Below are 111,231 nucleotides of genomic sequence, written 5' to 3'. Positions count from 1 at the left end.
CACAATAAACTAACATCAAACTTCTAATCCATAATTCTCTGATGGAGAATTCTGCTAGAAAAGAGTGGAACAATTCCTCCACAGTTCTAAGAGGACAAAAGTGTTTGATTATAGAATTCTGTGTTCTGCCAAGCTATAAATCAACGTGAAGGCATACTTAAGACATTTTAAGATTTACAAATACTTGGAAATTTCATCTTCCCTGTGTTTTCCAATGAAAAATTGTTACTTTCTTCCAGAGAAATGAGGGTGCAAACCAACAAAAAAGAAAATATGGACTATAAAAAAAGAGTGGAACTACCTCAGGCATCTAATGTAAAACAATTCCAGAGTGAGGCTGTGCACAGGGTTTACAGGGTTTACAAAATGATCTAAATCAGAACAGGAAGCCAGTGGGCCTCAGGTACAAATGTTTTTAAAAGAAAAATGAAATGTAGTCTGCAAAAGATAGAATGACTATGTAAATGGATGATATCAGTGATATGGTAAAGAAAACAAGTATTTTTTTCCTCAACAAGATAAAAGAAAGATAATTGGAAAATCTCTTGAGAGACAATAATTTTTTTTAATTTTTAAAAAAACTCATGATACCATGATGAAACCAGCTAAACTGTTGGCATAATTTTAAATGGTTTCTGAAATTATAAAAGAGAATTTATTTAATTTGGACACTAGAACATTCTTCTTCAAGGAACCCAGAGGTCATGACCTTGGACTTATTTTTTTAATGTAATTTTTGCATATTATTTGTCTATGCAATGAACAATAATCAAAATTGATAATAATGTAAATTGAGGAAAGGGCTGATTTTTTACTTTCAAAATCAACCTATAAACAACACATGAAAGACGGGTCACAAAGAATGAACTTGGCATTAACTTTGAAAACGTAGAAACAAAAGTATAGTTTGACAAAATATGGTAGTTAGAGAGGATGGAAAGTGGAAGAAAGGAGAAAAGAGCTAATAGTTTCATCAAAGTAAATCCTGCTCAGAGCTGCCATCATCTCTGGGTTATTGCGCTAACTCCTCAGGTCACCCTCCTGCTGCCACAATATTGCTCATGTGAAACTTTCATAAGATTGTATATCAATGATACTTTAATTTAAAAAAATAGTTAAGATGGTAAATTTTTGTTATGTATATTTTACTAGAATTTTAAAAATCAATAGAAAAGTAAAAAAAAAAAAAAGTGGCTGCTCCCTCCATGCATGTGTGTGTATGTCTGTTATAAGCATAGAAACAAAGTTTTGGAGGCTACATACCAGATTACCAGATTGTTTGCAGTTGTAACTATTTAGGAGATAGTTTAAAGGAATAAAAGGGTAAAAATCAGTAATTATTACAAAAAATTTTAATCTTCTTACCAAATAAAGAAGATTGCTTGCCTCTGGAAAGTGGGACTGGGAAATGGGGCAGAGAGATGTTGTTTTTCAATATAAATTCTTCAGTACTATTTTATTTTTACCATGTGCATGTATTACTTTGATAAAAGAGGAAAATGAATTTAAAAAGAGGAAAAAGTTCTTGGTTCACTCAAGCACATAAACAAACTCCCCAAAGTACCATACTGTCATGGCCAGATGATTCTGGCTTTGGAAATTTTCAAAGTGATCACCATGGCTAAAAGAATTAAAATAAGATGAAGTAACATTAAATCTTTGGTTTTAAGCACTTTAACTTCCAAATATATATCTGTATGGATTTCAAAATATTTCTCTATTATCTAAAATAGTCTCTATGTGAAAGCAAAGGCCTCCTCTCCTGTCCACCTGTCAGCCACTAGAGAATTAATCTAGCATTTTAGACTTTGACCTTATTTTCTCCTTTTTGGGTCATGTTGGGATGGGTAGAAAAACTTGGAGAGATCAGTCCAACCCCACATTCCTAAGCCCTGACAGAAGGCCCTGTGATTCGGACCACTGGCTCTGTGAGGCTCCAGCACATCTTGTTTTTCATGTCAACCTATTGTTTTAAGAAGTTTTATAGCCACCATGTCCTAGATTTAGAGACCCCTTGGTCAGACAATCAATGGAGCAAGACACAAACAACTTGTGACATGTGCATATGGAAAATTTTGTGTTCAATGGTTGCCTTTTCCTCATAATACTAAATTTCCCAGGGTGATTTTATATGCTAATGCTACATGAAATGATGTTCCAAGATACATGTATGTATGCACTCTAACCGCTCATGTTCCAATTGAAACCCTCCCTATTCATGTTAGGTGACCTAATAACTAATGAATAAACATTCTCACTCCCCAAAATAGAAGCTATCCTGATTCTTCTCAGGGATGACTCTCTTCAGCAGCCCACCTTGGTCTATCAAGGTGTTTCTGTTTCCTTACTTTTCTAATATAGTGCACTGCTTGCTTGCCTACTACTAAGACTCAGTGTTAAATTCTTCTAATAAAAGAATACAAAGACCAAGGACCCTGTTCTGATGTCTGCCCATAACAATATGGGTTGGCTTTATCTCTGTACAAGTTTGTCAAAAGAAAAGTAACATGCCAAACCAAACTTCTGACACTAAATAGCAGGAGATTTATTACTTTTACCTACAAGAATGCTTGTTACAACAGGACTACTGTAATCGTTAAACCAAGAAGAGGCCCTAGCCCTGGAAAATGGTGTATGCTTAGATACCAAGAGCTCAGGGAACAACCTGTTTCTTTCCACTTTCACAGAGCATTGAAGGGTCAGTCACTCCTTCTGCAGTTTTCAAGGAGAACTGGGAGGAAAGTTCTGATAATGAGGGGATGCATATCTACACAGAGTTCTACAAACTCAAGGATTCAGACTAAAAATGGCCCTTAGCTACTTATTCATTGGTTGGCCCTAGCATTTGATACCACTGCTCCACCAATCCCCAGCAAACCCAGGGTGTGGTAAGACAGCTATCCGCAAGACGTCAGGCAGAAAAGTAACACAGATTCTCAACCCTGTGCCACCAAAGGGTGGGGAAGAGCATAAGGAATGATTACCAAAGAACAAAGGGTTCCTTGCTCTCCACAGCTTATCTTTAGGATAGGAATGTGTAGTCATCCTGGTTACAAACAACAGCTTAGTACAGCAAAGCTAAGGTGACAAGCCATTCAAGATATTAAAAACAATAAAGGCTAATATTTTTTCTGTGCATTTGCATGTGTGTTTTGAAAAAAAATTGAAGACTATCTTGAAGCCCTCCCTGGATAAAATTATTATGTAATTTATTATGCTTATGAAATACAGGACAACTAAATTTTGGAGGACATCTGTCAAAGGTCACAATATTACTTTTAGATTTGACAATATGCCATTTTTTTCTGACATTTATTATATACAAGGATTGATTGTCCATTGAGATCATTCTTGCTTCTTGGAAAAAAACCAATATTATCACATAATTGCCTATCCCCTTACCACCACCATTTTTCAAAATAACGGGGCAAAGAGTCAGGAGGTAACTTTGCTTTAGAGCACTTTACATTTCAGAAAAACCATTCCTGTGTGCCCCAGTCTTTCAATGCTATTAAAATGTGGACTTTTAAAGTATCAGTAACCAGGAATCTCTATTAAGCACATACACAATTCCTGCCCTCCTCAATCTCACTGATCTTGGTTCCATCCAGATGTCCAAGTTAGAAACCTGGAGCAATTCTTGTCCTCTCCTCTACCTAACTCTTCATATCTAATAATCACCTAAAAAGTACTATTGACTGTAATTCTAAAATATATCATGAAACTTTTCATGCTCTCTGGTTAAAGATACTCCAAGTTACCATTGTCTCTCATTTGGGCTGCCACAATAATAATTTTTAAAGTAAAAATAGTAATACTTCATAATGTTATGGGTCAGGCACTCCTCTAAATATAAAATATATTAGCTCATTTATTCCTCTCAACAACCCTATAAGGCATTCTAGTACATTCCCACTTTAAGATGAGGAAACAAGTGCACAGAGAAATTAAATGACTTGCCCAGTCACCCAACTAGGAAGTAGAGAAGCCATCAATTACCTCCTAACTCACCCTCTGCATTCACACCTGGCACCTCCTATCTGATATTCATTACTCGACCAGTGTGAATGTTTAAAACAAGGAACTTTCACCTAGAACCAGAAACTCTCTTTAGGTGAGAACAGAAAACAGCTTTATTCTTTTCATCCTGATCAAACTAGCTCTGCAGGCAAGGTTCTTTCCAGGTGCTTAGGGCAAATCTCTTGACTTTTATGGCATCCTGTGGGGAAGTTGGGGTTCCTATGGTCAGGATCCTCACTGAACTTAAACCACCTGATGATGTAACTGGCCTGTTGCTAGGCTACAGCTTCCACACCTGTAGGCAATAAGCTATTATTACGCTATATAGAGAGATCAGCCCAGTGCTCTGGGCAGAGGCAGAGAGGCTAGTGCTCGACCTACCTCCGGAGAACAAGCCAGGTAGGTAATAAACCCTTTCACCCCAAAGAACATTTTGCTGTCAATTTCTTTGGTCACACTGAATCCATAGCGAACTTGCCCAGGGCTGAAACCCATTGGCAAGACACACCCTCATTAATGAAAAGCCTACTTTTTAGCCACTCATTAGTCTCATTTCAATAATAAAAATTTTCAGTCCACAGAGTTGGCCCAAACTCTGAACTTCATTCCAGTTAATCCTCCTCCCACCACCCACCCAAACTGCTAGGGCTGGAGGCCTTTGTGGTAGGAGTCAGCTCCTCTCCTCTGGCCCTCCTCCTCTTCCTTCTCTCAGCTGCTCTTTGGCCAGCCAGGGATGGAGGGGCCAGAAAAGGAAGAGACAAGGGGCAGGGGAGTTCTTGTTTGACAGGCACACGTGTAATCTAGCATTGGTATGCTCTGGCCATGGCAGGTGTTTAAAATGGACTTTTGCTCTCAGGAGAGTTTTTATGAGCTCCTGGGATATTCCCCTGTGATATCCTCTGACTACAGCTTTCTTGGAGTAAGCAAAGCTTCTACCTTAGTGGGACACTTAAACATCCACCCCAACCCCCAACCCCCGCCTCACCTTCAGCCTCTGAATCTAATATACATCTCCAGCCCCTTTCTGCTAAGGCTGTCTGCCTTAGGCAGGCCTCTTGGCCATGACCTCTTTTTAAATGAGATATTTTTTAAAATATAGATATTTAAGATAGCTCTTTTAAAATAACATCTATTTAAATATAGGCATATATTCCTATGGGGAAAATTGAAGTTCCTATGGCCAGGATCCTCACCTGAACCTAAACTACTTGATGATGTACCTGGCCTGTTGCTAGGCTACTGCTTCCACACCTGCAGGCAATAAGCTATTATTAACTGAGTCACTAAATAAAAAGCTCTGCCCAGTGCGCTGGGCAGAGGTAGAGACAGAGGAGGATTATAGACCTACAGACTTGTTGGATGCAGATGTAATTCTAGTGCTTGACCTATCGCTGGGAAAACAAGCCAGGTAATGAATCCTTTTACCCCAAGAACATTTCATTATCATTCCCTGGTCTCACCCAATCCATAGTGAACTTGCCCGGGGCTGAAACGCATTGGCAAGACAATTCCTACCAAGGATTTCATACCTTTAAGATGCCAATGAAGAAATTACAGTTAGTTTCTAAATGCAGCTCTGTGGATAAAATGAAGGTTGCTGTGGCCAGGATTCTCACCTGGCCCTGGTTGGCTAGCTCACTACACATGGGAGGGCAAAGTGTCCTTATTGACTCATATAATGAGCCCTGCCCAGTGTTCAGGGCAACATGGTGGCATGGCTGCAAGGCTGCAGGAGAGCAGAGACTGGAGTGGTGGCAGCGCCAAGGACAGAGACTGAGATGGCTGTGCAGGCAGAGAGGCCCAGAGGCAGAGACCAGCTTGCTGCATGCAGACTCTCTCTGAGTGGATGGGATTCTAGTGATTGACCTGCTACTGTGGAAATAAAGTTGGGTATAACCCTTTCACCCCAAGAACATTCTACTGTCATTTCTTTGGTCACACTGAATCCATTCGGTCACACTGAATCCATTCAGCCCCACTTGCCCTGGGGCTGAAACCCATTGGCAAGACAAGCTCCTTATTCTGATGTCAGTAAATTATTTTCCCAGTATTTCTGTGTCCCATGGAATCCAGAGGGCACAAATCAAACTGACCATGTTTTCTTCTTAACACCTTACCCACTAGGCCTGAGGTGAACCTGAAGAGCCTGTCCCACCAGTGTTTTATGGGTATAGGGAAGGGTCACAACACATTCTTCATTCTTTCCATGAAAATTTTCTGAATCTCCTTTTGCCTTTTGCTCTTATGTAGCTTTAAGATAGGGGAGTAAGAATCTACAGAACTGGTTGGTAGCACCTTCTTTGTAATTTTGCTATTGATGATGTGACTCTTACACTTCATTTTGGAGTGTGGGGTAATTGGCCCCTCAGCTGAAATTGAGTCAGAAAGAGTCCTGTTTTAACATCACGTTAGAAATACTAAAATATTATGTCTTTTCATTGCTATTAGGATTAAATGCTAACTCCTTAATATGTTCTATGGAGCACTGCATGATGTGGTCCTTGCCTACCTCTTCCAGCCTGTCTCATGCCACTCTTTCCTGGGCTTAGCCACACTGGTTTTGCAGGTCCTCAGATTCTCTAAGCTCTTTCCTACCTCAGAACCATCTTACATGCCTAGAATGTCCTTTCTCCTACCATTCTTTGTCTTCTCATTTTTCAGGTCTCAGTTTAAATATCTCATCATCGAAGACTTTTCTGAAATAACTCCCCACCCCCACTCCATCCATTATTCTCACTCATACATACTATTTTACTACAGCATTTATCACAAGTTATTTAATTGTGTGTTTACTAATTTGTAGTTGTATGTCCAGAGACTGCTTAACTATTTACCAAAGTATTTCCATTTTTCTCCTGGGCGTACAATACCAACTACATTCTCCAGCCTCTCTTGCAATTAGGTGCAACCATGTGACTAAGTTCTGCCCAATGGAATGTAGGCAGAAAAAGACTACTTCCAGACATAAAGCCTTCCAAGTTTGACTCAATTACAGTTATAAACTTCATTTAGGAAACCCTGGTGTACAGGGTTCTGCCACTTATTGATTGTGTAAGTTTGAAAGAATTACTTAATATCCCTGTGCCTCAGTTTCCTCATCTGTAAAATGGAAGACTAATATCTACATCATTGAATGATGAGGTTTAAATAAATGAGTACATGAAAGTGCTTAGACTAGAACTATGCCCAGTACCTGGTAAGTGCTCAATAAATGCTATTATGAAATAATGGTAATAATATCAGTAAATATACAGCAAACAGACATACAGTTTGCAAACTTTAAATTGATATGGTAGAGGAAACAGACATTTTTCACATTATGAGGGAATTTTAAAAGTCATAACCAATAAAAGTTTTAGGATTAACAAAGCAGGTCTTGACTATGTGAGCTATAATAGAGAAATTTAGAATTAAAGTAATAGAAACCCCTGCCAATTAAAGATCAATCAGAAATGAAAGTAAAGGAATTCTGAAGACATAATAAAGCCATTCAGATTTGATTAACAGTAAACATCAGTTTATACACAATTTTTCAGGAATACATCTACAGTGTAAGTCAAAGCACATCTGTATTCTCAACAGCAAATGCCACTCTCATCAGCAAGGACAAATGGGAACTACTTCCTCCTGCCCTTGTCCCTTCTAGACCACATAACCACTATATTTCCTCTCTGCTAACAACTTCCATCTGGGAGGCAGCACCATGGCTCTAGCCCAGGCTTATCATATTAGCTCAAGTCCAATTTTTTGGCCCCCAAAAAAGTTTCCACAAATGGAGGTGCCTGATTAGCTAAGGTACGGGTTAAATAATCAAGGCTGCACTGAAAATAAAGCCAAAAATGAAAGCAAATCACTGGATAATTTTGACAAAACTTGCTTTTAAATCAGTTGTTTGAACGTTTACCCAGTTTCCTTTCCTACATTGCCATTAGAAAACTTTTTTCTTTTCTTTTTTATCATGCACATTACTATTCTGTTCTATTGCTTCGTAGTAAAACCATCAGGGTGAAGGTTTTGCTACTATCACCCTTGACCAACCTGACATGTCAAGCATGTAACCATCTTGTTCCCATGCAGCAACCTTCCATCTTTTCTTAGCTAGTATTTTGAAGCATATCAAAGAAAAGAAATGACAGTGGGTGTGTCAACATACCTTAAGTCTTGGCCCTCATCTCCCAAAACAACCATTAAAAATACACAACTTCCTATAAAGATAGCTGTAAGGATTTAAAGGAGAATTTTAAATGAATCAGGTTAAATATGGCATTAAAAGTATCACGTTAATAGGCCTACTGCATATTCCTACTATAATTCTTTTCAGATGGAAAATGAAAAAATATGAAGTTAGATACTAAGAACATTTTGTGTTATACATGGACTCACTTTTCACAACAGATCTTCCCTATTTAGAAGAATTTTAGTAAAACAGTGTGAAACCTTTTAAAAAATTATCTTAATCAATTCTACTGAAACTAGAATATTCCTTCTTCAAAAGATTATATGAATAAAAATTATGCTTTCCAACTGGGGAATAATATTTGATTGCATTAGTTATGATAGTGACAGTAATTGTCTATGAGCTATTTATTTGAAATATATTACCTACAGCAGATTTAATCTGGAAAGTCCTTGAGTTTAAGCATTCAAAGAATGTGGATGGGCACTTTTTTTGTTGTTCAAGATAAAGATCTTTTGTGCTATTTTAAGAGTCTCCTTGGTTAAAGATTTTGAATGCATAAAAAAAAAATCTATATACCTCAGATGTTTGCTAACCAAGAAGGTCAGTTTAAGGTTACAAGAGGCATTTCTCCAAACTCAGCAGTCAGAGAACATAAATATACTTAAGTAATAAAGGAAATAGCATTAAATATAAGTATCCTGGACACACATCATTATCATAGTGCAAAATTCAAGATGTCCCCAGTGCACTTCACATTTCCATCACTGGTATCAGTTAAAGTGAATTGAATATGTATATTTCCAGAACATAGTGTAAATATAATTCTTCGTGACAAGAGCATATCTTCTGTGTCAGTCTTAATCTGTTTTTCCTCCTGCAATCTGTAAATTTGCTTGAAATACGACCATCCTCTCTATCATGGAGATAGGTTGCCAGGGCTTATTGATTCTAGTTTTACAATAACCTCTCTTGAGTCCTCTCTCTAATGCCCCTCTAGTATCCTCAGAGCCTCCTAACCTATTGTCTGCACTGATGTAATAGCTAGCCTTCTAACTGGCTCCTGTATTAGCCTCTCCCTAGCCCATTATATCTTAAATACTCTTGTAAGATCAATGTTCCTATGAACAACCCTGATTTTTTTTTCATTCCTTGTTCAAATGCTTCACAATCTACAAAATAAAGTCCAGACTACCCAGCCTAGCATTTAAAACCAGGTTCTGGTCACAATCTATGTTTCAGACATGGTTTTCCTCTACTCCTTTTCATAGCTGCTTTTTCCTTTGTTCCAGTGCAGACTCTTCTCCTCCCTAACATCATGCTTTGCTGCTTGCTGCCTTGGCTCATGTCAGAACAATCTTTCCTTTCTTCTCTGCATTTGTAGATCCTACGCTTCCTTTAAGGCTCGAGGTCTAGCTCAATACCACATCCTCCATGAAGCCTTCTCTTAATGTCTCATCTGGAAGTAACTGCTTCCTCCTCTGAAGTACTCTGATAGTTACATAAATGCCTCTTTCTCAACTTTCTTCTGTTTTTCCTACCCTCAACTCCCTGAGAAGATCCAACTCTTACTGCTTTTATGTCTTCTAATTACATACTAGTCAACTAAATAATAGTTAAAGAAATATGTACGTTATATCCAATCTAAGGCAGTTTTATGTAAAAGACATGATCTAATGCATAGAAAAACACTGGACCTGACACTGTAGATAAACACCAGCAAAAAAAGAACATTAAAAGAAATACATAACAACATAAAATAACCTTTTCTAAGAAATATCACCTCAAAGTATTCTGATATATTTTATTGCAAAACTTGTGAGTAGTTTTTAATAAACAAACATGCCTGATGCCTTCATTTCAATGTTCTTTATTATTAATACTATCTGCTGATCATTTGAAATTCCATCAATTCTGCTATAAGCTGCTAATAGGAAGAACCAGGCTGATAAAGGCTGTCTTCATCTTCCAAGGAATCTTGACATCGCATCCAGCCATCTGACAGGGGAGGAATGAAAGGATCACATGTAGGCTTTTCCAGACCAGGCCTGGAAGTTGTACACATTTCATTGGCTGGAACTCCGTTTTGCAGCAACACTTAATTGTAAGGGAGACTGGAAAATATAATCTAACTATGTACTCTGGAGGGAAAGAAAACAGGTTTGGTGATGACCTAGCACTCCATGCCATGGTCCACACGTTTGGTCATCAAATATCCATTTCACCCTTCTTCCCTAGTGCTATACTCTCTCCATTCCATTTTCCAACTCCTTCTAGAGCTATGGGCTTTGTAGGTACCTTATTAGCCTTCTGAATTATCGTAGGCAACTCTTGTATCCAATGTCTTGTTGTAGGTTTCCATTTCCTGCTCCTAATGATAGTTTCCTTGTTGTCTACTGCCTGTTTGCCTAATTTTAGATTTTGACAATAGCACCCTACCTCTGTGAATATTTCTACATTAAGGCAAAACTAGCTTGTTGTGACAAACATACATCCAAAGGTCACATTACAATTCAATGTAATTGTTCCCGGGGGGGAATGGAGGAGTAAGGGAGTAACACTTTGCCACACAGTTAACCTAGAGACCCAGGCTTATAAAGGCTCTGTCATCTCAATGTGTAACTTTGAGAGTTTCCTATACATCAAATTCCAACCAGCAGATACGGGAAGAGAGGGAAGAACATGCATGGGAGCTTTTTATGGTCTGGGCCTGAAACTGGTGCCATCATTTCAGTTCACATTTCATTGGCCAATGGAATTAAGTAAAAGTGGGTTGTACATCATCCAGGAAGTGTTCCTGAAAGGAAGAGAATACCTTTCTTCCTTCTGGGCTCGCCTTTCTTCTTTCCATCTTCTCACTGGCTGGAATTGAGAAATGGTGCCTGGAGATCAAGTGGTCATCTTAGGCTGAAGGATGAAAACCACATGTTAAGGATGATGGAGTAACAGAGTTTAGGTGACTGATGATTTTGGAGCTCCATACCAGCACTGGACTGTTTGCCCCCTGACTTTATTTAATTAGGAGAGAAATGAGCTTCTGTCACATTTCATAAACAAAAAACAAAAAAGAAAGAAAGAAAAAACAATCCAGTTAATTCTGTCACATTTAAGCCACTGTTGTTTGAGTTTTATTTGCAGCTGAATCTTAACTTTAACTTACATAATTATTCTCTAATTGTTTGGTATGGTTATTTTTTTTCTTTTGCCCACTCCTTTCGGTTGGAGACTTACAAGAGGGTGCTATAAGAACTGTCAAATCTCTGACACAAGATGTTTTAGCACATGTCTGACACCTTTATCATTTTATCTGAGAGGTAAAACACTTAAGACGGTCCATAAATTCAGATCATTTCAAGAAATGTTTATTGAATACACACTAATACCAGGTACTGGGCCGGACACAAGACATACAAAGATGATTAGCAAGCCATCCCTGCCTTTGAGGAACTTTATTATAGGTATTGGGGTAGATTCTAAGATCTGTTGCTCAGCGTCCATTCCATCATTCTGTCTGAAGAAGTTGGAAAGCTAAAAATCACGTCCTTCAGAATCCCTTGCCACTCAAATTCCACATGCAAATGAGGTCTGCCAAAAAGATGCACTTATGAAAATAGCAGGTGAAAGTGAATTGAGGGCCATCTTTCTGGTGCTGTGACCACTTGCAAGCAAGGTATGATGACATGTTCCTGGCATCCAGCCTCTTCATACGGGAGAAAGCATTTGTAAATCATATATCGGATAAGGAGTTAATATCTAAAATATATAAAGAATTCATACAACTCAATTAGCAAAAAACAGAAAAGAAAGAGAAAACAATCCAGTTAAAAAATGAGCAGAGGAACTGAATCAACATTTTATCAAAGAAGACATACAAATGGCCAACAGGTACATAAAAAGGGATACTCAACACCACTGATCATCAGAGAAATGCAAATCAAAACCACAAAGAGATATTACCTCACACCTATTAGAATGGCTATTATCAAAAAGCTTAAGAAGTAACAAGTATGGGGAGGATGTGGAGAAAAGGGAACCCTTGTGGGCACTATTGGTGGGATTGTAAATTGGTGCAGCCACTATAGAAAACAGTATGGAGATTCCTTTAAAAATTAAAAACAGAACTTTTATATGATCCAGCAATCCTACTTCTGGGTGTACATCCAATGGAAAAAGTCACCATTCTAAAGAGATATCTGAGCCCCCATATTCATCGCAGCATTATTTACAATAGCTAACTCATGGAAACAACCTAAGGGTCCACTGACAGATGGATAAAGAAAATGTGACACATATGCAATGAAATATTATTCAGCCATAAAAAGGCATCCTGCCATTTGCAACAACATGGATGGATCTTGAGGGCATTATGCTAAATGAACTAAGAGAAAGACAAAGACTGTATGATCTCACTTATATGTGGGTTCTTCAAAAACCAAACTCATAGATACAGAACAGATTGGTGGTTGCCAGAGGCAGGGTGGCAGGGAGTAGGGGGTGGTACAATGGGTGAAGGAGGATCAAAAGGTACAAACTACCTGTTATAAGATAATTAATTCCTGGGGATGTAATGTACAGCATGGTGATTATAGTAAAAAATACATAGTATATATTGGAAAATTGCTAAGAAAGTAGATCTCTTAGCAATTATAACTTCTCATCACAAGAAAAAAATTGTAACTGAGGTGATTAATGTTAACTAAATTTATTATGGTCATCATTTTGTAATATATACCTATATCAAATCATATTTTACATTAGTCTAAATGTACAGCTTAGACTCATACAATGTCATATGTCATTTATACCTCAATTAAAACTGGGGGAAAATGTTTACTGTAGGAGTGGGCAGTAATTCTCCATGTGCTGACTCAGTGATCTGGGTTCTTCGGTCTGTGGCTACTACATCTTAACCCAAGGTTTCCTCCATGACTTGCAACAGGGAAGAGAAAGCTTAGAGAATTGCTCAAAGGGTTTTCACTATCTCATCTTGGCAATGACTTCTCAAATTTTAGTAGCTAGACCTAGTCACATGGCCCCACATGACTGCAAGAGGATCAGGAAATAGAAACCCCCATATGCCCAGGAAATAAAGGAGGACCAGGTATTAGTGAACACTAGGAATATTTGCCACAAATGATGTGACCTTTAATTCAATAGTCTGTTGACTCCACCCCTCCTTCAACAGGTTTCAGAAGCACTGAATTGCTTGACTGATACCCCTTAGTTTTTTAAAATATCTAGAGTGGTTTTGGGCTCCTGAAGTGAACCCTGCTTAAATCAGGTGTGTGCTGGTAGCTTCTTGTCTCTTTACCTTCATCCACTCTCTGCCCTTCTCTGTGTCCCAGGAGGCCATCCTCTGTGAACTGCATCATCACATCCCTCTGCCCTCTGGCTTTGGTTTTGGATCATGGGAGGGACCAGCAGAAAGTGACATGATAGCAGAAAGCAGGAGGAGAAAGAAGTCAGGATATTTATCCCCCCTCCTCTGCACTCCCCATCAGACAGTGGGTCCTGACCCTGCCCTCAGTTCTTTAAGGAGTCCTTTCATAAACTTTCTTTATTTAAACACTTAGAGTATGATGTCTAATTTTTGCCTGGATCTTGATTCATACAAGGTGTTTAATACTCAAACCATGAGTTTAAAAACGAGTACTAGCCTCTCTCCCTTCCTCCAGCTTTACTGTACTTGGAGAGCTTTATAAAATGCAAATCAGAATATGTCATTCCTGTTTTAAAACTGCAGTGGCTCTCTACAGCCCCATCACCACACCCCAGTCTAAGCTGCAGCCAGACTGAACTACTCTCAGTTCCTCCTGCAACATGGCCTCTCTTCCTCAGAGCCTTTGCACACACACCACCTTCTTCCTGGAAATCACTTCCCACCCCCACTCTCATCATTCAGACATCAGCTCAAGAGTCACTTACCCCAGAGAGCCTTCCATAAGCCTTTTTATCCTCGTTAGATGTTAACCACAGCAGCCTCTACTCACCATGATATATAGACAGAACTCAACGTTACATAGTACTGCAACTGCCTGCTTACTTAATCTGTGTCCTCCAATACACAGTAATATAGAACAGGGACTGCATTTTAGATCCCTAGGACCTATTAACGTGCGTGGCACAAATTAGGCTCTCAATAAATCTTGGATAGTAGCTGAATGTCATTGAAAAAGCTTGAACTCTCCTCCTGTAGCTACTGCTCTCTTTTCATTAGCTGACAAAAGTTAGAAAAAAATAACTTTTAGTCACCCACTCCTCATTACTACCTTCCATTCACTTCCCAGGCGATTTTAATCTAATGTTGCCACCACCTTCTATGGTGATTTCTCTTGCCTAGATTACCAATGACCTCCTGGCTTTTCAATTTAATAGCTTCTTTTCAGTCCAAATCCTGCAGAATTGTTCTGAAGTACTTTCTAGAAACTCCCTCCTCTGCACTCCATGGATCATGAAGATCTCTCTCTCACTGTCTCTCTCTAATTGATCCATGTTAACTTCCATTATTGATAAACCTGTGTGTCCTGTCCACTTGTATCTCTAGTCTCCAGCATAGTGCCTGGCACACTGTATTCTTCAACTCACCTGTATTCTTCAACTCATTATCTCTTCCATTCCAAACCCACTCTCCTCCTGATTCCAAAGTTCAGTCAATGGAATTAACATCCATCTAGTTATACAAGTTACAAACCTTAAAATCCCCTTAGCTCTTCCCACTGCCTCTCCTGCCTGGCCCTGCTGGGGAACCAGCTTTATTACATATTATTCAGCCATAAAAAGGCATCCTGCCATTTGCAACAACTACCAACCCCCCAGCCCAAATTCCTAAGATCTGCCTCTGAGTCTTTATTCCGTTTCTTCCACCTGAAACACCGCCCTCCCACTTTGTCTCAAATCCTATTCATTCTTTGAAATTCAGAACACTGGTTAACTAATTAATTGCTTCCTCTTTTGAGTTCTAGACAAATTGCTTCTTCATTCTGAACAAACACACCTTGATGCTAGGGTTTTTTGGTTTTTTTTTTTAATGTGATTTACTTATGTCTCCCTCACTAGATTGTAAAATTCTTGAGGTTTCTTTTGTTTTTAACATTGTAGTGATTGAGAAATATTTTTACAGGACTGCACGAATAAATGAGTGACCTGGGAAGGAGAACCTCTTCAATTACACCCTCTCAGAGATTACTGCGAGGGAATCTGAGTTAAAAGGACAGTAACTCGGTTTGAAAACACAAACATTACATAACCAAGTAAGCAACATACATTGTAACAACATAGCCTATAGAAAGCAGGTAATTGATATGCATCTGCGGAGACTATGTTTAGGCTTTTCAGTGGTCAGTATGGACAGCCAACTTTTATAAGGGAAGGTTTTATTTTACCTTCTGTACTCTTTTATTCTGGGTGACAGAAACTAGAGTATAAACAAGAGAAAATGCCTGTAGCAGTACAAAGCCTGGGCACTTGGTAGGCCCTCAACACAAGTTAATCCCTTTCCTTTTTCCTACTTTGTCCTCATTTTACTTTAGAAGGCTCATGAATTTACAGTACCCAAAGGAAATTTTAGTTTTAGGATTTCAATTTGACGAAAACGTCTTGGTGATTCTGATTCTCCCTATTATTAACCCATGACTCTCAAACCCAAGGGAAAAAAAGTATCACTGGAGGGGGAGGGAAAGAGGGGGCGGAGCAAAAACGGAAAGAAAGGCCGAGAGGAAGCTGTAGAAGGAAGCTCCCTTTTGGTTGGGTTTGTCTTTCTTTAACTCGAGAGAAGCGTGACGCGCTAACTGCCGTCTCGGGGCAGTTTCCCGGCGAAACGCCCGCCGGCCCGAATTTCCTCGCCCGCCCTCCCGCTTCCGCCCCGCGGTGCGCTGCCGGCTGCAGCCGCTGGGGGCGCCTCGGGCCCCGTGGAGCTCAGGCAGCGGCCGCTCTCCAAGCTTCACATCGCCGGCTCTCGGACGGGCGGCGGCGGCGGCGACGGCAGCGGCAGCGAGCTGCGCACCGAAAGGGCGCCCGCCGCCCAGGCGAGCTGCAGCACGACCGCTCCCCGCGGACGGGCGGGGTCCGCGCCGCCGCGCTCCGGCCCCGGCTGCTGCGAGAGGAGGCGGCGGCGGCGGCGGCCCGCGGCCGCGCCCCCGCGCGCAGCTCGCGGCCCCGGCCGTGGAGCCGAGCGGGCCCAGGGCTCTGGCGAGCTGAGGCGGCGGCGCCGGCCCGCGCGCCCCTTGGGGCCGCCCCCACATCCCGCTCGCCGGCGTCTGGCTCTCACGATGATGAAGAAGAAGAAGTTTAAGTTTAAGGTGGACTTTGAGCTCGAGGAGCTCTCCTCGGTGCCCTTCGTCAACGGGGTCCTCTTCTGCAAGATGCGGCTGCTGGACGGCGGCAGCTTCACCGCCGAGTCCCCCAGGTAACGCGCCCTCCGCGCCGCCAGCTCCTCCGAGCCGCTGCGCTCGCGTCCGCCCCGCGGGGGCTTGTTTGATGGGCTGCATCTCTTTCTTGGCCCATTTGCTCCAGGAGCGTGGCCAGCCTCCTGAGCTGCTCTTTAGAGATCAGTCTGAAACCAGGCAGGAATTTATTGATCTGCAGAAAGTGCTTCACAGATGGGTCCACCTCGGCTGGGATGGGCTTCCTTTTGCTCTCCTAATTCTAAATGGTTCCTGGTATCTGCGCTTCCCTCCTAAGTTCTCTAGGCATGGAAGCAATGGCCAGAAGGGAAAAGATGCTTCTGGTTTCTCTTAAGACGTTTCGATTTGTTTGTGAAATGCAAAGTGGAACTTGAGCTGTTGTTAAAACAAAAGCAAAAATAACCCGAACTGCTCGAGTTCTGAGAGTGCCCTCTCTGAACTGAAGTCTGTGCCAGCCTAACTCCTCCCTTGTTGGTTCCTCGGGGACTGGAGAGCCCAGGATGCAGCCGGGGTCGGCTTGGTCATGTGTTCCCTGGCCCACGGGACAACAGTCTGTGCTTCATCTGAGAGCTGCATCTCCAGTTACGCGCTCTCCCTCGCTGAATAACCGATCTTAAAGTGGCCGCTAGTGGCTCTCCGCGTGGAGGACTTAGAACTAGGAGAGCCCAGACCATGCCCTCATTTTGAAATGAGCCTCTGGACACTCTCAGGGAGAGTCCTTGGCAGGTTATAGATTGAAGGCAGGAGTGGGAGCGTTCCTTGAGCAATGTCAGGGCTATTCTAGGTTAACATATTTACCCTAAGGTAAGTGTTCCATAAGAAAATGGAAAATTTACAGATTTTAAAAAAATGAACCTGTAAATTCCTGAGATCAGTGGAAAAGGTTAATAGTTAATGCTTATTTTCCTAAATTTACCGTACATCGACTTTATTTTGACCCTAAAAATATTCATTCTGCTTTTCTTTTACCTGTCATCCCTATTAATAATGTAAAGGAAATAATGTCAATGGGTTGTGAACTTAGGGCCATAAAATTGTCAGTGGTGGCAATATTGAAGTCTATGAAAGCCAGAAACATAAATGTCTAATAGGCCAAAGGATGTATGAATCACTGTTAATTCTCAGAATTAAAAAACAGTCAGCCAAGGATGGTTTTTAAAATTAAACTGAGATGACAAATCTATGGTTATTCAGCTAATTAATTGTGCTGTAATAATTTTTAATACACCACTAAGAGAACAGTGTAACTTACAATGGTGCGCTCAATATTGTACCCCCACTTATGCTGAAAATTCAAAGTCAATTCTTGAATATCCTGTAGGTTCAAGTGACAGTCTTAACCCTGAGTCTTACCCTGTTTTGCTGCAGGGTCCCACCCCCTTATCTGGCAGTTAGACCAGCTCTTCTGGGCCAGTGGTGACACCTGGTGGTCAGGGTACTTCCTACTACGTCCTTTCTCCCTCAGATTATTGATTTGGCTTTGCTACTCACCGGTCAGTTATTACAGTGTTGGAGGCGGTCGTTTATTCCGCAAATATATATAGGCTGGGCCCTTTAAATATATTATCTTACTTATTAATTCTCACAGCAAGTCTGTGAGGTAGGGATTCCCATTTTGTGGGTGGATAAACAGATTCAGAAATCATAACTTTCCCAAGGTCCCCACATCTGAAGAGTGAAATGCCATGATCCTGATATGTCTTATTTCAAACAGATTAATGTCAGATAAAATGGAGAAAATTGTGTGCTGTGCTGAAAAGGGAGCTTCCTAATGGTTTTAACAAGTAGTGTGTATAATCTGATTTGTAATTTGCGAGAGTTGGAAAGGAAAACTCAGAGTATCTGGGGTTAAATTTACCCCTTTCTCTTCCAACTAAAATTTGAATTTAATTAAAGTCAGTAAAGTTAAGAATAGTGCTCTGTATAACCAAACAACTAAAAAGGAAAAACAGATCTCTATAGTTAGGAGGGAAATGATTCATAAGAAGAAGCTTATGACTTTTTAGGTAGAGGTAGCTCGTAGAAAGCTAAGCGCAAAGGTTTGGAATGAGGCAGGTCAGAACCTAAATCCCAGCTCTCCCCTCATAAACCTGGGTGGGTTCTTAGCCTCTCAAAACTTCCAGCTATAAAATAGAAATCATCCCTGGCATTTGGGGTTGTTGTGAGGGTTTCGTAAGATGATGAACCTAAAACAACTACTGCAGTGCTGTGGCACCAATTGAAGAAAAGACAAGGAGCTTGTTTCCTTTAGTTGTTAATGCTTAACTCCTTTGACAGCTATGAGAGTGTTGAAAAAGATACCTCATTCTACAAGAAAAAAAAGGAAAACCCAAAATATCTAAAGGATGTGAATTACTTAAAAATTGCAAAACTTCTAATTCTTGGGTGTCGATCTAGGCAGTGCATCTCTAATTAAATGCTAAATATTAATTTTTTCAAAAGCCACTTTGTGTGCCTCTTATAAATCAAATATAGTTACCACTGTAACATTCCTCCCATAAAAATGAACTACATAGAAGAGGGTTAACATAACAGGCCTTAGACTACTTTCCTTAGAAAGGCCTGCTTACATGCTTTTGCTAGCATCTGGAAACTTGAATGGTCAGTAGTTCTCTACACTGATAATAAAACTTAAGAATGGCTCAGCTGAGCCTAGACTACCAACAGTGTTGTTTATGTTGAATACTTTCTGAGAGTCTAGAATTTTGGTTTATGCTAGGCAGCAGGTGCCTACATGACCAACCCTTTAAAAAAAAACCTCCCAGGTACTGCATATCTAATGAACTTCCTTGAATAGAAAGCATGTGTTGTCACAATTTGAAGCTAGAAAAATTGTGTTCTGGGAGACTCCACTGGTTCTCTGGAATTTTCTCCATGCATCTTTTCCCTGGCTGATTCACCTTTGTATCCTTTCACTGTAATAAATCCTATACATGAGTACAGCTAGGTGCTGAGTCCTCTGAGTCCTCCTAAAGGATCACTGAACCTGGGGGTGGCCTTGGGGATCCCTAATGCATGAGCCTACATAAGATAATAATTCATTTTGTTAGAGAAAAGCCTTAGAGGTATAAGCAAATCATAAATATATTGGGCTTTGCACAAAAACTAAAGATGTAGATCATCTATTGTTCACTAAATATTAATTGAGCATTTACCATATTTCTAGCTCTCTCTCAAGGACTATGAGAAGCACAACAAATATAAAGGCCCATAAGGGAATTACCTCCTCTTAGTAAAATTAGATCATTAGATGTGTAATCATGTGAGTAGAAGACAGTACAATTTAGTGCCTAATCAATGGGGCAGACAATATGTGAGTGTTGTTGAAATTCTGAAGGTAGAGAGTTTATTTACAGTTGTAATGGTTACTGAAAACTCTATTAGCTTTTCAGTTGAGCATGCTGGAAGGATGCATTTTCATTGACAAGGAAGTAAGGGTGGGTGGACAGCTTGAGTAAGTCATGAATAGGAGTTGGTGATCGATTGGCCTGATTGCAAAGAGAGTTTGCATTGGACAGAAGTGGAAGATAAAGACTGAATCCCATTAAAAAGAGTTTGCTTTTCACTGCCCATAGAATGAAAATTAATTTAAGATTCTTGCATTAAGTTGTAATGTGACTAAAATGGTATTTAAGCTGGCAGGCAGGCTGATGCTCTTTGGATTCAAATAGGAGTAGATTAGAAATGGGGAGAGAAATTAGGACTCTACTAAAATAGCCCAGGCAGGAGCTAATAAGAACTTGAACTTGGATATTTCTCATGTAAGTGACTGATGAAATGATAATGCTATGACAGATGCCTTGCTCATATGACAGAGTAAAGTCAAGATGAATTGTTTTATTTTGTCCTGTTATGGGGAATATACTATATCATGGGCAGAGGGTATGAGGACGTAAACTGTATGTTTAACATATTACGCTGAGACAATATGTGAGTGTAACAGTGAGTCTGGTAAGCAGGTGGAGATGTATTTATTATGGATTTCTTATATTTTGTTCTATTGGAAATAAGCCTGCTTACTGAACTTTTCATCTAGAATTTCCTTACATCATTTTGCCTTTTTAAATGTTACTAGTGAAAATTAATTTTATAAGGACCCAGTTTCTCCTGGGAAGATGTGTCCATTAAAGAGGTAGGAAAAAAATAAAAAGACTAAAAGGTAATCTTTATATAATAATATTTGTAATAAATATTAAAATGGTCAGATTTTATATACCATACTTAATAAAACATTCAGAAAATACATTGTACCATTATAGTAATATAAACTGAAGCCAAATTATTGCCTAAAAAAGTGTTTTGAAGACCTTTCCAAAAGACATTACTTAAATCTTTTCAGAGCACTCTTCCCTTGTGAAATCATTTAAATCACTTTTGAGGTTTATTAAGACTGTCAGAGCAGGTTTAACACCTGGTCTGCTTTAATAAAGGAATAGTAAGAAAAAAATTTTCCTGTATTTTTGAGGATTCCCAAGTTTGCCTCATTTTGTTCATTCTTTTTTGTGCTCATAGCTAAATACTTTTCGAAGTTTCACATCAGCTTATGATAAAAAAACATGTGAATTCAGGGAGTGTCCAGGAAGTTAATGAGCATATCTGTGTATTAGACCTTTTACTTTGTAAACAAGCTGAAGGGATTTCTTGTCTTTGGCCAGAGTATGTCTTCATGTTTTGAAGATTTTAGTTCACTGCGTACTGTGCACTTCTTCTTAGGAATTCTTTTCCATAACTCAAAAGTAATAAGATTCACATGGAAAACATAGCAAGTAGAAAAGAAAAAGAACCAAAAAAGCATAAAAATGAACCAACTAGAGGTAATCACTATTATTAATAATTAAAATGCTGTACTTATCTGTTTTTTTCACAAACCATTATTCAATTGTAAAACTATTTTTAATTGATATCTGCCATTCCATTGTATGTTATTTCCATGATTTATTGAACCAAGCCCCTTTCAAGGTAGTCTTCTTTGCTTTCTTTTTAAAATACTTTTATAAGCATACTACAGTGAGCATCATTATAGCCAAATTTTGTGTGCATCCATTATTATTTAGGATTAACACTAGAAATGGAATTATTGAATGAAAAGGCATATGTATTTTTAAGGCTTAAGTAGCAAATATAAAAAATAACCAATATTAGAAAATGTGTTTGACCACATGGCACAGAATTTTTTTTTTGAGGTATAAGTGACATACAATATTGTATTAGTTTCAGGTGTACAACATAATGATTTAGCATTTGTATATGTTGCAAAATGGTCACCACAGCAAGTCTGATTACCATCTGTTACCTTACAAATAACAATGTTAGGACTATATTCCCCATGCTGTACATTATATCCCCGTGACATTTATTTTATGACTGGGAGCTTGTACTTCTTAATTCCCTTCACCCATTTGCTGACCTCTCCAAATCCCCTCCCCTCTGGCAACCACCAGTCTGTTCTCTGTATCTGTGGGTCCAGATTTTGTTTTATTTTGTTTGTTTTATTTTTTAGGTTCCACATATAAGTGAGATCATGTGATATTTGTCTTTCTGGGATTCATTTCACTTAGCATAAGGCCCTCAAGGACAATCCATTATGTTGCAAATGGCAAGATAAAATTCTTTTTCATGGCTGAGTAGTATTCCGTTATATTTCAGATGGAAATGATACATCTGTAGCTGTAGAGTGATGTGTCCTTGGGAAGAGGGGAGTTCAGGATCTTCCTACACTGCCATTTTGGATCCCTCTTCTCCTTATGGCACAGAATTCTTTATGCCCTGACCAGAAATGGGGTCCTCTATTCACATTATTATTATTATTATTATTATTATTATAGCTATCTTAATGATAGCTGATATTTATTGAGCACTTTCCCCATGGGCCAGGAACTTTTCTAAACTTTTTTATCCTCAAAATAATCCTAGGAGAAAGGTACTATTACTGCAACTATTATTAGTGTCATTCCTGAGGAGAGAGAAAAAAATTGTACTGAAACAGCTCAAAGTGGCAGAACTGTGGAGGCAGTCTGGCTCCACAGTACATTCTTGATAACTAAACTCTGATATGTCTCAAATTTTATGTTGCATGTTCTCTCATTTTTATGTTTTAACGAAATAGTAGAAAAAATATATGTAGTATGACTTTTTCTGAATAACAGGCTGTAGCTCCACGCCAAAGTGGGTTTCAGCTCTGGATTCAGTGAGACTGAATAATGACAATCGAATGTTAGGGGTAAAAAGAGACTTATACCAAGCTTTATTCTCATGGTGGTAGGTCAAGTGTTGGAACCCCTTCTGCACCCAGTAGTCTGCAGGTGAACAAGTCTCTGTCTCTGCCTCCGGCTCAGCCTCTGCCCCAGGCGCTGCCTCCACTCCAGGCTCTGTCTCCACTTCTCCCAGCCTCTGCTCTCTTCTCTCCTGCTCTCTTGCTCTCTTGTTCTCCTCTCCAGGCTCTGCTCTCCTCTGCCTTAGCACCTGGCCGAGCTCTTTTTATAGCAACACTGGCAATAATGGCTTATTGCCAATGGGTATGCAAGCATGTGCCTGTGCAATAGGCTATGTATTACATCATTGCACATAGGCAATGGGTATATTAGGATCAGGTGAGGATCCTGGCCATGGAACTTCCATTTTCTCTGCACAGTGTCAGAAAACTGGTTCCAATATGTGGCACAACTAGACCTGGACCCTCTAGATTTGCCCCAAGGTTATTGAATATGAAAGATAAGAAGCATACTCATGCATATTTTTTTTCAAGGTGTGACTTTCCAGTAATAAGTCTTCAAAATTCAGTTTCATTACTGGGTAGTTGTGCCTTGTAAAAATATTAATGCCATTTTACACCAGTTAGTTAATATACACTATTGTATCACTAAACCTAGCACAGTAGGCAGTTTATGAATACTTATTGAAAAATGCAGATATTTGCAGAAAAGATCTATTTTGTGTTCTATGTACACAATTTATAAAGAACTAATGTTCAATCTGGGGGTGTCTGCCTTTCAGGGATATTATCAAATAGAGACCAAGGAAATATATTAAGATTCTGAGGAATCTTGAATAATGTAATTATATGGGACTAAGGTAGTCACAAGAGAGAAGATAATGGGTCTTCAAATACTAAAAAAACCCTTGTATATATGTATACATTCCTAATTTTATTTAATCCTTATAAAATCCCTTTTATGAGGTATTACATACTATTGGGTTAGATATATGTCAGATACTGCAAAATAGTTATTTAAAAAATAACAAGTGGCTTAAACAGAATAGAAGTTTATTTCTTTCATTTAAGTGGTGTCTCTGCTCCATCACGTTGTCAGGGGCTCTGACTTTTTATCTTCTTGCTCTATTATGCCCAGGGTATTGTTCTCATCCATAGGGACCAACTTGTCTCACCCCACATTTGAACTCCAGGCACTGGGAAGAAGAGAAGAGGAATAGGTATTTGCTCAAAGCACATTAACCAAAAGTTAAGTACAGGACTATATCTAGTCCATGGAAGGTTGAGAAATACAGTCTTTGCTGGGTGTCCATGTGCCAAGCAAAGGATTCAATCACAATAAAGAAAACAGGCAAACAGGTATCACAGAAGAGTTAACCTCTACTACTCCACTCTTAGATGAGAAAGTTGACTCTCAGAAAAGCAGTGTATTTCATTCAAGATCACACATCAGTTAAATGAAAGATATTTGAAAGACTATCCCATACTGAGGGAATAGATTTTTGCTGGGTGCATCAGAGGATAGAACTCGGACCAGTGGGGAGCTGTTAAAGAAGGTATCATGTTTCTGGTCAGTATATTATTAGAAAAAATAATCTCTAACAGAAGAGTGGTGTAGCAAATGGGCTACCTCAGTACATTGTCCATGTTGTCAAGAATGTTACTTCATTAGAAGGATGGGTAACCTAGCTGATTCTTAAGGCCCTTTCTAACTCCAAGATTCTGTAACTAAGCTTATTTTATTTCCTAAACCTCCTGTTTTAGCCAAGACTGATCAGCTTATTTTAGGCAAATGTGCATGTATTTCTGTCTCCTTGCAACTCTCTCCTTTTCCCACCTATTCTTCACCTATCTATTTCTTTTAGATAATTCAAATTCCAGTCATCCTTAAAGATTCAGATCAAACATCTCATCAGCTTTATGCCTACAATTATCCCAAAGTACAACCCCACCCCATTTCACTCCAACACTTACTATGTATACTATGTCCTTAATAAATGTTGGTTATTTGTTAAGTGAATGAAATCTTTGCTCACTATGATTTCACTTCTCACTCAATTCCTCTAGTTGTTTCTACCTGTCATTTCACCCAAATTCATTCTTTTACCTACCTTTATGAAACATTTCCATGCAATGTAAAATTTTCAGTAGTAAAAAACATTCAAGAAAAGGTAGGTAGAAGTATTTAACTGACTTTTTTGGGGGGATAGGGAGTTATGTCTAGGGAAAGTGTCATGGAAGAACATTCCTTAGCAGTGTTTTGAAAAAAGTCTAGCGGAAGAAGGAAATGGAACATAGAAGGAATAGTATACAGAGTGCAAGGACCAGTCTGGTGTGTGTGCCGGGAGCGCTGGGAGCATACATTAGCCCCCACTCCATCTACAGCTTTGCTTTCCACGTTTTCATTTGCCCACGGTGAACCATGATGTTAAAGCAGATGATCCTTCTGCCATATTGTCAGAAGGTCCTACCACTACGTCACACCTATGTCACTTGCCTCACTTCATATCATTATGTAGGCATTTTACCATCTCACATCATCATTTTAAGAAGGGGGAATAAAAGGCAGTAAGATATTTTGAAAGAGACTACATTGACATAAATGTTAGTACTATTGTTACAGTTCCATTTTATTACTGTTAATTTCTTCCTGTGCCCAATTTTTAAGTTAAACTTTATCATAGTTATGTATGTATAAGTAAATGTAAAGTTTGGTACTATTCATGGTTTCAGGCATCCACGGGGAGTCTGGGGACAGATCCTAAAGTAGTGGTGTATTATTGCTTGTGGAGAAAGGTCATTTCAAGGAGTCCAGACTTGCTTTGGTGCTGTACAGTTTAGGGAGCCAAAAGCAGGGGATTGGCTCATGCAAAGTCAGTAAGTTGGTTTAGGACTGCAATATAAAAGAATTCCATCTGAAGACCTTAGCTTTCTCTTTAGCAACCGAGGAGGTGGAGTAAAGGACATGAGGATAATGATAAAAGATCAGAAAAGCTTCTGTAAGGAAGAGGAGAGGAAACTGATCAAAGACACACCCAAAAGGCCCAACTGGAATTTAAAACATGAATTTTAGTGATAGTAATGTGCATGTTCATGCATTTGCCCCCAGCAGTGCTCAGAGGTTTGAGATAAGAGAAAATGGATGATAAGATTGATCAAGGTTTAGAAGTTTGTAGGTATGTGGAAAGGCCAAGGAGGCAAGGGGATTAAGAGTGCTGGTGAGAAAGGATTTAAGGAATCAGTCAAGGGGTCTACACTTCATAAGGGGAGAAACCAGGCCAGGAAGATAAATCAGGAAAATAAAGGATGGTTGAAAGATGAAGGGCTCAGTGATTGTAAAGGAGGGTACATACAAAAGGAATGAAGCTGTGACAGATTTGGTAGGGTAGGAGATATGCTCAGAGATATTAATGCTTGAAATTCCTTCAGTAAAGTAGTCCTGGAGAGGTGGCAAGATTCCAGGGTGTGGGTGTTACTGACTTGGCATGAAGATAGGCATAGGGCAAAGAACTCTGAGTCTAGGCTGTTAGTTATTTGTATGGTATTAAAAGAGCCAGTATGATTGCAGGTGTTGGGATGAAGAGAGAGAGATAAAAAATAGGTACATTAGGTGACATTAACTGGGAGGAAGAGTGTGACATAGCCAGATATCATGTGCTTCAAGCCTTTAAGCCTCAAACCTGAAAGCAGAGCAGTTAACAGCCTACAGTTGTCATTGAGGAGTTAGGAAAGTGCTAGCACTGCCTTCTGTAGAAGATGGGGGTGGAGAATAAGCATCATCTATTCTGTCCTCAGTACAACTAGTATCTTCATGAGATAGCCAGGTTTCAGTTAGGCAATGAGTAGAGTGTTAAGTAAAGAATTTGAGAAAGTAAGAGTTTATTTAACCCTGAAACCAGAGTTTCAGGTTGTATGCTAGAATGTGTTGGGGAAGAATGCAGCAATGTAGAATCAATCAGAGAGAGAAAGAATAGAATGGTGGGAAGAGCAGACAGGATTTGGGGAGAATAGGTGATAAAAGGGACTTACATTTTGGTCTTTACAGGGATGAAAGGTACAGAAGAACTGAATAGCCTTAAGATTTCCAATATGGTTATAGAATAATTTAATGTCGTATCTAAGGCCTGTATAATAGAAGACAGCTTCTCCAGCTACTACTTCTAGGAGTGCAAAAACGAGGTCATATTAGGTCTTACCTTCCACTGCTGAAGAGGTCGTGCCCCCTTCATTGTTTGTGTCTCTTTCTGTGTGTCTCACATCATCTATCTACAAATTTAATCTTCATCCTCACTGATCTTTTCACTCTCATTTCAGGACAAAATATTCTGCCTCCTCTTCAGTGCCAACCCATTTTCCTGTACCTTTGATCTGTCTCCATCTAACTTCCCTCTCCCTCTCTATACAATCCAGATCCAAACTTCATTAGAAAGTAATATGCATTTGCTGCCTCTTAAGCATTCCTCCCCTCCCCTCAACCCCGTACTCTGACTTTTGCCACACCACGTAGTGAAAACTGCCCTTGCTAATATCATCACCCATCTCTAATTGCCATACCTAATTAGTATTCTCTCCTTTGTAACTTTGTGCTCTATTCAAAATTCTGTAATAATTACCCATATCTTGAAACTTGACTGTCTTGGCTCCCTTGAACCGTATCCTCATCCTTAACCTCCTACTTCTCTGATCCCTTCACTGAATTCTCTGAGAGTACTTCTGCCCACCCTCTTTTTTTTTTAAATAGACTTTTTTTTTAGAGCAGTATTACATTCATAGCAAAATTGGTGGACAGTACAGAGTTCCCACGTACTCACTGCCCACACACATGCATGGCTTCCCCACTATCAGCATCCCACACCAGAGTGGTACATTTGTTACAATCGATGAACCTACATTGACACATCATTATTACCCAAAGTCCATGATTTGCATTAGGGCTTTGACAAATGTATAATGACATATATCCACTTTTATAGCATCATACAAAATTGTGTCAGTGCCCTAAAAATCATCTGTGTGCCACCTATTCATCCCTCCCCCTTAACCCCAGGCGACCACTGATCTTTTTACTGTCTCCATTGTTTAGCCTTTTCCAGAATGTCGTATAGTTAGAATCATGCAGTAGGTAGCCTTGTTCACATTGGCTTCTTTCAATTAGTGATATGCATTTAAGATTCCTCTATGTTTTTACGGCTTGACGGTTCCTTTCTTTACTGAATAGTATTCTGTTGTCTGAATTTACCACAGTTTATGTATCCATTCACCTGCCATTCACTGTATGATTCCATTTACATGAGGTACCTAGAGTGGTCACACTCATAGAGACAGAAGGTAGAAGGGTGATTGCCAGGGGGCGGTGGGAGGGAGGAAGGAATGGGGAGTTGTTATTTAATGGGTACAGAGTTTCAGTTTTATGAGATGAACAGAGTTCTTGAAGATTGGTGTAAAACTCTATGAATGTATATAAGACTAGTGAACTGTACACTTTAAAATGGTTAAGATAGTAAATTCTATGGTATGTATGTTACCACAATTTTTAAAAGTGAATAGATATTTTAGCCCCCCACCCACAAATTCTTATTAAACCAAGCCAATTGTTTACATGTTAGTATATTCAAATAAAGTAGATTAGTATTAAAATAAAGCTTTCTCCTTGTTATTTTAAACTTTGTAATTTAGAGACATTTTACAATCAATTTTCTATAATAGCATAGATGAGTCCATTCAGTCATTCTGCTAACTAATAGGATTTAATAAAATATAGATACATAGACATATAGTGATCATTTTTATTTAACAGTTTTAGGAAAGTCCTTTTTTTTCTTATCTAAGCCATTATTTTTGCTTGTTATGTGAGTTTTGAGATATATTTTATTTGTTACTCATCAACAAATACCAGAATTTATTTATAATATTATTTCAAATTTTTCTTTTATTAAATATATTACCTTGTAGATAATTTTCTGTAAATCTCTATGTATGACATTTACTTTCATCTTTTCCATGAGCCCTTTTCATTATCTCAAGTGCTACATTCTTCATAATAATCTTTACTGTAAACTTAGGTATAAAATGTAATTTTTACCGTAAAGGAAACTAAAGTTTAGTGGAAGATACTGACACATATATTATTAAGTGCAGTTAGGATAGGGTGACACAGGCTGTAGTAAATATGCAAATAAAATTGTATGACAGTTCAGAGGAGGAAGGGAGCTATTGTGACTGAGAAAGTAGGGAAGACTCCTTAGAAGAGGTGGCATGTGAGCTACACTTTGAAAGCTTAGTAAGATTTAACCAGTAGAGGAGAAATAGGATGATAGAATGTCAGACATTTTGACTAGTAACATTTTGACTTGGTTTACTGTTAAAAACCATTTTAAAAAGTGACATATATAGGGCAGAGTAACAATACTAAATCTTCATCAAGAAAGCATTTTCTAGTGCAACCACTTTGAACCAACTGCCTTCTCCTCAGATGTTAAACAGTTATCATATGATCCAGCAATTCCACTGATATATCCAAGAGAAATGAAAACATGTCGACACAAAAATTTATACGTGAATTTTCATAACACATTATTTATAAGCCAAAAAGTTATGTGAATTTTCATAACACATTATTTATAAGCCAAAAAATTGCAACGACCCCAATGTCTGTGAACTGGTGAATAGATAAATAAAATGTGGAATGTCTAGAGAGTGGAATATTACTTGGCAATAAAAAGTAATGAATACTGATTCATGCTACAATATGAATGAAACTTGAAAATATCATGCTAACTGAAAGAAGCCAGGCCCAAAAGGCCACATATTGTATAATTCAATTTATATGAAATGTCCAGCATAGGCAAAATCTACAGAGATGTAAAGTAGACTAGTGGTGCCTAGGGCTGGTGGGTAGGAGGGAAATGGGGGGAGTGACTACTGTTGGGTATGAGGTTTCTTTTGGAGGTGATAAAAGTGTTCTAAAATTGATTGTGGATGGGAAGATGGCGGCGTGAGTAGTTCAGAGGAAATCTCCTCCCCAAAACATATATATTTATGAAAATAAAATAAATACAACTATTCCTAAAAGAGACACCAGTGGATGCAGTACAACAGCCAGGATACATCTACATCTGTGAGAACTCAGCATCACACGAAGGGGGTAAGATACAAGCCGCGGCCAGGCAGGACCCGAACGCTCCCCCAACCCAAAACCCGGCGGGAAGAAAGTCGGAATGGGGAGGGAGTGAAATCCCAGGACTGCTAAACAAACAGCTCTAGAAATCTGCACCCAGAATGCAGACACAAGGAGCACGGGGTGCTGGATATTAGAGAAACGGAAAAGCAAAACCTGTGGGCAGGTCCCCGCAACCAGCGCCCCTGAGACAAAAGAAAAGCAAGTGCTTTCTGCAAGTCTTAAAGAGACAGGGACCCCATAGCTGGACGAAGTTGTCCCAGCAGCTGGGAATACCGGGGAAACTTAGGCGCCCTAAACGGAGGCAGTGCAGCTCTGAAGCCCCTCACAGGACTAGGCAGCCTGCCAGTTATTCCTCCAACTGGCACGGACCCCAACACACGGGCCCAGTAGCAGGGGAGTGGGAGTGCGCGCCGGGGGCGGAAGCGCTGGAAGGAACCGAGAGCAGATCCGTGCGCCACAGGAGAGGCTTGGGCTAGCCCACAGTGGCGCAACCGAACAGCCCGGGCGTGGCTCGCGCACACCAGCGGCAGTGAAGCCAGAGCCTGGTTGAAGCCTGCATGGAAAAGCCCCGCGCGCACCGGTAGTGGAGCCAGAGGGAGCAGGCACACTCCCAGGAACCGACCAGAATCCCAGCCCAACGCACAACCACCCGGGCCAGACCCAAAGGCCACTGCTGCCACACAGCTGCCCGGCAGGGTCACCACTAGCATGGAGGAGTGCACCTGGCATGCCTGCCACTCCCCACAGGGCTCCGCGCTGCTCTGACGGACACTCTGCCCACAGCAGCTTAGGAGATTAACCCGGTGGCTGCTCCAGGAGTGCAGGTAGCCATCACAGGCAGTGGAGAAGGACAAGGCATACAGAAGCAGGAAAGGACTTTCTTCTCCTAGCTGACACACCCGCAACCTGCCTACAGCCACTGCTATCACCATGAAAAGGCAAAAAAATCTGGTCCAGTCCAAGATAGTTACACCTGAGAAAGGATCTGCAGAGGCAGACCTAACCAGTCTCCCTGAAAAAGAATTCAAAATAAAAATCATAAACATGCTTACAGAGCTGCAGAGAAATATGCAAGAGCTAAGGGATGAAGTCTGGAGGGAGATTACAGACGTCCGGAGGGAGATTACAGAAGTGAAACAATCACTGGAAGGATTTATAAGCAGAATGGATAAGATGCAAGAGGCCATTGATGGAATAGAAACCAAAGAACAGGAACGCAGAGAAGCTGACGCAGAGAAAGATAAAAGGATCTCCAGGAATGAAACAATATTAAGAGAACTGTGTGACCAATCCAAAAGGAACAATATCTGCATTATAGGGGTACCAGAGGAAGAAGAGAGAGGAAAAGGGATAGAAAGTGTCTTTGAAGAAATAATTGCTGAGAACTTCCCCAAACTGAGGGAGGAAATAGTTGTTCAGACTACAGAGGCACACAGAACTCCCGAGAGTCGGGATCCAAAGAGGTCAACACCAAGACACATAATAATTAAAATGGCAAAGATCAAGGACAGGGACAGAGTATTAAAGGCAGCCAGAGAGAGTAAAAAGGTCACCTACAAAGGAAAACCCATCAGGCTATCATCAGACTTCTCAACAGAAACCTTACAGGCCAGAAGAGAATGGCATGATATATGTAATGCAATGAAACAGAAGGGCCTTGAACCAAGGATACTGTATCCAGCACGATTATCATTTAAATATGAAGGAGGGATTAAACAATTCCCAGACAGGCAAAAGTTGAGGGAATTTGCCTCCCACAAACCACCTCTACAGGGTATCTCAGAGGGACTGCTCTAGATGGGAGCACTCCTAAAAAGAGCACAGAACAAAACACCCAACATATGAAGAATGCAGGAGGAGGAAAAAGAAGGGAAAGAAATATCATCAGACTGTGTTTATAACAGCTCAATAAGTGAGTGAGGTCAGACAGTAAGGTAGTAAACAAGCTAACCTTGAACCTTTGGTAACCACAAATCTAAAGCCTGCAATGGCAATAAGTACATATCTTTCTATAATCACCCTAAATGTAAATGGACTGAATGCACCAATCAAAAGACACAGAGTAATAGAATGGATAAAAAAGCAGGACCCATCTATATGCTGCTTACAAGAGACTCACCTCAAACCCAAAGACATGCACAGATTGAAAGTCAAGGGTTGGAGGAAGATATTTCATGCAAACAACAGAGAGAAAAAAGCAGGTGTTGCAATACTAGTATCAGACAAAACAGACTTCAAAATAAAGAAAGTAACAAGAGATAAAGAAGGACATTACATAATGATAAAGGGCTCAGTCCAACAAGAGGATATAACCATTATAAATATATATGCATCCAATACAGGAGCACCAATATATGTGAAACAAATACTAACAGAATTAAAGGAGGAAATAGAATGCAATGCATTCATTTTGGGAGACTTTAACACACCACTCACTCCAAAGGACAGATCCACCAGACAGAAAATAAGTAAGGACACAGAGGCACTGAACAACATGCTAGAACAGATGGACCTAGTAGACATCTATAGAACTCTACATCCAAAAGCAACAGGATACACATTCTTCTCAAGTGCACATGGAACATTCTCCAGAATAGACCACATACTAGGCCACAAAAAAATAAAATTGATTGTGAGGTGGTTTCACACTTCATGAATACTAAAAATCATCGACTTGTCCATTTTAAATGGGTGGATTATATAGTATGTGAATTACATCTCCATAAAACTAATATATCTCAAAAAAAACATATCCAAGATATATTTTAGGTATCAAAATAATGTATTTTGAGATATATCTCAAAAAAACATTTTCTGACAAAGCTCTACTAAGCCAGTCTAATTCCTTGACAATTTTCTATACAGAACAGTTTACTCTTTCATTTAACAACAAAATATCTGTTGAGTGTCTAGTGCCAGTCACTATTCCAGGCAATTGAACTATTTCTATTTTTTCACTTCTGTTTTTATTTTTTGAAAGTATTTCCCTTTGTACTTATCCTCTTTTCTATTTTACAATAAACACAAGTTATAAAACTGTAAAGATTATAATGTCTATCCTAATTTATATTAACCTGCCATTATCTGTATAGTGGCTATTATTTTTATAAAGTCCACTTTCTCAGAATCAGATTTCACATATCTCAATTCTGTTAATAATTCTTAATTTTTGTGGCTGTAGTCAAGAGCAGTCTTGATCATGTTATCTTGGTATGGCAGATGGAGTGGTGTAAGAGCTGCTCTATTTGATAATCAATAAATCTTTGGTGAAATTTTCTTTTTTATTGTTGAGGCATAATTGACATAGCATTATGTTAGTTTCAGAAGTACAACATAATGATTCAGTCTTTGTTTCTATTATGAGATAATCACCACTATATGTTTAGTTAATATCTGTTACCATCTGTAGTGAGAGAACAGCCCAGTTCCATTCTTTTCAATGTGGCTGCCTAGTGGTGAACTTAAGAGAATAGTTTCTTTGGAGTCATAGGAGCAGAAAACAGGTTCTAAAGGTTTAGGAACTGAGCATGTGGTGAAGCAGCAGAAGCACTGAGTTTAATTGTTCTTTGGGGATGTTTGTTAAAGAAGACAAGAAAGGTAGAATTGGAAAAAGGAGGAAAATAGGAACAAACAACAATTTTATATTATGTATTCATTTTTAGGATAGAGACGAATAGGATTATAGGTTGAGGCAAAGGAATAGTGTAAGAGAAAATAGGGATACAAATATTAAAAACAAACCCATGATTGAAAGTCTGTATATTGAAAAAAATGTTTTTCTGTCCTAAAAACTGTTTACTGTTTCAGAAGAAATTTTCAGGCTTTTCCCAAATGCTATTTCCTAGCATTGTGGCTTAGAAATTAGCTTACATTCAAGACCTATTTTATCTTAATGGAATGAGGAACTAACCATAGTATTGATTCTGGACTTCACATGTTTGCTTCATTTCTCTTTAGTGAGTCATCACTAGCATGGCATTTAGTTTAGTAACATTTTCTTTCTAGTTAAAATTTTATGTATTTCCTTATTCTGACTATAACCACATTTCAGTGGTTTCTGGAAATTCTCTAGTGCTGGTGTCTAAACATAAAGTTAAAAATATTTTATCTTCTGTTGTTACCTTTTGAGATTAGTTCAGGTTCCCACAAGGTATTGTATTTTTTAAGGTATCTCCTCTTTGGACCTTCCCAGACATGAAGTTCTCCCCAATTTGGTCATTCCTTATGGTAAAGGAATGACTTCCAGAAAGCTTGAATGATTATCTTACTTGGACAGTCCTGTGGACATCACTATTTCCTCTTTGTATAAGGCAGAAACAGTTTTAGAAATAAAACCCCAGAGAGGTAGTTAGAAAAGATTATTCACAGTCCTTGCAAAAGAAAGTAATTAGTTCCTTAATTTGCTTGTAGACTAAATTAGTAAAGAACCTCTTATAAGCAACCATAAATTACTTTTATAATTTCAATTAATGCATTTATGTTAATGGAAAATAAACTCAACCATTAAGTTAGTGATACAGATAATATGTATTTGTAATGATATACAGTTTAGGACTTAAACTCTCTCATATTAATAAAGCGTGAGCCTTGCAAAAGCAACCAGGCACTCAGTAATAACTGTACTGTCACCACTTGCCATCTCCTAATCTGAGAAATGGTAAATTAGTACCAAATGATAGTAAGCCAGAATGAATCCAAGAGCTATTTTTGCTAAGGTGGCCCATATAAAATCAGCATGCAAAATAACAAATTATGCAAATAATAAAAATATGCAAAAGCTTTTAAAGATATTTATTGCAATTTCTCTTAATTTACCTGCTCTGCTTCCACTGGGGTCATGTGAGGAATGGTATCAGACATGTCAAGTAATACAATGCGATGCATAAACATGAAGTTTACGCTGACTGTGATCAAAGTCAGCAGGACATACCAATCCAGATCTGTGCCACTTAAGAAATAACCCAACATGTATGCTCAGCACAGTCCTTCTGTGTACAACTCCCTTGTAATCTCATCCTTTTACCTCTGCACAGATCTCTTCCAGGCTCTTCCCCAGACCTCCCTTCAAAGGAGAGCTAGCGACACTGTAACTGTGACTTTGATTTTAATTTACTTCATTTGTATGAGTTTTTCCTCATTATTATATCATAACCATTATTTTAAAGATAACCAAGACAGCCAGAGTAGAGCTTTCACAATACAGTTTATAATATTGTTGTGCTGTTTTGTCACAGTCCAGCTTGTCACTGGCTCATTTCACTCTCCAACTCAAGAATGTATTTATTCTGCAGTCTTCTTATCTGTATCTCCAAATAGGTCTTGATGGCCTGCACATGTTCTTTGGAATTCACTACTTAATATCACTGTACTAGAAAACTTCTGATACTATAGAGTTCCCTTTAAATAACTATACTTGTGAAAATACCAAAGGAGGAGTACTTTTTATAACACACAGCAAAACTTCATTAAAGTCTTATTTCTTTCATTCTTACTATGTTTCATTTGCAAAGCATCTCCAGCTGCACATATAAAATGTCCCTGGAGTTCTAAAGAAGGAACTAGTGGTTACCAAAGGGGAGGAGTGGGGGAGGGCAGGTGGGGAGGGAGGGAGAAGGGGATTGTGGGGTATCAGGATTGGTGCACATGGTGTGTGTGGGGTCACAGGGAAGACTGTAGCACAGAGAAGACAAGTAGGGACTCTGTGACATCTTACTACATTGATGGACAGTGACTTCAGTGGGGTGGGGGTGGGTCTTGATAATATAGGTGAATGTAGTAACCACAGTGTTTTTCATGTGAAACCTTCATGAGTGTATATCAATGATACCTTAATAAAAAAATTTTTTTAATGTCCCAGGAGTTTATAGGAACAAGAAAATAATTTTACCCAGGGACTCATGAAATGTGTCATATGAAAAGCTTTTGAGTGAAGTCTTGACTCATAACACTTTGTGATTTACACAATGCTTTATATATACATACATATACATATATATACATATATGTGTGTGTGTATATATATATAGGTGTGTATATATATAGGTATATATATATATAAAATCTATATATATATATGCACCACTTAATTTGCAAACTACTCTTTGAAGTAAGATTTTATACTATTTTATAAACCCAGCCAACATATGTTTACCAATTCATAGCTGACTTCAAAACATTTTGTAAAAGAGGAAACTTATGTAAAGTAATTTGTTCAAAATCATTCAGTGTTGACATTAGTCTTAAGCCCTGGTCTTCTGAATCTAAAATTTGTTGCCTCTTCATTTTATCATATGCATGAGGTTGGCTGGCAGGAAAAGGACAGAAAGTGTTTGGGAGGGCATCCCAAAGAGAAAGGACAGCAAGAAAGCAGACATGCAGGGGCATGGTGCCTGGGTAGGGAACAGTGGGTATTTCAGTTTAGTGAAGATTCAGTGAAGGTAAATCATAAGGGATCAAATTTGAGAAGTCGAGGGCAAACCATGGAAGGCTGAATATGTAGTTGAAGAATTTGGCTTTTAGTCTACTGACAAAAAGGAACCATATATTTCTTAATCTGGAAGCTGACTGTGATTAAATAAACCGTTCATGGCTATTATTTTCACACTTTTTTTAGACTATTCAGAAAGGACCAAAAAAGCCCTTTTGTTCAAAAGTGAAGTATTTTTTAATGAACAGGTAACCTACTGGCTTGGTTTCTTCCCTTTTTTATTCTTAAAATATAACTTTTTAATTTATTTTCTTGTTATTGCACATATTTTCAAGTGTCTTATTCAGAAAGGGTATTTTGGTGATGCTTTTTTTGTTTTGTTTCATTTTGTTCTTGCATATCTGAAATAGTATCTTCTTCCTTCATACACAATGCATAGTTTGGGCTAGGTATGGAATCTATAGTTCACATCAGCTTCTGAGTTCTGTAAGATTAGTCCCTAGTCCCTTTTTTTTTAAGAGTTGTGGAGAACATATTTTCATTCTTATGCATTGGAAGTTTTGAGTAGTTTTCTTTCATTAAATTTTTCTAAACAATAATGTGTATTCTTAAATTTTTAGTATGAGGTCTTTCCTTAGATTAGGATTGTTTTTCCTATTCATTTTATTGTGTCTTCTTAATCTGTACCATCCTTTCTAGAAAGTAAGGAAGTGATGTTATGTAGAATGTGTGTAGTCACAGCAAAATAAATTAATTTTCTTGGATGATAAAATATTTTTGTCAAAAATATTTTGATATGTGGAATCATGAAATTTTCATTCTGTCTAGCATCTTATTCAACACTTTTGTTTCATGAATAAATTAAGGCCCCAACATGTTGCATGACTAGTGTCAAGTCACTTTATATATAGTTCATAATAATAACATTTTGATTCTCTACCCTTTTCTCTTTCTATTATACCACCCTGCTTTCCTTTCACTGGCTGAGAAGCTGAAAAGTTATGAATAGAAAACTCTACATTCACTGACATGTGAACTGGGTGCTAGTGTTCCTTTTTTATGCTATTCTAATTGTGTCTATTAAATGTCTAGAAATAAGGTAAATATAGAAAAAATTATCTTTGACAAGAAATGAGGAAGCTTAAAGAATATGTCTCTTTAGATGAAAATAAATTCATATTTTGAGTTTAAATATTTTTACTTGTTAAAACAATTACTCAATTATACTATCGTAAAAAATAGGAGTAACTTTGTATACATTTTTTTAAATGAAATTTCTCATGAGGACATGAGAAATGGCAAGTCACTGAATGCGCAGTCATTCTTGCATGAGTCTTTGAAGTTTTTTTGTAATATATACTGCATATTAATAACAGGCACGTGTTCCACAAACGTTTATTTGAGGACCTGCTGTATAGCAAGTGTACTGTGTTTTTTACATGAGATTTCTCATTTCTGGGCAATGAACAGTGACTGGTTAGCAAACTTCCCTAGTTTGGAGCTTCTTTTCTCTTCCCTCCCCATGATGCAAGAAGAGCCCCTCCTCCTGTCCAGGGCCAATCCCCCCACCTGCTAGCTGGATCCCATGCCTGCTGTCATGCTCCGGGATGGGTCCCCTCTGGTGCCATCATTCATACCCTCTCAGACCTTTGACTGTTTCTGTTTACTGATTGGTTCTTTCCTTTCGCCACTAAGGCATGCTTAAGTCTCTTGCCTGTTAAAATGAAGTCCTCCCTCCTCTCCATACCCTCATCAACTGCCACCCTAATTTTCTCCACTTTATTACTAAAATGTTTTAAATCAATTGTCTATGTTCCCTGTCTCCACTTCCTATAGTAATCTGCCTTCCATCCCCACCTTTTCACTAAAACTACACTTACCAATGTCATCAGTGACTTCATTGTTGCTTTTTAATCTTTACGTTACCTGACCTCTCTACCACATTTGATGTTGTTGAGCAATTCCTTCTTTCAAATATTTTCCCTTGGTTTTGGTATTAACATGATCTCCTTGTCTTCTTTCCATGACTCTTCAGTCACTTTGGCCAGCCCCACCCCCTTCTTCCATGCTTTGGTGTTCCCTGGGGTTCCAGGCTCAGCTCTCTGCCCTTCCTGCCCCACCCACTCTCCCTGAATGGCCTCGTCCATCCGCATGGCCTCAGTGGCCATTTACATACTGAGGACTTTAACATGTGTAGTTTTAGCCCTGTCGTCTCTGAGTTCTAGGTCTCTATATCTAACTGCCTACTGGACATTTCTAAGTGAGGGGCGGTCAGGCTCTTCAACCTCAAAATGTCCAAAACTGGTTATTATCATTTCCTTCACCACTTTAGCTAAAGGAAAGAATAAAGGAAGAGAGGGAAGGAGAGAGAAAGGGAGGGAGGAAGGAAGATAGGAAGGAAATATTGTGTTCAATTTTTTCCACTGAATGATAATTCTGTGACTTAGAACTACTTATATCCTTGATAATAACAACTGCTAATTGTCTACCCAATTACTAAAGCAAAAATATCTCTGGAGTGTGAGAGATTCATTTATCCTTAGTATTATAATTAAAAGTCAGAATTTTATAGATTTAATTTATCCTTGGAGTCTTAAAATATGTGTCTTTACCTTAGTTCCTGAAGGTTCATTTTCTCAGGAATCTGTAGCTTTAGTAAAATAGAAATATCTTCCATTAATATTGAAGAAAAAATATCTACCTGTAAGTTTAACCATTATTTCTCTCTGGAGGCAAATCTAGGTGGACTTAGAACTACTTATATCCTTGATAATAACAACTGCTAATAATAATAACATTTATTATTGAGATCCACTGTAAGCCAGGCACTGTTCCAAACACCATGTGTAATAATTTGGTTTCCCCAAATTCCCATGAGATGTAGGCATGATACCATCCCAGTTTCACAGAAGAGGAAACAGAAATGCTGAGAGGTTAGTGAATGTGTCCCGTGTGTGACACTTGGCAAATGGCAGAGGTAGGATTTGAACCCAAGAGGTCTGGCGCTGGATATACACTCTTAACCTCCTTGCAATAATATTGTGTGGCAAAACAGCTTGCATTCCTCATAGCAGGTTTTGAATAACTCTTTTCTAAAAAGCCAAAAATACTTTGAATTACCAAGAAGACATGGCAAATTTTAAATATGTGCCTAGATTATACATATGCAAGTTATTCTTAGAATAGTAAGTAATGCAATTTGTTGGTACAGTAACTAAGTAGTCACAAAAAGTGGATCCATAATTCTCATTTTATTTTACATTACTTTTATTTTTTAAAGACTTTGTTAGATTTTCTTTGACTCCTTTGAAGTGTTAACAATGGCCATAGCAACATTTATCTTCTGTTAGGCCCTCTACTTACGTATTTCACAATCAGCAACTTTATCATTTTATCTTAGTAATACTTGGCTTTCCACAATATCAACACAAATCATATTCTGTTGCATTGTTTTTTGAAAGTGTTTAAGCAACCATATAAAACTCATAGGAAATTTAATGACTCACATAACGGAAAGCATTTACTAATGTGACTTTTGTCTCAGTTGCCAAGTAGTCTGAGTTTGTTTCCATGGTAACCCATCAGTAAAACAAACTGTCACAAACTGCCACATTTTTTGTTTGTGTAGTTTGGACAGCTTTCTAGCAGGTATGTGTATGTATGTGTGCGTGCCAGTGTGTATGTACTCATTAAAGATTATCACATGAAAAAAATTCTGAGTAACTGCCGCAGGCATACATTAAAAAGAAAATTTAGCCAAATTATTTAATACTCCAGAGCTATTGTTTTGATATTATAAAAATCTAAAGGATTGATTAAATTGACATACCTATTTTACTTGAGTTCCTATGAAGAATGGGCATAAGCCACAATCTTTTAAGCTTAGAAGTTTAAAAATTTCATTTACAATATTGGCTCATTTGAAATATTTGTAACCAGAGGAAAATCTGCCAGAAACAAGGCAGGGAAAAAGGAAATTAGGACCACGTTGTGAGAGGTAACAATGGAATGGAATGATGAAGGAAGCCAACTCAGCCAGTTCTCGCCAGCCCCCTGGGTGGCAGTGCTCTAGGGTAGGGACTGTGGACGCTGAGGTGTGAAGGAACCAAGGCAGGCAAGGTCATACAAGACACCAGGCTTTACCTGAAGGCTTGAGTTGGGGAAGATTCCTAGAGGGGGTAGTGAGTGAACTAAATGAGTTAGAATTAAATGGGTCAATGTGGGAAGCTGAAAGGGAGAGTAGATGGCATACAAGGGAAAGAAAACATGAATAAAGGCATACAAATGAGAAATAGTATAAAGTAAATGGGGAATGACAAGTCATATGAGAAAGAAAGGGTCAAGAGATAAGACTAAAGATAGGCAGGGGCCTAATCATAGAGATGCCATGTTCAGGAGGCTGGACCTAATCCTCTAAGATAGAGGGAAGTAGTGAAGGATATCTTAAACAGAAGAATGACATTTTCAAACTTGTATTTTAGAAGGAGCTCTCTGGTAGCAATGAGGAAGGCAGATTTGAGGACCATTTAAGAAGCTGTGACCATGTTTCAGCTCAGAGCTATTGAGGGTCTGAATTAAGGTAGTGGTGCTAGACACAGGAAAGGTGTTTATTTAGGAATAGTTGTGAAATAACATAGGCAAGAATTGGTTGCTGGGACTCTTTATTTATGGCCCATACACAATATTTATTCATTCAATTAACAAATATTTACCGAGTGTTTACTGTGGTTGGCAGTATATTGTCCAGAGTGTTTTGCTCGGCTGTTTTCTGCTTTCACCATCTCTGGGTTCCTCCTCCGATAAGGACCCTTTATTGTATGATAATGTGAAGTAATTAATGAACAAGTACACTTTTCATAGCCCTAGTTCATCCCAACCTGATTAGACTTTCTTACTCTCACAGAAGAACCTGTTCCAGAGTCCTAAAATACATGTTAGTCTACTACTTGGGAGGCAGTATTCATGTGTCAGTAGCGTCTTAATCTCTAGCAAGTAGATGTGAGATTGTTTGTGGCTTCATGGTATGGGGTTATACACATCATGAAAATATGTACACTAGGTTCCAAAGCCTATATAATATATAGGTTCCATCCATATAATAGCTTTTTTACCTTTATTGAGTGTAACTGACAATTGTAAATATTTAAGGTATACAGTTTGATGTTTGATATTCATATATATTGTGAAGTGACCACCACAGTCAAGGTAATTAATATATCCATCACCTCATATAGTTACCATTTTTTTTTCTGGTGAGAACACTTGCTATCTATTTACTGTCTTATCAGATTTCAAGTGTGCAGTACAGTATTGTTGACTGTGTCACCATACTGTGCATTAGATCTCTAGGATTTACTCATCTTGCATAACTGATTTTTTCCAGCATTCTCCCCGATGACCCCCACTTCCCGACCCCTGGCAACCACTGTCCTACTCTGTGCTTCTGTGAGTTCAACTGTTTTAGTTTGCACATATAAATGAGGTCATGTAGTATTTGTCTTTGTATATCTGGTTTACTTCACTTAGCATTATGTCCTTGAGGTCCATTCATGATACCATCTTTCCTTCTTCTTTATGACTGAATAATATTTCATTGTATGTGTATACCACATTTCCTTTATCCATTCATCTGTCCAGCCTTGTGACCCATCTCCATCCCCACTTGACCACAAACCCAGACACTTAGGTTGTTTCCATATCTTGGCTATTGTGAATAATGCTGCAGTGAATGTGGGGGGTACAGATATACAGATATCACTGCAGGTTACAGATTTCATTTCTTCTGGATATGTACCCAGAAGAAGTGGGATTGCTGGATCAAATGGTAATTCTATTTTAATTTTCAAGAAATCTCTATAACTGTTTTCCATAATGGCTATACCAGTGTTTATTCCTACCAACAGTGTACAAGGGTTCCTTTTTCTCCATATTTGCACCAACGCTTACCTTTTGTCTTTTTTGATAATAGCTAGTTCCTGTCAGGTCCCCGGGTGGGTAGGACTACCTTTAGGACCATGATAGGGCAGGGCTGGAACTGGGCCGTAGGGCTCCTTCAGGGAACACAGTCTGGTTTAAGGTTGGCAGGCCTATTTTTCTGGTGTACAGACATGATTCCCACTGGGTCCCTGGGCAGGCAGGGCTGCCACTAGACTACAGTAGGACTAGAGCAGGTCCACAGGGCTGCTTCAGGGTGTGCAGTTGTGTTTGTGGTCAGTAGACCTATTTCCAAGGGCACCAACAAGTGTGTCTTCTCTTGTATCGCTGGGCAGACAGGACCGTCTCCAAGACGGGTCAAGCAGGGCTGGGTACATCATGGGGCTACTCATGTTACTGGGAGGCACAGATGGATGTGGCTCCATCGCTTGATAGATGGGACTGGTGGCAGGACTGCCATCCCTTGGTGGATGGGGCTGGTGCTGAGTCTGTAGGGGGCAAACTTCTTCCAGTTGAGCAGCCAGGACCAGAGGCAGCCTTCACTGTGGACCTGGAAGCAGCCTTGTGACCCAGCTCCATCCCCACTTGACCACAATCCCAGAGGAATTCCTATCAGTTCAGGAACCTGCAAGAGAAGGTCTTTACCTGCCAAAACTAGTCTGTAATTGAGAAGTGATTTGTGGTTACCATGGGGACAGGTGGGGGTGGGGGAGGTGAAATAGGTGAAGGAGATAGGCACAAGATCTAAATCAAAATATATATTAGTCATGGGGATGAAAGTACAGCACAGAGAATATATTTCTGTTAACATCTTTCTATGTTGACAGCTGGTAACTACACTAGCTGAAGTGAGGATTTAATAATATATATAACTGTTGAATCACTATGTTGTATACTTGAAACCAATGTAATATCACATATCAACTACACTTCAATAAAAAAAATTTTTTTAATGAGAAGAAACAAAGATAATGAAGTAGTGAGAGACTCAAAAATAATTGTTTGAATACTGAAGGCTTAAGTAGCCCTTGAGAAAATTGAAAAGCCCTCAGTTTTTTTGTGGGGAAAAAAAACAGTCTGTAATTACTAGAAGGGTTTTCTGCTCTTTCAAATGTACAGACAACCATGCAAGGCTACACAGATCGTGAAGAATCAGGTAAACGTGATATCACCAAAGGAAACTAATAAAGTTCCAGCGCCAGCCAAGGCATGGGCCTGCCTTCTCAGAGCAGCCCTCCTCAGTGGGCTCCACTGGTGTCACAGCCGCCAGCTAGAACGCAAGGCCCCCCCAAACCCATGTTTATTTGTGGATATCTCAGACTGTTTCTGTGGGATGATGAAGGCTAGGGACTGATTTTTGGAGCACTACCTCAATGTGAATTAATATTTGAACCCTATAGATTCCTTTATTAGGGAATGATTTGACCGAGGCTCCATCAGTTAGGATTTAGTTCAGCTGTGTATAGCAAAGCCCAAAATCAGCATGTTAAACAAGATTTTAGAAGTTCGGAGGGAGACGGTCCAGGGCTACATGGTTATTGGGACCATCTTCCTTCCATCTCTGTGCACCATCACCATGTCGCTCCTCAGGGTAGCCTTGTGGTCCAAGATAGCTTTTGACAGTTTAACTATCATTATGACCATTCTCCAGGGAGAGGAAGGAAGAAGGGGTAAGGTAAAAAGGACAGCTGTTTTTCTTTTACTATGCCTTTTTAGAAGTCATGCCTGATAACCTTCTTTATATCTTACTGACTTGTAGTAAGCATACCTCTAGCTACAAAGGAGAATGGGAAAATGCAGTCTTTCAAATGGACACATTGCTATTCTGAATCAAGTCAGGGTTCTGTTTTTAAGGAAGGGAAGAGATGATGTTGGAGAAGCAGCTGGCTGTCTCTCACTTTTGCACCTAGGCAAACCATGTGACTAGTTTAACTAACTCTTCAAGCTGATGGGTAACCAGGTTGCTGGTGAGTACCATGGTGAACAGAGGTCGGAGGTCTTACCTAGAGATTAGTAGTCCTGGGTGGAAACCAGCAGTAAGTAGGTGGCTATATGAATCCAAAGACTAAAAGTGGAAGACTTCAGATTTATATGTTCTTAGTATATGCATAGTAGTTAAGGCCATAAAAGTATAAAGAAAAGAAAGCCAAGTCTGTAGAACCTTGGTAGACATCAACATTTTAAGGAGACAGAGGAAGGAGAAACTGGGAATAATCCAGTATATGGCTTTGGCAATTAGTTGCTCACTGGTGAGCAGTTTCAATAGAGTGGTAGGGGACAGAAACCTGATTAGAGGTGATTGAAAAGTGACAGGTGAGAAAATTGTCTATACTGTAGACAGTTTATCAAACACCACTTCCAACCCTTTCTAGCTGAGTGACCTTGGACAAGTCACTTCATTTCCCCTTATCCTGGTTCTTTTATCTATAAAATGGAGCTAACAGTACTTTCTTCATAAAGTTCTTTTGTGGATGATAGATTTAACACAGAGAAAATGTTTACGACAATACCTGGTATATAATAAGCACTCAGTAAATACTGTCCTTGTTACCATCATTAATATTATCATCTCCAAGGAGCCTGGATCTGAAGGAAAAGAAAATGGTAGTAAGTAGATGGGAACAAAGAGTTACAAGGTGCATTTTTTTCCCTTAAGATTTAATGTCATGTTTTTTATTAAGATGTATTCTTAATCTGTGTTCTACACCATAATTTTAGTTTTCTGTGCACATTTATGATACTGTGCTGAAATTTTTTAGTCTCTTATTTGTTCACAAGCCCACCAGATTTAGTGTTGCCTTCCTCCATTCCATCACTAAACTAGATCAGTATTTCTGTAAATACTCCTTCTTGTTGTGTTTTTTTTAAGAGAAACATCCACATACAGAGTTCACTTGATTTCTTTTATTCATGTTACTCAGGCCAAAGCTGCCCTCCATTTGTGCAAATGATAGTATATACTACTTGGTATGGAAAGGCTGCTACATTATAAGAGGGTTTTAAGCTAAATAAAAATCTAAAGATGTGTTTCCATAATTAGTATTGCTGAGGAATTGTTATTTCACAAACAAGTGAAAAGTAACAAAATATAAAGCAAAGTTTTAGGATTTTGCAATTAGTATTAATGGAATTTTGTATACTTATGACATCATTCCTAGAATAATTGGCTGAATAACATTTTAAGACACCATTCAATTTTCATGTTACCCAATAAAGAAAGTTTTCAGAGTTTTTTTTTTATGCAGGTAAGAAAAAGTGGCTTACAGTGTTGTGTATTTTTGTTCCTATTTTCAGATTCAGTACTTGAAAACTGAATTTAGTACTTTGACAGTTGAAATTTTCAATTTGTTGATTTGGTTTTTAACAAAATTATAAATGCACAATATGCTACAAGGAATATGATGGAAACCTGTAGTCACCAACCTCTACCCATTTCCCACATGGCCTGAAAGGGAAGAAACCAGGAGAATCAATACAGCAACTTCTCTATCCTAGTACACTGTCCTTCTGGTGTTTGTCCCTTTGGCAGATTCAGAGTCAGATGGCTAAGAAGCCTGGTTGATACAGTTCATACAGGCCAGCCTCCTGGGCCAGAGAGAAAGGGAGAGGGGGTTTGGAAAGATGAATAGAATATCAAGCCCAGAATTTTTTATTTCTGTGAGTACTTCTTTAGTTTCGCTGTAGGTTCTCTTTTTTTTCGATAGCATCTTATTCCTGTGTGGTAGATGCAGTTTCTATCTCTCTGAGAATCTTTTTTCTTCTTCCAGAATACACCGTTTTGTTCAAATTGCCTTTTTTGCTATTCATTTCTGTCTCTTTTTCCTATTAAGAGACTCTCCTCAAGTGTCTGCTCATATTTAACTGTGAAGAGCTAAAAACTGCCTAGAAGCTTTGTACATGTTGAGAGTGTTTGTTGACTCAGGTTTTTACTGTAGATTGATTTGACTGAGCTACCTCTTTGGAAACCCTTACCATCTATCTCATTAGATCTTTTCCTTGGGGCTGATTCAATTCCCCAGAGAATGTTCTTCCCACATCTTCATGAAGAATATATTCTGAAGAGCCAGGTTAGGGAAAGAAGGTTGGAGGTCTCAGCATCAGAAAGTCATTTGCATCCCCTTAGCCATCCCCATCTCCCACACCCAAGTCAGGCAGTGCAGAGATGCCTCTTGTTTACCTTGTCAGGGACTAAATCTCAGTCTTCTGCAGGAGACATGGAGATGGTCTAAGGGTCTGTTTCCAAACAGTTTTTAATCAGTCCTTGAGCCTTTTGTCCCTCTTCATTCTACTTTGACACAATGTAAGATTCCCGATCATGGTTTTCACTATTACCAGCTTTAAGGTTCAGCTTTCTTTGGTTTGCTGTATCAGTTGTCACTTATCCATCCCTGGCCACTTATTTTTGCCTCCTATCTGGTTCTCTTTGTCCTCCTGAGATGGTGCCTTAGAATTTAAATAGGTGTTTGGGAGGGAGCAGAGGCTATACATGCACTCAACCTGCATCTCTAACTAGAAGTTTTATGTAATTTTCAAGAGAAGCAAAATACCAGTTTCTTTTTTAATGTTGTGTCTGATTTCTGATCATACATCAGTGGTCTCAGTGGCAGGAAAATGCAGTGCCTTGAAGCACAGCATGCTCCTGAAGGGCCCAGCACATCACTATACCTGCATAACTTTTGCAGAGCTCCAGAGGCCATGAGTGATACGTCTAAGTCTTGAAGCCAAGAGATGTTGAGGGCAAGGCAACAATTAAAATAATTCTAGTTTTTTCCTGTTATTATTATTCACTTATTTTTCTAAATTCATTTCTTTTTGAGTGCACAGGTTAGCTGCTGCTTATCTTACTTGAGATGTCTCATGCTGCTTGACAAATACTTCCAGTTCCCTTCTTTGCCAGATGATTCTCCTTCAGCCTGTTATGACCATACAAATAAATTGCACTCCTTCTGGATTTAAAGAAAAACTCCTCTAAGAACACAAACATTCTCTTCACATCATAATTCATTAAATCACCTAAAGGCTCCTAATGAAAAAAATAAAATGGCTAAAGTCATCACAATGAAACCTATGATAAAATACATGCCCTCCTCTCCCATTTGTGTGCCTGTTTATAGATACATAAGTAAGCATATATGTAGACAGCACACTCAAACACATGCTTGATTTAAAAATTATATTTGTTTTTGCAAATCCTGTTCATTTGTTTTTGTGTATTGATGGAGAAATCCATAAAACCAAACTCATCCCGGTACAAATCCATTTTATTCACTGAGACAGCTACAAGTTGATTCCCTATCACATTTACCATGTCAGTTATTCCTAACTGTCCTCATCCTTTCTCTAAATGTGCATTCACCTCACCCATCAGCCCCCTTCACTCCTTAGGGGTAACCTCACCTATGACTTCACTAAGATCAAAACTTTTCAGCCTGCCCTCTCTTGCCTTCCCCTTTTGCTTTCTCCACTTTTCTGTGTTCATCCATTGTCTTTCTTTTCTTCCTGTGTCAGAGAAATAATTATCCTTTCTTTCTAAGGCTAAGGCCCCTGTATTTACACAGAACAGTAGAGGGATCAGTATGTACAAAAACCTGGAAACTTGAAAGAGCAGAGTTCTTGGAAAAATAATAGATTTTCCTTTGTGGACAAGTAGGCTCATGAGGTAAACAGGTATGGTACGAATGCTAGTTCTGCTACTTCCTACCTAAGTGGCCTTGAGTTAGGTTCTCTCCTTGTGCCTCAGTTTCCTTATCTATAAAGCAGATGCCAGCTACCTCCTAGGGATGTTGTGACATTAAACAGCATGTAGTAAGCTGTTGGTAAATGGTAGCTGCTGTTGCTTTTATGGCTAGAATAAGAGTAAAACTGTGACAGTAGTGTATTTTAGAAAAAGTATGTTTATATTTCTGTCTCTTACATTAACTGTAATCTGTAAGCCCTACAAGGTTAGGAATGCTAACATTCTCATCTTCATATTTTAAGCACCTAGCACATACCCAAACACCTAAAATAAATGTGTGTTGTATGTTGAATGAATAAATGGTGAAGCCTCAATTTATACAGACTGAATTGATAAGTCAGTTCACCTTCTTTCAGTTTTTGTGGGTAATTAAAATCTTTCAGTGGTTTTCAGATCACATTGTCAGGAATTTGTTTTCTCCATGTTTCACTATTTCCAAATCCTGGATTTTAATATGTCACTTTTGCATTTATAGACTTGAGTGAAAAAAGTATGTGTGCTTTTTCAACAAGTCATCAATAATAGTTAATTAACTGGTGGTTGTTGTTTTTTTTTTTCTTCAGGGAGGTGGTGCAAGCAAACTGTGTTCACTGGAGGAAGAAGTTCTCATTTATGTGCAAAATGAGTGCAAGTGCCACCACAGGCATCTTAGATCCTTGTATCTACAGAGTATCTGTGAGAAAGGTACAAAAATAGCCTATTACTTCTCGCCTTTCAGAAACCATAATTAGTTCCATAATCACTGACTCACTTTACTTAGCTCTGCTTTATCGTTAGAACTGTTATATGTGATTTCACTTCACCCCACAGCAATAATTTAAGTTACTGTGACAAATAAAGTGAAGAATCTGAACTTATAAATTAAAATCATTCAGGGATGTTATCTTACTATCACTATACATATAAGTATTAATCTCATGTCTATTATTTTAGAAGCTATAGATGTTTATATCCTGCCATTCATTAAATTCCTGTTAGGCATTGTTTCAGGGACTACATATGTCATGCCTAATAACAACCCTGAAAATAGGTGTTATTTTTACCATTTTTTTCAGGAAAACCAAGGCTCAGAGAGGTTGTTACTTGCCCAAATTTACATGCCTAATAAATGGCACAGTAGGGGACTCAAACACAAATCCCTCTAGTTCCATGTTTTCTTTTTATTACATTTCCTTTCCACATATTATGTTAAGGCATATTACTTATAATCTACAAAAATGGCAATCTCAAATGGTTCAGCTATATATATATATATATATATATATATATATATATATAATTTGTGTGTTTATGTATATACACACATATATGTATACGTATATATATATATACATATATATAAATATATGATCCTACCTTCTTTGGATGAAACAGAGGAATCCATTAGTCACCACTACTACTGGGGAATTAAGCTGCTGTCTTTAAAATGTAAACCTTATGTTTACATCTTATATACATTTTTAAAAATTCAATTCAAATACACATTCAAAAATTAAATAGAGAAGGATTTAGAATGAAAAGCAGAAGTCCCTTGCCTTGTTCTTTCTACTCTAGTCTTGCATCCTGCTGTTTCAGATAAGAAGTTGCATTTTTTAGCTTTCTCATTCTGCTTTTTGAGTAAACTGGTAGCACTATGATGTGTGTGGCTGTATTTTAAATTCTCTTATATTGCTCTATGTAAGTTAAATATAAATATATATGTACATTTTATAGGTTTTAAGCCTTTAATGAAAATAGACCTCTGAAACAGTCATATTTGGAGTAGCAATAATTGATTAGAGACTTCCCTAAGGAAGTATAGTGCAGTCATGTATATGGCATCATACTGAACTGGGCTTGAATCCCATATATTCCACTTACTAACTATGAGACCATAGTCAATTCTTCTGACTTTCCAAAAATCAGTTTTTTCATTCAAATAAGGCCATAATAATTGCTTCCTCAAGATATTATAAGAAAAAAAAGATATTATAAGGATTAACCAAGATATGAGTAAAGCATCCTATCTTCTTGCCTTTCTACTTCAATTACTGATGCACCTCTCACATTGAAACCTTTTCTAAATGGATTTCTAATCAAGATTTTTGGAAGATGATCTGTTGGTCTTTGAATTTTAGGAAAAAGAAAACATGTAGCAAGTTGAGAGTAAAGCATAACTGCTAATTAAAGAGACTCAGAGTCTCTCTCTCTTTTTTTTTTTTTACTTCCTTTTTCTATTTAAGATAGGACTTGTTCATCCCAGTTCTTCAGATTATCATGGTTTGGTGTATTAGTTAGGGCATATGTTATAAGCGTATGTAATGCATACCCAGATACATAATGACTTAAAGAAGATAGAAGTTTATGTCTCCCATGGGTAATAAGGCACGGGATCCAGGGCTGATAGAGCAGCTCCTCCATCCTCACCATTTGGTGCCCATTGTTAGATCCAAGGGAGTGGCTCCAGTCTTGTTATCTTTCAACTAGTGAGAAAAGAGAAAAAGGCACATGAGAAAAATAAAGATAAAAGTAAGAAAGATAAAGAAAAATAAGTAAACTCAACTATACAAACATTTTCTGCTTTGCAAAAAATACCTTAAGCAAAGTAATAAATTAGGGGAAAATACCTGCAAATCATGTCAAATGACTGATTTCTTTAGCATAGAAAGAACACCTTCAAATAAATCAGTAAGAAATGTCAAAAACCATTTAGAAAAATAGGCAAGGGACAGAATATACATGTCACAAAACTGAAAATATGAATATCTTTAAACATATAAAAGGTTACTCAATCTCATATATTTTAAAACTACAAATATGATACTAGTTTTTACCTATAAATTTGACAAAGATGAAAAAGTTTGATAATATACTCTAGCGCCTAGGAAAAAGGGAAGCAATCAATCACAAGTCAGCAAATAAGTGAATTTCTACCATGTGCCAGGTACTATTCTAGGCACTGAACAGACAGTGGTGAACTGGAATAAGTTCTGTCCTCAAGAACTCTACTTTCTAGTTGGAGTTAAGGGAAGAGTGGTAAGAAAGACAAATAGTAAACATGTAACCAGATTATTTGAGATATAGTGACAAGTGTTATATATAAAATACAATGATGTAATAGAGAATAACTTAGGAAGAGGAAATCATTTTAGGAAATTAGGGGAGGGGACAATGAAGACTTCTCTGAAGGGTAACATTTGAAGAGGAGGCACCCATGTAAAGATCTAGGAAAGCACCATTCTAAAGGATTAGAACCTTGTACAGAAGCAATAGAGTGGAGATAGATATAGATATAGACATAGACATAAAAGAGAGTTATCATAGGGATTTGGCTTATGCAATTATAGAGGCTGAGAAGTCCCACAGTCTGCTATCTGCAAGCCGGAGCCCCATAAAAGCTTGTAGTGTAGTTCCAGCCTGAGTTGAAAGGCCTGAGAACTGGAAAGTCAATGGTATAAGTCCAGACCCTAAAAATCTGAGAACCAGAGGCAGAGCCAACATGGCAGCGTGAGTAGGACAGTGGGAATCTCCTCCCAAAAACATACATATTTTTGAAAATACAACAAATACAACTAATCCTAAAAGAGAGACCAGAAGACACAGGACAACAGCCTGACTACATCCATATGCACGAGAGCCGAGAGCCTGGTGAAAGGGGTAAGATACAACCCCCGGCCCGGTGGGACCCGAGCACACCTCCCCGCAGCTCCCGGCGGGAGGGAGAGGGAGCCCAGGACTGCTAAACACCCAGCCCCAGCCACCCGCACCAGAGCACAGACACAGTGCATGCGTAGAGGGCTGGAAACTAAGGAAACAGGGCAGCAAGACCTCTGAGCGGGTGCCGAAGCTGATGCCCTTGGGACAAAGAAAAGCCAGTGCTTTTTGAAAGTCTTGAAGGGGCAGGGATTTAACAGCTAGACGTAAACAACACAGGTCACAGCCCAGTGGCTGGAAATTACAGGGAAAACCGGGCGCACTAACCCCCTGGGCAACATCTCAGACCCCTCACGGAGGTAAACAGCCAAACAGCCCCCACCCCCGTCCATTACCCCTCTGGGCACTGCGAAAACAGAGAAACAGCCTAAGGCAAAATGCTCACAGAAACGAAAATTCCTACACTTCGGCGGGGCAAGACACAAAGACCCACTCTACACGCAATTACCCAACACAAGCCACTAGGGGTCGCAGTTGTCCCAGTAAAGAAAGGCCAGTAGCAAGTGAAAAGTTTGGCCCTCCCAGCTGACAGTCAATAGCACCTTTCAACATGAAAAGGCAAAAAAATATGATCCAGACAAGACTAACCCAGACAGCTTCGGCATCTGCTACATCTTCCCCTGAGAAGGAACCTGGGGAGATAGATTTAGCCAGTCTTTCTGAACAAGAATTCAAAACAAAAGTCATAACCATGCTGATGGACTTGCAGAGAAATATGCAAGAACTAAGGAAGGAGAATACAGAAATAAAACAAGCTCTGGAAGGACTTCAAAACAGAATGGATGAGATGCAAGAGACCATTAATGGACTAGAAAACAGAGAACAGGAATGCAGAGAAGCTGATGCAGAGAGAGATAAAAGGATCTCCTGGAATGAAAGAATTTTAAGAGAGCTGAGTGACCAATTAAAAAGGAATAATATACACATCAGTGGAATACCAGAAGGAGAAGAGAAAGAAAAAGGGATAGAAAGTGTCTTTGAAGAAATAATTGCCGAAAACTTCCCCAAACTAGGGGAAGAAATGGCCTCTCAGACCACAGAGGTACACAGAACTCCCATGACAAGGGATCCAAGGAGGGCAACACCAAGACACATAATAACTAAAATGGCAAAGATCAAACACAAGGACAAAGTATTAAAGGCAGCCAGAGAGAAAAAAAAGGTTACCTACAAAGGAAAACCCATTAGGCTATCATCAGACTTCTCAAGAGAAACCCTACAGGCCAGAAGAGAATGGCATGATATACTTAATGCAATGAAACAGAAGGGCCTCGAACCAAGACTACTGTATCCAGCACGAATATCATTTAAATATGAAGGAGGGATTAAACAATTCCCAGACAAGCAAAAGTTGAGGGAATTTGCCTCCCACAAACCACCTCTACAGGGTATCTCAGAGGGACTGCTCTAGATGGGAGCACTCCTAAAAAGAGCACAGAATAAAACACCCAACATATGAAGAAGGGAGGAGGAGGAATAAGAAGGGAGAGAAATAAAGAATCATCAGACCGCGTTTATAATAGCTCAACAAGCGAGTTAAGTTAGACAGTAAGATAGTAAAGAAGCTAACCTTGAACCTTTGGTAACCACAAACTTAAAGCCTGCAATGGCAATAAGTTCATACCTTTCAATAATCACCCTAAATGTAAATGGACTGAATGCACCAATCAAAAGACACAGAGTAATAGAATGGATAAAAAAGCAAGATCCATCCATATGCTGCTTACAAGAGACTCACCTCAAACCCAAAGACATGCACAGACTTAAAGTCAAGGGATGGAAAAAGATATTTCATGCAAACAACAAAGAGAAGAAAGCAGGTGTTGCAATTCTGGTATCAGACAAAACAGACTTCAAAATAAAGACAGTAACAAAAGACAAAGAAGGACATTACATAATGATAAAGGGCTCAGTCCAACAAGAGGATATAACCATTATAAATATATATGCACCCAATACAGGAACACCAACATACCTGAAACAAATATTAACAGAACTAAAGGAGGAAATAGAATGCAATGCATTCATTCTAGGAGACTTCAACACACCACTCACTCCAAAGGACAGATCAAACCAGACAGAAAATAAGTAAGGACACAGAGGCACTGAACAACACACTAGAACAGATGGACCTAATAGACATCTACAGAACAATACATCCAAAAGCAACAGGATACACAGTCTTCTCAAGTGAAAATGGAACATTCTCCAGAATAGACCACATACTAGGCCACAAAAAGAGGCTCAGTAAACTCCAAAAGATTCCAATCCTACCAACCAACTTTTCAGACCACAAAGGCATAAAACTAGAAATAAACTGTACAAAGAAAGCAAAAAGGCTCACAAACACATGGAGGCTTAACAACACGCTCCTAAATAATCAATGGATTAATGACCAAATCAAAATGAAGATCCAGCAATATATGGAAACAAACGACAACAACAACACTAAGCCGCAACTTCTGTGGGACACAGCAAAAGCAGTCTTAAGAGGAAAGTTTATAGCAATCCAAGCATATTTAAAAAAGGAAGAACAAGCCCAAATGAATGGTCTAATGTCACAATTATCAAAATTGGAAAAAGAACAAATGAGGCCTAAGGTCAGCAGAAGGAGGGACATAATAAATATCAGAGAAGAAATAAATAAAATTGAGAAGCATAAAACAATAGCAAAAATCAATGAAACCAAGACCTGGTTCTTTGAGAAAATAAACAAACTAGATAAGCCTACAGCCAGACTTATTAAGAGGAAAAGAGAGTCAACACAAATCAACAGTATCAGAAACGAGAAAGGAAAAATCACGACAGACCCCACAGAAATACAAAGAATTATTAGAGAATACTATGAAAACCTATATGCTAACAAGCTGGGAAACCTAGGAGAAATGGACAACTTCCTAGAAAAATACAACCTTCCAAGACTGACCCAGAAAGAAACAGAAAATCTAAACAGACCAATTACCAGCAACGAAATTGAAGCGGTAATCAAAAAACTACCAAAGATCAAAACCCCTGGGGCAGATGGATTTACCTTGGAATTTTATCAGACATACAGGGAAGACATAGTACCCATTCTCCTTAAAGTTTTCCAAAAAATAGAGGAGGAGGGTATACTCCCAAACTCATTCTATGAAGCTAATATCACCCTAATACCAAAACCAGGCAAAGACCCCACCAAAAAAGAAAACTACAGACCAATATCCCTGATGAACGTAGATGCAAAAATACTCAACAAAACATTAGCAAACCGAATTCAAAAATACATCAAAAGGATCGTACACCATGACCAAGTGGGATTCATCTCAGGGATGCAAGGATGGCACAACATTCGAAAGTCCATCAACATCATCCACCACATCAACAAAAAGAAAGACAAAAACCACATGATCATCTCCATAGATGCTGAAAAAGCATTTGACAAAGTTCAACATCCATTCATGATAAAAACTCTCAGCAAAATGGGAATAGAGGGCAAGTACCTCAACATAATAAAGGCCATATATGAAAAACGAACAGCCAACATTATATTGAACAGTGAGAAGCTGAAAGCTTTTCCTCTGAGATCGGGAACTAGACAGGGATGCCCACTCTCCCCACTGTTATTTAACATAGTACTGGAGGTCCTAGCCTCGGCAGTCAGACAAAACAAAAAAATACAAGGAATCCAGATTGGTAAAGAAGAAGTTAACTGTCACTATTTGCAGATGACATGATACTGTACATAAAAAACCCTAAAGACTCCACCCCAAAACTACTAGAACTGATATTGGAATACAGCAAAGTTGCAGGATACAAAATCAACACACAGAAATCTGTGGTTTTCCTATACACTAACAATGGACCAACAGAAAGAGAAATCAGGAAAACAACTCCATTCACAATTGCATAAAAAAAATAAAATACCTAGGAATAAACCTAACAAACGAAGTGAAAGACTTATACTCTGAAAACTACAAGTCACTCTTAAGAGAAATTAAAGGGGACACTAACAGATGGAAACGCATCCCATGCTTGTGGCTAGGAAGAATTAATATCGTCAAAATGGCCATCCTGCCCAAAGCAATATACAGATTTGATGCAATCCCTATGAAACTACCAGCAACATTCTTCAATGAACTGGAACAAATAATTCAAAAATTCATATGGAAACACCAAAGACCCTGAATAGCCAAAGCAATCCTGAGAAAGAAGAATAAAGTAGGGGGGGATCTCACTCCCCAACTTCAAGCTCTATTATAAAGCCATAGTAATCAAGACAATTTGGTACTGGCACAAGAACAGAGCCACAGACCAATGGAACAGACTAGAGAATCCAGACATTAACCCAGATCAATTAATATTTGATAAAGGAGCCATGGACATACAATGGCGAAATGACAGTCTCTTCAAAAGATGGTGCTGGCAGGGGAGGGGCGGAAGATGGCGGCGTGAGTAGAGCAGCGGAAATCTCCTCCCAAAACAACATATATCTATGAAAATATAACAAAGACAACCCTTCCTAGAATAAAGACCAGAGGACACAGGACAATATCCAGACCACATCCACACCTGAGAGAACCCAGCGCCTCGCGAAGGGGGTAAGATACAAGCCCCGGCCCCGCGGGAGCCGAGCGCCCCTCCCCCCAGCTCCCGGCGGGAGAAGAGCAGGCAGAGCGGGAGGGAGACGGAGCCCAGGGCTGCCGAACACCCAGCCCCAGCCATCCGGGCCAGAGTGCAGGGCCCTCGATACTGGGAAAACAGGGCAGCAAGAACAGTGAGCAGGCACTGGAGGCTGGGCGACAGAGGACATAAGAAAAGCGCGCGACCATTTTTTTTTTTTTTTTGCTTTTTTGCTGCTTTGTTTTGACGAGCGCTTTTTGGAAGTCTTAAAGGGACAGGGACCCCAATACTAGGGAAATAGGGCAGAAAGACCGGTGAGCAGAGGCCTGAGGCTGGCACCGGAGAATAAAGAAAAACGAACGACCACCTTTTTTTTTTTTTTTTTTTTTTAATTAAAAAAAAATTTTTTTTTTTTTTTAATTAAAAAAAATTTTTTTTCTTGTTTTTTTTTGTGGTCGTTGTTTTGTTTTGGCGGGTGCTTTTTGGGAGTCTTCAGGGGGCAGGGCAGGTCACTTGATCCAGAGGTGGGGAATCTGGGATCTCTGGGCACCCTAGCCCCTGGGCTGCAGGGAGCAGGGAGGCCCCTTGCGGAGATAAATAGCCTCCCAGCAGCTCCTGCTCCAACGCGACTCCACCATTTTGGAATAGCTGCCCGAGCCAGGCCACGCCCACAGCAACAGCGGAGATTAACTCCATAGCAGCCGGGCAGGAAGCAGAAACCCTGTCTGCGCGCAGCTGCGCAGCACAAGCCACTAGAGGCCGCTGTTCTCCCAGGAGAGGAGGGCCACAAACCAACAAGAAAGGAAGTCCTTCCAGCCGTCACTCGTCCCAGTTCTGCAGACTATTCCTATCACCATGAAAAGGCAAAGCTACAGGCAGACAAAGATCACAGAGACAACACCAGAGAAGGAGACAGACCTAACCAGTCTTCCTGACAAAGAATTCAAAATAAGAATCATAAACATGCTGACAGAGATGCAGAGAAATACGCAAGAAAAATGGGATGAAGTCCGGAAAGAGATCACAGATGCCAGAAAGGAGATCGCAGAAATGAAACAAACTCTGGAAGGGTTTATAAGCAGAATGGATAGAATGCAAGAGGCCATTGATGGAATTGAAATCAGAGAACAGGAACGCATAGAAGCTGACATAGAGAGAGACAAAAGGATCTCCAGGAATGAAACAATATTAAGAGAACTGTGTGACCAATCTAAAAGGAACAATATCCGTATTATAGGGGTCCCAGAAGAAGAAGAGAAAGGAAAAGAGATGGAAAGTATCTTAGAAGAAATAATTGCTGAAAACTTCCCCACACTGGGGGAGGAAGTAATCAAACAGACCACGGAAATACACAGAACCCCCAACAGAAAGGATCCAAGAAGGGCAACACCAAGACACATAATAATTAAAATGGCAAAGATCAAGGGCAAGGAAAGAGTGTTAAAGGCAGCTAGAGAGAAAAAGGTCACCTACAAAGGGAAACCCATCAGGCTAACGTCAGATTTCTCAACAGAAACCCTACAGGCCAGAAGAGAATGGCATGATATATTTAATACAATGAAACAGAAGGGCCTTGAACCAAGGATACTGTATCCAGCACGACTATCATTCAAATATGACGGTGGGATTAAACAATTCCCAGACAAACAAAAGCTGAGGGAATTTGCTTTCCACAAACCACCTCTACAGAACATCTTACAGGGACTGCTCTAGAAGGGAGCACTCCTAGAAGGAGCACAGCACAAAACACCCAACATATGAAGAATCGAGGAGGAGGAACAAGCAGGGAGAGAAGAAAAGAATCTCCAGACAGTGTATATAACAGCTCAATAAGCGAGCTAAGTTAGGCAGTAAGATACTAAAGAGGCTAACCTTGAACCTTTGGTAACCACGAATTTAAAGCCTGCAATGGCAATAAGTACATATCTTTCAATAGTCACCCTAAATGTTAATGGGCTGAATGCACCAATCAAAAGACACAGAGTAACAGAATGGATAAAAAAGCAAGACCCATCTATATGCTGCTTACAAGAAACTCACCTCAAACCCAAAGACATGTACAGACTAAAAGTCAAGGGATGGAAAAACATATTTCAAGCAAACAACAGTGAGAAGAAAGCAGGGGTTGCAGTACTAATATCAGACAAAATAGACTTCAAAACAAAGAAAGTAACAAGAGATAAAGAAGGACACTACATAATGATAAAGGGCTCAGTCAAACAAGAGGATATAACCATTCTAAATATATATGCACCCAACACAGGAGCACCAGCATATGTGAAACAAATACTAACAGAACTAAACGGGGATATAGACTGCAATGCATTCATTCTAGGAGACTTCAACACACCACTCACCCCAAAGGATAGATCCACTGGGCAGAAAATAAGTAAGGACACGGAAGCACTGAACAACACAGTAGAGCAGATGGACCTAATAGACATCTATAGAACTCTACATCCAAAAGCAGCGGGATATACATTCTTCTCAAGTGCACATGGAACATTCTCCAGAATAGACCACATACTAGGCCACAAAAAGAGCCTCAGAAAATTCCAAAAGATTGAAATCCTACCAACCAACTTTTCAGACCACAAAGGCATAAAACTAGAAATAAACTGTACAAAGAAAGCAAAGAGGCTCACAAACACATGGAGGCTTAACAACACGCTCCTAAATAATCAATGGATCAATGACCAAATCAAAATGGAGATCCAGCAATATATGGAAACAAATGACAACAACAACACTAAGCCCCAACTTCTGTGGGACACAGCAAAAGCAGTCTTAAGAGGAAAGTATATAGCAATCCAAGCATATTTAAAAAAGGAAGAGCAATCCCAAATGAATGGTCTAATGTCACAATTATCGAAATTGGAAAAAGAAGAACAGATGAGGCCTAAGGTCAGCAGAAGGAGGGACATAATAAAGATCAGAGAAGAAATAAATAAAATTGAGAAGAATAAAACAATAGCAAAAATCAATGAAACCAAGAGCTGGTTCTTCGAGAAAATAAACAAAATAGATAAGCCTCTAGCCAGACTTATTAAGAAGAAAAGAGAGTCAACACAAATCAACAGTATCAGAAACGAGAAAGGAAAAATCACGACGGACCCCACGGAAATGCAAGGAATTATTGTAGAATACTATGAAAACCTATATGCTAACAAGCTGGGAAACCTAGGAGAAATGGACAACTTCCTAGAAAAATATAACCTTCCAAGATTGACCCAGGAAGAAACAGAAAATCTAAACAGACCAATTACCAGCAACGAAATTGAAGAGGTAATCAAAAAACTACCAAAGAACAAAACCCCCGGGCCAGATGGATTTACCTCGGAATTTTATCAGACATACAGGGAAGACATAATACCCATTCTCCTTAAAGTTTTCCAAAAAATAGAGGAGGAGGGGATACTCCCAAACTCATTCTATGAAGCTAACATCACCCTAATACCAAAACCAGGCAAAGACCCTACCAAAAAAGAAAACTACAGACCAATATCCCTGATGAACGTAGATGCAAAAATACTCAACAAAATATTAGCAAACCGAATTCAAAAATACATCAAAAGGATCATACACCATGACCAAGTGGGATTCATTCCAGGGATGCAAGGATGGTACAACATTCGAAAATCCATCAACATCATCCACCACATCAACGAAAAGAAAGACAAAAACCACATGATCATCTCCATAGATGCTGAAAAAGCATTTGACAAAGTTCAACATCCATTCATGTTAAAAACTCTCAGCAAAATGGGAATAGAGGGCAAGTACCTCAACATAATAAAGGCCATCTATGATAAACCCACAGCCAACATTATATTGAACAGCGAGAAGCTGAAAGCATTTCCTCTGAGATCGGGAACTAGACAGGGATGCCCACTCTCTCCACTGTTATTTAACATAGTACTGGAGGTCCTAGCCACGGCAATCAGACAAAATAAAGAAATACAAGGAATCCAGATTGGTAAAGAAGAAGTTAAACTGTCACTATTTGCAGATGACATGATACTGTACATAAAAAACCCTAAAGACTCCACCCCAAAACTACTAGAACTGATATCAGAATACAGCAAAGTTGCAGGATACAAAATCAACACACAGAAATCTGTGGCTTTCCTATATACTAACAATGAACCAACAGAAAGAGAAATCAGGAAAACAACTCCATTCACAATTGCATCAAAAAAAATAAAATACCTAGGAATAAACCTAACCAAAGAAGTGAAAGACTTATACTCTGAAAACTACAAGTCACTCTTAAGAGAAATTAAAGGGGACACTAACAGATGGAAACTCATCCCATGCTCGTGGCTAGGAAGAATTAATATCGTCAAAATGGCCATCCTGCCCAAAGCAATATACAGATTTGATGCAATCCCTATGAAACTACCAGCAACATTCTTCAATGAACTGGAACAAATAATTCAAAAATTCATATGGAAACACCAAAGACCCCGAATAGCCAAAGCAATCCTGAGAAAGAAGAATAAAGTAGGGGGGGATCTCACTCCCCAACTTCAAGCTCTATTATAAAGCCATAGTAATCAAGACAATTTGGTACTGGCACAAGAACAGAGCCACAGACCAATGGAACAGACTAGAGAATCCAGACATTAACCCAGACATATATGGTCAATTAATATTTGATAAGGGAGCCATGGACATACAATGGCGAAATGACAGTCTCTTCAACAGGTGGTGCTGGCAAAACTGGACAGCTACATGTAGGAGAATGAAACTGGACCATTGTCTAACCCCATATACAAAAGTAAACTCAAAATGGATCAAAGACCTGAATGTAAGCCATGAAACCATTAAACTCTTGGAAGAAAACATAGGCAAAAACCTCTTAGACATAAACATGAGTGACCTCTTCTTGAACATATCTCCCCGGGCAAGGAAAACAACAGCAAAAATGAGTAAGTGGGACTATATTAAGCTGAAAAGCTTCTGTACAGCAAAAGACACCATCAATAGAACAAGAAGGATCCCTACAGTATGGGAGAATATATTTGAAAATGACACATCCGATAAAGGCTTGACGTCCAGAATATATAAGGAGCTCTCACGCCTCAACAAACAAAAAACAAATAACCCAATTAAAAAATGGGCAGAGGAACTGAACAGACAGTTCTCCAAAAAAGAAATACAGATGGCCAACAGACACATGAAAAGATGCTCCACATCGCTAATTATCAGAGAAATGCAAATTAAAACTACAATGAGGTATCACCTCACACCAGTAAGGATGGCTGCCATCCAAAAGACAAACAACAACAAATGTTGGCGAGGCTGTGGAGAAAGGGGAACCCTCCTACACTGCTGGTGGGAATGTAAGTTAGTTCAACCATTGTGGAAAGCAGTATGGAGGTACATCAAAATGCTCAAAACAGACTTACCATTTGACCCAGGAATTCCACTCCTAGGAATTTACCCTAAGAACGCAGCAATCAAGTTTGAGAAAGACAGATGCACCCCTATGTTTATTGCAGCACTATTTACAATAGCCAAGAATTGGAAGCAACCTAAATGTCCATCGATAGATGAATGGATAAAGAAGATGTGGTACATATACACAATGGAATACTACTCAGCCATAAGAAAAGGGCAAATCCAATCATTTGCAGCAACATGGATGGAGCTGGAGGGTATTATGCTCAGTGAAACAAGCCAAGCGGAGAAAGAGAAATACCAAATGATTTCACTTATCTGTGGAATATAAGAACAAAGGAAAAACTGAAGGAACAAAACAGCAGCAGAATCACAGAACTCAAGAATGGACTAACAGGTACCAAAGGGAAAGGGACTGGGGAGGAGGGGTGGGTAGGGAGGGATAAGGAGGGGAGAAGTAGGGGGGTATTAAGATTGACATGCATGGGGGGGGTAGGAGAAAGGGAGGGCTGTACAACACAGAGAAGGCAAGTAGTGATTCTACAACATTTTGCTATGCTGATGGACAGTGACTGTAAAGGGGTTTATAGGGGAGACCTGGTATAGGGGAGAGCCTAGTAAACATAATATTCATCATGTAAGTGTATATTAGTGATAGCAAAAAAAAAAAAAAAAAGGGCAGTTCCTGTGTGGTAACCTCCAACGAGTTCTACACAAGGGTATAAAGGGCATATAAAAGTGTAGGCAAAGGGTCTGTTTGTGTTTATACAGAGGATCAAAGCCTAATTGGGCTACCCCGAAAATGAACTAAGATACAATATGAAAAAGAACTTCCAACATCTGCACTCTCTGGAAGACTCATGCCAGAAGATGATCATCAAAAAACCCCAACAAAGATCCACGCACTGCTACAGCTGTAGATGCACTCATCCCACCAGTTCCTGGACTTGCCATGGGAATGAGGAAGGAGATATCTAAGCTGGCCTGTGCATACAGTAAAACAACAAAATTGGACTGGATCTATACTGTTGGAACTCAACCAAGAATTAGGTGAAGTGCAAATTGTAGCGCTCCAAAGTCTTATAACTACAAACTATTTACTGTTAAAAGAACATATGGCATGTGAACAGTCCCCAGGAATGGGTTGTTTTAATTTGTCTGATTTCTCTCAGACTGTTCAAGTTCAGTTGGACAATATCCACCATATCATAGATAAGTTTTCACAAATGCCTAAGGTGCCTAACTGGTTTTCTTGGTTTCACTGCAGATGGCTGGTAATTACAGATATGCTTTGGTTATGTAACTATACTCCTATTATGTTAATGTGTGTGTGCAATTTAAGTAGTAGCTTAAAACCTATACAGGCTGAAGTTACTCTACAAGAAGATATATCAAAGAAATAATCAATCTTCCCATGTTTTCTGCCTGCTACTTCTATAGCTTTTCTTCTTCCTTCCTAATTACAACCCTTAAATAGAATTCGTGCCTCATATCAAATTTACCGAGTATCATAATTCTTCCAAGTGGTAAAGATACCTCAAGACAAATGCTGGGCATAGAAGCCACAGGGCATAAATATGCAAAGAAGTAAAAAGCTAACTTTTTCAAACAATAAGGCTTCTCTCTCACTTACCAACTTCACATTTCCCTGTATGGCCCCGGAAGATGACTGGTTAGCCAGAGATGGGTAAGATTCCTCAAGGGAGGAACAACCTAAGACAGGCACAGTCGCAGGGGGGCCATCAGGTGAGAAATTGGGGATCAACAGAGGTGAGGCTTAGAACCTCACCCCCCCGTTCTGAGAGAAATCTTCTGCATATGTGGATGTTTTATTGCCCTGGTCTAGCTTGGATTAACACATAGTCTACAGGCACACACCTGATCATCTACATTTGCTCTCTTACAACACTAAACTATGTTTTCTACCTTTATCTTGTATCTACCTACCACTTCAGCATTTTATTAAAAATAATAATAATAATAGAGAAATGTGGTATCCACATATAAATCAAGTATAAAAACCAAATGAGTATTCATATTTGAACTGTCTGTTTATAGTTCATAATGCATGAGCAAAACCGAAAGTTTCTGTGATGACTGCCCTTGTACTGTTCACTATGTAACTTATTCATTATGTAAGAATTTGTTCTACATGTAAAAACTTGTTTGTTATGCCTCAGAAGATTGGAGACTGACAAAAATTAGGCTTGGGGTGGATTAATGATTGTGCATTGAGCATTGACTCCCCTATACCGAATTTTATTGTCGTTAACAACCATTTGATCAATAAATATGAGAGATGCCCTCACAAAAAAAAAAAAAAAAAAAAGGACAGACTTCCAATGGTAAAATAAATTAGTAACCGGGATGTAATGTATAGCATAAGGAATATAGTCAAGATATTGTAACAGCCTGGTAGGGTGATAGCTGGAACCTAGAATTATGTATATAAATGTTCTACCACTGTGTTGTACACTTGAAACTCATGTAATGTAATACTGTGTGTCAACTACCCTTCAATAAAAAATAATTATTTATTAAAAAAAAAAAAAAGATGGTGCTGGCAAAACTGGACAGCTACATGTAGGAGAATGAAACTGGACCATTGTCTAACCCCATATACAAAAGTAAACTCAAAATGGATCAAAGACCTGAATGTAAGTCATGAAACCATTAAACTCTTGGAAGAAAACATAGGCAAAAACCTCTTAGACATAAACATGAGTGACCTCTTCTTGAACATATCTCCCCGGGCAAGGAAAACAACAGCAAAAATGAACAAGTGGGACTATATTAAGCTGAAAAGCTTCTGTACAGCAAAAGACACCATCAATAGAACAAAAAGGAACCCTACAGTATGGGAGAATATATTTGAAAATGACACATCGATAAAGGCTTGACGTCCAGAATATATAAAGAGCTCACATGCCTCAACAAACAAAAAACAAATAACCCAATTAAAAAATGGGCAGAGGAACTGAACAGACAGTTCTCCAAAAAAGAAATACAGATGGCCAACAGACACATGAAAAGATGCTCCACATCGCTAATTATCAGAGAAATGCAAATTAAAACTACAATGAGGTATCACCTCACACCAGTAAGGATGGCTGCCATCCAAAAGACAAACAACAACAAATGTTGGCGAGGCTGTGGAGAAAGGGGAACCCTCCTACACTGCTGGTGGGAATGTAAGTTAGTTCAACCATTGTGGAAAGCAGTATGGAGGTACATCAAAATGCTCAAAACAGACTTGCCATTTGACCCAGGAATTGCACTCCTAGGAATTTACCCTAAGAACGCAGCAATCAAGTTTGAGAAAGACAGATGCACCCCTATGTTTATTGCAGCACTATTTACAATAGCCAAGAATTGGAAGCAACCTAAATGTCCATCGATAGATGAATGGATAAAGAAGATGTGGTACATATACACAATGGAATACTACTCAGCCATAAGAAAAGGGCAAATCCAATCATTTGCAGCAACATGGATGGAGCTGGAGGGTATTATGCTCAGTGAAACAAGCCAAGCGGAGAAAGAGAAATACCAAATGATTTCACTTATCTGTGGAATATAAGAACAAAGGAAAAACTGAAGGAACAAAACAGCAGCAGAATCACAGAACTCAAGAATGGACTAACAGGTACCAAAGGGAAAGGGACTGGGGAGGAGGGGTGGGTAGGGAGGGATAAGGGGGGGAGAAGTAGGGGGGTATTAAGATTGACATGCATGGGGGGGGTAGGAGAAAGGGAGGGCTGTACAACACAGAGAAGGCAAGTAGTGATTCTACAACATTTTGCTATGCTGATGGACAGTGACTGTAAAGGGGTTTATAGGGGAGACCTGGTATAGGGGAGAGCCTAGTAAACATAATATTCATCATGTAAGTGTATATTAGTGATAGCAAAAAAAAAAAAAAAAAAGGGCAGTTCCTGTGTGGTAACCTCCAACGAGTTCTACACAAGGGTATAAAGGGCATATAAAAGTGTAGGCAAAGGGTCTGTTTGTGTTTATACAGAGGATCAAAGCCTAATTGGGCTACCCCGAAAATGAACTAAGATACAATATGAAAAAGAACTTCCAACATCTGCACTCTCTGGAAGACTCATGCCAGAAGATGATCATCAAAAAACCCCAACAAAGATCCACGCACTGCTACAGCTGTAGATGCACTCATCCCACCAGTTCCTGGACTTGCCATGGGAATGAGGAAGGAGATATCTAAGCTGGCCTGTGCATACAGTAAAACAACAAAATTGGACTGGATCTATACTGTTGGAACTCAACCAAGAATTAGGTGAAGTGCAAATTGTAGCGCTCCAAAGTCTTATAACTACAAACTATTTACTGTTAAAAGAACATATGGCATGTGAACAGTCCCCAGGAATGGGTTGTTTTAATTTGTCTGATTTCTCTCAGACTGTTCAAGTTCAGTTGGACAATATCCACCATATCATAGATAAGTTTTCACAAATGCCTAAGGTGCCTAACTGGTTTTCTTGGTTTCACTGCAGATGGCTGGTAATTACAGATATGCTTTGGTTATGTAACTATACTCCTATTATGTTAATGTGTGTGTGCAATTTAAGTAGTAGCTTAAAACCTATACAGGCTGAAGTTACTCTACAAGAAGATATATCAAAGAAATAATCAATCTTCCCATGTTTTCTGCCTGCTACTTCTATAGCTTTTCTTCTTCCTTCCTAATTACAACCCTTAAATAGAATTCGTGCCTCATATCAAATTTACCGAGTATCATAATTCTTCCAAGTGGTAAAGATACCTCAAGACAAATGCTGGGCATAGAAGCCACAGGGCATAAATATGCAAAGAAGTAAAAAGCTAACTTTTTCAAACAATAAGGCTTCTCTCTCACTTACCAACTTCACATTTCCCTGTATGGCCCCGGAAGATGACTGGTTAGCCAGAGATGGGTAAGATTCCTCAAGGGAGGAACAACCTAAGACAGGCACAGTCGCAGGGGGGCCATCAGGTGAGAAATTGGGGATCAACAGAGGTGAGGCTTAGAACCTCACCCCCCCGTTCTGAGAGAAATCTTCTGCATATGTGGATGTTTTATTGCCCTGGTCTAGCTTGGATTAACACATAGTCTACAGGCACACACCTGATCATCTACATTTGCTCTCTTACAACACTAAACTATGTTTTCTACCTTTATCTTGTATCTACCTACCACGTCAGCATTTTATTAAAAATAATAATAATAATAGAGAAATGTGGTATCCACATATAAATCAAGTATAAAAACCAAATGAGTATTCATATTTGAACTGTCTGTTTATAGTTCATAATGCATGAGCAAAACCGAAAGTTTCTGTGATGACTGCCCTTGTACTGTTCACTATGTAACTTATTCATTATGTAAGAATTTGTTCTACATGTAAAAACTTGTTTGTTATGCCTCAGAAGATTGGAGACTGACAAAAATTAGGCTTGGGGTGGATTAATGATTGTGCATTGAGCATTGACTCCCCTATACCGAATTTTATTGTCGTTAACAACCATTTGATCAATAAATATGAGAGATGCCCTCACAAAAAAAAAAAAAAAAAAAAAAAGGACAGACTTCCAATGGTAAAATAAATTAGTAACCGGGATGTAATGTATAGCATAAGGAATATAGTCAAGATATTGTAACAGCCTGGTAGGGTGATAGCTGGAACCTAGAATTATGTATATAAATGTTCTACCACTGTGTTGTACACTTGAAACTCATGTAATGTAATACTGTGTGTCAACTACCCTTCAATAAAAAATAATTATTTATTAAAAAAAAAAAAAAGATGGTGCTGGCAAAACTGGACAGCTACATGTAGGAGAATGAAACTGGACCATTGTCTAACCCCATGTACAAAAGTAAACTCAAAATGGATCAAAGACCTGAATGTAAGTCATGAAACCATTAAACTCTTGGAAGAAAACATAGGCAAAAACCTCTTAGACATAAACATGAGTGACCTCTTCTTGAACATATCTCCCCGGGCAAGGAAAACAACAGCAAAAATGAACAAGTGGGACTATATTAAGCTGAAAAGCTTCTGTACAGCAAAAGACACCATCAATAGAACAAAAAGGAACCCTACAGTATGGGAGAATATATTTGAAAATGACACATCGATAAAGGCTTGACGTCCAGAATATATAAAGAGCTCACATGCCTCAACAAACAAAAAACAAATAACCCAATTAAAAAATGGGCAAAGGAGCTGAACAGACAGTTCTCCAAGAAAGAAACACAGATGACCAACAGACACATGAAAAGATGCTCCACATCACTAATTATCAGAGAAATGCAAATTAAAACTACAATGAGGTATCACCTCACACCAGTGAGGATGGCTGCCATCCAAAAGACAAACAACAACAAATGTTGGCGAGGCTGTGGAGAAAGGGGAACCCTCCTACACTGCTGGTGGGAATGTAAGTTAGTTCAACCATTGTGGAAAGCAGTATGGAGGTACATCAAAATGCTCAAAACAGACTTACCATTTGACCCAGGAATTGCACTCCTAGGAATTTACCCTAAGAATGCAGCAATCAAGTATGAGAAAGATCAGTGAACCCCTATGTTTATCGCAGCACTATTTACAATAGCCAAGAATTGGAAGCAACCTAAATGTCCATCGATAGATGAATGGATAAAGAAAAGGTGGTACATATACACAATGGAATACTACTCAGCCATAAGAAAAGGGAAAATCCTACCATTTGCAGCAACATGGATGGAGCTGGAGGGTATTATGCTCAGTGAAACAAGCCAAGCGGAGAAAGAGAAATACCAAATGATTTCACTTATCTGTGGAATATAAGAACAAAGGAAAAACTGAAGGAACAAAACAGCAGCAGAATCACAGAACTCAAGAATGGACTAACAGGTACCAAAGGGAAAGGGACTGGGGAGGATGGGTGGGTAGGGAGGGATAAGGGGGTGAAATGTAGGGGGGTATTAAGATTAGCATGCATGGAGGGGTAGGAGAAAAGGAAGGGCTGTACAACACAGAGAAGGCAAGTAGTGATTCTACAACATTTTGCTATGCTGATGGATAGTGACTGTAAAGAGGTTTATAGGGGAGACCTGGTATAGGGGAGAGCCTAGTAAACATGATATTCGTCATGTAAGTGTAGATTAGTGATACCAAAAACAAAATAAAACAAAACAAAACAAAAAGGGAAGTTCCTGTGTGGTAACCTCCAATGAGTTCTACACAAGGGTATAAAGGGCATATAAAAGTGTAGGCAAAGGGTCTGTTTGCGTTTATACAGAAGATCAAAGCCTAATTGGGCTACCCCAAAAATGAACTAAGATACGATATGAAAAAGAACTTCCAACATCAGCACTCTCTGGAAGACTCATGCCAGAAGATGATCGTCAAAAAACCCCAACAAAGATCCACGCACTGCTACAGCTGTAGATGCACTCATCCCACCAGTTCCTGGAAATGCCATGGGAATGAGGAAGGAGATATCTAAGCTGGCCTGTGCATACAGTAAAACAACAAATTTGACTGGAGCTATACTGTTGGAAGTCAATCAAGAATTAGGAGAAGTGCAAATTGTAGCGCTCCAAAATCTTACAACTACAGACTATTTACTGTTAAAAGAACATAAGGGATGTGAACATTTCCCAGGAATGGGTTGTTTTAATTTGTCTGATTTCTCTCAGACTGTTCAAGTTCAGTTGGACAATATCCACCATATCATAGATAAGTTTTCACAAATGCCTAAGGTGCCTAACTGATTTTCTTGGTTTCACTGGAGATGGCTGGTAATTATAGGTATGCTTTGGTTATGTAACTATACTCCTATTATGTTAATGTGTGTGTGCGCAATTTAATTAGTATTTTAAAACCTATACATGCTGAAGTTACTCTACAAGAAGATATGTCAAAGAAATAATCAATCTTCCCATGTTTTCTTCCGCATGCTACTTCTATAGCTTTTTCTTCTTCCTTCCTAACTACAACCCTTAAATAGAATTCGTGCCTCATATCGAATTTACCGAGTATCATAATTCTTCCAAGTGGTAAAGACACCTCAAGACAAATGCTGGGAATAGAAGCCACAGGGCATAAATATGCAGAGAAGTAAAAAGCTAACCTTTTCAAACAATAAGGCTTCTCTCTCACTTACCAACTTTACATTTCCCTGTATGGCCCCGGAAGATGACTGGTTAGCCAGAGACGGGTAAGATTCCTCAAGGGAGGAACAACCTAAGACAGGCACAGTCGCAGGGGGGCCATCAGGTGAGAAAAAGGGGATCAACAGAGGTGAGGCTTAGAACCTCCTCCCCACCCCCCGTTCTGAGAGAAATCTTCTGCATACGTGGATGTTTTATGGCCCTTATCTAGCTTGGATTAACATATAGTCTACAGGCACACACCTGGTCATCTACATTTGATCTCTTACAACACTAAACTATGTTTTCTACCTTTATCTTGTATCTACCTACCACTTCAGCATTTTATTAAAAATAATAATAATGAAGAGAGAAATGTGGTATCCACATATAAATTAAGTATAAAAATCAAATGAGTATTCATATTTGAACTGTTTATAGTTCATAATGCATAAGCAAAACCGAAAGCTTCTGTGATGACTGCCCTTGTAATATTCACCATGTAACTTATTCACTATGTAAGAATTTGTTCTCCATGTAAGAACTTGTTCATTATGCTTCAGAAGATTGGAGACTGACGAAAATTAGGCTTGGGGTGGTTTAATGATTGTGCATTGAACATTGACCCCCCTATACAGAATTTTATTGTTATTAACAACCATTTGATCAATAAATATGAGAGATGCCCTCACACACACACAAAAAATACACACTTCCAATTGTAAAATAAATAAGTAACCGGGATGTAATGTATAGCATAAGGAACGTAGTCAAAATATTGTAACAACTTGGTATGGTGATAGCTTTTACCTAGAATTATCATGTATATAAATGTTTAATCACTGTGTTGTACACCTGAAACTAATGTAATACTGTGTGTCAAGTACCCTTCAATAAAAAATAATTATCTAAAAAAACAAATCTGAGAACCAGGGCAGCTGATGGTATAAGTCTAGTGAGGGCAGAAGACAGATGTCCAGCTCAAACAGTGAGGGAGAGAATTTAGCCTGCCTCTGCCTGTTTTTTCTACTGAAGCCCTCAGCAGATTGAATCGTGTCCACCTACTTGGGGAGAGCAATCTGCTTTACTTAGTCAGCTGATTAAAATATTAATATCTTCCAGAAACATCCTCACAGACACATCCAGAATAATGTTTAACCAAATATCTGGGTACCCTGTGACCCTGTTAAGTTGACAATAAAATTAACTATCAGACCTAAAAGTAGAGGAGCCCTGTGTTAGTTTCCTAGAGCCGCTCTCATAAAGTACCACACACTGGGTGGCTTAAAACAACAGAAATTTGCTTACAGTTCTGGAGGCCAGAAGTCAAATCAGCAGGGTCTCAGCAGGACTATGCTCCCTCTGCAGGTACCAAGAAAGAAACTGTTCCATCCCTTTCTTCTTGCTTCTTGTAGCCTCAAGCATTCCTTGGCTTGTCGACGCATCATTCCAGTTACAAGGCTACTTCTTTTGTGTCTTCACATTATCTTCCCCCTGTGTGTGTCTCTGTCTATGTTCAGATTTCCCCCTTTTTATTAAGGACACCAGTCATATTAGAGTAGTACCTCATTCTAACCAGATTACCTGTATAAAGACTTGTTTTCAAAATAGAGCCACGTTCTTAGGTACTCAGGGTTAGGAGTTAAGTATATCTTTTTGGGGGGTTTACAGTTCAATCCATATCAGGCTAGGGATAATAATAAACTTTAAAATAATAAACCTGGGGATTTACACTTCTGAAATTAATGGACTATCTTGTTACAGACTACCCCTCCCTCTGAAAACAATCAGAAAAACTAGAGAAAATATTAAAAATAGCTGCTTGAAGGTATCAGAAGCTGGCAAGGCAGTGAGGACTTGAAAGGGTTATTATAATGAGACAAAGAAGAGTAAAGTGATTAGCCTGATGTTTGATGTTGTCTTACCCTCAAGCATTTGCTGATTTGCAAGCAGTGCTCAAGAAGTTGTACCAAAAGCAGTGATTGAGAGGCTAAGGAGCTGAGATTCCTGCAATTTTATAGAACTAAAGGGATGAAACCTGGAGTCCAGGGCCCATCATCAGGAAAGGCCTTGGTAAATACCCCAAGCTTTTCTTTGGGACACCCTAGAAGTTTCATCCTAGAAGGAGTTTAGTAGATATAGATCAACTCTTACAAAGACAGAACTCAGCTTTCAATCAGCTCCATCCCTGCTTGGGTGAAGGTGATCTGGCCCTACCTTATTATTTTCCAGAAGCAAATGTATATCTTCTCTGAAGGAAAATATTTCAAATTATTTCTTCAAGTTATCATGCACAAAAATACCAAGCATACCAAGAGATATGACTACATGACCAAAAATCAAAAGGAAAATAGGTAATAGAAACAGACTATGAAAGTACAGATTTGGGAAAGATCAGAGACAAATTTTGACACTAACTATATTAATGAACAATATGGAGGATTTTATTAGAGAATTAGAAACTTTTTTTTAAAAGCAAATTGAATTTTAGAACTGAAAAATACAATAACTAAAATTTAAAGCTAAATAGATGAAAATAAATCTCAACAGGTGGATTTAACAACAGGTTTGCCACAACCGAAGAGAGCATTGGTAAACTGAAAAATAAGACAAAAGAAAATGCCCAGGCTAAATCATGGAGAGAAAAGGGGTAGAATATAAAGAAAAGAGTGTAAGACATAGGAAATGGTAAGAAGGTCTAACATATATGTAATTGGAGCCCAGAAGGAGATGAGAAATTGTGGCTAAGAATCTTCTAAAACTGAAGAAAAATATCAAGGCACGTATTGAAAAGTACCTGACCCCCATTTAGGATAAACAACAAATCTTGCATGTAAGACCAGTTGATGATGAGGTTGGAGATACTGTATCAGGTAGGGCCTTACAGGCCATGATAATGAGTTTCAATTTTATTCTAATTATAATTGAAACCATTGGAAGATTTTAATAAGGAGAGACATGATTTTATAAGATCAGTTTAACTGCTATGTGGAGAATGAATTGCAGAGAGACCACTTAGTTGGTTGGGATGGTTTGAGTGAGGAATGCTTGTTATAGAGTTTTAACAGTTTGGATGGTATGCTTCAGGATATATTTGGAGGTAGACCTCCACACACACACACTAATGGATTGGATATGGTCAGTGAAGGAAAAAGAATTGAGGGTAGCTCTTAGACGTTTGCCCAAGCACATGGGTATGTAATAATGCTATTTATTGAAATGGTGAAGATTCAGAATAATTGGGGATGGGTAAATTGAGATCAGTAGGCCTATTTTGCTCACGTTAAACTTGAGCCATCTATGAAATGTTAGGAACTAGTACTAGTTCTGGAACTCAGGGAAAGTTCAGACTAGAGAGAGAGATTTGAGGGTCATCAACATACAGTTGTTATTTTAAGCCATAGACCTGAATAAAATCACCCAGAAAGTGTAGCTAGAGAAGACAGGAGGCCCTGGAGCAAATTCTTGATCACTGTCACTTAGAGATTACTGCTAGCAGGTACAAGAAAGGAGCAGGGATTCATACTTAGCACTTCTTGTGTGCTTTTGGCCAAATCTTAGTCACAGGGCTATAGCACAAAAAGCAGGTAGAAAATGTCGTCATTACAGTTGACCCTTGAACTAGAGTAGATTGAATACAGTGGGATGCAGCAAGCTCGGATAAGTTTGAATTGGGTGAGGAATGCTTATTATAGAGTTTTAACAGGCAGAGTGACCACTTGTGTCAAATGCTATTGCAGGTCCCCATATATGTGGATTTTTTCCAATAAATATATTGGGAGATTTTTTGGAGATTTGTAATGATTTGAAAAGAACATTTCCTTTTTAGTTTACTTTATTGTAAGAATACACTGTATGGTACATCTAACATACAAAATATGTGTTAAGTGACTGTTTATGTTATCAGTAAGGCTTCCAGTCAGCAACAGACTATTAGTAGTTAAGTTTGGGGGAGTCAGTTATATGAGGATTTCCAACTACAAAGGGGCATCAGTGCCCTAATTCTCATGTTGTTTGAGGGTCGACTGTACTTTATTTTGGGCAGCCAGGTGCCCAGCTAAAAACAGAGAATTCTATTACTGTAGAGAAGGGAAGACAGGTAAGGGGTACAACTAGCATTCTTTCTACAGAGGTTGAAAACAGGACTAGATCCAGCAAAGGAGAGAGAAGAGCAGTCAATGAGGTAGGAGTAAAACCAAACAACTGTGGCACCATGGAAGTTTATAGAGAAAATTATGTAAGAAAGGAGGCAGAGTGGCCAAGTGTGTCAAATGCTATTGCGATATATTAAATAAGATGAAGACAGAATCTTTGCATGAATATAAATGGCGATCATTGGTGATCATAGGAGCCACTGAAAAGGGAAGTGAGGACAAAAGCCCAACTGGAGTAGATTGAATACAGTGAGATGCAGCAAGCTTGGGTGAGCCTTTTGAGGAGTTGGGCTGTAGAGAGGAGCAATGAAAAGAATTGTTAGAAGAGAAACGGATCATCTGGAGAAAGTTCTGTCCTGTTTTGCTTTATTTAATTAAGGACTATGACAGTGACCTAATAAAGAAGCAAATTTGATAGATCTCACCTGGCTACATGTGACATCAGTGGGGCAGGGAAGGGGAGAGGCAGCAAGCATTCATGAATAACAGAGTTGCTTCACTCTCAGTAGATCACATCTCAGTTTATTTAAATTCACCATTTTAAAGATGAAAATGGTTCATAATACATTATGTATCTGGTTAATACAAGAAAGATAAGAGACAACTCCATTCATCAAACACATATTTTAAAGCAAATGGGGAAAGGGGAGTTTGGCCTTAATTGTAATGGCAAACACATGCACAGAGTACACTGTGTTCTAGGCATTGTTCTAAGTGTTTTACCCTTAATTCTCACATCTGTGTAATGTGTTATCCAAAGATTTGGCAAATTAATCTACAGTTAAATGTTTTAAATTAAAATATTTATTTATTTATTTATTTTACTTTTTCCAGTCTTGTTCACATTAGACAAGAGGGTTTCTACTATACTAACATGGAACAGTACCCACAGCAATACATATTAAGTGGAAAAAAGTAAAATATAGAACTGTGTGTGTAGTACACTATCATTTGAGTAAAGAGGGAAAATACACACACACATATATGCATAGAGCATCTTTTGGACAATTCCTAAAAACTGGTAATCGTGACCTCTGGTGTATGGGTTTCAACTCTTGTTAAAATCTTTCTACAATGTATTGATGTGCTTAACTAGGAAAGTAATTAATTTAAGTTTTCTTTGGTGATTCGGGTTCTTGAAATGAATCGAGGATACTTTTTGACAATTTCTTCTTCAGCAAGTAGATTAAATGTTAGCTTGTCTTCTCACCATTTGTCTCTTTCAGATTTCATTTAAATTCTGAATAAAAATTCTGGTCATTTTGAGGGTGGAGAGTTGGATGATATAAGATCATCAGAATTTTACTATCTGTATTTGTTATACTTCAGAATTATTTGACATCTATTTAATTCAAAGTCTTTAATCATATGATATCCTTACAGTGTTCTCTATCTTTGGCAGGAATTAAAAGGTGGAAAAGCTTATGCAAAGGTAAGTAGATGTCCTTTAGCTGTTTCAGAATTTGTAATATCACTTTTTGCTATTTATAAACTTAAAAATTAAATGGTTTCTTCTAATTACTGTTCAAGTTGGCTCTTTTAAAATAAAGCAGCTTAGAGATTGAATAGTTGGATCCAACAATGAATTATAGGTATATTCTTTCTAATTGCAGATTATGGGGTATTATTCTTACATTTCCATTTCCTTACTAGAAGATGAGCTCTAGTTTGCATTAACAATTGCATCTGTTAATTCAGTCACCCCTGAGAAGTATTGCAATAGAATTTTAATGAGTTGATAGGACAAGAGAAGGGAGAAGCACATGCATGGTAGGGAGTATACCAAGTCTCAAGTGGAATAGGGCCCCTCCTCTGTGCGCTCTTAGCTGTATCTGTATATGATTGATCAGTATTGTTCTTTCTACTTTTACTAGCTAAGTGGAATTAATGAATAAGCTCACCTTTTTGCTGAATAGAAGGAATTAGTAATTAGTAATACCAGAAAGCCACAAACTTGTCTTTATTTCCAGTCTCAGTTCAGTTTTCTGAGCCAAAGACCAGGACACTAATTTCAACCATCAAGTCTCCTAACTCCCTAAAACTAGTGGGTTATGATGTCTGTTAGTCTGCTCTTTGCAACAAGTAACAGAAAACCCTCCTCACCCAGAGATTTTTTAAGCTGTAGATGTGACATAGAGCTGCTCCCAAATTGGTTGACCCACTGACTGAGGAAGGTCTCCAGGGACCCATGTTCCTTTTCCCTTTTCAGTCTCCTGTTCTCTGTGTGACAAGTCTGTCCTTGGCTAGCTCCTCATCAGGTGACTCACTGCTGGAGTTTCAGTCAACACATTCACATTATGACAAAATCAAGCTGTTCCTCCATGTGTGACTATTTTTGAGTGAGAAAACTGTTGTGAGATGACCTTCAGAGGATTTCCACATATCTTTCATTAGCCACAACCATCATATGCTGCCCACTCCTTAACCAGCCATGGGCAATAGGAATGGATTACCATGGTTAGTTTGTACTAACCACAACTTAACAATGAGCTAGAGTTTGGGTTCCTTCCCTAGTGCACATGGATGAGCTAAGAGTGGTCTCTAGAATAAAATCAGGGCTCTGCTAGCAAGGAATATCAGAGGGTTGAAAGGTAGGTAGGCAAAGAACAGGGTCTGTTGTGATTGACAAGTCCCCTTGATTTCTCTCTTCTAAAAAGTTTTTGAAACCATCTCTTCTCTCTGTTACCTAGGTCACTGCCTTAGGTTACGCCTTCTTATTTAAAACCTGCGCTGGCCTCCTATCTTTTGTTCTTTGCCTCTGTTGCGTCCCTGCAGTCCATCCACTATATTGTTGCCACGGAGATCATTTTAAACTGCCAACATGGTCATTCCCCCTTTTAGTCCTTCAGCAGCTATCTTTTGCCTGTAAAGGGAAATGAAATGTAAAGTCTTTAACCCTATTTATTAGACCCATGTTGGTTTGCAAATCACGTATCTGCACGTGCGCACACACTCTCACACATTCACACACTCATTCATCCTTAGGCTTCAAGGGCCTTCATAAACCTCCTGGAGTGTGCCATGCTATTTTAGCCTCTTTGCCTTGGGACTTAATGTTTTCCCTACCGTGCATGTGCTTCTCCCTCCTCTTGTCCTGTCAACTCATTGAAAACTCAGCTTAGTCATCCCTGCCCACTGAGAAATTTTCTTTTCCTCTTTATTGTAATTGTGCCTCCTTCTGTCATAGCACTTAAACTTTTTTATAGGAATTTGTTTCTTTTCTGTCTTCTCTTATTACACTATGAGCACCATGAGAAGGGGAATTATTTGCATTCCTAATGCCTGACATGACTTGGAACATAGATGCTCAAAATTATTTGCCCAATGAAATAATATCTACCACAGGTATAACTAGTATTTATGTATATATGCCACTTTAATGAGACAATTATCTCAGTGAGGCCAACAAGAAAATCATAAGGAAACAAGGACTGTCTGGTACCTTACTAGAATGTAAGCTCTCTCAAGACGTCCTTATCTGTCCTATTCATCGCTGTTTCCCAGTGTCTAGGACAGGGCCTGGCACGTAAAAGGTACTCAGTAAATGTTGACCTTCAGCCCTGAACGTCATAACCTTCATTGGTAACCTCCAGCCTAAAATGTCACATGACATAGCCTATCTTTTAATGTGTTTTCTTAGTGGGGACTAACCAGATTCTATTTTTTTAAACTTATGTTGTACTTAGTGACACTGTAATACCAGCATTCCAACAATGGATGGTAAGCCAATGGGCTGTTTTTATTCAACAAATATATGTTAACTGCCCATCATGTGCCAGGTGTTGATCCTGGCACTCTTCTAAGTACTGGAAATGCAGCAGTAAACAAAACAAATAAAAATCCCTACCTTTTTTTTTTTTTAATTTTGATGAGATTAATTTATTAGTTTTTCCTTTTCTTTTTTAGATAATTATTTTTTATTGAAGGGTAGTTGACGCACAGTATTACATTACATTAGTTTCAAGTGTACAACACAGTGATAAAACATTTATATACATAATTCTAGGTTCCAGCTATCACCCTACCAAGCTGTTACAATATCTTGACTATATTCCTTATGCTATACATTACATCCCGGTTACTTATTTATTTTACCATTGGAAGTCTGTCCTTTTTTTTTTTTTTTTGTGAGGGCATCTCTCATATTTATTGATCAAATGGTTGTTAACGACAATAAAATTCTGTATAGGGGAGTCAATGCTCAATGCACAATCATTAATCCACCCCAAGCCTAATTGTCGTCAGTCTCCAATCTTCTGAGGCATAACAAACAAGTTCTTACATGGAGAACAAATTCTTACATAACGAATAAGTTACATAGTGAACAGTACAAGGGCAGTCATCACAGAAACTTTCGGTTTTGCTCATGCATTATGAACTATAAACAGTCAGTTCAAATATGAATACTCATTTGGTTTTTATACTTGATTTATATGTGGATACCACATTTCTCTCTTTATTATTATAATTTTTAATAAAATGCTGAAGTGGTAGGTAGATACAAGATAAAGGTAGAAAACATAGTTTAGTGTTGTAAGAGAGCAAATGTAGATGATCAGGTGTGTGCCTGTAGACTATATGTTAATCCAAGCTAGACAAGGGCAATAAAACATCCACGTATGCAGAAGATTTCTCTCAGAACGGGGGGTGGGGAGGAGGTTCTAAGCCTCACCTCTGTTGATCCCCAATTTCTCACCTGATGACCCCCCTGCGACTGTGCCTGTCTTAGGTTGTTCCTCCCTTGAGGAATCTTACCCGTCTCTGGCTAACCAGTCATCTTCCGGGGCCATACAGGGAAATGTAAAGTTGGTAAGTGAGAGAGAAGCCTTATTGTTTGAAATGGTTAGCTTTTTATTTCTTTGCATATTTATGCCCTGTAGCTTCTATGCCCAGCATTTGTCTTGAGGTATCTTTACCACTTGGAAGAATTATGATACTTGTTAAATTTGATATGAGGCACGAATTCTATTTAAGGGTTGTAATTAGGAAGGAAGAAGAAAAGCTATAGAAGTAGCAGGCGGAAGAAAACATGGGAAGATTGATTATTTCTTTGACATACCTTCTTGTAGAGTAACTTCAGCATGTATAGGTTTTAAGCTACTACTTAAATTGTGCACACACATTAACATAATAGGAGTATAGTTACATAACCAAAGCATATCTGTAATTACCAGCCATCTCCAGTGAAACCAAGAAAACCAGTTAGGCACCTTAGGCATTTGTGAAAACTTATCTATGATATGGTGGATATTGTCCAACTGAACTTGAACAGTCTGAGAGAAATCAGACAAATTAAAACAACCCATTCCTGGGGAATGTTCACATCCCTTATGTTCTTTTAACAGTAAATAGTCTGTAGTTGTAAGATTTTGGAGCGCTACAATTTGCACTTCTCCTAATTCTTGGTTGAGTTCCAACAGTATAGATCCAGTCAAATTTGTTGTTTTACTGTATGCACAGGCCAGCTTAGATACCTCCTTCATTCCCATGGCAAGTCCAGGAACTGGTGGGATGAGTGCATCTACAGCTGTAGCAGTGCGTGGATCTTTGTTGGGGTTTTTTGACGATCATCTTCTGGCATGAGTCTTCCAGAGAGTGCTGATGTTGGAAGTTCTCTTTCATATCGTATCTTAGTTCATTTTTGGGGTAGCCCAATTAGGCTTTGATCTTCTGTATAAACGCAAACAGACCCTTTGCCTACACTTTTATATGCCCTTTATACCCTTGTGTAGAACTCATTGGAGGTTACCACACAGGAACTGCCCTTTTTTTTTTTAAATCCCTACCTTTGTGGAGCTTACATTCTAATGGAGGGTTGGGGGGACAGACAGTAAACAAAATAATGTGAAATGTATATGTACATGATGTGGTGATTAGTAGGGAGACAAATAAAGCAGATGAGGGGTAAAGGGTGACAGCTGCAGGGGAGGGGAGGGCAGGCATTAGAATGGTCACAGAGGCTCTTTTAGAGAGAGATGACATGTGACCATAGACCTGAATGGAGTGAGGAGGAAAGCTACAAGATCTACAAGAGAATGTATGGGCAAAAGAACAGTAAGTGTTAAAGGTTCTGAAATGGTCTTGCCACTTTTAAGAAAAAGAACACTGTGGCTAGAATAGTAAATAAGGAAGAGAATGGGGAAACAAAGTTGACGTGGTGAGAAGAATGGAGGGATCAGAGACAGCCAACATAAACAACTCTTCCGGGGAGTTTTGCCACAAAGGAGAGCAGATAGACTGGAGAGGGATGTGGGGCGAGGTTTTGTTTTCTTTTGTTCATTAAGATGGGAGAAAATCCAACATGTTTGTGTACTGATGGGAATGATCCAATGGAGAAGGGAAATTTTAGAATGCAAAGAGGGGGAAGAATTCAGCAAGCAAAGAATTTGAGGAGGCAAGAGGGGAGCCATTGGCCTCAGATTGGAGCACAGCCAGTTCATTTACAGTAAATGGGAAAGCTAATGCATGGGCACAGATGCTGGAAGGGGAGCGCATGCAGCTGGCAATAAGAGCTTGTGGAAGTTAAGTGCTCTTTTGATTGCTTTTATCATCTGAGTGAAATAGGAAGCGAGGTATCAGCAGAGAGTACAGATGGAAAGGAGGAGTTGGAGGTTAAAAGAGAAAGGACAATGTATGAAATAGGGCATATGAATGATGTGTAATCAAATAGCCACATAAGGCTTCACCTGTAGACTTTGGCCCGGACAGATCCAGCCTTTTCTGCTGTTCTGTTGGACCCCTAACAGAGGCAGGAAGACCATGTGACAATTAGGCAGGTGTTACCTGTGGTTTGATGTGTTCTGATCTTTTGCATTTGGGGCTTATGGCCCTTCAACTGGTCTCTTAGTTCTTTCTCTTCATTCCCTTTGTACCATTTAAAGCTACTAACATGATGCTCCAGCCTGCAACTAGAATCTTCATCTTGAATGCCGTTCATATGTGCCCAATCTGTGGTTTTAAAAAATGAAAGCAAGCAACTTAAAATTACAATAGTGTTTGAAGATGAAATATGTATGTACATGATGTGATGATAACTACTAGGGAGAAAAATAACGCAAATAAGGGTTAAAGGGTGGCAACTGCAGGGGAGGGGATGGAGGAGGTGGGGCAGGTATCAGAATGGTCAAGGGAGGCCCCTTTAGAGAGATGACATTTGAACACAGACCTGAATGGAGTGAGAAAGAAAGCTGTAAGATCTACAAGAGAATGTATCATGCAAAACAACAGTGTTAAATTTATTGCAAAGTCAAAACATGGTGTTAATACAAGACTCTATATATACTTAGTCATGTAGAAAATACCTTTTTTTTTAATGATATAATGGGATTGATTTGTTGTAACACTTGGAAGTGATAAATAGAGGTGAGCAATATCCAAGGAAAGAGCAGATGGCAGTTTTTGGTGGCTGCAGAAAATGGAGACAGAACCTGGGTAAGGGAGGAGCAGGTTTGAGTTAAACTTCTAGATAGCAGCAGAGAGGGCTGGTATGGGCTGCAGCTTTGGGGATGAGAGAAAGAGATTTCATAGGAAAAGATTCAGCTCAGGGGTGATCAGCAAGGTAAATGTGTGGAGCTTGTACCAGAGAAAATGTGTTATACACCTAAATCATTCTAGCTCTTGTGTGGAGAGTTAGAACTTTATAACCTGTAATTACCTGCAGTGCCCAGTGGTTACCTGGAAATAGAACCAGAGCAGAATAGTGAGAAGGAAGTCTGATCAGTTTTCTGTATGTATATGCAATGGAGCATGATCTGACTATAGTATTTCTCATAGTGAGGGGTGAGTACCACTGCTGCTTGCAATGATTTTAATTGATTGATATGCATATTTTTACTTCAGCAGTTATACATTTTAATGTGTACAGAAAAAAAATATATTTAGCACATCAAATCTGTGATTTCAAAGATCATGTTGCTTATGAAAAAAGTAGAATAGGTAGTAAATTTTTACCAAAAGTGAGCAATTTAAAGATCTATATGAAGCAAATAATAGAACAGGTATTGTTAAGATGGTAAAAATTGCAAACGACTCAAGTTCGAGAAATCTTGTCTAGAGCATGGATTGAATGTTTATTTTAAGGAGAATATGATAGAAGCCTAGCAGACATTCTATTAATATAATGCTCTTTCTTTTCATAGCTGGGCTTTGCAGATCTAAACCTGGCAGAGTTTGCTGGATCAGGAAATACCACTCGTCGCTGTTTACTGGAAGGCTATGATACCAAAAATACAAGACAGGATAATTCCATTCTTAAAGTAAGCATGTTCAATATTTACATGTAACAAACGAGATTCTCTGCCTTTAAGTTAGCATAGGTATATCCTGTCAAGGACAAGATGGGAATCAACCCTGAGATATAAGCTGACCATGCTGCTAAAACACCTGGGAGAAAAACTACCCCAAGCACAGAAGCAGTGGAAGTGACAGATGTTCACCTTCATGATCCTAAGGCGTTTCTCTTTGGTGCTGTGAACTTTCAGGGAACAGTACACACAACCACGACAACATAAAGGCCCACTGGAGGAGGAGGCATGATGAAAGAATACCTTAAACTCTTCGTAGTTCCCAAAAGGTGACTTCCAAAGCAGCTGTGGGCACATCAAAGTCGCTGGGTTCTCTTGTAACTAGTGACATAACAGGTGGGCATCTGCCCTGTTGTTTCCAAGTACCATCAGGAACCACATATTCTGGTGGCCACAGAGAGAATATACACTTCAGAGACTTAGTAAGAGTGTTAAATGAGATCAGTTGAGAAAATGTTAAGTGCCTGGTACCCAGTAAAACTCACTGGATAAACCTTTTGGTGTATTTTAGATAGGTTATCCCATCAGGGTAACTTATCTGATGGTAAGAAATAAACAGACTATGCTGTACATTATTAGACTTATCCCAAGCAAGCCACTGAATTCAGTTTCTTCATATTTCTAATATAAGGAGATGAATAATCCTTCTCTGAATTGCAGTGTTTCATTGAAAATTGGAATAACTAATTTTAGACCCCACATTTAGGGTCAGCTCATGGGGTAGTTTCCTTCTGGTTTCCACTGATCTTTTCACATCATGCCTCCCACTTTGTCCAAACTCTTTTATACATCACACCATTCTCCTCTCACAGTCTCTCCCTTCCTTATCCCTGTCATCTCCTAGCCACTTAGTTACCTTCTGTCTCCCATGCATTGATTGATACCTTAGGTCCTGGCTCACAGGTTTTCTCTCCAGCCCTTGTGCCATTATTTTTTGGTGCCTTCACCATCTGTGAGTAATCCACCCTTGTGGACTGTCTACTCTGTATATTCTCTCCCTCTAGCTAATCTCGTGTACCTAAAGCTTCTCAGTTTCTTAAATTACTGCCCATCTCCAGCAACCTTTTCTTTTTCTTCACCGCAATTCCTATTCCTATAATCACACTGTAGACTTTCTTACCACAACAATTCCACCACCTCCAAAATTTCAGCTTGAAGTACTCTTCTCTCCTACTGCCATCTCTATGTTTCTAGTCCTCTTGATCTGCTAGTCACTTCGCTCTTAACCTTACCACTTTCTCACTCTCTACCACTTGCTTTCACTTCCCTTTTTTCCCCACTTAGGTTCCATGATCCACGATTATCATACCCTTAAAAATAGTCCTTGCTCCTTTGCCCCATCTTCCTCCTTGCTATCTCCTGAGTAATATCGAACCCTAATCAAACTCAGCTGTCCTCTCTGGGTCTGCATCCTAGTTGTGAAGCACTGCTGGAGAAGATCACACAACCAGTCCAGCTGGCATTACTAAAGTCATGTTCACTGACATCAAGCAATGTACCCCACTTTTTCGTAAGCTTCCTTTCCCAATTTCCTAGATACTCTGTTCCATATCTTCCCCTCCTCCTAACTCCACACCATTCCTGCAGTTATCTAAGGGCCTTCCTTTATCCTTTATTGAGAAAATAGAAGCCATTAAGTTCAAATTATCTCATCTTGCCATCACAGAATTTACAGTCTTCCTGTTTCTCCAGCCCTGTTATCATTTTTCCTCCTGTTACAATGAATGAAGTGTCCCTCTTCCTGTCAGAAGTCAATCCTTCCTCTTAGGTTCTAGATTCCCAAGCTTGCGTGCTCACTCAAGAGCTTTGCTCTTTAGATTATCCCTTCTCCCAATTACCTCTCCCTCTAATGAACCATCCTTATTAACATATAAAGAAACAGCTCTAGTATCTCCTGTATTTAAAGAAACAAACAAAAAACAAAAACTAACTTACCTCCTCCAACCACTGTTCCACTTCTCTATTCTACTTCCCTACACAATTTCTTAAAAATTCTATGTGCCATGTCCATCTCCTTCCTAAGACATACAGCATATTCAAGGGTGCTGTTCAGATAGAGTTGGAGGCCAGAATGTAGAGTTCTATGAAGGAAGAGGACATAGGTATAGGCATGCATTTGATAAGTTTAGCATTTAAAGAGAAAAAGAATAGCAGTGGAGGCACTGGCATGAAGAGGTAAGAATAAAAGGAGGTTATACATGAAACAAGCACTAATTTATATACATACATATATATTCTGTTCTTCATTAAGACCATGAGTTTTAGTATTATGCACTCCTGGGAAGATGAGAGCCTTTGTAAGTAGGAAATACTGAACTCGGTGCTGTGGAGAATGCATGGAGGAGCAGGACATAGCTTCTCCTCTCAAGAGATCTTTTGCAATCATATTTCTTTCTCTTATGTTTAGGTTTTGATCAGTATGCAGCTAATGTCTGGTGACCCATGTTTTAAAACGTAAGTTGATGCTTAATAAGTGAATCATCTGAAAAGTGTAACAGTGATTTATTTGCTTAAATTTTTACATTCACATTTTGTACTGTTTATAGATTAATACCAGTGAAGGGACATAGTTCCTTTCCTAAGAAACTGACCTGACCCTCACAGAAGTTAACATTACCTATTAGCAAGCACATTGTCCACATTCTAAACTATTTAAGCTTATAGGTATTTTGTCATCTTCAGGTTTTTATGAAATTATACAAATTAAAAATTTTAATTTGGCCTCTGTGGATTTGCTCATTTCTTCAACCAATACCTAGTAAGTTCCTTACCATGTGCTACGCCTTATTCTAGATATTAGAGAAACAGTAGTGGAAAAAAAATAAGACTACATCCCCGATGTCTCAGAGTTTGTATTCCAAGAGAAAAACAACAAACAAGTAAATATATAATATAAAAATAACAAAGCAGGGTACAAGGGCTGTGGTGAGAAGTGTAATTGTTTTTTATTGTCCGGGAAGTCCTCCCTGGCAAAGGCGATATTTGAGCAGAGACCTGAAGGGGTGGGAAGCAGGCCATGGAGGTATTCGGGGAGAGCATTCGAGGTAGAGGAAACAAGGACAGAGGCCTTGAGGGAGGAGTGTGTTTGGCAAGTTCAAGTAATTACCGGGAGACCAGTATGCCAAGAGGCCACTATTAAAATAGTCTAGGTCACCTATAATCTGAATGAGTTAAAAAGCTACTGGGAGGTGCTGAGCAAAGAAATAAGTGAGGAGACTCAGGAGAGCTGCCAAGGCCCAGCTAAGATTTTACATTCTAAATTTGCCTTCATATCAGTCCCCGTGGTTGCTGACTTTTCTCTATAATGCTTAGGGGCAGTTTGTGCAGTTAGTCCAGATGGCAATTTATCAAGGGTTGGGATTCCTCCAGGTTTTTGAGACTGTAGGACAAGGGGTGCCAAACTGTTATTGCTCAGAGTGAGGCTATGAAGTCACGCTGGACAGGAAAGAATAGATCCAGAGACAGAGAGGAAGGAGGTGAAGAGGCCACAGGCTGGGAGTTGTGCAGGGTTAGGAAGCAGGTGTAGAAAGTAGAGGGATGGAGACTTGGAAGCAGACCACCTGCAGAAGCAGAAACAAGGGACCTGGCATTAGAAAGAAAAGATAGGTAGGCATGGTCACCATCAGTAATTAAGGATTGTGTCTATAGACTCTATTCTTTGTAACTGTACTTCTTTTACATATTAGTTTGTCTTACAGAATATTGAATGCATGTTATTTTTTACCGAGCTGTTTTACATTATTTAAAAATACAGCTTTTGGTCATTGAAGAGGTAGGTCTAGTCCAGACTGCAGAGGGCCATGTCCTAGGGAGTGTGAGCTTTACCCCAAGGAGTTATTTACGCATTTTAAGTCAGAAATAACATGTTTATGTACACATTGCAGGAAGACCACAGTAACAGTAGCGTGGAATAGAGGTAGGTCGATGAGCTAGGAGATTTTTGCAGATATTCAGGAAAAGGCACAAAGGCCAAACTAAAGCAACTAGTGGAGATGGAGAGGAGATGATGAACAGGAAAAATATTAAGAGAGAATCTGTGGAATTTGGAAATTGATTGGATAGGGAGAAATGTGAGTAGAAAGGAGAGGCAATGTCTAGGATTCTGCTTTTGGTGACTGTGGATTGTGATGGCACTCACAGAGATACGGAACACAAAAAGAAAACAGATTTGGGGAAAGAAGATGAGTTCAGTTGAGGATATACTGACTTTGATGTACTTGCAGAACAAGTACTTGAAAATATCCAAAGAATATGCAACTTTGACATTTTGGAGATCCTGAAATAGAAATTATCTATAAATTAAATAGGTTTAATGGCAATCTTAGGTGTCTGTATCCCCAAAGATCTGAATTACTTGAGGATTCCATTGAGATAATATGGTAAGAATTTAAGAATTGCCACATACTGGTTCAGCTTCATGATGCCTTCAACGGCTGGGTCACCAAGGCATAGTCTCTAAGATGTGACTTTTCTGTAGAATATCAACCTCAAAAGGTTAGGGTTTTTTTCTTATTATTATTGTTAGAACTCAAACTTGCCCCTCCCTGTTTCACAGCTTCCACTTTAGGATAGAAGCCTTGGATTAGCTAATGAAAATATATCCATTACCTACTCCCAGAGTACCCAGCCCCAAAGGCAAATCTCAACAACTGGGGCTCTTTGTAGACTCTCCCTGAGGCAGGTGAACTGTTTACAGAGAAGAAAGAAGATAAAACCATGGATACTGTTTCAGAAGCTAGTGGAGCCAGCAAGAGAGCTTAGGCACTGGAGCAGAAGAGGAGGTATCTCCCCCAGCCTCACAGAGGGGCTTGGGGCTGCCTGCCCCACCTCACAGATTCCTCTCTGCCTGCTTTGAGTTGAGCTGATAGTTGAAGATACCCTCTGCTCATAGTGCAGGGAACACACTGACAGAGTCCTCTCTTTTCTGGACTCCATGGAGGCAGTGCCTTTTCTAATCTCGTATTTTATGCTGAGTAAAAAACCTTTTTTTCCCCCGTGAATTTTTTTTAATTTTAAGTTTTTATTTTGGTATTATTAATGTACAATTACATTATAGTTACTAGACTCCCTGTATTTATCAAGTCCCCACCACATACCCCATTACAATTACTGACCGTCAGCCTAGTAAGATGCTATAGAATCACTATTTGTCTTCTCTGAGCTATATACTGCCTTCCCCGTGTACCCCCCCTACATTTGTGGGCTAATCATAATGCCCCTTTTCCCCCCTTATCACTCCCTTCCCACCCATCCTCCCCAGTCCCTTTCCCTTTAGCTACTGTTAGTCCATTCTTGGGCTCTGTGAGACTGCTGCTGTTTTGTTCCTTCAGTTTTTGCTTTGTTCTTATACTTCACAGATGAGTGAAATCATTTGATACTTGTCTTTCTCCACCCAGCTTATTTCACTGAGCATAATACCCTGTAGCTCCATCCATGTTGTTGCCAATGGTAGGATTTGTTTTCTTCTTATGGCTGAATAATATTCCATTGTGTATATGTACCACATCTTCTTTATCCATTCATCTACTGATGGACACTTAGGTTGCTTCCACCATGAATTTTCTTCAAGTTTTGATGATGCTCATGTATCATTTATTGCTTTTTGTTACTGTCACCAGTAACATTATCAGATTACTTTCTAAGGCTGTGTACTGACTGCACACCAATCTCTAACAATATTTCAAACTTTCAGATCGTGCTCAAATCAAGTTCTGATCAGAAATGTTCGTTTACAGGCCTCCTTCTACATCAATGTCTATACCAATTGCTGGTGAATCTGAATCTCTGGAAGAAGATAGAAAAGGTGGAGAGACTCTCAAAATCCATCTTGGAATAGCAGGTATGGATTGTAGAGTACTGATTTTTTTAATTTGTGAGAAAAAGTACTACTGGATATCCTAAAAGATCCCCAAAGTCTCTCCCAGATGTAAAATTCTGTGAGCACATGATTTGAAATGGACTGATAATTACCAGCAGAGTTTTAATTATGCAATTTTTGGTTAAGCTAATACTTCATTTCATCTAAAATGTTATACTTTGATGCTTCTACTGCTCACAGACAGAACAAGATTCTGCAGGATTTTTCCCATTCCACATGCCCAGCAGCTTCTACCACTCACCTTTTAGGTGATGGTTCTCTTCTGTGAATCACTTTTTCTCTGTTACTGGTTATGGGTACATCAGAATCACCTTGTGAGCTTGTTAAACCAGATATTATGCAGTGAGTTTTTGATGAGGTAGATCTGCTGGGCCCATGCCACACCTTGAAAACCGCTTCTCCAGGCCAACTCCCAGGGGCAGTCAGAATCTGCTCCAGGAGCTAAAAGCAGGGGGAGGAAAATGTCAAGTTGGCTGGAGAAAAAGGACTTAGGAGCTTCTTTTTTCTCTCATATTATGTGAGATGGGTTATCATTTGAAAGAATGGAAAGAAAGGTGTAGCGATACAATTAACATGCTTACCACCTTTTCAGATAGGCAAAGATAAGGCTTCTCATAGACGATGAGGGCTGTGAAATGTCCTGATTTAGTATCATGAATCCTTTGTATGCTTTTAACCTTTCCGTTACCTGCTTCTCCTCAGGATTTAAATATTCTGAGTTCTTTCTCATACTGAGAAGAAAACAAGAACTCTTGGCCCCACATCCCTTAGCTGCTGCTCCTCTGTGTGCTTGGCTCTTCTCCCGCTTTCCCTCCCTCTCTCTCTCACACTGTTTATAACCAAACTTCTAGAAAGACTGTATTGCCCATTTATTCCTAAATACAAATGCTGTCTGGCTCCTGTCTTCTGCCCTCTCTTGATGATGTCCTGTGTCTAATTCTGTGGGTACTTTTCCTGCTCTTATCTGACTTGGCCATTCACTCTTTCTTGAAGCTTTCTCTTCCCTTGGATCAAACCTCTCTGACCTTCCCTTTTCTAGGTTCTTGGCGGCTTCTTCATCTTGTCCCATTTCCTCCTAAATACTGATGTTCCTGTTGCCCCAGGAGGAGGGGGTTCCCTGCTCCGGGCAAGTTCACAATTTGATGAGACCAAATAAAGACAAGGGCAAGTCGGTGGTGGTAAAAGAGGTTCATACCATGTTTATTCTCAGGGCAGTCACCCAGCTGTGTACAAGTGGCAAAGACAGCTCAGTCTCTCCGTCCCCAGCACCGCTCCCTTCTCCTCCCCAGCACAGGATTAATCCTCGAGGGGCACCAGCCTCCACTCTCCCCTTGCTCTCCCTCTAGTCTTCCCTTCTCTGTTCTCTCCCATTCTCCTCGCCTCCCCACCCCTAGCTCAAGGAGGAACTCTGCAGGCGGGTCTCTGTGGTGACTGGTGGACACCCAACCAATTACATGCCAGGAACTGAGGAGAGGAGATAATGGGTGTTTCCTTTCCACCCCTCCCCTGAGCCAGTACTCCTGTAACTGAGGAGCTGCCCCATCTGGCAAACATCCCATAGATATGCAGATAGGCTCTTTCAGGTCTACAGCGGGCAGTAGTAAAGCCAGGCGAGGAATCCTGGCATAGACTTCCATTTTCTCTACAGCTCCACAGAGTTTGGTTCCCTCTGCTCACCCTCCCTGGGCAGTGTCATCTATACCCTTGGATTTTTCACACAAATGTAAATACAATCATGTAAATATTAATTAACTGTTTCTGATTTACAAATCTGTGTTGACTCTAGACCTCGCTTCTGAATTCCAGGTGCATATTTCCAAAGGCCTTCTGGAAAGGTCAGCTTCATGTCACATGTTATGCTGAAATCCATCTGTTATTTCTTTATCCTCAGCTAAACTCTTAAGTTCTTCATAATCAGGTCTTATTTGTCTTTGTATCTCCAACATAATGCCAGGGAAACAGTAGAAATTCAGTGACTAGTGAATGGGTGTCCTCATGTGTCTCAAATTCCCCATTTCCAGCACAAGTCCCCCTAACTCTTCCTCCTATATTTCTATCTCAGTTATCCTGACACACCCTTCCACTTAGTAATTGCGTTCTGTCATTTGTGCTTGCTACAAATCTTTCTCTCTCAGCTGGATTATTATGAAAACTCATTCCTTTACCCCTTGTTCATCCTGTTGCCAAAGTTAGCTCCCCAAATGTAGATCTTTCTCATGTCATTGGGTCATATACTTGCTTAAAACCATTGAATGATTTCCTTCTTTAAACTCATAGAAGGTCCTTCATTAGCAGACATCCACTCCATCTCTCTTTTCCTGTACACCACTACCCTATATTCCAGCTTTACCAAACTATTTGCTTTTTTGTTGTTGTCGGGCAGCTGTGTGTGGGGAGGTCTGTCCCTGTGCAGTAGGTAAAACCTCACCCCAGATGGGAGGATGCTTGACTCTGATCAAGAAAAAATTCTCAACCAGGTCAGACAAGTATCAGTAAGGAAGGAATTCATTAAAGCAAGAACAGAAGTGAGTGTCAGCAGCTGTTCAAGCAGTAGAGAGCAAGGAAGAAAAGAGAGGAAAGGGACATTCATTGAACTTCAGCTCAGCACAGGGCAAATCCCTTGCCAACTCATAAACCTAGGGTCACCTGGCATCCAGTGTCCACCTGAATCTGCACAGCATGGGAACCAAGTCCCTACCACCCCAGGATTTGGGGGAGCCACAGAGCATTGGATGGAGTGGGTTTATGTTCTGAGAACTTCCACTTCCCTACTGGTCTGAAATAAAACAGGTAGAGAGAAGAGGATTGTGTTAAGACTAGGAAGCTGAATGAAACAGCAAAGTGGCAAAGACATTTACCACCAGTGGTGGAGGTTGGAGAGTTCTTGTCTTTATCATGGAAAAGAGTTCAGAGACAAGTGCATTGGGCTTATGCAACAAGAAAGCTTATTTGATATAAGACAGTACACACTCAGATAGGAGTTTGGGTGACCTCAGAGAGGAGCCACATGTAAGAGTTTAGGGTTACAGTTTTACAGGGCTTTTTGTATAGAGGTCAGCATAAGGCATGATGTATACAGGTGATTCATAATTCTTTTTAAGTTTTGTCTTAAGAATAGGGTTGCTTAATATGAAAAGATGCTCCACATCACTTGTCATCAGAGAAATGCAAATTAAAACCACAATGAGATATCACCTCACACCAGTAAGGATCGCCATCATCGAAAAGACAAACAACAACAAATGTTGGCAAGGTTGTGGAGAAAGGGGAACCCTCCTACACTGCTGGTGGGAATGTAAATTAGTTCAGCCATTGTGGAAAGCAGTATGGAGGTTCCTCAAAATACTCAAAATAGACTTACCATTTGACCCAGGAATTCCACTCCTAGGAATTTACCCTAAGAATGCAGCACTCCAGTTTGAAAAAGACAGATGTACCCCTATGTTTATCGCTGCACTATTTACAATAGCTAAGATATGGAAGCAACCTAAATGTCCATCAGTAGATGAATGAATAGAGAGAATGTGGTACATATACACAATGGAATATTACTCAGCCATAAGAAAAAAACAGATCCTACCATTTGCAACAACATGGATGGAGCTAGAGGGTATTATGCTCAGTGAAATAAGCCAGGTGGAGAAAGACAAGTACCAAATGATTTCACTCATATGTGGAGTATAAGAACAAAGGAAAACCGAAGGAACAAAACAGCGCAGAATCACAGAACCCACGAATGGACTAATAGTTACCAAAGGGACAGGGACTGGGGAGGATGGGTGGGAAGGGAGGGACAAGGGTGGGGAAAAAGAAAGGGGGCATTACGATTAGCATGTATAGTGTGGGGCGGGCACGGGGAGGGCTGTGCGACACAAAGCAGACAAGTAGTGATTTTACAGCATCTTACTACGCTGATGGACAGTGACTGTGAAGGGGTATGTGTGGGGGACTTGGTGAAGGGGGGAGCCTAGTAAACATAATGTACTTCATGTAATTGTAGATTAATGATACCAAAATAAAAAAATTAAAAAAAAAAAAAAGAATAGGGTTGCTTAGGGGATTGTGTTGGTTCAGATCTCAGCATCCTTTATCCACATAGGTTTATTTATACATCAGAGGTCTATCTCCTGTCCTGGTTACAAAGTTACTTGATTAAAGAGCTGGAAGAAGAGGAAGAACAGCATATAAATTAAGTTAAAGAATAAGCTGGGCCTTTTTTACAGGCTAAGTAGATTTTATAGTGGCATGACCCTTGTCCCATTTCCCTGCTCTATCTCACTTTGACAAACCAGGATGCTCTTCTCTGTACTTTTCCCCACCTAATCTAGCTGAGGAATTCGTATGCATTGTTCAAGACCTGGATTAACATCCTCTATGAGATCTTTCCCCCAGTTCCAGGTAGTGGTCAGTGTACTTGTCCTTTGGGATTCTTAATAGCTTCTTTTTGGTGCTTGTATTTTAGCACTTGTCATGTTGTATTTATAGCTGCTTCTACCTCTAAACTGTGAGCATATATTTTGTCTTATTTATTTTGTACCCCCTATACTATACATATATCTTGGATTCCTGACTTGGTAAGAGGTTAATAAATATTGATGAAATGAATAAATTTTGGAAACAAATAGATAATGGTTGAATGATGAGCCAACCTTAGGCATAAAGGATTTAGTCCTATATAATTCTTGGTATGAACCAACTCTTTGAGTTGAGATTTTGTGGTAGCTAACCTTAGGGTTTAGGGCCACTGTAAAGCAGGACCAGAGATGCTGGTTTCAATTTGTATTTTCAGTCTGTCCATAAATGAGAAACCTTTGCAGAAGGGCCAAGTCAGCCCAGTAGCTCGTTTGGCAGCATTTGTTGTTCCAACTGCATTTAATACCATTTATAGAACTGCTGCTATAATTGCTGTGTTACTCAATTGGTTTCCTTTTGCCTCTAAGTGAAAAACAGTTCTAGTTCCTGCATTCTGTGGAAGCCTGGTCCTGGAAATAGATAATTGGCATCTGGAATATGCACATTATCAGAGAACTACTGGAAATGGCTTTGACACTGCTTTTTTGTACATTTACTTTGAAACTGAATGCTATAATCAATTTTTCAAGAACTTTTATTCTCAGTGCTACATCCCATGCTGTGTTGATTTAAATTACAGACATTTGCAGAAACTACAGCCCAGCACTAGCAATGCTAACATTAAAGTAACAAAGCACTCTTTAGTTTACTGCTGTAATGGATTTTTGAGAGCAAGATTTCCTCAAAAACACACAAAAACCTGGTAATTTTTTGAGAGTTTATAAGAACAGATTTTAATTATTTTTATTGAAGAAATACTGAACATAAAAACTGGAATCATTTTACTTAAAGTAGTAAATCTTATGAAAAATACAGTTGTTAAGTCATATGAAAAATACTATAGTTTTTCAATAAACTAAATTATATACCATTGCAACACAGTTATTTACATTGCACTGATTTAAAGGGATCTCTTTCACTTCGTAACTTATTTTTCTTGATAATGAATTTGGCAGTTCATAAAGTCCACAGATTAGAATACAAATTGGCTATTGACATGCTGGCAGTTATAGTAACATTATGTTATTACATATTGCAGATCTTTCAGCAAAGAGTGCCTCTGTTCCAGATGAACTTGGTGCCTATGGACATTCTAGAACATCAAGCTATGCAAGCCAGCAGTCAAAAGTATCAGGTAGAGCCTAAAAGTGAAATTGAATTCCTTAGACATTTATTGCCCTCAAGGGACTTGAAATGACTGTGGTGTGGGAGAAGAATGTTTGTTTACAGTGTGTTTGATATTAGTTATTAGTATCACATCCAAAGTGACTTTCTCTGACAGGGTATAGCACATGCCACTCTCGGTCATCTAGTTTCTCTGAGCTCTGCCACAGGAGAAATACCTCAGAAGGAAGTACATCAACAGGAATTGAAAGTAATCTAGAGCCATGTGATGAAATTGAGCAAAAAATAGCTGAACCAAATTTTGACACAGTTGGTAGAGAAGATACAGCTTCAGAAACACTCAACAGGTATCCCTTTGGTCTTTGTATACATGATGGGAAAAACTTTGTTTCCATAACAAGGAAGAAATTTTTAAAAATTATTTTCAAAGATGCCCAGTGAAACAAGATTCTGTAGAATCTCAGCTGAAGCGAGTTGATGACACCAGAGTGGATGCAGATGACATTGTGGAGAAAATATTACAAAGTCAAGACTTCAGCCTGGATTCCAGTGCAGAAGGTGTGCATATAAACCATTAAGACTATGTATGTGTAATCCATTAGTCAGCAATAAAGAGTTGGTACATCATGATACCGTTACACATTTGTAAAACAAATTTCATGCCCATAAAAATCTGAAGATAACTTTGTAGTTCATATATTTCTAAAGTGGGTATTCAATTTGGAAAAGAATGAACTTAAATTTTACAAGATCAATTTTAAAGAAAGCTTGTATTGTATTTTTTTATTCTATCAATGTCAACCATGTTTATATACCTTATGATATCTATATCTGCCTTGTCATACTTAGACATAAGTACTTGAAGTCACTATTGTAATTTGTAGGGTTGGATGGTAATCTTGAAATGATAGTGAATAACAGAACCTTCATTCCCTCCTTAGCAATTTCACTGCAACTGAAAATTTACATGACTCCAATTTGAAAGGTATAATTATTCATGCTGGTGTCAATAGTGAACAGTTAACAGTGGGCTTGGTTTCATTATTTAACTGATCATGAGAAATAATTAAACCTTACTTGTGCAAATTTGTAAGAGGAGCTATCTTCTTAGTCTAGGAGAGTTGGTGAGAACTACTAGGATATCTTTTAAATTGCCTGCTTTAAAACACTTATGTAGCTCTTTAAAGTTTTTTATCTCTGTAATAAAACTGAAAGGTAAAATAATGAATTTATTATGAAAATGTACAAAATTTGAATTAGTGCAATATGAGTATTATTTGATTTGCATCTGTAAGAACTGTTTGAAATGTGCATTGCAGAAGAAGGACTGAGACTCTTTGTGGGTCCTGGGGGAAGGACGACCTTTGGTAGTCACCATCTTCCAAACAGGTATGTAGTCCAAATAGTATCTTACTAAATAAATAACAGACTTTCTCTTTTAAATGTTCATGTGTAGAAGATGAAGGTTACAAGGTTTGTATTAGACCGAGGCTAGAAAACACAAATGTTAGTAGTTCTGTGTGAAAAGTTACAGCTCTTAGGGTGTTCTTAATTTTCCTTATTCTGAGTATGTTTGAAATTACGTAAGTTTACCGGTTGATTTCTGTAGATAAATCTTTAGAATATATTACTAGAAGACCAGAAGAGCATTGGAGATACAATATAAAAAGGACATTTAGAAAATAGTTCTTAGTCTTATATTTTAGAAAGAGCAAAGCAAAATCACATTCTCAGTCAGTGGTCTTGTCTGTTATGAGCAGTCGCACAGCCATTCAGCAACACACACTGATATTAAGCTTTCTGGTACTAGCCCTTTCTCCACCTCACTTGTGTCTAACGCACATACTAAGGAAAATCAGGAAAACCAAACATCCTTTTGGCCATTATTCAGATTCAGGTGAAGAAAAGGCACCTGCCAGACTTACCGTTCTGACTCCCAGCTCTGCAGCAAATAGTAGTGGGCACAGATGCCCGGGAATTCTGATCATTTCCCAGCTTCCCCACACTGTGGTGTGGGAGAAGAATGTTTGTTTGCAGTGTGTTTGATATTAGTTATTAGTATCACATCCAAAGTGACTTTCTGTGTTCCCCTGATACTCACTTTCCAGGTAATATTTATGTAGAGTTCCAGAATAAGTCAGAGTTGCATCAGGAGCCCCCTTGGTCCGACAGATACTTTATTCTCTCATCTCAAAACCTGAAAGAATTTTTAATTCACTTCTACCAATTCTCATTTTATTGAGTACCTCTCATGTGTCCAGCACATGCAGGGCCTGAAGGATACATCAACAACTAGCTACAATCAGATGTAATAGGTAGACAAGAGAGGGACATATAAAGATGCTATGAGGATTAATTTGAAAAGGGGTTTATAGAGGATGTAAACCCAATTTAGACCTTTCACTAAATTTCAGTGTCTTATCCACTCATTAAATTCAGAAACTATTTATTGGACCAACCTGTGTGGTCTAGCACATGGGGATGGCAGACTACAACCCACGGGCCAAGTTAGCCCACTGCCTGCTTTTGTAAGTAGTGTTTTATTAGAGCACAACAACCCCTGTTTATGTATCATCTCTGGCTGCTTTGATGCTAGAAGAACAGAATTGAGTAGTACAAATAGGACCATTTGGTCATCAAGACTAAAATATTTATTATCTGACTTTCTATCAGGTGGAATAGACAAACTATTATTTATATTACTATACACTAAATCTATGTAACTAAAACCACATATTTATGAACTATAAATTTAAAATGTATAAACTAAAATTTGTGATAGTATGGTACGTACTATAACACAAAGTAGAGTAAACTCAGAGAACATAAATGGGACCTCACCCAGAGAAAGCTTCCTAGAGGAGTTGGCACTTCAGAGCCTTTGGGAGAATAAAAAATAAATGGGGAGGTTATCAGGTGGCTATGGAAGGAAGACAAATATTCCTGGTGGTAGGAACAAATAGAGTGAACCTAGAGGCATAACAATTATATGATAATAAATACACAAAATAACAGATAGCACTTATTGAGCATTTATTTATGTGCCAAGCACATAGATGTTTCACTCAGTTCTTACACTGCCTCTTTGAATACCCACAACGTACTCCTACTGCTTTTTAAAAAGAGGAAACAACAGATTCAAAGAGGTTGAGGCAGTTTGCCCAAGGCCTTAAAACTAAGTGATAAAACCAAGATTCAAACTAATCTCTCAGAGTCCAAAGCTCATTCATTGTTCTTGACCATTGTTCTTACTGGTTAATGAATAATGTAACGTACTTAGAGAATTGCCAAGAAACAAACAGGTTTTTCTGAGGAGAGGTGTATGTGGAAGGGAGCTGTGAGACATGAAGTTGGTGAGTGTTCTGAAGCCAGGTTGTCAGGGCCTCTGCCACCATAACAGAGTTTATCCTTTACCATGTATACAGTTTGGCCATTCCTTAGCAGGGAAGTGATCTATCAGATTGGCATTTTTAAAAAGTTAACTGGCCATAAAGTGGAGGGTAGATTGGAGCAAGGACAGACTAGTAGCAGAGACAGGTAGAAAAGTAACATTTATGAAGACAACGATAAGGATAGTAGAGAGAACATGTGTTTTTGAGTTGAAGAGACTTGGGTTCACATCTTAGCCAGATCACTTTTGGGGCCTAGGTAAAATCACTTACTTTCAGTGGAATTTCAGCTACCTCTGTTGAAAAGTGGTGATAATCATGGGGTTGTTGTAAAGGGTAAATGCTGTAATATACTCAGTAAGCCCTAGCTAGTATTAGTTTAGGTAGAGGAACAGCAAAAGATAGTTCCACCCAAAATGAACCAAAATAGTAAATGCTCAGAAGCATGGGCCGTCTCATCAGACTGCTTAGGGTCAAGTAGTAACTCTTTCCCCATTGATTTTACTGATGTTGTTAACCTCTATAAGTTTATTTTTCTCACCTGTAAAATAGGAGTGATAAATAAATTTACCTAACTCACAGGATATTTGTGAGGATTAAGTTAGATAATTTATGTGAAGTATTTAACACAGTGCCTGACACACAAAGCTCTCAACATATGCTAGCTATTTGTACTGCTGTTATTCAGAGGAAAGAAAGATAACTTCTAGTTGAGAGAGAATCAAGAACTGAGATATGAAGGCATTTATGCAGCTAAGAAAAGCATTCTGGCCCCTACCTCTTCCCAAATGAATAATCATCACCCAATCCAAGAAAAAGTGATAATTAGGAGCTGAAGTAGATGATTAATGTTAGATGCCACAGAGAGGCTGAGGAGCATCAGAGAATGAGCCATGGAGTCAGACCTGGGCCTCATTCCTACCTTAGCCATCACGACCCAGCTTAGCCATGGTCCTGGCAAATTACATATCTCACTTGCCACCAAAAAGATAACTGAATCACTGGGGTTAACAACGCAGACTCTGGGACTGGGTTAGGTGGGTTCAGTCCCAAGCTCCACGACTTACCAGCTGTGTGACGTTGGTAAGTTATTTCACTTCTCTCTGCCTCAGTTTCCTGAGTGATAAAATGATACACCTCATAGGAGTTACACGGTTTAAATTAAATGAGGTAAGATGTGTAAAGGCTCACAACAAAATCTGGCATGCAGTAAACGCTCAAGTACTTTATGTCCACTGATTAAACATCGATCTTACAAAGGTATTGTGGAGATTAATCTAGTTAAAGTGCCCAGCACAGTATTTGTACACATAGGCTTTCCATAACCACTGGGTATCCACCATAGAAGCTAATGAGTTAGCACTAGGCCTATTCTATGAGGTAAACTAGCAGCACCAGAATCATTTACTTGGGGCACATAAGAGGCACAGGACCATAGTGCCTTCATCGAAAGGGAACCCAGGAGAATGCAGACAGCAGACAAGTGAAGTGGTAGGGACCTGGGCAGGACTATCTGCAGTGATCCATTTTAAGTGTGCAGCATATGGCCTGGCCAGCTCAGGGCTGCTTAACCTTGCTTACCTTCAGGACATTTAATTTCTGACTATAAGTCTGCTTTCATTTTTGTTTTTATTTCTTTCTATGTAATTTATCTTTCATTTCTAGCTGCTTTTGAGACTTTCTCTTTATCCTATTTCTTAGCAGTTTGGTTTTTATGTGCCTCGGTGTGTGTCTCTTTGTGTTTACTTTGCTTAGGGTCCATTGAGCCTCCTGAATCTGTGGGTTTACAGTCCCATCAAATTCTCCCTCGGTTATTTTCCACTACCCCTCCTTCTGGTATCCTAACCTACAGATCCTAGCCCCCAACCTTGCTAAGCTCTCAGAAAGAGCCCTGGCTGTGTTTGGATTCTCCCTCCCTGTGCTGCGGGCTGAGGTCATCCTGGAGGAAACTGCTTCAGGAAGAAGCCAGGACGATGCCTGACTCTCTTCATTTATTTCCCTTCTCTGCCTGTTGGCCAGTATGTGAAAACTGTTTTTCTATATATCCTATAGAGTGTTCTAGTTATTTAAAGCAGGAGAGAAAGTCTGGTTCCTGTAACTCCACCACTACCAGAAGCAGAACCATTTGGGGGCATTTTAAAAGCCAGTGTGCAGCGGTGCTCACCAGGGCTCCTTCAGATTCTGGTTATTTGTGGCTATGGATGGGTGCTCACTGGTGTTCTGTTGAGGATGTTCCTGTTTCTCCTGCAGGAAGAATCTGTAAGAACAGGAGTCTGAACAATCAACTGAGAAGTCTTTTTCAGTCCATGGTGGGCTGGTTACCACTACCACCTAACTTCCATTTTTTATATTTTCCTCTTAAAATTCCATTAAAGAAAGAGATGAGTCATGGCGGTTGCTTCCGGTCTTACTTCTCTCTGGCATACTCCAAATGAAATGCCTGGAAGTAGCCCCTGACATCTTGGCACCGGAGGAGACAGGTACCTAGTGGTACCCACCTGTAAGCAGTAATCCCTCCCTGTGCACACAGCACCATCACTTCCACTCTCCTCCTTATCAGTCACAAGGGGTCAGAGAAGGGTAGAATGATTCTCATCCAAAAGTAAATCCAGCTGCCATCAAAAAAACACTGTGTTTTTAAAGAAAACCTTTATCTTCCCAGACCAAGAACAATGAAGGGAACATGTGTTCATTCCATTGTAACATAGGGCTAAGGTATTAGGTGCATCAGCAATAACAAACTGCTGATGAGGCCATTTAAATAACTCTAAGTACTTTATTCACAAAGCTTGCCAATTTAAAGTTTTTTAGAATTCGGCATATTTCATTAATGGAATGCAGTCAGTACCTAGCATGTCAGGACAAAGGCTAAGCTGCTAGGAACAAAGATAACCAAAAGTACAATGGCCAGACAGTGGGACCACTTTGCCTCAAAAGGTGATGCACTGACCCAGCTACCCTCCATTTTGTCCTTCCCCATCCTCCTTACCTGCATCGTCAAAGTCAGACTGCTACCAATCTAAGGCAAGCATTTCTCCTTAAGCAAGTAAGGCAGAAGTGGACACATCTCCACTCACATTCCATGGGTGGAGGCTTAGTCACACGGTGATACCTGTCTATACAGGGGTTTAGAAACATGCTCTCTCACCAAGCACTGGTGCCCAGCTAAGTCATGAAGAAGGGGAGAACAGATTGGAGGGACACCAGTCTGCCAAACCAAGCCAGTGAAAAAAACACCCCTCTTCAAGATCATTTCTCCTTTAAATCTACATTACACAGGTGTAATTTACATTTTTGACCCCGTATAAAGACATTTGCATGTTGACTAAAAGAATCTCATGCTTTCCGGGAAAGTACATTAAGATGCCACACAACTTTTCCACCTAAGAACTATCATCCATTAACTAAGAGCAAGGCTGATAAACTGCCAGAGCACATCTGCTCTTGGGTGACGACTGATTTTAGGACTTATATATAAACATGTTTGAACAAGAGATTTCTTGCCACAGTGTGTTGACAGGTTGAGATTTAGGAAACAGTAAGTGACTGTTGTGGGAGTAAGTGTCAGAGGATCAGGGCTTAGTGCATTTATAAATATTTAATATTTCAAGTATTTTCTGTAAGTGATCGCTTTAAACCCTGTGATATCTTTCTTTATACCCTATCTGCCAGAAATAAAATTTCTTAGAAAATACCTAATGCACTCTTTGAGGGCAAAGTTAACTAAAACAATTTCAAACACTACAGCTCAAAATTTTGACTTTTTTTCCTAATGTTTTAGGGCAGGATCTGGAGCTTATGAACAAGTGGTGATCAAACGCTAGAAGTCGAGCTGGTGAACTGAAGCTTCGCTGTGGGTTTATGATGTGGAGTAATTGAGCTACCAAGGTACTTTATTCAAGCACTTATAAGAAAATGAACCTATTAAAAATGAAGTATGTTCATCTATCAAGAGGAAAGCCGACACTGATTTCTTCCCTGAAAGAGCCCATCCTTCCCCACTCACCAAAGAAAATACCGGCATGGTGGTGTCAAGGCATGTGCTGTGTGCATTTAGAGGGACACGGCCTCTGTGGTCACTGCACATGATAAGGAAAGGCCTGCTTTTTCTTTCAGACATCCTGGTGGGGAGAAGAACACCCTCCAAGTGTAACCCTGATGTGTGACATGTAAGACCTGTAATAGTGGTGCTCAACAGAGTTGGGCTCCACTTACTTAAATTTTATGTTTAAACCCTATAAATTCTGTCAAGAGAGTTAGAATTCCTGTTAAGGAAAGCTTCCATATTATACTACCTACAGTATTGTACTAAGTTTAACTTTTTGATGCAATAAATGATATAAAGTATGGGTGTTTGTGCTTTGGGAAAATGTTATACTACAATTTAACAAGTAAAATTTTTAATTATAAACACATCAGTCATAACTTGAATAACGTGTGTGTTTAAGTCTGAGACACGTGAATGGGTCTAATGCACTTTTTATGCAGTATGTACTGTTACCTGTTGATGCTAGGTGAGCGGCCGAACTCCCATTAGCACCGTATAAGAAATTCAGAATAAGTTTAATATTTAAAATGTTAGGCAACTGTAAGGCACCTTAACATAACATAAGAGCTATTTTAACTAACTGAATTAATATCTGCTGGTTTTAGGAGTCAAAATTCAGAAAAACAGGAAGAAAATTGTGATTTGATCAGAAACAGAGAGGCCTTTTCTATGTTAAGACTTATCTGAAACTGAGTATTATTCCAAGGAGGTAGTAGATAAAAAAACCTGGGGCAGCTGCTTGACATCACTGACATGGGCCTGTGGTCTTCTATTTCAGCCCCCCATGATCAGATACTGTGTTTTCTTCTTCACTATATCAAAGTTAGTTGTTTTGAGGCAAAAACAGACCATCTGATCCGTGTTCAGTTTAACAGTAGAACAGAAAAACCAAACCTTAAACGTCTTTTTCTGGTGACAGTTTCAATTTTGTTGAATCAGTCACTGAAGAAAAATGTAGTTTCTATGGAACCAGTATTTCCCAGTCCTTTCAAAATGATGTCCAAAAACATAATATTTTAGAATAGAATTTGGTCTGGGTATTTTCATGTTGCCAAAATAAGGGAAAAAATATATTATTAAGAAAACACTTTAATATCCAAATTGGAGGTTTGGAAAAATTTGAATAGTTCATGTTAGCATTTTGGATTGAATATTCCAAATTAATCCAATACTACTTGACAAATAGATGCTGAGACTTTTAAAAAGATGACACCCCATTTTAGAATATTTTGAATGTTCAGAGATAGGGCTTCCTGAGTCATTAATTATACTTCATTTTTTAAGATTTGTGTTAAGTAAAAAAAATTGAACTGAATATTTTGGTCTAACCCAGGAAAATGTTATTTTAAGTGGTGAAGACTTGGCTGTCTGTGAATAACAAGTGAACTGATAACATTCACTGTATATTGTGAGGGGAAAAAATCAAAGTTTTTCACAGAGATATGAAGATACTGTTTAGAGATATATGTATGACATTTTAAAAACCTATTTCTCTATCTTTAAAATGTTATTTCTAGGCTATCTTTTTTGTTGGCGCTTGTGCAAATGCTTTTGCGGTTTTAAAAATGATAAAAGAATGGATTGTAAGCAAGGTTTAGTGAGGACTTCCTCCAGATGTGTAAAAGGTGCTGTGATCAGAGAAATGCTTGTCTGACTCATCCTTGGCTGCCCCTGGCCTCATACCTTTATACAAGACTGGCTGTCAGTATTTAAAATGATATAGAATTATTTTTAAAAAGCAAAATATGGAGAGATTTTGAAAAACAAAAATCATGCCTTTATAACTTTAGCAGCCACCAGCTACATCTTGACATATGATAGGAAATCAAACATTTTAATAAACAGAACCAATGACTGGGAAGAAAAAATAAACAAAACCAATGGTTAGGAAGAAAAAAAAATAATGGCTATGTCCTCTGTCATCAGTGAAAGTCTGGATTCGTTATACTCTGTTTTGTGTTCCAAGGGCGTACTCTGCAATCAGATTTCAGTATATTGAAAATAATTGTTCATGTTTGCTTAAGTGTCTCCCTTATTTCCTGTTTTTTCTTTCCTTAGAACATGTACAGTGTAGCTATACCTTAATGATGTAACTACTGAAAAAAAATGTGCTTATCAAATACCAAGTCTACTTCTGGTTCCATTTTGGGTTTAAACATCAGATTTGAAAAATTAGATCTTAATCGTTTTTTAATATTAAAGTCAAATTTCAAATCACCCATTTGGAGAATTTGCAGATGGGTGAAAAAAAATAGTTTTTTTTTCTAATTCTATCCTAGAGAAAGAGATTTTAATGGTATTTTAAAGCAATATATTTTTGATCAGGTAAGAGTCTTAAATACCTTGTTTTGGGGGAAATACAAAGGCAGGTAGGAGCCCACTTTCTGTGATTTCAGCAGGTGACTTAGACCAGAGAGGATGTGAAGGGGTAGTAAAGCACAGAGAAGGCTCCAGGCTGTCAGTTTACACTTTGACAGTTGACCTGCCTTTGTGGTGGTCTTGAAGGCTTCTGTATAGAAATTAACGTGGATTAGTATTTATAATCTGAGAAAGTCTTGACTAAGAATCCTTAAGTCCACTGTCCCATTCCAGCAAATTCTATGAGAGTTATGGTATCCAAGTTCAGTTCTTTTGTATGTTTTTTGTCTTCTGTTTTGCATGAAAACTGTGAACCACAGAGTGTAAGATTAATTTTAGCTGAAATAAGCAGGCGAAGAGAGGCAACAAAGGGCCAGGTAGTTTATTTGAATGCCACCCCTGGGTGATGTTCCGCGGTCTGGGTACTACAGGCCGGGGAAGTCACACCCAGTCAGGGAGGTGAGGGCTTATAAGGGATTAGGAGGGGGAGGAGTAGGCAAGCTATCCTAGGGGGCGTGGAGAGGTATGATTGGCTAAAGGTGACATAATAGACAACTAGAAACTTTTTTCCTTCCAAGAGGGAGGAGGCTGACATCCGGATCTTAGTTGGCACATCAGAAGGATGGAGTTCAGGAAGAGCTGTCCCCTTTCCATATATGGCACGGACTTTGGGGTCTGGTCTGTTCTCCCCCTATGGCATCTCTCTGTTCTGTTTGCATGTCCTTGTTTTTTCTTCCTCCAGCCTAACACAGAGATCTACCACTTAGCCCCTTTGTTGCTAGGAGGAAAAAAACTCCAGCTATCCTCGTCAAAACATATTCAAGTAGCATTGAGTATTAATTAAAATATCTAGGAGTAATTCTAGACTTGAGATTTCCATGCTAACTAGACTGTTACAAGCTCAAGCTGACAGTAATATTAAATACTTCATTTCTTAAGTACTCTGAAGTATTAGGCTTTCAGTAAATATAAAGCTCTGAAAGAGATTGGACTCATATAACAGGGTTGCATTTCAACAGGTCTTTAACTGAGGCAGTTCAGAAATTATACTTAGTTCTCTTAAATGGTACATCATGTGAACATAATCAAGTACTGTAGCTGAAATTGTTATGCTGCTACTCGGATGTTGGCATGGGTACTATGCATAATTTTAATAGCTGAGATGTTAAACATTAAGTCTAAAATATAAAGGATGAAATATGCCTATGTTAACCCTGTTTTGAGACTGCTCTGGATATAAAGGCTTTATTATTCCCTTATGTATGTGACTTTTCATAATAAATACAAAGTGTATTTTAAATGGTCATGTGGGGGTATCTCTAGTCTACCCCTCCATGCCACAAGCCGGCAGAATTTTTAATTTACAGACAATGCAGTTCGCATTCACAAATGTCTTTGCCCATCTTATGTATATAACAAAGAAAATCCTGCTGATAGTCATTGATCAAATCCCATGCAGAGGAAGACATTTAGGATATATTCAATTTTTCTGGAAATACATCTTAATTTGGGGTATCACCTTCCTATTATGCATTTATTTGATCCTTTGAAAGTTAATGCTGTTGTGGGTAATCATGTAAATGTCTTTAGAAAAAACTATTGAAGTGATTCCATTAGTATTCTGTTCTAATACTTGGAGAATGACCTTCATATTTATATATCTTTGTTTTACTCTACAACTGTAAATCCAGGATGTGTTCTTTTCTTTTACAAAAACTAATTTTTATTGTAAAGTATTTGTAATAATGTAAAGGTGAATCTTATATACGTTCAATAAAAATTGTGTCTTAAAAGTTTAGAATTTTTTTTACTTTAAAATTTCAATTACAGTTCTGTCAGAAATCTGTCTCATTCTTGCCAGGGTAAGAAAACAAAAGTGAAAGGACCAGTATAACTTTCCCCTGAGGGTTTCCCTTTATTGCCAGATAGGAGAGCACAGACTCCAGTGTCTCCAGTGACAGACATTTCTTTGTCCCGGGTCAGCCCCTGCCGCAGTGTGGCTGTGGGCTCTGGAGTCACACAGACCTGAGTCTGAATCCACACGCCCTCCTGAGCCTGCGTTAGGAAGTTCCTCTGATTCATTGGGGTTGTGATGAAGAACACAGGAGGAGCTCATGTTAAGACTGTGCCACTTGGTAGGCTCTCGGGGTTTCAGCAAGCCAAAATTTGCCTTGTGTAACATCTAAATATGTATCTGAATTCCAGTGTTAGATACACAGAAGATAGTCCGTAAATGTGCCACTATTAGAGGTCACTACCACAAATGACATTCAGTGTCACAGCTCCCTCGTACAGATTGTGCTTTGACTAGTGTCCTCGCACAGAGGAAGAACAATGCCAGCACATTCTCTCTGCTGATAATCAAATTGCAATACCCACTAAAAGTTAATGAACTATATTATAGTTTAGTATGAGTTTGAACCCAGATCTTTCTCTGCATATTGTCTTGCTGTGAATAGTGGGGTAGGGCACGGGCACTTGGAACCCTGCAAACCTCCTCCCAGTACACAGGATCATACAGGATCACTCTGTGCCAGATCACAGCAAAGCTGGGCAGGACCTCCTGATCTGCCCGCCCACATCTCAGGCATGGAGGCCCCAGGCCCAGCCTTCTAGTTATAACTTATTCCACCTTTGTATTTCTCTCCCTGTCTCCTTCACCTTATTCTACCTCTTCCTGTGCCTATGGTAGTGGCACATATGAGGCTATGAAATCTTTTTTCCCATTTGCATACCAGAGTGAATCCATCCCGCATTACACAAAAGGTAACAAAAAATTTAGGAAACAAACAGAAAAGGCTTAAATTTAGACATTCCTGAATCAGTGATCTCTATTCATGGACCCATAAAATAAGGAACTATCAGAGACCTTCCTGTATGACTTAGACCCCATTCCTATGCAATTACAACTCAGCTAGGTTGAGATGTTTCCTCAACCATATCTCTTGCGTTCACCACTAGACCCTTAAACCATTTCAGCAGTAATTTTCCTGAGTATGCACTGCAAAAAGCTTCAAACCTCTATAGAAAATTGGTATAACTTTTTCTTCTTATGATTTATGTCAGGGGGTCCTCAAAGCAGGGGAGTGCAGTTACTTTTCAGTGGGAAAAATATGCCACCTTCTGGTATTGAACTTTAGTGATTCAGCTCAAGTCTCCTAAATGAACCTCTGTCTGCGCTTCTTTCCCTGATTTCATGGAATTAAGAACAAAGGAGAAACACATTTTACATTTTTTCGGTATTTTAAAAAATTTGAGATAACCATAAAAAGATTTGAAAGCCCTGACTGAAGCAAGAATTTAAGCATACTTCATGGAAATAAGGTAAAATTGTTTTCCCTTAGTATGGGATTAATGAAAGATTCTGTGTAAGTTCAGTTCCTTGAGGAGTCCCATTAGAAAGAAACTGGTTGATCAGCGTGACAGAGGCTTCAAGAAGGACAAGGCTGGACAAGATACAGCGGTGGGAAATCAGCCTATTCAAAAGAGCAATGAATCTAACTGGGTGGGGGCTGAGGTAGGAAAGTAGGACCAATGTAGTGTTTCTGGGAAAGACAAGATTATAAACAGAACTTAATTTTACTAATTCCAGCTGGGGTCACAGCCCACAAGACTAAAGGGAGTAGAGGTAACTGCAGCAATGCAGGCCAAGAGGACATGCACTCTGACAGGAGTGTTAAGAACCCAACAGATAAATGGGCAGAGAGCATTGAGAGTTAAATTTTCAATACAAGCAACAGAAAGGTATAGAACTAGCCTGCCACTGGCTTCAAAAACTAGTTGCAGAAGAGGTGAAATTAACATTCACTGTACAAAGGTAGGACTCCCCGCTCCCGCCAGCTTAGAGTATTGCTAGATCTCCGCCTAAGTGTTCAGGATATTCCCCAAAGATGTGCATTACATACAACAAAAGCCATGTTAGCCGTAGTTAACACCTACTGTCCTGGATGAAGATCCAGGCAAGATTGCACCTTGCCACTTCTGCCAGTGCTCAGTCCCTGACCTCCCGTCTCACCATTCCCAGGACCGGGTGTAACCAAGGGAGTTGGTATCTGCAGTCCCGCTAAGGGAATTCATTTTATTTGTAATTATTCCTTGATAATCACTGACAAAACTGAAAGTCCCAGAAGCTGAGAGCAATACCTAAAAAGAGCTCAGCTTCTAAGTATGCTGTAGATGGGAAGATTGGAAATGAGAACAGAGGAAAGAGAAGGGTGGGGAGGGATGGGAAGAATGGGAGATGGCAGCTGCTGTATGGAAGTGTTTTGTGAGGAGGCAATTGCACATCTCAATTGTATGAAAACTTAACCTGAAGACAGGGAGTGCTGTGAGAACTCAAGCTAATAGAAATTGCAGAAATCCTCAAGGGCCAGGAAGGTTCCAACCAATATCTGTTAACCCAAATTTCACACTTATTCTGGGGGGTGGGCCACAGTAGTTGTGGCAGTGAGAACTTTCCACGTAACATCTACAGATAAAACTCTGCCTCCTACAGAATATTAATTTTCATTGCCATATAATGTAGTTTAAAGCCTTGGAGCAGACATCCTAAGTTTCTCTACATAGTTTACAAAGCCATTCAAGTAGTTTTCCTCTAAAAAAGGAAAAATCTGCTCTTCCCCACCCCAACCCCACCACAAAAGGCCACTGGTTCTTGCAAAACTGGAGTCTACGTGTAGTTAACAGGTTAGAAACATAAGAAACCTTTCATAGTTTTCTCTAGGGAGTGAAATGGAAGGATGGGGGGCAAACTGTTGAGGAACATTTAATTTCTTCTTCATTCCTTATGAGCAGTCTAAATTTTTCCGCATGATTTTGCATTACTATTAATGTTTTTTTCCCCAAAAGCACATGTAATCATTAGAATAGATGGAAATGAATTTACAAAAGTATTGCTAAGGAAGCTGCACCAAAAAATATACAATAAATACCATTTATGTGAAGTAATTGGTATCAGAAAAGAGACATTTTATCCACTGGAATTCTATAAGGAATGGTGGCCCAGACTGTTCCCTTCAAGACAAGTGGTGAATTTGAGAGGCAGGAGTTCCAAAGGTAGTGTTGGAGGGCAGGTATTAAGGGAAAAAAATCTATATAAAGTTTAAATTCTATATAGTTGTGAATTATCTTAAATTTGTACACTATTACTTTCTTAATTTCAACTTTTTTGTTACTCTAGAAAAAACAATTTACAGTTTCAACCAGCAGGATTTTGTTGCTGTTTGGAGTGGGACTAGAGGTAAGGCAGCGATTGCCTTCCCCACCAATATTTCAAACACCTAAATGTCAAGTTCAACCAGAGTTTAAGTTTAAGATATACTATGCTTTCCTTCCCCTCCAGTCTCTGAAGCCAAAGGCTTCTCAAACCAATCTAAAACCAAAGTTTAGCCCCGGTTTTATGACAGCAGCAAAACTGCTTTACCCAACATATGAAGGTACAATATACAACCAGGAAGAGTTCCCCAATAGGAAAGCAAAGGGCAGATTTTTGTTAAAGAACACTTTATAATTAAAATACATGTCCCCAGATAGAGAGGGACAAATATGCAGCCCACCAAATGGGGTGTGGCCCGGGGAGGCAGGTAGGGCCAGAGGGGGAATTATGTGCACACTCATACCAAGTCACATGATTGTGAGATTTCCGATGGGAAGATAGAATAAACATTTTCAGATATTCAATAATAAAAATACAATTCCTTTCATGTCTCCTTTCTCAGGAGCTCCTGGAAAATTATTCTCCGAAATACAGAGCAGGGATAGGGCCACCCAGCACTGCCCCCTGGGGGATGCTGTAGGAAAGGCAGTGGCTGGAGAGGACTGGGCTCCTTACAGCAGGTCCCACCCTCTGTAGATACCTGTGAGGTACGTGAACTATGGCTACGTGAGCTATACCTGGCCCTTTCTGCACATAGAGCAGAGAGGAGCATGTTTAGGACGGCCACTGCTCTGCTTTTTTTTTTTCTTTAAACCAATCAGGTATTTGATCATTCTGCTCCAGAAACAATCCTGTAGAAGAATGACTGTTCACTTTCTAGGTCTGCAATATGCATTGCTGTGAATAGTGGCTGCCTGGTTACAAGAAAGAGCCTTATTATCCAGAAAGGATATTTAAATTTCTTAACCACACCCCTAAGGATTAACGTAGCTTCTTCGGAAGGAACATTACCCCGGGCTAGGCATTCTACACTTAGTGCCTACAAAAATTCTACCATGGGGTTATGGCCCCCATGATACACAAGTGGGTCAAGAATTCCCTTAGCAAACTTGATTTTGGCTGCATTTATACCAACAGAAAGTCTGTGATTGCTTTTCTTCCTTTAGAAAGAACTCCGTTTCTGTGCTGCTAAAGGGTATGAGCCTATGGCTTTTGTTTAAAACAATCTGCAAACTATGGACGTTTCAAAGATTCACCGTCCCCACAAGAATATCTGACCCCCAACTGAGAGCATTCATGAACCTGTCACGTGCAAAGGAAGTCCTGTATCAAGATAGAGAGGTAAAGACAACTTTCCAGAAGAATGCAGGTACTGAGGTTGCAGAGATAATGGGGGAGACACGAGGAAGCCATGAGGAAGAGACAGTGGCTCCAACCTCCATGGCAGTCTTGAGTATTTAAAGGCTTCTAGGTGATTAACCATGAACAAAGTTAATCAGTTGACTTGAGGAAAGACAGGACAAAGTGCTGCCCTTGGCTGGAAAGCATGGTTGTTAACAGAACAGTGATAAGGAAGCCCGTATGTGAAAGTTGTGCATGCGGAGGCCTAGGAAGGGGAGGTCAGACACAGCCTTTTGTGGGGCTGGGGTGAGGCAGAAGTGTAAGTCTCTCAATCATGCAAATTCAGGAAGGAAAATGAGTGTAAGTACAAAGGTTGGGGGTTCTAATGACGCAGTCTATGAAGTGGAAGGTGAAAAGAGCTGGTAAACTGTGGCTATGGGATTAACAGACTATCTTCCAGAATCCTTTCTTTCCCTTCCCCCTTCATCAAATTCACTTTCCATCTACTTTGTTACAAACCCTTTATTGCAGGCCCCAGGAGACCTTTCCCAGGCACCAACTCCACACAGCCACAGCCTGCGTCGGGAAATTCCAGGTGTGGCCCAGACTGGTTAGTTACCACAGTCCTTTCTCTGTCATTCCTTGGCAGAAGAACACCAAGTGGGCACACAGCTTCCCTGAAGAAAAGACTACATTTCCCAGCTTCCCTTCCGTAAGCTGTCGTGGCCAGGAGCCTCCCCTCTGGTTGGCAAGAAGCAAGCAGTAGTGACATCTAACAGCCCGCAGCAAACCTACCAGCCAGCCAGCACATGTCCTAGCTCCCTTTTCTACCTTTTTTTCCTTTTGGTTGATTTGGAATATGCAAGGGGTAGCTAAAGCTCAAACATCAATCTTACCCCTGAAGCACATGCCAAGTACAGAACAGCAAGATGGCACGTCAGTCACTATAATGGCAAGGCCGCCATGCCTGCCTGCTTACCTCTGC

General features: G+C 39.2%; 1 protein-coding gene across 1 annotated transcript; it reads left to right on the top strand.

The window, feature by feature from the left end:
• The first annotated feature begins 16,325 nt into the window (after nt 1–16,325).
• On the top strand, nt 16,326–105,543 carry EEIG2 (EEIG family member 2). Its single transcript, XM_057500580.1, has 11 exons — nt 16,326–16,601; nt 48,652–48,772; nt 75,480–75,509; nt 82,216–82,332; nt 84,788–84,834; nt 88,116–88,219; nt 93,870–93,965; nt 94,113–94,302; nt 94,386–94,513; nt 95,275–95,344; nt 101,126–105,543. The coding sequence occupies exons 1-11, from the start codon at nt 16,465–16,467 to the stop codon at nt 101,166–101,168; spliced, it is 1,083 nt and encodes a 360-aa protein (XP_057356563.1). The 5' UTR covers nt 16,326–16,464; the 3' UTR covers nt 101,169–105,543.
• The last annotated feature ends 5,688 nt before the right edge of the window (nt 105,544–111,231 follow it).

This window comes from Manis pentadactyla, chromosome 4 (assembly GCF_030020395.1).
Source record: "Manis pentadactyla isolate mManPen7 chromosome 4, mManPen7.hap1, whole genome shotgun sequence".
Taxonomy (NCBI): Eukaryota; Metazoa; Chordata; class Mammalia; order Pholidota; family Manidae; genus Manis; species Manis pentadactyla.
Note: the sequence above shows the minus strand (reverse complement) of the source record. Positions and strands in the feature narration are given on the sequence as shown.

Coding starts and splice junctions, on each gene's coding strand:
- EEIG2 (XM_057500580.1), top strand. CDS start 16,465: ATGATGAAGAAGAAGAAGTTTAAGTTTAAGGTGGACTTTGAGCTCGAG. Junction 82,333..84,787: donor AGGATAATTCCATTCTTAAA/GTAAGCATGTTC, acceptor TCTTATGTTTAG/GTTTTGATCAGTATGCAGCT. Junction 94,303..94,385: donor GCTTCAGAAACACTCAACAG/GTATCCCTTTGG, acceptor TTATTTTCAAAG/ATGCCCAGTGAAACAAGATT.